Genomic DNA, 135047 nt, shown 5'->3' with positions numbered 1-135047 from the left:
AAGCAGAGGAATGAGAAAAGAGGAGATGGCATTGAGGCATGTTTCAAAAAGGACCGGTAATGTTTCCCTAGGAGAGTGTGGGCTATGGAAAGGCACAAAGCCTGGCCAGTGACCCCTTTTGTAGTTGACATTGGGTTGAAGAAGCAACCACATCGGTTTCTATTTTTTGTGCAGTGTGTATCTGCTGTCCAGCATCTTCCTTTTCCCATGGTCCCTGCTTACCATTTCTTTTACTTTAATGTGTGCCTTTTTCTCTTCCCAGCCTCAGTCATGTTTCTTCCCAGCACCTGTGGCAGAATGTGATCTTTGGCTACTACAATTACTTTGGAATAAAATCAGTATGTGAACTAGCTCCCTGCTTGGTCTTTGGGACTGTGATCACTGCGACTCGTGCTTTCGCAGAAATCATGGTGCTTCTGCAACTCAGGATTTTCAGAAAGTGAAGTGTGTACGTGAAGAATTTAGTCATTAAAATCACATGGCTTCTGCCAAAGGAGTAGGATGAGCTATGAGAAATCCAGAAATAAGTATTTCCAGTAACAAAAGACTAACATTTTATGATAACATGTATGTCATTACAACTGTTCTCTGAGGTACTGATTTCATTTAATGTACTAGTGTAGAGACCTTCAGACAGAACATTTCTGTTGGTCTGAATGACTTGTGGGTGAGAACTTGCAAGTAAAAATCATTGTATGAGAAATGCTGTAAAACTGTACCGAAGTATATATAGTGTTTCTGTCAATATCTTCCTCACATGAAAAATGTGAAAGATAAATACTCCAGCGGTTGTCAATGGTACTACCAAATGTTCTAGTTATTAAAAGCTACCAAATGTTAAAACGTGCATAAAATCAATTTAAAAGCTTTCTAGAAAGAGAATTAAAAACAGAATGAAAGATTTCTGTTTCTCGCACAAACAGCGTATATTTCAAAGTAGTAGACAGAAATTGATACCTGCTGTTAGTACAGTTATGGAAAGCTCCCTCTTTTCCAGTCATGAACAACCTAATACAACCATGGACAGTTTTCTGTAATATTGCTTGACAAATTTGCTGATTGTTGTAAAAACTCGATCCTGGTGAAACATGGTTGATGAATGACATAAAGTCAAAAGGGAAGTTGTCTCACTAATTTCTGGAATATCCCAGAAACTTTCTGAAACCAGCTGTAAGAAAGATTATATTTCTTCATAGGGATTAATTTTCTGTTTTCTATGATATGTTTCTATACTATGATTAATTCAGAATAACTGCAGAGAAAAATAGCACTGGCACACTTTGTATGTTCTGGCTAAAGCTTCTGCTTTATGAATCACTGAATCCACAGTCAACTTCTCATCCAGCACGGCTGCACAGCATTCTGGACAGCTATGCCATAAGATAATGACATATGGGGTATGACATACTAATGTGCTGCTTATGCTCAGAGATTTTCTTCCTGTGAGACATCTTGGATTGTTTACTGAGGTTTGAGGTTAAATTGAAGAAAATAGTTATTTCCTCCTGGTCTCTGATAATCCATCTGTTTTTTAACTACTCTGTGTCATTTGTAAACTGCTGTCAACTTCTACATATCACTTTGAATACAAATTAGGTGTTCCATATGTACTGGTGTTTATGTAGCCACATGGGCTTGGCTGGACTGAGTAACAACTGCAGTGATGCCCTAATGGCTAAGTGGAGGGAAGAAAGCAAAGAATTGCTTAATTTCTTTGTTTAGATAGTAATTCTGAGTGATTTCACATATAACTACTTACAGTTTTGCCCAGTTCAGTCTAGATGGCACAAAGACCTGGAACGACCACCAGTGGCAGTGAAAGTTCCAAGCAACTGGTCTTCCTAGTCATTGTGAAGCCTGTATAAAGCTCACCCAGAGCTGCAGGGGTCTCTTACCTAACCAAAGGCTTGCTTCAAAGTGAAAAGTCACACACTGTCACTGGCAACACCTCCCTGTCTTATATTGCTAGTTGTCAGTAGCTAAGCAGCTTATCAAATAGTTGTTCATGTGGTCTCCAGAGGTAGTGGTTGTAGGTAGGTACAGAATACAGCTGATGTAAGGCTGGCTAATGCACACTAATGATATGATTTTTGTTGCTCTTTAGTATGTGAAGGGGACTTCAAATTGTAAGAGAACACTGTAATCCCAGTTACCGAAAGGTGGTTTTGTTTTGGAGCAGGAGTGAAGGAAGACTCCTGCTACGACATAGAAAATTAAGTCCCTATATTCTTTTCTACTTTAATCTCTTCCCAAACAACAAAATATTTTAAAACCTTGTCTTGTTTATCAGAGCAAACCCGGAACCTGAGAGGATATAAACCACTCTTTCTAGCTGTATTGCTAGGAGTGATAGTAGTGATGAACAGAGAAAGAAAGAAAAAGAGGTATCTATGGCATAAGACAATGTTGGCACCAAATAATTAGAATGATATATAAATTTGCTAGCAGTAGATTCCACCTGGAAGTCGGAAGACGGATTCTCACCAGTAAGCTTCTGGAACAGGTACTGAATGGAAATTGCAAGGGATAAACAAAAACACTTTTAAGAAAGAGCTTAGTCAACCTATGAATCAGCCTGAATTAGTTACCCATGATAATAGGGAACTGCCTCAATGACTCAATTGGATCTGTGTTCTTTGCCTCAATGGATAACAATTAAATGAAAGACAAAAAAGGCATTTTCGTTGCAGAAAGGTAATGCAAGATCTGTTTGATTGAGATAGTGCTCAAGGATATTTAACAGAGATTAACACCAGAAGTCCTTATGGCCAGGAACTTGAGAAACTTACCTGAGTTTATTGCAATTTAAATGCCAGGATCTGTATGAGCATTGCTTGTGCTGCCATTTCAGCAGTCCTCACTCCCTTTCTGCTTTCACTGCTTCTGAATCATCTTCCTGAACACTTGGATAGGAAAATTGTTCCCTACTTGCTTTGCTTCCAGCTGTGTTTGTGAGGTTGGGAAGTATGTGTGTGAATAACTGAAGGAAAAGGCGGTGAGGGTGGTGGAAGGGTCCTTTATTCCAAGGGTGGAGTTGTAGTGCAACTCATGAATACCTCCTTCCTCCTTCCTGTATTGACTTTATTGACTGTTTTGCACAGCATCTGCAAGAATGTGTGAGAGACCCTCTCTGAAATATAGCAACAGGAGACGTCATGCTGAGCCAGAAAAGTCTGTACAGAGTGCCTTTGACTAGGGAAAAAAGGGCATGGATAGAGTTGGTCAGAAAAAGCTTAATAAAACTTCGCTGGGTTTTGGGGTGGTTTTTTGTATGATTTAGTCAGCTCATTGAAATGAAATAATTTTGCAGAGTCTGAATTTGCTTTCAGTGGTGCCCCAACACAACTTTGTCAGCCAAACCATTTTCAGAACAAGGTTAGGTGCCAACACATCATCTCCACGACTTTTTTTTTTTTCAGGCTTCTCCTGAGCCGACAAACAACCTGAACTCATTGAGTCCTGGCCAACAGCTATATTTCTCCATGGCTGGCTGAACTGACAAAATCCCTGCTTGGAGCAGTTCACAGGCACAAGCTTGATGCTGCATTTTGTACAAATTGAGTGAGTGTTTTAACAACCAACATGCTACTTGTTTTGTTGCCTTTCTGTCTGACTGCTCTCCTCACCCAAGAGGTAGCTCTGACCTGGTGCAGAATGTGAGAGTTTCTGAAGTCCTAAAAATTACGTGAAGGCAGGAAATTTTTTCCAGCACAGCATTTCTGCCATGACTGTCTTCTTCAGCATATCCAAAACTCATGCTGCTGTCCTCGCTTTCTTTGCCAAAATCCTATTCCAACTTCTCATAAAAAAAAGATACGTGAATTTTAGTTGGAATATATACAGAGACTGGGTCAAGGCAGCCTGCCTAAAAAGAGCCCAGGCACATAACAGAAGATGTGGTAGTTACTGGATCTACTCAGAAGTTTTCATTGCAGAGAAGCTGTCTTGCAGGTCATTCCCATTTATGTCCACTGATAGCAGTCAGTCAGAAGGTGGAGGAGAAATGCAGGAGGACAAATGCAATTAAATGTATTAACTTATGGAGATATGAGAGCTGATTGACTGAGTGACTATCATAATAACTGGGTCCCTGCCTCTTTATTGTTTTGGATAGAGGATGCAGCTGTTGATCACTATTCATCAGTATCATTATTTCATTAATGACAGATGACAACTCAGTTGTTGTCCTAGGATGCTGGACAGAGGAAAGCCCTGCCTGTTTTATTGTTTGCAGACTCCCACAGTAGTTGGAAAAAGAAAAATAAATTCTATTTTTCTGTCCAACTTTCAATTATCTAGGAGACACACAATGTGTAAGATAAACACCAATGGCTGAGAAACAACCTCAGAAAAAAGATCAAAGAGAAATTGGCTTATATGCTTGAGCTGATGCAAGAGCTAAAACTGATATGTTGGAGCTTTGGATTTTTATACCATAAAGGGGAAAAATGAGCAGATTTACTGCCCTGTAGCCTTTATAAAAAGGTTATTCCAAATACTTTTCATGTAAGCCTTGCAAGGATTCTGTATTTACGTAGTTCATAGGGTAAAATTAATGCTTACTTATCTCTGCTCTTCTCATAAAACTTCTGAAAAGATAGATGCCATGTCTGGCATGTACTTTGAAACTTTAAGCTCACACACAGAAAGGAGTATAGTAATATTCTCCTTGCATCCTTAAACCCTATTCCACTAATATCTATCTTCTGATAATTAGTAGGGAAGCTAAACAATAATATTTGCTAATATAGGCTATGTAGGCTTTTTTTAGTAAACAAAGTACAGACTGAATGATTGAGTACAGGGGCAGCAGCACTGTTGGGACTGGCCCTCAGTGTTTGGGATTCATCCCACTTTATTACATGGTACCAACTAGTTCATTTTTGGGACTGGTTGTTGTGGTGAGGGACCAGGTCCTGGTGGGTGCCTCAGGTGTTGATCCTGTGTAAGTAGGCCTCCTCATCAGGTCAGTCTTCCTGATCAATCTCAGAGCTATTGAGTTGGATTTCCTCATGTTAGAGAGAAGTGAGTCATGGAAAGAGACAGGCTTGGGGCTATATAAATTGTTCTAGTAAAGAGGGCTATGACAAAAGCCAGAGGAAATGTCTCTGTGAGGCACCAGGTGAAGAAAACATGGCTTGTGTACATGGGGAGACAATTTGTGGGGTTTTTTTGTGGAAAAGCTAATCTGCATTTACAGAATCCTCTTAGACGCACCCGTTCCTCTCTAAGAGTGCTAAAAATAACATGGAGCTATGTCCAAAATTTTACTTATTTCATAATTGTTTGTAAATGCTCTGAAAGCCCATGGGGCATGGTGAATTGCTAAGCCAGAAGAATATGGGCAATGACTTCTGACTGTCGATTAAAGCACTTCATTACTTCATCTCCAGGAATTGCTTGCCCTGCCCCTCTCCTCCGTGGAAAGCAATTAGAAGTAGTAAATGCTAAACCTTTTTCCAAATAGGCTAGATTAAAAACATGGTTTGAAATTCAAGTTACAAGAAGATCTTGTCTAGCTGTTCGATTAGCAGTTCTAACCATGTGCCACAGGGCATCACTGAGTCAACTTGCTGTTAATGAACACTATCATGATTATCAAGATTAAACAAGTCTAAAGGGGTAACTAATGAAGAAGTGTCTTAGCACTTAGTTGCCTACTTCAAAATGTCAGCTACCACTACTGTTCAGATGCTTTCTCTGTGAATTATGCTGCAATTCAGAAGAGGAGAGTAAGTACCAGGGTGACTAAGTACAACAACCCTGTGCTGAGTTAACACCTTGAACATGTTATAGGAAGATATTTTGCACAGACAAGCAGTTCTTCAGAAGCTTAAATGGCTAGTCTGAGACAAGCTGATTTTCCAATAACTTGTAAACTATTTGGCCAAGATATCTGGTACATGGAGCTCTTGGAACTTTCCATGAAAAAGGAACCCCAGACAAAAATAAACATTCACTAAAAATACATGATGTTTCTTTCTGGAGTGAGGGTAAAATGGCTTTTAGACACCACTAACATCCTGGTTGAGTCAATTAAACCTCCCTTAAAATACATGGTTGGGTTTGGTTGAACATATTAGTTTTTAAACGGTGGCAGTCTAAAGAAACATGCCTAGAAGAGCTGACAACTGGGTATTTTTCTTCACATCTTCTCACAAAAATACAAATTAATAGAAAAATTAATAGGGGGAAAAAAAAAAAGGAGCTTTTAAGCTTTTATTTGGAGGAGCTCCTTGTCAGATAAATTTCATACACTTGCCTTTTGAGATATTTTCCTTTTTTTTCAGCTTCTTGGTCCTAGCAGGAAGGGCTCATATGAGAAGGCAACACTTGCATAGAGTCTGCATTACGTACCTTGTAGTGAGTGATGCTTAGCCAAGATTTGCTGAGTAATACAGACCTTCTCGTAAGTGGTGGACTACTGAGAAACTGAGGACAAACAAGTTTAGGCAAGGGAAGCAAATATGAAATGAGCCAATCTGCCTTTGACAGCTGAAGGTCATCTGATTGTGGCATGTCCGAATAAGGGAATTGCTGATTTAGTTTTATGCTGACATCTTCAAAGAAAAGTTTGTTAACAAACTTGACATAAGTGGCTTGGGAGTTTACAAAGAATCCTTAACTCTACTCCTCAGAAGATTAATTTGCAAATTAAGCTGGAACAAAGAGTGGATCTAGTTGTGGGAGTGCTGAGAGTCTGCTGCCTGAAATACCCAGTGCAGGCTTGGTCAGCAGAGGAGTGGCTGCTCTGTTTGTGAAAGACCTGCTTTCTGTTATTCTACTTCCTGAACAGATTCAGGAGTATTGCCTTCCACTTCTGTTACGAGCACAAGGTATGAAAGCAGAATAGTAGAAACTGGAAGACTTATGTTTTTACTATTCCTTTATACCGATTGTGAAGCCACTATTGACTAACTTGCCATGTGTCCATTTAAACGTGCTGGTTTAGCACGTGTTCCCTAGATGAGGTCATCCTCATCTGAAGACTTCAGTTCTCTTTGTGCACCATAACTTTATCATAGAATCATAGAATCATAGAACGATTAGGGTTGGAAAGGACCTTAAGATCATCTAGTTCCAACCCCCCTGCCATGGGCAGGGACACCTCGCACTAAACCATGTCACCCAAGACTCCATCCAACCTGGCCTTGAACACCGCCAGGGATGGAGCATTCACAACTTACTTTGGCAACCTGTTCCAGTGCCTCACCACCCTCACTGTAAAGAACTTCTTCCTTATATCATATCTAAACTTCCCCTGTTTAAGTTTGAACCCATTACCCCTTGTCCTATCACTACAGTCCCTAAGGAAGAGTCCCTCCCCAGCATCCTTGTAGACCCCCTTCAGATACTGGAAGGCTGCTATGAGGTCTCCACGCAGCCTTCTCTTCTCCAGGCTGAACAGCCCCAACTCTCTCAGCCTGTCTTCACATGGGAGGTGCTCCAGCCCCCTGATCATCCTCATGGCCCTCCTCTGGACTCGCTCCAACAGCTCCATGTCCTTTTTATGTTGAGGACACCAGAACTGTACACAATACTCCAAATGAGGTCTCGCAAGAGCAGAGTAGAGGGGCAGGATCACCTCCTTCGACCTCCTGGTCACGCTTCTTGCGATGCAGCCCATATTATGACTCATAACAACATACTCAAATTCTGCTCTTAAACTAGGGCAGTGGGTTGAGTTTGGATGACAAAATATCCCTTAGGATCTTCTGGGTTCCTGAAGATCATGGCTAGGGCACCTGTATAGACCTTGAATCAAACCCGGAATAATGTGCTTCCTGGCATTCCCCGCAGTTTGAATTAGCTGTTCTTCCTGACACCTAGCTCTGGTGAATCTGTGGACAGCCTTTTGATAATTCCCGGGTCAGGCCTAAAATGCACAGGCCATAAAGTAGCAGGATTCAGCAGCAGGCACCTAGCTAGAGACTTCATACTGCTTCTCAAAAAAAGGGGTATGTGCAGTGTCCTGCCCCAGAAGAGCTACTGCTTTCTTAAAACATCATCCTGAAGGATTTTTGGTTTTGGTTTTTGGTTTTGGTGGGGTTTTTTTTTACCTATTATTTAAACATGTGTTGTTTCCCTTTCCCAGTGGGCTTCTCGCCCGGGCCATGTCCTGGAAAATGGTTTAATTTTATCACACTGAAGCAGCTTTACCAGAAACAATGTTGTGCATCCTCTTGTAGTTTATAAATATTTCTAAAGATCTGTTTTAATAAATGCAGAGATGGCAAACTATGGAGCTCAAAAGAACGATACTAAAATGTTCTCTGGAATTTCCCTGGGTAGTTTTTTGTTGTGGGAGCCTAAGAGGAAGCAGCAAGGTTAGCTGGGTGACAAGGCAGAGTTGAAGATTCTAGAGTTGAAGGAGGATTGGGATGAGCTCGGATGCTGGTCACATCTGCTCATGCTGTTTGAATATCTCCTACCAGGAGACAGGGTTTACCTACTTGATGAATTTTTCTGTAGGTGCATGCTTGCATCAAGCCAGAACACACCGAAGCAGAATAGGTGAGCAGATGTGTGCCACCAAGGAACTCAGGCATAGGCTGATGTGGCATGCAAGGACACATTAATTCTTAACAGTAACAACACGTAAGCCTCTAATGTTAGATAGCTTTTTCCATTGGAAAAGACTTATGGTCGTCTTGAGAAAATATGATTCTAGTCACCTTATTTAGAGGCCACTAGAGAGCTCTAAAATTCATGGTTGATTAAAATTTATATATAGAAGTCGTTCTTAAGCAGTGTTTAAGCTTTCCAAAGTGTTTGTAAACAGACCTGTTAGGATTGCAAAACCAGATGTCCAGTGAAGGCTGTGATGGTCAAGACTCCAGAAACATGGAGCATTTGTTGTTGTCGTTACTCTGAAGCACAGAAATACCACAGCTATTCAAATTACTTGGAGGATTTATGGATGTCCTTTTACAGAGGGGAAATCTGATACAAACAACAAAATGTTTTCATAAGGTGCTTTGTTCTATTGAATCTAATTATCTTCTAACCTTTACAATGCTTGCATATACAACAATGAAATTCAGATGAGTGAGAAACAGCGTCTGCAGGATTAAAACCCAAAGATACAATTTACCCTCTCTTTCCTCCCAGATGCTCCTCTCCTCTCCCTCCCTTCTGGAGATCTTTATCTCTCAAGTTTTCTAGTTGGCCTTAACATTCTACTTGTCTGGTATAATGTTAATGTTAATAACGTCAATATTAATGTTAATAATATTAATACTCTTGCCTTATGCCTTCATTCATTTTTCTCTGAAAGCAATAAAAAATGGTACTTTTCTCATTATCCCTGCACATGGTATTTTAATTTTGTGTGGATTTTATTGAGTAATAGCCTGTTTTACAATACCAGTTGTTTTCTTAAGTGTGCAAGAAGTTCCTGGATCATTTGTGGTCTGTTAAAACACTGGAAGAAATAAATTGCATTGTGGAAATCACAACCTTTTTTTTTTTTTTTTTTTTTAATGATAATTCAGTGCAGTAAGTCTTAAAGCATTATTCTGGGTACTTTTCAAAAGGAAATACATTTTTCCAGAATAATTTTTTTTTATGATGTTTTAATATGTTCCTATGAAATAGATGTTGTTCCAGCAGTGAAATACAAACTTGGCATTCCATGCGCTTGCTTCCAGTAAAAAGGTAGTGAAAGCCAGTGCTTGTAGCTGTTGAAAAGGAGATATGCAGCATCTGAATGGTAATGCTACTCTGCAGGGCATAGGACTTTCTCAAATTACATTGATCTACATATTTTACATTATGACAATAAATACTAACATTTAAAGAGGTATTTCTTCAGGCACCAAGAATTAAACTGTAGAATTAGGTAGCAAGAATTAAACCCTGCTGCAGAATGGGGTAGATGCTAAAAGTGTGCATGTGCTCAAAACGTGGTTAGGCATGATGAAAAATTATCACAAACAGCATTTAGCAGGAAACGTTCCCTCTGGCTCGAATCTTCTCAGCTGCAGGTCTTTGGCCACTGTTTAACTGGATTTAATACAGCAGTTGTACTCTCAGGCACGAAATAAAGGTGGATTTCAAAACTGTTTATATGATTCAGGAATAGAAATCTCTCTGGAGATGCAGGATGTGCATTCCTAAATTCCTTACACTTTTTTTTTTTTTTCAGATCTCTGTCCCCAGCTGACCATCTATTTTGAAAGCCTTTTTTTTTTTCTCTCTTTGTATTAAACCTTGTTCACTTTGAGTTGTCAAAAATCAATGGGATATAAGGGGATTTCTCAATGTGATTTAGGTTGGTGAGGCTTGGCCTTAGGCATCTAAGAGATTCAGAGGGGAGGTAGTCAATATAATTTTACAGTGGCCTTTCTATATGTTACCTTCTGGATCACCAAGTTGTTATAGATGTCTTCGAAGAAATGGGTTTTAAGGCAGGAACTGAAAGAGGAGATGGTTGTAGCATGTCCATATCACGCAGAGGACAACATGGATGAGAACACAAATATGCCTTCTGTTTATTTACCTAGTTTATATTGTAACACAACCTTTAACTTGTGAAAGAATGTTTTATCAATTTAAACACCATTTAGCTGCAGTGATGTTACAGTACTTACTTACACTATTGCTTTGTCCTGGACTCCTCTCAGTTTGATACGCACTGGTTTTAATCTCTCTAGAAACAGAACTGAATTAACCGTTCAGGTCTTCAAGAAACCACTGGACTAGTTACTCTAATATAGTATTTTTCCTTCTTTTTTTTTTCCTTCTCGTTGTTGAACATCCTACTATTTTTCCACCACAGCTACAAAAGTATTGTTCCTGGTAATAGGCTTGCTTGTATGGACCACTTAGATATGGTTGACAGATAAAGTATTAAAACCGTGCTCGCTAAAGAGGTTACACTGATAACAGCATAATGAACATCTGCTTGATAGGCATGAAAGTGTTCAAACATCTTATAATGTGCTTCTCACCAAATACTGCCAATACCTTGCCATCATGTCAGGATTTTATAGTTTAAAGGTGTTTTTTCTAAAATCAAATAAAGGTATATTTATACAGCTTAGAGAGATAGGTAATCACTGTGAAGCAAGTGCTTCCTATTGCTAAAATAAAGGCTTTTCATAGTTTCTTTGTATTGTTGCCAAGAATCTAACAACTGTTAGATTATGTTATAAAATTTGCAGTAATATATGCCAAACTAAGACTGACAGCCGGCAGCATGATGCCATTTTTTAATGATACAGGAAATATCAGGTAATTTTTTTTCTTGAAGACCAGTAAAACAGCCCAAAAATGGGCAATTCTTTGCAAAGACAATTTTCTTTGTGTACTTACCAAAAAGGGGGCATGTTGGAGAGTAAAACTAACAGATGCCAAAACATGTAGTTATTTTTTCCTGACAAAGAGACATGATGGGAAGTTCAGAACCTGGGTCTTTCAAGGTGTGTCTTGAAACTTTACCTTGTGTCTTGGATCTTTGCTCAGCTATATACCATCTCCTGATGCTGCTTTTACAGATACAAATCTTAAAAAGACAGTTCAGTCCACACGGTTTGATGTGCCCATAAATACCATGGGATTTCTGACTTCAGCTTAGGCATTACAACCAGACACAATAAAATGGTTTCTGATACACCTCCAGTTTCAGTTGTCCATTTTATTAAGGATTTGTTAAATTTTTGTGAAGTTTTCAACATACTTTCAGTGCTAAACAGAACTCCCCATAAGTATATCTCAGAAACTAGGATAACTGTTCATTTTTCATTGATTTTTAGAATAGTTTACAGCATAGCTCTCATGCAACAATGCCAGAGAAATCCTCACAGCAGGAGCTGAGAAACAGAGCTCCATTAGCTCCCCTAAAGTGGAAAGTCCAGTGTTACACTAAGAAGCAATGCTCTTTAACAAGCAGCTTCAGTCTTTTAGTCTGGAGCTCCTGGCCTTTTCCATGGCCACAAAAACTTTGCAGATGATTAGAGACAATCATAGTTGCAAGAAACAGTTGCCACAACCACTGGGAGGTTTATGATGCAATTTAAGGGTCAAGACCCTGCAGCCTGGAGCTGACTGTCACAGGCAGGACACCTCACAGAATGGTACCCCTCTGCCTGCAAGCTCAGTATGTCCCCCTGCTGTGAGAGCAGCAAGGGCCTCCATGCTCTCGCTGGGATGAACAGATAGTCCACTCCTGCAATGAGGTGCAATTGACACCTTCTGTCACTAGCCCACAGTTCTTATTTGTGCCATAGCCACCTCACAAACTAGGGTCAGATGAGGGTAGTTGGTGTTTGCTCCAGTCTTTCTAAGAAACAGAAATTTGGTGGAGATTTTAAAAACCTCCAAATCTAAAGTAATTAAATTTAAAATAAAAGAAATGCAAGTGACAAGTGTCACAAGCTCTGAGACGCAGCAGCATGGAAAACTCCATATGTTCACCTTTCTCTCCCACCACATCATTTATGTTCGTTTGTCTTCCCTGCAGCTGCTAATGGCAGAACAACAAATTAAAACTGAAAGTCTTTGGTGACTCCCTTTACAGGAAGGCCTGGAAACACGAAGCTAGTGCTGCTGCTGTTCTCCCTTGACACTTGGTGAGGCAGTTTGATTCAGTCACAGCTGGAGCTGGCAGCTGCTCTGGCTAACTTAAAAGCTTCCTCGGTCTCTTTTGAAATGGCACAGCCAGTTCTTTGGAATTTTGATTTGGAACCTCAGTAATCCCTGCAATTAATTCATTGCACAGTGATGTCTTTTGTCACACATTTGTTAATATGGTGTTGACTGCTATTTAACAATGTCCTCACAAAGAGATCAAGCAGCTGTAGATTTCTGCAGATTTAACACTGGAAATGTTTTGGCTCTTCCCCCGGTATTCAACAGAAATGACTTTTCACCTGATTTATTCAGTGTCAAAACTTAGTCCTTTTTGGCCTTCCGTTCTCCTCTTGAGTACCTCAACACCCTGACAGTCAGCTGAAATGAGAGTACTTCTCACTGGTAGGTTAATTATTTCCTACGTTTCCATGCTGGTTAATTATTTTCCATCTTTCCATGCTGGCTAATTATTTTCCATGTTTTCATGCTAGTTCATTATTTTCCATGTTTAGCCTGAAGCACCTTAACTGTTTGTATTGACACAGAAAGAAATGATAAAATTGAGGGTGTTTTGTAAGTATTTGTACACAGAAAAGTAACCATAATGAATAGCTAATGAATGACCAACTTACTTAGAAGTTAGCTACAGCTGCACTTTAGTTCTATGGAAAAAAAGATACATTTTATAACTGTGATGCAGTTATACATAATTTCCATTGAATCATCAGTACAAAGCATGTGCTATTCAAACTTTTGAGTGGATGACTTAGGACAAGAGATTTATGTCCTTATTTATATTCTTAAAATTAATCAGAAAACATCTTTCTACGTTCAAAAACATGAAAATGAAAGATGAAGTTTTCATTATTTGTAAAACAAAACAAAACAAACCCAAAACAACAACCTGAAAGCTTTTATTTTTCTCTAATTTTTGGTGGGTTTTTTTTTGGGGGGGAAGACATTTTCTTTTCTGCCGGTGTGACTAGAAACAGAAAGAAAAAGAAGATTTGAACTGAAAAGCATGTGGTTGCAGTATCTTTTCATTTATAGAAAAAAAAAAAAAGTGAGGTTGTTGCTGCCTGTTGTGCTAGTTATTAAAACCACCTTCACTGGCAAGAAAAACCCAAACCCTCCGAAAACCTCCCAACAAACCCAAACAAAACAATTTGGCTATGTCAGTTTTCAGGAGTGTTTTAAAATTATCAGACCATCGGTATTCAGATTACTTTTTTTAACAGCTCAAATGTCAAAATCCTTGAGTGTAGAGTAAGCCAGCTGATCCGTCGGACAGTTGTTTGAAAGGTGCAGTAATGGAATGAAGGAGACTCTTAATGTAGACTCAGGAGCTTAGTTCTCACAGTTTCTGTTGCCCTTTTTTTTGTAATCAAGTGAAATATTTACGCAGAAGTCCTCAGGACTGCACCTATGGAACCTCATGAGATGACAACAGATGTGCAGGCAGCTCTGCACTAACTTCAGTATGCTGTGAGCTGCAGCAGCACTACAGACCAGCAATTATTTTTAAAGGAAATTTGTAGTGGCAGCTTGACTATGCAACTCAGCTCAAATAGAAAACAGAGCAACAACATTTTGACAGGGATCAAAATCACTTCCGAAGGAAATTTTCATTTCAGAAAATACGGATGTTGTCAGAAACTATGCCAATGCCACTCTTTTCCCAGTGCATTGACAGTAAAAATATATCTACCATGGACACCTCAAGCCCCAAGAGGTCAAAGCCATCATCACATTAGAACTGAGAGACAAAGTCTAATATTAACGTATATAACTCTACATATTATGATAACTTAAGAAGTAATGGAAAACGAATTACTTCAGCAATTTTAAGCTTAAGCATACTTTGTGAGTCTTAGTTGCTTAGAGTTGTGGATGCCCCATCCCTGGCAGCGTTCAACGACAGGTTGGACAGGGCTTTGAGCAACGTGGTCTAGTGGAAAGTGTCCCTGCCCGTGGCAGGAGGGTTTGAACTAAAGGATATTTAAGGTCCCTTCCCCTCGGTGGACGGGAGGGAAGGAAGACCAGCGGGCAGGACGAGGCGCTTCTTCAGCCAGCGCCGGCGAACAGAGCTCGGGCTGCTGACACGCACCGGGAGCTGGCTGCGTGCCTCTGGCGGCACCAGGACCGGGATCCCCGCCTCCGAGCACACCTGCGGGGCCGCCGGGCGGCTTCGGGGAAGGCCGCGCCACCACCTCTGGGGTCGGGCAGCGGAAACTTTCCCCACACTCCCTCGTAAACACGACCCGGCGCCCTCCCCCGGCAGCTATTTTGGACCGCCGTGATGTCACGGCGAGCAGCACCTCCGCAGCCCCGGGCCCCGCCACCACCGCCCTGCCCGCAGGGAGGAGCGGCCGCAGCCCGCCCTCACCTGCAGGGACGGGGCAGAAAGCAGGGGTGGCCGAGCGGGGCGGAAACGAGCTGTTCCCCTCCTCCCGGCGGCCGGCGAGGGATGCCGGCGAGGGAGCGGGGGCCGCCGGCCTGGCTCCCGGGCGGGGCGGGGCCGGGTAGGGCAGGGCCGCCCCGCCACGTTATTAATAGCCGTGGCCGCGGCGGGCGGAGGGGAGAGGCGTGGGGACCATGCAGGGTAACGGGCAGCAAGCGGCGGCGGCGCGGAAGGGTCACGAAGACCACCTCGCTGGGATAGGGGCGGCTGATGGCGGGCTGCAGGCTGCGGCCGTGCCCATGCTGCCGGCCATGGAGGTGGCCGAGGAGCCGGAGAAAGCTCCGGGTGGCAAGAGCAAGGACCCCAACACCTATAAAGTGCTCTCTCTGGTAAGGGCCGGAGCGCCGTGGGGGCCGGCGGCTTTCCCCGGGGCTCGCCTCGCCGGCGGTGCGTGTGAAGCGGCGCGGCTGCGGGCAGGTGTTTCTCCCCGCGGTGCTGGGAACGGACAAGTCTCTGCCCGGACCGTCGGGGATGGGAGGGGTGCCCGTGGCGGGGCCGTCAGGGTCTCCCGGGGGACTGTCCCACCGGTGTGGAGCGGCCTCGGCAGCAGCGGCTCCCCAGGGCTGCCGGGGCGCGGTGCTGCGGGACGGACCCTCCTTCCATCCGCCGGAGTGCGCTCCGGGTAGAAGCGCGGTGCTTGTGCGTGTTACCGCTGACAGGCGGCAACTTGCCGGGAAGCGGGATTCGTGCTCTTTCAGATGGTTTATTTTGCGGTTTTGACAGCGCTCAGGGCTGAGTCGTCTCGATTCTTTTGTATTGTTAGTGGTTGTCCCATCTGCCACCATATGGTTTTAAATGGTTGGTGTAGAGGTTGCCCCAGGGAAGGCAAAACCAGGATAAAGCAGGAAAATACGGTTGGAAATGCTAAGAAGAGTTCAAGAGCCAGAAGGCCAGAGAAAATATCACAACTTTATTTTCACTGATGTACTGTGGGTTGAAAGTTGGTCTCTAAGTGCTGCTTGGAGACTCTTTCAGCCCTGGCTCAGAGGCCCTGATGGCCAAAGCCATTGTTAGCAGGTAGGTCACTTTCCAATTTTAGCCCTGCTGCTGTATCATAATTATCCTCCCTGTAGAGATGTGAAAATAAGACCGCCTGGAGTTATCATTATGGTGCTAAAGTCATTATCAAGGTGAAAGAACTGCAGCATTCTTGGAAGGAAGCTTCAATGGAGCTGCAGCAGACTTTTATTACATATGTATATATGTATCCATAGGTAGATTTCAGTGCATTAAAGCTTAAGGGTTAAGATGCCTTTCCAAATTTACCTATAGCTTTATAATCTGGTTATTCTTTCAAATGAATTGTCCACCTCATAACCACCATGTTGGTTGTACTTTCTAACATAATGGGTGATGAGTTGCACTTCCAAGTTTGCCAGAACATAAGAAAAATACCAAAATTCATGTTAAGGTCTTTGGTAGTTTCCATGTAGTTTTTTGGCAACTATTCTGATGAAAAGTCCTCTTAAATAAAGGCTTGTAGCTTGTTTTATTACTTTGTTCTGGGGAGGTTAGGTTGTGCCATAAAAGCCACTGCGGTTGGATGGGGAAAACAGCTCTGCTTTTTTCAGGCTTAGAAATAGGTGGTAATAGTGGAAAATAATCATATACTATTAAAAAACTAATGTTGTTGCTCTGAGCTTTTTAGGCACTAGTACAACAAAGTGATTAGAGATACATAGGCTCTTAAAGACTGGAATCGAACACAAGTTAAAATGCTTGCAGGTACTTGCTCTTCTGAAATAAGTCCTTATTTTCCAAACCATATCTGTTCCCTGTGAATTGGCAAAATGTTCATCCTGTGCTGACTGAAATGCCAGGGTGAAATGTACGTCATCTATGCAGATGTAATTTAAAACTTCTACATATAGATGACTATGCTGTATTGGTTTTGGCCATTGCAGGTGGTGAGATAATTTAGAATATTCAGAGAGAACTTGAAAAGCTTTCTAAATACTACAGGTGTTACTGGATTGATTAAAACAAGAATGTATTTAATCTCGGGTTGCCCAAGGAAGTTGTGAATGCTCCATCCCTGCCGGTGTTCAAGGCCAGGTTGGACAGAGCCTTGGGTGACATGGTTTAGTGTGAGGTGTCCCTGCCTACGGCCACACCACCCTGAAAACGCCCGATCTCGTCTGATCTCGGAAGCTAAGCAGGGTCGGGCTCGGTTAGTAGTTGGGTGGGAGACCGCCTGGGAATCCCAGGTGCTGTAGGCTTTCGAGGGGAGCGGCCGCGCCGGGACCGGCGGGCGTGAGGCCGGGAGGCTCCCGGTTACGGCGCCGGCAGCACCAGGCGGCCTGTTCCGTGGTGTCCTCCGGAGAGCTGCACCGGCGTCCCCAGCGGTCCTGCTCAGGTGGAGCTGACGAGGTGGCCGTCAGCCTATGGCAGGGACATGCCCATCTAGTTGGAGCTAGATGATCTTAAGGTCCTTTACAGCCCTAACTAACCTATGATTCTATGATTCTAAGCATCATGTTAGGAAGTGGAAAACTGGAGTTGGAAATGCAAGTTTGTTCTTTCTCACAGGCCAATGCATTGATAATGTCATCCCCATGCAAGAAAGAAGTGAGTAGACTTGCCTGCTTGGTGTTTTGGGTTGGGCAATGTGGAACTATAAAAGTGACTAGACATAGGTAAACTCCCTTTGCCTGCATGTACCCTGGCTATACGCACTGTTACTTCCTTTATTTAGGAAGATTTAAAAAAAAAAAATAAAAAATCTGGCTTCAAGTAAGCTTATGTTGATTTTTTTTTTTTAGAAAAGCTGATGAGTGCATTTCTGGTCATTAACGAATACTTGAATTACTACTTTTTCATTTTTTTGGGAAGCGCAGACTTGTTTGCTTTCTCCTCTTCCTGTTTGTGTATCTACTACCCTGTAGATGCCTGTGCAATTTGTGAACAGAACCTTGACGCTCTCAGCTTACCCAATTACAGAGGAACTGCAGAGTTCCCAGGTACAAAAGGTTGTACCATGTGGACTTTACCCATGGGTTTTATTGGTTGCACTAGAAGCCTGTGTTACCTGGAGGTACTCAGTTAACTGGATGTATGTTGGTTAAAGGAAGATGTAAGTAGATAAGGAAGTGGTATGGAGTCACTTTCACTTCTAGCAGTGCTTGTTGTGGCAGGCATAATTTTAAGTTCAGCTGTAGGTTTTCATACCATGCAGGTTGATCTTCTGTTGTTGCTGCACAGGGAGAATTCCACAAATGGTGGGACAGGCCCACAGTATTTACCAACCCATGGTGCTTCCCTGAGGCAAAGAAATGAAAACATCCAGCTTTAAGCAATCATGAGAGGCAGTGATCCTTTCATGTATTTATGCAGTTTCTGTGCACGCCTTTTCATTTAGTGTCTTACCAATTTTCTGAGCTCGTACCTTTGTCCCTCAAAGCCCAGCAAGCTGTCTGCAGGCTTGTAGTCTTTCCAGGCTCACCAGCTGCTATTGTGTGATGGAGCAGCGTGCTGCGGTCCAAGAGTAGTGTAACTCTTGCTTAGGTTTGAGGCTTTCTGTTCCAGCTTGCCAGTGACTCTCAGGCATTGCATTTTGGTCTGATTCACTCATTCCATTAAAATAAACTTTTCCATGCATTTATAACAGCCGAAGGGAAAAAAGTGACAAAATAGACAAGGTTTCTTTTAAACAGTTTTAGGCTTCCTTTGTCAGAACTGGAAAACTCATTTAAACTAACGCTTTGTTTAGAAATTTTTTTTTAGCACTTTTGCAACTTCGTAATTCCTCATTAAGAAAAAGAAAAATAAAAAAATTCTAGGTAAAGTCTAGAGTGAGAAATGGAAGCATGTTAGCCTCCTCTGAAGAGTAACACAAGCATTTTGGTGTGCATAAAGGTAACAAATTGTGAAGTTTTAAAAAATGTTGTGGGAATACACTGAAAAATATTTTTAAGTCTGAAATTATTTTTTCCTTTTACTTTTTTCATTAAGGCAGTCCAGTTTCTTTTTTTTTAAGACTAGTGTTCAATGCATGTGCCAAGCGCTAAACAGTCTAATGGAATTTTCTTTTATTCAGTTGTCTCTGCAGCTCACTGAGAGGGTAGCTAGAACTTGTATAATAACTGTGAATTAAAACAGTTTTACATAACAAATTAAGACAGTGTAACTCTTTGGCATGTGCTCGTAGAAAACTGCTCTGTTTTAGAACTGGCTGCAAGTGCAGTGAGAAGCAATCCAGGATATGTGGTTGCACTCCTGTAGGTTTGGTTACTTTTTCTTTTGAACGGTTAGTGAGCTCTTCATCAGCCTGAACATCAGACTAAGGTAGTGCATGGGACAGGGCCTCTTAATGACCTGCGATCTGAAAACAGTGAAGGATGCCATGATAAAGATAACATCTTTGGGAGCCACTGTGCTGCTCTTGGTTGCCCTTTTAAAGGTAAGTGTGCTGGGCTGTATCCAAGGGCTGGTAAGGCAAGAAAAGCTTTTGTTTTCCCTATACTCATCACTTGTTTGATTCCACCTGAAATACTGTGTCCAGGCTGAGGCCCTCCAGATCAATTCAACTGTAGCAAGTTCAGCAGGGTGCCACCAAGGTGGTCTGGGGCTGGTGCTCTTCTGGTATGGGTGAGGCACAGGGACCTGGGCTGCTTCGGCCTTTGGGAAGAGGTGGCTTCAGTGAGGAACACCTAACAGCAGCCTTCCCGCACCTCTGAGTTTGTCCTCAGGAAGATGGAACCAGGCTTTAATGTAACCCGTGTAAGGAGAGGAAAGACAATGAGAAGAAAGTGTTTGTGGCCAAACCTTGTGATTTGGATCATGGTTATTCACTTCAGCCAACTTTGACATAGCTATTTTTATGGGTATTGGTCAGTTCTTAAGCACTGGAATCAAGGATGCAGTATTTTGTGCTTGAGTTCGGGAAATCTGGGCACCATATGCAGTCTTTCCTCTAATGTTTTTTGGCCCATTTGAGCCTTTTTTTGTACTGTTTTTGCTGTATGTGCCTTGCCTTTTTTCCGTTTTCAGTAAGTCCTTGCTGAAATGACTTTCCCTGTGAGAGTGCTGGATTGAGCGTAGATAGAACTTGTGTTCCAAGAAACTCCACACAGACTAACAGTAATATTAAAGTGTCTGACTGTTAAGTGATTTGAATTTTTTAGCACTGAACATTCTTTGGTGAAATATGAAGTAGAAAATGACAGTGACAGGATGGCCATAGTTTAAGTAGACTTTGAAGTGCTTTTTGGCTCAGAAATATTAAAGCAGTTCTTGGCCAATCTCCAATATTTTAGTGTTTTGTAAGAAACTCTGTTCCAGTATTTGGAAACAAGGGTGTTTTAAAGCAAGTGTCTTGCCTGTCTTCCCTCAACATTACAGCTCTCCAGCTCCAATGGTGGCTTGTTTTGAATTCTGAAAACCTGGTAAAAACTGGTATTTGACAACAGATTCTTTCGTATTTGCTGTTGGTATTACTTAAATGCATCTAATTACAACACAGTTGTAACTATACATGCATACAATATATTGCTATCCAATTTAATCCATGAAAAGAAAATTTGGGGTTTGGTGAATTTTTTCTGTTTCTCTTCAGTCAACTCATTTTTCAAGGAAGATTTTGCAAATAATTCTTGTTACACAGAGAGAATCCACAATTTCTTTGCTCTTCTTCAGGTGGGTACCTTCATGCTGGGAATTGAAGATAAAAATCATGATCTTGCTCTCGTACAGTAAAAAGCTAAGAAATACTTAGCCATTTTAACTCTGAATGGATGGCAGTGTTAATTTGTGTTCTTGCTTTACTTGCGCTTTACTTCACAGATCTAGTCAGCGTATCCCATCCTAGATGACAGAAGCTGATACGAAGTAAAAAAAATATTATCTGAATAAACACTTGCAGAAATTGAGGCTTTGTCTATTCTTAAAAAATAAAAGGCAAACACAACAAAAAAATTCACTTATATAAAAATCTTTACGGGGGAGAATAGGGACCACTTTCGTTTATAAATGTTCTCAGAACATGTTGACTTTGGGTGCAGCTGTGCTATAGTCAAAGGTGTTATTGATATTTTGCTAAGCACACTTCAGCTCACTTAAGATGGGTAGTTTAAGTATTGCTTTCAGCATAGACAAAACAGTGTGGTGTTTAGGGCAGGCTGCAAGATACTCTTACGTAGCTGAGCTGGAGCCATCTGGGAAGGTTATGGTCACCCCTGGGAGTGCAGTCTGCGAATGTTTCTGGCTTCCTGGAGTCCAGCTGGAGGGCAAAGCTTAGAACAGGCTGAAGTACACCCAGCTGTGTGACTTGTGTGCTTCTGTCAACACTGCTGTCTGGCTGTCTGAAAACATCCACATATGTGTCTAGGAATTTAAGTGTAGACTACCTGCTGGTGGGTTAGGCTGTAGTGTGCTGGGATCAGCCATTTGGTCCATTCAGGCAAAACAAATGAGCAATAGGGGCTGTGATAAGGATAAATGTGTGTCTGAGTCTCTGAGCTCAGAGCTTCCTGCTCAGAGCATTCAGAGCTCTGACTCTATCTATGTCTCAAGGTTTCTCTAATTTTGCTGTAATAGCCTATATCTACCTGTCAGGTACTAGATAAGGGAAGGTCCTACTGAAAGAGAAGGTAAAACCGTATAGGTATGATAACAAGGCAGATGCAGGCAGTGGCCTCATTGAAAAGGGGCATTCTCACCATACCTCACATGAGCAAGGTGAGCAAAGCAAGCCTGGGGACACTAACCAGATTCAGCCAATAGTCTAGATTGCCAGATGTCTACATAGTGATGAGGCAGGTCCAAGGTCAAGGAAGGAAGTAGTGTCTAAGTTGGGGTCAGGGTAGATAGAGTGCTTGACCAGGATGGACATGACTGAAGTGTGGCTTTAATTCAGGCAGGGGACAGAGGCAAGAGCTGGCTAAAACAAGGTGAGGAGTGACTGCTGAAGCTTATTCTAGCTTTTTGTTGAAGAGCTGTCTCAGGGCTGGTTGAGGTTTTGCAAACGGTGCTTTCAGGGGCTGAAACATTGGAGAACTGGCAGCCAAACTCCTGGGATGTGGGAGTGTGCTCTTGGTCTACGCACTACCTGCAAGGCACTCTGATACTAAAAATAATAAGGAAGACATTAATAGTTTAAATGGATAGACCTTCTGTAGAGGCAATAATTAACTTGAATTTGGAACAGCTTAGTTACTGTGCTAAAACTTCATTTCAGGCAAGGTCAAAGGTACAAAAATTATGCAAGGCTTCCTTCCAACTCCTGCTCTTTGAAGTTTTTTCTTTAGCATTCTAATATCAGTAGAAATACACAAGGAGTGAACTGTTCTGATTTGGTTTACTATGGAAGCTGTGTTTCTGTTACTTTTGGCTGAAAGGAGGAGTGGAGAAGATAAAAGGCTTTGAAAACACGAAAGGTATGAAAAGTTTCTCACCTTGGATATAGTATAAGAAATTAATATATTGGCAAACATCACTGACCATATGCTCTGGGCAGTGGATAAACACTTGTTTTAAAGAATGTTCTATCTGGCAGAATTTGTCAATCACAGTAGTGTCCTGTTTGGATGAAACAGTAGTATGTATGATTTTCAGAGAAGCTATTTTATAATTATCAGTATTGGAATGGTATTTTGACAATAGGACAGGAAATATATAAAAAAAAATGTAAAATGTACTGTCTGCACTGAAAAGCAAAAATACTTTTCTGCACAGCTGTTGTACAGGTCAGCTGTATAAAAAGTTTCCTTTAAGGGTATTTATAAGACAGCAGTGGATTTTATTGTAAGTGGGATGTGGTGGGGGGTGAAGGAAAGCAGTGTAAGTAAGGAATTCTGACAAATAGGCTGTTGTTTAACTGTTCAACACTGACTAAGCTAGCTAAGGAGAAAAGGGAAGTAATGAGAAGATAGAATATTTGCATTTCCAAAGAAACTCAGGTGCGTGTGAACCTTGTCTGCATTCGGCTGTGTAATGGCTTGTAGGTAAATCAAGCCATATAAATGCCTTCTAATATGTGGTAGTATTTGGGTACCAGTTTGTGTTGAAGGTTTTTTGTTTGTTATTCTACAAACAACAAACAAAGTATAGTGTTGTTATAGCTGCTTGCATTAAAGTCAATAATCAAACCCAGCCATTTATCTTCCATTGAGTTTTTTATCTCCAGCATCATCAGGTGAGCCAGTTCTTTAGTCCTCTTCTGGCTGCAATAAGTTTCCATGTTGTGAGGTATCAAAATTTGATAGTCTGCCTTTTGTTTCTTAAGGGGCTATATTCAAAGGGTGCAGTGGTAAATAATGGTCTCTCTGTTAGCCCTGGCGTTCATTTTTGGAAAATGGCCAAAGGATTCAGGGCTAAGGATGTGCCTGTGATTGATATCTGTGTGCTTAGTGAAGACCCATAGCGAATAGCTTTGAAACCTTATTTGCCCCATCTTTTTCTCTTACTGCTTTGTGGTTCTGCCATTTCTGACACTCCTTACATTCTTTTTACATTCATTTTACAGGATTTCTTCACTTGCTTTTTGAGGTTGCTGCGTCTTCCTGCTCAGCCTAATGTTGCTGTCATGGTGGCAGAAGCAATAGCATCTGCTAGGGAAAGATGGAGGTGAATATAGGTTTCCTTGGTATGTTTGGTGGCATTATCAGTACTCAGAAGCAGCAGCCCCCTTTTTACACTGTTCTTGTAACTGTCATGACAGTATTATAGATTAGAACAGCTTTAGCTTTATTCTTGAAAAGGGATTTTTGGAATAGGAAGTTCTGTTTATGGACTGTCGTGCTGAATAAAAGAATTGTATTTACAAGTATAGTATTTACACTTTTCCTCATAAATGAAGATCAGTTTTCAGTCCTGAAAAACACCCCTACTTGCTGATTAGTCTGCTCTGCTGAATAAAATAGTGCTTGCAAGTACAATATTTACACTTTCTTATAAATCAAGATCAGCTTTTAGTCCTGAAAAAAGAACAAACCCTACCTCTGATGAAATAATAGAGTCAGCTGCTATCTATTTTCTGGGAATTTATCCAGAAGTTATTTCCTTTTCTTTTTGTCGGGTGTATAGTTGCACTTTAGTTTGCCTCTAAATTCTCCCATGATATAAAATGCATTGAAAAACAGAACAGCTAGGTGTGCTTTGAGTAGAACTGATGTGTTAATACCTTCCAGGAGAATATGTACCTATGCAGCTGGACAAGTAACAAATAAGAAAAATATTTTGGATCCTAGCTGACAGGTGCTAACTCTTTCCTATCTTTCTGTCTCTTGTTAAAACCAGATGCTTGAATAGTTCTGGAAGGTATTTAGAGAGCTATAGTATGATAATTGCCTGCTGAATGAGCAGTTATCATTCTTTGGTAAGCTCTCCATGATGGTTTTTCATAATACTTTACAGTCGCTTAAGCTACCTTTAAACTGTTTTTGTCCTTTGAATGACCTTAGGCTGCAATAGTATGTTTAACAGTCTTGAGAACATTCAATAAAAACAATGAGAGTAGACCTGCTGTGTGCTGCTTTGTGAAGAAAAAGCAATAATCCCTATGCATTTTTATAGCTAATGTTTTTAGCTCTGTGAAGGTTTTGGGTGTAAGCTCCAGCTTTTCCATTCACTGACTTCAGGATCATTCAGTCACCTTCAGTGTTTCAGGACAGCCGGGACCTGAGAGCCTCAGCAGCTCTCCTCCTGCTGCTGGACTCTAGGTGTGGAATGTGGGTCAACATAAGTAAGTCTTTGAAGAGCATAAAAATATTTACAAATGTGGAAAGAAGAGATGGGTGGTGCAAGAAGGAGGTGGAATGCTTGTTACAGTTGCCGATAACTTGTTATTTTAGGTGATCTATTTAGGTATGTAGCTGTGCTGGTGAGTGAAAGTATCCATCTCCTTTCAGTTTAGTAAATGTTATTAAGAATCCCCTGCTTTTGAATAAAACTGAGCTTTTAGGTGCTTATACCTGTTTAAAAATAACTTTTACAAGCATAAGTGAGTGTTCCACTGCCCCTGGCAAGTGTAGGTATTTATTTTTTTTCCTCTGTACAGTATGCTTTCTGCGTTATTAGCAATGCCCTTTTAAAGACTGAAGGTGACTCGCTTGTCACTTGAAATTCATTATTTATTACTGTGTTCTTTACACTTTTGCAGATGAAATTCTTTCTCAAAGATATTTCAGTGTAAAGGTCCAGGTCATTAGTCATCTATTCTAGGCGCACAGAGCAGTGAAAACATAGCATGCTCTTCACAGATCCCAGTGGTTTTGGAAAATTCCATGGGTTTTTGTAATACTGGCATTAGAGATCCAGTCTAGACATTCTCCTTTCATGGATAGACATGACACAACTGTGGGAGTCAATCATGGAGTTTAGAATGGAAAACCACTACTTTGCATTTCTTGCCTTGCTAATTGTGTTTGTTAACTAAAGTGCCTTAATTCTTGGAGTGACAAGGTTTGTTGGCCATGGAACACCAGGGATGAAGAAAGGAAGACAAGAAGCAACAAAGTACATGGTAGGCAAAGAGTGAGTAAAATGGAAGAAACTTAGTGCAGAATTATTATTCCTTAAAAGAAATATCAATGCATTCTTCTCAAATTCTGCATAGAAAATGCAGAATAAAGGAGTAGAGGGGAAGCAGGACAGAGCTGGGGAGGATTAAAGAGACAGGGATGGTAGTATTGACTATGTAATGGAAGGAAGAGTAAAATACAGCTGCAAAGGATAGGTCACAGTAGCTAAGGCTGGTGAGAGCTTTCTTCATATGTCACCAAGACCTGCACAGTTGACCAGTCCCTGGGATCTGGTGTCTGCAGCCTGCATACTTACTGGCTTTGTGGTCCTTCCACTAGCTCCCCAAAATCGCTGCTGAGAAATTCTCTTTGCTGCAGTTCTAGAGATGAATGACGGAAATAATTCTGTTCTCTAACCATGTTATCATATTTCCATCTGCCCAGCTCAAAATTAAAGGCTTTTGAAATGTTTTCAGGATTGCAGTTCTCCAGACGCTCAACCACCTATTCCCAACCACTATAATGTTTACAAAGCAAAGCTTTTATTGCTTCCTCCCACGTAAAGGAAGCAGTGATGGGACAGAGATTCATCCCTAGATGTCAATGTGTTTTGATTACAAAACAAACTTTCTAAAAAATATTTTAAAACAAAAAAGGACACTTTCTTCTCTGCAGTTGTTACTATGTTGATTTAAAAGCTTTTCTCAGATACTATGTTAAAACCAAATCTGACATTTTGTCCTAGAAATGTCTCAAGTTACAGGACAAAAAGTTCATGTACTACTTTTGTGTATAACAAGGCCAGGTTCTTTTATTTGCCTTTCTACTAAGTGTTGGATTCACATATTCATTCTTAATTGTGCCTTTTCTCAATTCTTGCTTTCTCTTTTGAGGGGAAGAATTTTGGAGAGGGGAGAGAGAGAACTGATGAGATTTTCTCCTTTTGTTTAAAAAGACAGACTAAAGCTTGAAGGCAGGCATTAAATTGACAGTGTGGTACTAACTAGAGATCAGATTCTGGTGCTTGCTGCAGGATGCTTCAGGGTTCTAATGAGGTTCTTGATGGTAAACCTTAAACTACATGTGCAGCTACTTGTTTCTATATAGATTAAAAAAGCCCGTAGAATCTTTACATAGCAGGCTGCAGCATCCCAAACCTGAGCTACCTGTGTGTGAAATAGTTTAGGAGATATTGGTAACCTGCCTTCTGCAGCAGAGCCCCATCTACCAAGAAGCAAAGTAAATGAGTCCGCATTTGGGCTGCAGTAGTGAGATGAATTTCTGTACTTGGGCAATCTTTAAAGCTAGCACAAATATTCCTTGTCTTCTGCAGAACTGATAATCTCAGAGCCTTTCCACCAACAATAGGTCAGCTACTAGTGTAACACCTCTTGCTGTGCCCAGGCAGGATGACTGCTGCTGTTGGCCAGTATTAGTTGCTCCACATTGTTCCAGCTGAATGTTTGTGCCATTTGCATCAGTAATATCATCATGACTGAAGTAATTCAGGATCAAGATAAAGCTTTGATTCAAAACCTTATACTATGCAATTGCAGCTTAATGTTTAGTCCACTAGATTGGAGTTGGCTGTGCCAGAACACTATCAAAAGCTTTACCTCTAAGCTAGCCATTTTTGTGAAGCTTCTTTATTAAGCATTGAAGAAAGAAATTAAAGAGTCAATAGAAGTTCTGAGATCTTCATTATTATACATGGACATAATATACCAGGTAAGGACCTGAACCATGTTTTCTGTTGTGTATATACAAGAAATTTGAGAGCAGAACTGGTTTGTAGTAGAGATGTGGAGACCATTCTTGTAGTATGCTTGGAGTATGCTGTTGTCTGTGACTCTATGAGGATTCCAGAGTATGTATTGCAGGAAGCAAGTTGCACTAATGCATCAAGTAGCATGACTGTTTTGTAGTGTTTCCTAGCCAAAAGAAATATGGTTCAGTGAACATAATCCTTTCATGTTTTCGCTTGTTTAAATAAATTATGTTCATAGAAGTGTAAAACTGAAAATCTGGAATACAATACACAACCTTGATTTTATAACATTTGATGCCAAAATACCATGAATTATTTGTGAACTTCAGTGAGGGTACACTAATTTTAATTGGGAAGTATTATAACACTACCAGTTTGGGGTGGCCTTTATTTAGATTTTTATTTTTGCTTTTTTATATTTTTAGTAATTTAGTGTCACAATTAAATTCCTGTTTTAAATGTGAATTACCTACACTGAAACTCCATAAGGGAATACTAATAGTTTATTTAGCGGCACTGCAATGTGTTTTTATTACAAGGATGCCTTAAGTGGTGTAAGTGTCATAAGTCATGTAGCTGTTTGAACGTATGGGAATAAAGCTCTTGCAGGGAGAGTAGGTTTGGGTTTTGTTTAAAAGCACATTTGTGGTTACATGTCAGAGGATGTTCTACTCCTTGATCTTAGTAGCAGAGCCTGGTGGGAGTTGAGAAACAATATATTGTCACCCTGAAATAGAATGTTCTCAAGTTGGCTTTTTAAAAACAAATGAATCAATTTGTAATTTTCAAATAATTATGAATAAGCTAAAAGGACAATTTTACAAAAACAACAGGTTTTGCTCTCTCCACTGATTTTGCTGGGCTTTGATATCTTGCATTGGATGTGCCACCTACCTAGCTGTGCATGTGCCCTTATCTAGGTGATATTTCATATGGAAGGTTCCAGGGTCCAGAATGATTTATGTAGAAGATAATACTGTCGATACTGACTTAACAGTTAGTACGCTGCCTTTTTTCTTTTTCTTTTTTTCTTCTTTAATTTCTTTTTTTAAAAAAATACATAGATGTCCAGTTGTGTTCATTCTTGACAGCCGGGTTAATGGAGACTTGCACCTTTCTTTCTATTAGTTGTATTGTATCTGGGTGCATTGATAATGCCAGGGTTTTGGTTTTGGGTTTGGTTTCTTTTTCCTTATTTTTTTAATTATTTTCTTTCTTTCCCTATCAATTCAAAGATAGATTTGAATTCAAAAAGTACTTATTTCTCTTCTAGACATTGTGTTGAATAATCTAAAATTCTGGACTTGCCTGGTTCAGAATTCTAAGCCATGGTTTCATCAGATTGAGTCTATAGTTCACTTTCCTTGTGAATGTTATATATGTAATATTTTTGTTATTGATTAATATTTCTGATAATGTTTCATACTTCAATAGTCACACCAGCCATCCTCAGGGTACTCAGTTCCCTGAGTTGGATGGCAGAGATGGGGAGCTGATTGAAGTCCCAATAATTCAGGAAGAAATAGTTAGTGTCCTCCTGTTCCACTTAGACATATGCAAGACTGTGGGACTGGATGGGTTACATCCAAGAGTACTGAAGGAGCTGGCAGAGGAGCTTGCTAAGCCACTCTCCATCATTTATCAGTGGTCCTGGTCTAGTGGGCAGGTCCCAGAAGATTGGAGGTTGGCCAACGTGATGCCTCTCTACAAAAAGGGCAGGAAGGATGACCCTGGGAACTACAGGCCTGTCAGCCCGACCTCAGTGCCAGGGAAGGTCATGGAGCAGATGATCCTAACTGGGATCATAAAGCATGTGTGGGAAAATGGAGGGATCAGGCCCAGTCAACATGGGTTCATGAAGGGCAGGTCTTGCTTGACCAACCTGATCTCCTTCTATGATAAGGTGACCCACCTGGTTGATGAGTGAAAGGCTGTGGACACTGTTTATTTGGAATTAAGTAAGATATTAGACACTGTCTCCCACAGCATTCTCCTGGACAAATTGGCTGCTTGTGATCTGGATAGGTGTATTCTTCACTGGTTTGGAAACAGGCTGGCTGGCAGAGCCTGAAGAGTGGTGGTAAATGGTACCACATCTAGTTGGTGGCTGGTCACTAGTGGTGTCCCTTAGGGCTCTGTGTTAGGGCCAGTGTTGTTTAACATCTTCATTGATGATCTCGATGAGGGGATTGAGTGCACCCTCAGTAAGTTTGTGAATGATACCAAGTTGTCTGGGAGTGTTGATCTGCTGGAAGGTAGGAAGGCTCTGCAAAGGGATCTGGGCAGGCTGGATCTATGGGCTGTCGTTAGTGGTATGAGGTTCAACAACGCAAACTGCCAGGTCCTGCATTTGGGCCACAACAACCCCATGCAACAATACAGGCTTGGGGAAGAGTGACTGGAAAGCAGTTTGGTAGAAAAGGACCTGGGGGTGCTGATTGATGGCTGCTGAACATGAGCCACCTTGTGCCTAGGCAGCCAAGAAGGCCAACAGCATCCTGGCCTGTATCAGAAATAGTGTGGCCAGCAGGGCCAGGGCAGTGATCATTCACCTGTACCTGGCACTGGTGACACTGCACCTCAAGTCCTGTGTTCAGTTCTGAGCACCTCACTACAAGAGAGACATTGAGGTGCTGGAGTGGATCCAGAAGAGGTGAAGGTCTGGAGAATAAGTCTTATGAGGAATGGCTGAGAGACTTGTGGCTGTTTAGTCTGAAGAAGAGAAGGCTCAGGGGGGACCTTGTCACTCTCTACAACTACCTGAAAGGAGATTATAGTGAGGTGGGGGTCGGTTTCTTCTCCCATGTAACAAATGACAGGACAAGAGGAAATGGCCTCAAGCTGCACCAGGGAAGGTTTAGATTGGATGTGAAGAAAAATGTCTTCACTGAACGGGTTGTCAAGCATTGGAACAGGCTGCCCAGTGAAGTGGTGGGATCACCATCCCTGAAATGTTCAAAAACCATGTAAACGAGGCCCTCAGTAACATGATTTAATGGTGGTCTTGGCAGTCCTGGGGTAATGGTTCGACTTCATGATATTAAAGGTCTTTTCCATCCCATTTGATTGTATAATTCTATAACTGGCACTTCACAAATCCAGAATATCTAAATTTCAATGCTACACATTCCAGAAATGGCTTTCTTGCTGTCTTTATTAGCTGCTTAGTGAACAAAACTGTACAGCGAACTGTTTGTTGAAACCAAGACAAATAGTTTTTATTTACTGAAGTGCTCACAGTCTTTAAGCTTGAGAAATAATTGGGCGTATTTTAAATGGGATGGTTTTTTTGCCAGATCACAACATGATTCAGGCATCATATTCACAACTCAGCAGCTTTTTCTGATGGGGAGGAGGAATAAATGGAGAGACCTTGTGTAGGCATGTACATAAAGTCATTGAAGTATTGCTTGAAAGCAAGTTTTCCTCAGAAAACAATGACTGGAAAGGCAGTATGTACATTCTCTTGTACCCATATCTTCCCAAATACTTCTGAATAAGAAAGTCTGCATTATTACAGTGCCTTCTCTTTCAGATCTTTTGGCAAAGTACAGTATTATGTTCTAATAGAATATCAACTGCATTGTTGGCTTTCCTGGACTCTTTAATTACTCTATATGCGTTGGTAGTATGTGCACTTTTCCTAAAGAGTTTATGGGCCAATTCCAGTATGTAAGAGGTTAAAAGGAATCTTTCCCTGTGTTTGAGTAGGCATTAGATCTTGCCATAAAATGATGGGCAAGGACAGTATGGTGCTTGTTTGGTAACACTAATGCATTCAGAATCCAAAATAAACATGACCATAGTTTCTGGTCAGTGTCAGACTAATGTGACATCCCACAGTTGCTTACCATAGTATGGACCGAACATCTAGTATGAACTGGATACTAGGAAGTGGGAAAAAGTTTTCTTGACTAAGAAAATTGTAGGTATCACTTAAGGGCTATGTCTTCTGTAGCTTGTGGTCAACGGCAAAGCTTCACCTTCTTGGAACAACCTGGGAGGAAGGAAGAAGTGGAGCAAGGAAAATTTTCTATAAAATGATGTATGTGTAGGAATAAGCACCTTAATTTTTACTCATGGGAAACAAAACATCATCATGTCTACATTAAGTAACTTTGTAAAAAATTAAACACACAGGCCCAGTCCTGGGAGTATCAATGTTTGTGCACCAGTAATTAATTGCAAACAATGTAATTACTTGTGTGAGTGAAATGCTTGTAAAAGCAGTGAAATTGGCCACCTAATCTGCATGTTTATCAATTTGGGTACATTTATGTAGCATCCTAGAGAAAGTGAGGGCTTTCAAAAGCATTCAATGGTCACTTAGGATTATTTTGTTTTCTTTTCTCTTCCACAGGTACTCTGTGTCTGCATGTTAACGACAATCCTAGGATGTATATTTGGCCTGAAACCTAGCTGCTCAAAAGATGGTAACTAATATGCCTTTTATGTAGTAATATTTCTAAGCAATTCCTTTTTGGTTTCTTTTTTGTTCGGTGGGTTTTGGTTGTTTTGTGGTGTTTTGGTTTTTTTTTGGGGGGGGGTTGTTTTTTTCAGGTTGGTGGTTTTTTTTTTTGGTGGGTTGTGGGTTTTGGGTTTTTTTTGGTGGTTTTTTTTTTTTTTGTTTGTTTGTTTTTGTCTTTTTGTAAATCTTGATATCATCAGAATGCCACCCTTTCTTGCTTCGGGAAGAGGATGGCATGCATTGCTGGAAGCAGTTTCAGTTAGAGGGAAAAGAAAATACCAGGAAATAAACCTCAGGTGTACTCAGTACTTGTGTGTACTCACTTGAGAAGTAAACTGGCACTCTGTGTCTGGTCTGGCAGCTTCCATGTATCCCAACTGTCACTGTGATGATGTCACATGGCTGTTTTTTCTCAGTTCACCCTAAAAAAAAAAAAAAAAAAAAGACCCAAAAAAAAAACCCCCGAAAACCCCAACCAACAACTTCTATTTCGTGTTGTCCTGGAACATTTGTTTTTCATCTTTTCCAGTCAATTATGGGGAAAATAAGTTAGGTTTTTTTCTTTTTTTACTGGTTAAAATTGTAGTCTGAAAATGTTCCTTGTGGAATTCCTCTGGCTGTTTTCTGTCCTGAAAAATATGTGCTTTTTTTCATTGATGAAGTTTCTTCAGGTGGAAGGCTACAAAAGATTTTAAGGGATCAAGCTTCTCTTTGGGAACAGCTGTCTAGAATAATTTCAAAGTTGTTTAACAAATAGTCCTACATTGATTTTTAACTAAAATTCAAGTTATTAATTTCCCACTACAACTTGTTTTAGGTGTTTTTTCTCATTTTATTATAGCTTTGAAATACTGGCTCATTATTATCTCATTTTTCTAATATCACACACTTCAAGTTTATCTCCTATGTCTGGTTTGGAATGGCTCTTCCTGTGCCTTGAGATAGTACCTTAATTATTGTATAGTGGGATGCAGAACTGGGGCTCTTTCAGTTCCTCGGATTTGTATGAGGATAGTCATTCACACAGGGCATGAGCATGCGGGAGTTGCAAGCATAGCTAATGCCGTCTAGATTCTAATTAATCTTTATTTATAGAAAGTGGAACATTTGTCAGACATGAAAATGAAGATCAGTGTTCTCTGCAAAGCCATTTTACTATTTAGGGCAACCTTATTGAAAACCTAGGTTTAAATTTCCTCTGACAGATCTTCCATATTCTGAATGACAGTACTTGTATTTTTCTGGTGATACAGAAAGGCAGGGACAGTTGCAAATCGAATTGTAGTCTTTTGTTTCACTTGTTCTTCCAATAATGAAATGCCATGTTCCTGCTAAAACAGAACAGAACCCTTTGTTCAACATGATGAAAAAATATTTTTGTTGAGTAAGAAGAGAAACTGAAGGCTAAACTTTTCCTTTGGCTGTTACTGTGTTTTGCAGCCATCCTGTAAGTTGTGTGGAATGACTATGTGTGTCACTCCACATGCTGACTGTATTAATTTCTTTTTGCATGTTGACTGATGTGGGCTCAGCCACTGACATCTAACACTATCCAATATTACAGTGAAAACCTGCAAAGGTCGTTGCTTTGAAAGGACCTTTGGAAGCTGCCGTTGTGATAGAGATTGTGTCAAGCTTGGAAACTGCTGCTTAGATTACCAGGAGGCATGTATACAACCAGGTAAGGATGGAGAAAAGTTGTGGGGGCGAACTCTCCTGTTCTGTGATGTGGCACAGCTCTGTGTATGTGAGTATTGTTGTGGTCCAGTGGCTGTAATCCCTGGCTACTTTCAGGTGGGCTGTGAATGCAAAGGGTAGCTGCTGAACAGTGGGGTGTTTCTGGCACCAGTGGTCTTCCCCTCCTTGTGATCCCTCCACTGCAACCACAGATGGAGTTGCAGTGGTGATGGTGGTGCTGGGGACTCCTATGGAAACATCAGGGCTCTGGTGCAGCTGTTGTACACAAACAAAGCTTGTATTTCACCCAGCTGGACTACACAGGAGCTGACATAGCCAGTCGGCTGGCTTTCCTATAGCTCCTGTCGGGGGAGAGTCTGTGAGGGACTCTGCTGCTGCTCTCCCCCTTGGAAAGAGGAGGAACAACTGTAACTTGAGGTCTCAGCCGGCTTTTTGTTCTCTGTCCGGGGGTGAGAGAACAGTGACCTGCGTTGTCCCTGGCATTGGGGACAACTCCTACATTCTCGAGCAAGCCAGGAATAGAAGTGCATTCTGCATATTGTATCTTTCTGTCATTGCCTGTGTGAAAAAGGGAAAGGGCAGAGCAGCTCTGTGAAAGCTGCCACCTTTTTTTACCCAGCTAGTCAGTCCTTCTGCACTGTTACTCTCCAGCTTGAGTGTGAAGCAAAGGTCATGTGCTGGCCTCTGGGACAGGGCGGGATGACAAAACAGGTTCCACTAGTGGAGAGTGGCTGTGAAGTGAGAAGCAGTTCTCATGCTTTGCCAGAAAGCAAAGGTCAGATAGGCAAAGGTGTGAAAAGTACCGTGGAGATATTTTGACAGGGAAAAGTGTTAGTGCGGGTCGTAACGCTAAGGACAGAACCTGACTGTTTTTTTCTATTTTAGTTTTGCCTTAGTGCTTCATATGCAGCATTCTTTTCAGCATTCTTCTCGCTCCTCTTTATGTGTATTTGTAAAATTTATCAGTGTATTCTCACCCTGAATTTAAAAATTCCACTGTTAACTTTTAAAACCAAATAATGAAACTAGGCTTAGATCCCCTATACAACTGACTGTTATTGAAAGATCTTCTAATTTCTGTAAAGCTTTTTGTTTATAGAATAGTTGCATAGGATTTACTCTCCACTTTATTTTATTACACCACTCTCAACTTAAAGAATTCTTTAAAAACAAACTGGAGAGTCTGTCTTAGCACTAAGAATGGGAATTTATTGTGTGGTCGTTGGTTGTGTGGGGGTTTTTTTTGTTTGTTTGGTTGGTTTTTTTAATTAGTCTTAACATCAGTGGAGAATCAAATTCTAATTTCCAGATAGTGTCATATAACTAGAACCATAATAGATTCTTCTCTCTCTCTCAGAAGTAAAAATTTACTGACACTGATGGAGTTACTGAAGTTCAGTATTGCTGAAAGTGACATTAACCTCCTGGGAATACTTTCCAGGATTTCTAATTGCTAATAGATTATGAAAATCACTGACCCTCCTCTATTCAAACATTTATATTTGGATTCCATGTCTCCAAGACCTTCACTTAAGCTTTCACTCAGCTGGTAAATCCATTCATGTTTATCCTCATTGACTGCAAAGTCTCTACATGTCTTTACAACTGATAACAAAACTATTATCTTCAAAATATACTATGTATTGGAATATTCTGTTCAGAAAAATCAACATGTATCAGGAAAAAAGTCTCAACTAAAAGCAGCAACGAAGCTGAAGTCAGTAGGTGTTCCTGTGAGCTTATGTATATAGTCTCAAATAATGGCAGAGTGATGCTTATGCGTAAGGTGCTGAAAAAAGTTGGAGTGCCAGATGGTGACTGGTAAAAAAAATATTGCAAGTGCAATGTCAGTGCAAGTCAGAATACTGCTGCTCAGTATTTTCTGGGCATTCCAAATCCAGTCTCAAGTTTGGCTTTTATCTGGAGGAGTTTTTATGGGAGTGTCTTTGTAGTGTGCATTTGCCAAATTAAACCCATATAAATGACCATATTTAAAAGGATTCTTTCTGATCTGTGGTATTGATAACCATGTGCTGCATAATTGTATTCAGATGGCTATGCACTTGGGTTATTTAGCCAGGGTGTTGGACTAGACCTTTGAAGGTCCTTTCCAACCCAAATTATTCTAGGATTCTTTTTTCCAAAGTGCCAAAACTTGCAATATTATCCATGCATGAGATACCTCAGGATTGTTTTTCAGTAAGTACACATTTGAGATGGACCTTAACATTTAGTTAATGATTTCTGCACTTACACTGGTATTAATCATTGTGCTGTCCTTCTCTCTCATCTGTTTTTTTTTAGCCCATATATGGACCTGCAATAAATTCAGGTGCGGAGAGAAGAGGCGGCCGGAATATCGTTGTTCCTGTTCAGATGATTGTGTGGAAAATAAAGATTGCTGTGTCAATTATCATGCTGTTTGTAAAGGTAAATATCCTCAACAAGTTCCTACAGTCTCTCATATACATACCCGTATTTGTATGAAAGGAGCAAGGACATAATACAACTTCAAAAGCATCCAGTAAAATGAAAAAAACCTTGCATTTATTAATGAGAATGTACTGTCTTAAATAAATCACACTCCTTTGTTTTAAGGAGAGGCAAGCTGGGTTGAAGAAGAGTGTGAGGACATTACCGAACCTCAGTGTCCAAAAGGGTGAGGATATTGCATATTTGCATAGCTCTGCTCTTTGCTTACGTTTCACTTTTGAGATTGTTTTTCCCTAATGTGCCTTCCCAGGACCTGCTTGCCTTTCTTATCACAGTAAGAGCAGCTGCCAGACAAACGACACTTGTTGAGCCAGCATTTGGTAGCACTCACTAACAGATCAGGTTGCTCCATCTCAGCAGCACTCCTGTATCCCAGCCCTCGCTTGACTTGCAAGACATGCCTGTTCCTGAACCCTGCTGTGTCTCACAGTTGCGTGTGCTCTGCGCAGCTCTGTCTTGTGCCAGCCTCATTATTGTCCTACATGTGCTCCAATACCTCCTCTCCCAAATATTATGGGACTCAACCAGCAATCTCAGGCTTCTAAGACTGCTTCCCTCCCAGTTGCTTCTGAAGACCTTTCCTTGCCTGTTCCTGCCCCAGAGCTGCAAACAGTGGGCAGATCACTGTCTCAGTTTCACTGGCAGTATTTGTAAGCTGCTTGAACTACTTTCTTTTAAAAGGTGTAAAATGCCATGGGATCCTTGTATTCTCTGGCTCAGCTCCAAATTGGGCCTACTTCTGCAAGTTATGTATACACTGCGTGAGGAATGACTCACATAGATAATGGCATCAGCTCTCAGGCTCAAATAGAACAGCAAAGCTCCCAGCCAGGAAAAAAGCCTGCATTTCTTGTACTGTTTTTGCTATGAGATCTTTAACTTTAAAGCTGAAGTTGACTGCAAGCTATGATTTTTATGTGTAAGTTCTATTAATAGAAGTGACTCTTGATTGCAAATGTTCCACTGGAAAATAGCTTGTAGATACATTGTGGGCACGAGTTGAATTCAGTTATGTTCATGTCTGAGAAGTGTCGAAAAAAATCAAAACTATTTTCATTTTGATGATTTTGAAATTATGGTGTGCTGTGGATATTTCCAGTAAAGAAAAACATTTTAGTCTGTTCTTATAACATTACTTTTTTTTTTTACTGAATATATTTAAATCATTCTATATTTATTCATTGGAGTTATAATACTGTCAAACAAAATACATTTCCTTTTTGGAATATTTTTATACCAAATGAGTACTCCTCATTCTGATTCAGAGCAATAATGCTGACACTCTGGAACTTTCATCAAGACAGAAACTGGAGCTTCTGTGCAGCTTGGAGTCCAAGTACCCAATAAGTCCCCATGTAGGAGGGAGGTAGCCAGGTGGTTCTGGAAGCTTTTGTCATTAGCTCCTGTTCTGGGGTCAGGGACCATTCAGGACTGTGTGCTGGGAGCTGGCTCTAGGATGCTGATATCACTAGAGCAGAAGTGTTACTCCCAAGGGGTGGGTAAACAAGCAAGAGCCTTGTGCAGATCCACAAAGTTAATAGTGTGAATGCCATAGAGCAACTCCTGTTGGTTAACTTGTTTTTTAGGGTTTATTGTTTGTTATTTCTGTTCAGCCCATGAAATGGATACATAGTTACTCTACTAAAATTGTTTTAATCCTGGCAAAACCGGAAGTGTTGCAATAAAACCCAATCCAGGGAAGGGCGATGTGTGGTTAAAGTTGGTCAGTGTTGGCCAAAGGCTCATCTCGGACTCCTAGCACACAAGCTTCTCCCAAAACTAACAACTCTGTAAACAATCTACTTCTTCCTACGGTGGGGTGGGCAGGAGTGCAGGTGACTAACACAGTGCTCATTTTCAGGCCTCAGGATAGCAATTCTGACTCTGTATGTACTAATACAGCATGTTTTGTGGGTTCAAATTGCCGGTTTGTTCCATTTTGGTTTTAGTTGCATTTGCTGTTGTGGTGCAGAAGAGACAAAAGACAATGCAGTGTTCATTGAGGTGCTTAATCTGGGGAAGCCCAATGATTCCAATGAGACTGATCAAATGCTTAAAATGAAGTACACACCTAAGTCTTTCCAAGACTAGGTTCTATGTTGTTAAATAGGATTATACAGTTAATGGGCTAGAAGACTTCAGGAGTGATCTAGTTCCTCCACTGTTCTAGGAGTGAAATAATACTATGAGAATTCAAACCTACTTTGGCAGTTTATCCTAATGCTTAACTAGATGGTTTTCCTCAGGTCTGATTATGGTTTTTTGTACTTTAAGCCTATTACTATTTATTCTGTGTTCACTAAGCTGAAAGAGCAGCTGATTCCTTTTCTCTTTGCAGATCTCTCCTGTATATTTGAAGATTGCTATTATGCCTTCTGTTGATGCATTACGTACATTTGCCAGAAAAGAAAGCTTTACGGTTTTATATAGGCAGTAGTGCTTGGAACAGGAAGTTTTGTGTAGTATGTTTAGCTTTTCAAGGGGACTTTCTTTTGTTTCTTTCTTCTATTTCTTTTTTTTTCCCTTTAATTGTGGTTTAACTTTGTGGTGATGCAGGTCAGCTTGGCAGTGTGGTCTGCAGTTCTGGGCTCTTGATCATCCAGGCTGGTGAACCTGCTAGACCACAGCAAGCCTGTGTTGCCTGCATTTTGTTTCCATAGAAGCCAATTTATAGGAGTGGGTAATTACCACTGCATTTCCTTCGGTTTGGAGTCAGGATGTGACTGTGGCATACATATTTATCCAAGAGCTGTGAAACACCCTTGTCATACTGTTTGGACACAGCCGGCATGAATCACTGGTACAAACAAAACTTGAGCCTCCCAGGCTTGCTTGTTCATGGTGGCACATTTTTGAAGCAGCAAGTGTAACCTTGGCTGCTGACAGGAAAATGTAATGGAAATTGCTGATATGTCTCAGAACTGAGCTCAGATCAGTTTGCCAGGGGATTTTACTGAAGCTGTTCCAAAGAGTGCATTTTCACATTGTCTGTCATGTTTTGCTTCTCTGAGCACAGATCATTTAACTATACGAGTTTCAGCACGTGTAGAGTATAGAAGTGAAATGGCCAGTCTCCCTAGTTGTGGCAATGGTCTGTTTTGCCAAGTTTAATTTTACATGTGTGAGGGGGTCAGTAGCTGGATTTGCAGACAACCAAAACATGTACTTAACAGTTGGTTTACTTGTAAATGCCAAACCAGAAACAGTTGCTTAAAGTGCCTTTCTAAGCAGTTGTTTTAAACTTGGTTTTGGTTTTTGTTTTGTTTTTAAGTTAGACTTGTCAGAATGTAATATTGAAAAGTTCGTATTTTATTGCAGGAAGCTTTTTAATGAAGATTTTGAGACTTATGTAGTGGAGGGAATCAATTTGTTGGGCGGGAGGAACAGCAGAGAAGGTATTTGCAGGAGTTGCAGAGATCAGAATCTGTGGTGCAAACAATACTTGTAATATGGGTGAAGGCAGTATGTGAAGTTTTCCCTACTGTTTTCTGCCAGAGGACTTTGATCTGAATGATCTTGGTCTGAAGATCATCCATTTCTTCTTCCCAACGGCCATTACTAAGATTTTTCAAAACATGGTGTTACATATACCATATAAATAAAAAGCAGGCTGCAAACACATCTTATTGTTTCATTCTGTCTGGGCTGTAGGGTAGGCTGTGTGATGGTTCTGACTAATTAAAGTCTTTTGGCTGAACTGTTGTCCAAATTGTTGATTGAAGTTTTCTTAGGATAAACATGTTTTGGTTGCCTGACTAATCTTCAGTTCAATATAGTCATGTTTGACTGAAATAAGACTTCTAAATGTTTCACTTGTAAATGACTGTTTGGATTTTATTTTTTCTTTGTGGGGTAACTCACTAAAAAAATTGTCAGCGCTTTATAAATATTTGTTTTCTCACTGTTTTATTTTGGGAAACTGAAGTGCAACAAAGCTTTAAACATTTTCATTTTACAATTTGTAAACAGAAAAAGGAAAACTGAGCTTGCAATTGGCGTGTAAAATACATTCAATCCTTTGGTGTGAATCTGTATTTTCAGTGGTCGTTGCTGCACTGCAGTGATTTTTTCAGTATTTCTTTTTTCAGTCTCGCATGTCTTCATATCTATGGGTCAAACATAGGGTAGTTTTTCTTCAAGGAAGAAATTACTGGTGATTATTCCTGTTTGTGATGCAATGTTTTAAGTACTTACAGTTGGCGAGAAATTGTTGAATAGGGCTGAAGCTGGAAGCAAATCAAAGCTGGAAAACATAGGTCCTGTAGAGCCTGGAAGAGGAGAATTTATTTTTGCTAGTCCTAGTGAAATCACTTCTGAATTTCTGTCAAGTTACAGGCAGAAATACTGCTGTTACAATGTCCCAGTCATAGGGCCACATTTTTCAGTGTGGAGATTGGTAGTACTTCTGGTACAGTAATCAAGTTCTTCCTGGTTAAATAATCTTCATAAGATAAAGGGAAAAATCTGTGTTATAGTTGCTGATTTAACGAATCCTGTACATGAGACTTATACTTTTTTGCATGTACAGTATATGTAAAAAGGTAATTCTTCCCCCTCTGCCAGCTAGATCATGAACTTTTCAGGAGCAAAGAGAATAAAGGAAAGCCATGGCTTCACATTTTTCTCTTTCCCTGCTTTTACTTTGGGGTGGGAGGCGGGGTTGGAGTGGTTGAGTGTTGCTCCAGTGGGACTGATTTCAAGATCAGGAGTTCCAAACCCACCAGGCAGATTGCATGAGCATCTTGGCTCATTCTTTATGCCAAGTGCTTGTGAAATCAGGCCCTATGCATGCAATCCTCAGCCTTTTTGGGTAGGGTTGCTACACCAGCCTACGAGCTGAGGGACTGGGTGGCTGGTCTGCTCACAGCCTGCAAACCTCCCTGCTTAGGAAGACTTACTTCCTTGGTCTGATTTATAGTCCCATAATGAACATCCCCACTATATGGGGGAAACTTTCTTGAAATGAGTGGTAAGAAATTACTTCTTGGAGTCAGTCTTCTAATACTTCAATTTCTGTTTGTTCAGATTTACCAAATCTCCAGTGTTACTATTTTCATTGGATGGCTTCAGAGCAGAATACCTGCGGACTTGGGGTGGGCTTCTACCCGTTATTAGCAAATTACGTGAGTAGCTTATTTGTCTAAGCAATATCATGATGTCTTATCTGAAAAATTCGTAGCAGCTCTGCTTGCTCTTTAAAATCGTCACTCTTCCTCCATGAAAATGGAAGTTGGTGCTCTAAATAACAGCCATGCACAGAGAACTTGAGGTGTGGAAGGGCAAAAGGTAGGAGAGGGCATGAGGAAAGGGCCCTTTGGATTTTCATTGAAACCTTAATTACTAAGCAGTCCTTCTATACTTATGAGGTGGATGGTTTTTGCTGTGAGCTTACTTTATTTCTTCAAAATAGGAATAGACCCACTTTTTACTCTGTATATTGTCTCATATTCAAGTGGAATAGCTTTGGAAAATGGAAAGCAAGGTAGAAAGCATTTGATTATCTTTGTAAAAGAGAAGGAAGAGATTAGGAATAGGTGATATAGAAGGGCTGGTAGAAATGTGCTGAATCTGAGAAAACCTTTATTTAACAACCATTTTCAGAAGAAATGAGAGCCTCATAAGTACATATTTTTTTCCTTTCTTTTATAGTGTCTTACTTAACTTTCCTAGAGTATAAGTAACTTTACATTTTGTGACTCTATTTTGGCTGTGGTCTGTAAAAAACTGATGGTATTTCTTGTCTGAAAAATATGCCAATCTTCTTGACATTCATAAATTACTACCTGGGGTGACTGGCTTCAGTTCGGCTTAAAAATAAATTGGTAAAAATACTTGCTTTTTGTACAGTGGTTGTTACAACTTAACCTGTTCCAGAGGATAACGACTCACAGATGTATTTGAGGTTTTAGCTTTTTTCATTTTGTTCCATGTTAGAATAAAACAAGGCATTTGAAACAATTTCATTAAATACAGTTATAGAAGAGTTCTGCTGAAGAAGACTTCTTGAACGTTGCAAGAAGAAGCTGGCCTTTGCAAATGGTTATAGCTCTGGCTGCAATACAAGATAAGAGTGCTGCAAAGCATCTGTAGGACTTCCAGGCTGTAATATCCATTTCCACATGTGAAGTTTCTCCATTCTTTGGTCTGGATGAGCCACAGTGCAACTTTTCTCTGTGACTTCTATAATAAACTTGTATTTCTCTTTCCACTGAAACCATGATAAATCCTGACCACTAAGAAATACAAATATCTTGGCATCCTCTTCAGTGTTGCTTCACTTCTCCAGAACCATGGAGTGTTTAATGGTCAAAACTTACATTTTTAAAGGATTCTAAAATCAGAATGGCCAATAAGTTTTGGATACAATAAGAGCTAGTCTGGGGGAAAATATTTCTGCATTATGTTCTACAGTTCTACATTACTCTGGAGCATTTTATATAATTTGATAGAAGACATTTACAGTAGGATATACTACATGATCTTCAGGCTTCTTTTGCCCTCATAGTAAAATGCTGGATGAAAAGCCCGTATAAGGCAAGCTTTCTTCAGCAAGAGAAAAAGTCTCATGAATGAAAACTGGTGTCAGTGGTGTGTATATCACATGACATTTGGGCATGTGGCTTCAAATCTTGAGGCCCTTCATGCCCTATGTGTCTAAGCACGGCAAATGGTGGAAGGAGTCATATTGTAAAGATAAACATTGCTAAGGTATTTTACTGTGCAGGAAAGGGTAATGAATCTCTATGGTACACAAGTAACCATAATGGATAAATTGCTTGACTAATGCTGAAAATTTTTATTGGATCCTTTTGATGTTCATAGTTGTCCATTTTATAGGACATGTAGATTTTCAAAAAAAGAAACAGTCTAGGAATGACGGTGTTTACAAAACAGTGAACAGTTACTTGCATTAAGTAACTTAGGATGCCCAGTTCTTTATTGAGTTAGAGCCATGCTAATTCCTGAGGTTTTTTTTAAAAGACTTGATGACAAGCCCAGCATTTTATTAGATAAAAATATTCCCATTATCTAGTACTGTTAATTCAGCCATGTCTACAATGAAATTCTGATGTCTCCTTGGGTAAATCTGTTAGAGTAGATGCCTGTACGACAATATCATAACTTCACTTTTTAGCAAGTTTTTATTATACACTTGCTCTTTCTGCTACCTGCTGAAAGGTGGCAATTCAGCATGGAGCTGAGGGTTTCAGTGAACCCAGACATAGCAATAACGTGTGTGTATGGGGTTCAGACAAGATATTTTTATGTACTTCTCTGCTGTGATATGTTTAAAATAAATCCTCCTTTTGTCTTAAATTGTCTTTAAGTAAGGCAACAAGAAGAAGGATAATTCTTATGGAAATTCCCAGCAAAACCCCCTAGGATGTTGGCCAAACCAAAAGTTTTTAAGTGTATTTTTCTCTTACTTTCAAAACAGTAAAAAAAAAAAAAAAAAAAAAAAAATACAGCCTCCTTACTCACTCTCAACAAAAAACTGATTTCAAAAACCAGCCTCAACAACAGGTTTGGAAATGGTTGAAATGTGTCAAGTGTATTGCAGTGGCAAAAAGGGTACAAAGGATGATTTGTTACTGCAGAATGCAAATGTGGAAGGGGATGTCCGTGTAACTTGAGAGGATTTACTTTTCCAGCTTGGCTTCTTTAAATCTCAGTCAGGTCAAATTGATTGTTTCAAGAGATCTAATCCAAAACCCCTAATCCCATGAGGTCAAATTGCCCTAATAAAACACTTGTAGTTATCAAACCTTTTATTTTTATTTTATTTGTATTTTATATAGTGGCCCAGAGAGCCAGGGAAGGTGTTCCAGTGGTGGTCTTTCTGTTGGGTCATTACTTTTTGGCTCTTTAGCATCAGTTGAAGTGGTTTTGGTTATCACATAGTATTTTTGAAGTTGTTAATGAAGGGTGCTTTTTTTTTTTTTCCCCTTCTTTTTCTTTTCTTCATGAAAATGGGGCCCAGAGATTTGCCTGTGGAAACTTAGGCACCTAACTTAAGGTTTGCTAAAGTGCTTTGGCTTAGTTAATGATTCTTCATACTAGCAAATCCAGTACTGTGCACTAACCTCCTTAAAACCCTGTGATTTGTATATCAAGATAAAGAAAAGTTGCAGACTGCTAAGTAAGTAGTGATTTGATAGGTGACTGAGAAAGCCAGGGAACCGCTGTGCTAGTGGCCACTTCATCTCTGAGAGCATCCAGGGTGAAGTAGCTACTTGGTCTCAAGCTGCAGACTTGACTTGGCGCATACTAGGGCAGTTTTGGAAGGTGTGATTTCTTTGATTATTTGTTCTTATCTATGCATGCTTTTCATAAGGACTGTAGGTTTTGCTCATGTGACCATTGAAGTCAGTCATTAGAAATATGTAAAATTTGTATCAATAGCCATTTAGTCAGCTTGTAAATGAACATAAGAAGAAAAATACAGTATTAACTCCAGAATTTGGAAGAATGAAAACTTTCTGGAAATATATTTTGTTGTTTTCTCTCTTTTTTTTTTTTTTTTTTTTTTTTTTAAATGGATGTATATCTTCGTGAGAGAAAATGGCAAGGATTCTTAAGGGGTTTTATTTCTGTAATTTTGCTGATTTTCTTTCTTCCTCTCTCTAGAGAAATGTGGAACATATACTTCCAGTATGAGGCCAGTGTATCCTTCAAAAACCTTTCCCAACCATTACTCCATTGTCACAGTAAGAATTCCTGTATATTATGTTTCCACTGTTGAAGAGACTGTTTGTTATCGAGTTGTCTCCAAGCAAATAGTGTAATAAAAATAATTTTTTAGTATTAAAATAAGAATATTTTAATTATTGTAATTTATTATTTTAATTAATAATAACTTATTATTAAAATAAAAATATTTTTTTATTATAAAAATAATAGGTTTTCCCTTCAGAATTTGAAACTGATTATAACTGATAAAGACAGTCATTATATAACACTACAACTCAGTGGTCAGATCTAATCTGATGAAGTAATGCAATCCTTCCAAGACTAGCTGCAAGAATTCCTATATAGGTGGAAGATCACATCACTTTGCAACTTCTTATTTGTGTAAATATTTCCACTAAATTGCATCTTGCTCTCTCTCTGAGAGAGCAGCCCGACTCCTTTGCACAGCCACTTTTGTTCCACTTCTTTACGGTAGCTTGGCATGACCCAAGGAAGAGTATGAAGTGAAAGGCAAGATCTGAACATCACATTCATACTGACTCTGTGATGGACTGTATCCAAACCTGGATAGGAATGTCACAAAGCTGGTCTTGTAAATTTATCACCTCCTACATGTAGGAGGAAAAAGAAACAATGAGGTTTTCAACACTGAATGCAGGGTTGGAATCCAGCAGATTCTTCTTAGTTTCATATGTCAGACTAAATTCAGTCAAATACTTGAGGATCTACGCCTTCTTTCGTACATTCTGAGTTTGTCAGGACTTCTGATAAGCACAGGTTCAGGAATGCGATGTTTAAATGTGTCATAATCACAAATATCCGTGGTTGAATATGCAACTAAGAGGCATTAATCATACCCTGCAGCCATGTGAAAGTGTCCCTAAATACAGTATAGACCTTTGTCTCAGCTCCCCATTGTGAAAAGTAGCAGGAGTGTTTATCAGAGTCCTACTGGAGGTGGTGTTATATCCTTTGAGGTAAAAAGGAGTCAATCATCTCCTGGAAGGCAGAGCACAAAGTCTGTTTAAAACTACCTAATATCTGGTGCCTCTGAGCACTTTTTACTGCTTATGTAATGGCTTTCATCTGCTGATATGCAATTCTCCTTTGAAATCCTGTTTTTGGCCATGTGACGGAGGTTCAGCAGAAGTAGTTGCTTTGTCATTGGTACTAAAGATAAAACAGATATGTGAACTGAGACAGTGTCTTTCAGTTTGATCCCAGAGCAAGTTTCTTGCCTATTTTTTTGTTTTTGTTTGTTTGTTTGTTTTTAAATCTCGCTGAGAAGCAATTAAGAATTGGAAGGTAGGACTCGGTAGCAGTGGTGGGTGATGCTGCTAAATTTGTTAATTTGAGGTACTGGTAGAGTGGAAGTTACATAGATTATTCACTGGACATATTTGTCTAACGGACATATGTTTGTATAGCTGGAAGGTTCTTTTTCTTTATAACATTGCAACAAGGTATACTCTTAATTACAGGGGCTGTATCCGGAATCTCATGGTATAATAGATAACAAGATGTATGACCCCAAAAGAAATGCATCCTTCACCCTTAAAAGTGAAGAGAAGTTTAATCCACAGTGGTACCAAGGACAGCCTGTAAGTATTAATACACTGCTGAGACTGTACATAGGCCTGTTATGTTAATTAATATCACTTGGATGCATAGTGATGTTGAAAGAGTACAGAGGGTACTTTAAGTCAGCCAAGAAGCATTACTCAGCATGATTAGGAATTGCTATACTAGGTCAGCAAAATGACAAATGAAACAAAGTGCAACAGATTTTATTGAACTTAAATGGAATTTTCTTTAAGGAGAAAACTTGCTTTAAGTAACTAATATACCAGATATTCTTCTGGTTTTAATATGAAGTGGGCTTGCAGGTAACTTCCCTGAGGAAATCGACAAATGAGTTGATTTTAGTAATCAGCAGTAGTAAAGGTTTATACTCTGCTCAAATTACTACTGAGTCTAAAGATGCGGTTTTAAAAGAAAACGTCTCAGTTCAATCATACAGATATGGCAAATCTGCTGAGATGCCATTAAAATGAAGTGGCATGGGACAGTTTGGGTGAGTGCTATCCTGAAGAAGAGCGAGAAGCAACTATTGCAACTGTTTAGTAATATGAGAGGGCCAATTTTTTTTTTGAGGGAAGAACACATAGGTGTAGACTTTGCAAGCCACTGAGAAGTGGTGCACAAGTGAGGCAGGAAAACATGCAGAAGGCAGACAGAAATCTGCGAATCATGAGATCAGCAGTAAAATCAGAAAAGCTGACCAAAGTCCTACTTTTATGTTTCAGAGTATGTGGGGCATAGGTCCTTAGAACATTCCTACCCCTTCTTGCTTCACTGTTCTTGAGACTTTTCCCCTACCTAGGTTTCAGCTGTAGTTCTACCATTGCATTACTGCTCAATTCGTGACAGCTAATGTTTCCTACTTCTGTCCTGGTTCCTCCTGCCCTAGTTTAGCAGCAGAAGCGATGTGAGTGTTTCCCATAATGAATTAGGCTGCAAGGTATATCTGGACTGCAGATAGCGATGACATGCAAGATTGACTGTATGGTATGCTCCACTTACATTCTTAGGTTTTAGTCTTGCTGAAAGGTACAGAGCTGGTAATGGATCTTGCAGTTACTTGGTTAACTTGGTGACCTGCACTAATGATGGTGATTGTTGTCCTGCAGATCTGGCTAACAGCTATGTATCAAGGTCTAAAAGCTGCTACGTTCTTTTGGCCTGGGTCAGACGTAGCAGTTAATGGAACCTTTCCAAACCTGTATGAAAAATACAACAGGTATGTAAACTCCTGTGTCTTCGATTAATATCTTACTTAAACTGCTGCAATGGGATGAACACCAGAGAAATCATAATTTCCTTCTCCCCCACCCTGCTTTTCTAAATAGCTATATGCAACATGAAAAAAGATAGGATCCAGTTAACTTTGTTTCAGTATTACGTAGATTCTTTGTCTTAGCATTTTGCCATTCCTCAGCAAATGTTTTACAGGAAAGATCAGTTTTAAGAGCAGCCAGCTTTGAAGCTTTAGTGCTTTTCTGTTTCTACTTATAAAAATCTTTTGTGGGTGTGTTTAGAGTCATTCAGCCCAAACCCCTCATACAATGAATAGATCATGGATTGACGTGATATTGTCTATGAAAACTGAAGTAATCTGTGGTAAATTGTTCCAGTGTAAAATTACTTTCGTTGCAAATTTTGAAAGTATTTCATATTAAGGCAGTCATTTTAGTCAGTGATTGCTCTTCACTGCAACTAAACATTTTCTGACTAGTGAAAATTCTACATAAATCTGTTTATCACCATTTATTTAACAATCTCAAAGCTCGCCCAAGAAATCAGGCTTTTCACTTTGATCTTCCTCGGATCATTTTCCTATACCCTTCATATAGCATGGAAATTCTGATTGTTGACTTACTACCTACATTATTTTTCCATTAGGAACTTGTACATCATTACTTGAACTTGTGTTAAGTAGCTGAATTACTAACTTTGTGGGTGCCTCGTGTTGTTCCAAGTCAACATGCTTATTGTTGGTCTCCTTCAGTAATTGATATAGAGCATCTACTTCGTGACATGGTTGAGAACTTGTATTCAAACTGTTTAAACATTTAAAAAAACAACAAAAACCACACCAAAAAACAACCAACCAATCAAACCCGACAACAAACCATCCCCAACCCAAAACTTTTTCAAAATATAATGCAGGAGTGAAAACTTGCATATAATTTTGCACCTTGAAGCCAATTATTCTCTTTGTATAAGAAACACAATACCAGGAGCTTTATTCTAATTGCCTTACAATCAATGGGGATGGTATTCAAGGGAGCTTTAGATCAGCCCATTAACTCCTGTAGACTCACAGGCAGTTAGCATAAACTTGCATACTGCTAAATAACCATTAATGGTATCCAGCTGAATTCAAATTTCTCTTCTAAAATACATTGACTTTGTAATGTGTGACAAAAATTTTCTAGCATTTGGAAATACAAGGTTGATAGATCTTCTATTGTTCTGATACAGCTCAATCCCCTTTGAAGAAAGGGTGGTAACTGTTCTTCGCTGGCTGCAGTTACCTGAAGATGAAAGGTAGGTATGCAATTGCAAAGTCATGTTCAAGTGGTGTTGCAATGAATCACTTTGTAAATATGATTTCTGTTTTAAGCAGTATCTTATACAGTATTCTAACAGAGTTAAAGTATTTAATGCAAGCCTGTTTCTATGACTGAAACCTTTTATAATTAAGTTGCATTTCTCTATTTCCCTTTAATGTGTCCTTCCTCTGACAGTGTTGTTTCCAATATTTGATATCCATTGCTGAAATATAATCTCTTCAAACTGTCTCAACGTGTATGTAAAATATTACATTTTTGGTACTGTTTGATATAGACCACACTTTTACACTCTGTATTTAGAAGAACCAGATTCCTCAGGCCATAAGTTTGGACCAGTAAGCAGCGGAGTAAGTAGTTGTGTAGTTTCTTAATTTTATTATTTTTTTAAATGTGAAGCTTTGCTCTGACTCCGGCTCTGTAATAAACTTCCATGATTCATGCTATATTAACCAAAACCATATTCAGTATGCTTTTTAGGAAAAAGAATTGTGAATAGACAGTCCATCCATAATTAACATTGATAACAAAGCATGTAATGAACAGCCTATATAGTAAGTCTAACTCTTATTTTATTTATTTCAATAACTTTTAAATCGCAAAAGCATTTTTGGGTAGATCTTATATGTAGTTTTATCTGCTCCTACTAATTCTTTATGTTGATTTTGGGTGGGGGAACCACAGAGTGTTTCTATGTTTTCAATTTAGCAAGAACAGAGATTTGTTTTATTGCAATGTTCCAAGTTCTGGTGACTAAGTATTAATGTTACGATTGTCACTCATTTTCCCACAGTCTCTGTGCAAAGGTTAGGTGAACATTGATCTAATCTCCCTGCAGTTAGATTTTATAAGTTCTTGGAAAGAGAGTGATAGACGGAACATTCACCCCATCACAGTCTGTGGTGTACCTATTTTATAAATAAGAACATTTTTTGGGACCGCTACTGTTTTCAGAACTACTAAATAGCGCTACATTTTAATAAACCAAAGTGAAAAAATGCAAAGGAAAAGCTCCTGGAAATTAAAGAACTTTGTAAAATTCTCTTGTCTTGATTGATCAGGAAGTTTGGGCATCTTAATTAGGTATTTAACTTCAGTGGTGACAACAGTAAAAACCTCTTACCAATTTCTCTAGAGGTATGAACAGTTACTGTTCCTTTAAGGAACTGCAAGATGAATGTAAGTGCCCAGCGAAATATCAGACAACTAATTGGAGCTGCAGTATAGGGAATGTGTTTAAATTGATTATCCTTTTCTTTGGTTAATAAGTGGATCTGAAGTTCTGTATGTCAGGAGAAAAAGATCCTGAGGCTTTGTATATAGTCTCCCCAGGAGCATCTCATCTTTGTTCACATAAAACCAGACAGCTTATACAAGTAACATAATGAGGTAACAGAATAATAACTTCATTTAAAAATACTTTTTTTGGCATTGTTTACTTGGCAAGTATTCAAAAGTAGCCCCAGTGGCTGTACCTGTGCAAACAAGCTTTAATGCCAGACTCCTGACCACGAGCAGGGCTAGGCTGGTAGCTTGTTCTAGGGCTTTTTCAGTCCTTTTAAACTAATTTGAGACTGATATCCAGTCACAGTTTCAAGGACAGTTTACTCCAGGGTCTCTCTCAACAGGGATTCTGAGGAAGAGTACTGCAGGGTTGGCTTCCTCTATTCTCTTCAGCCCTCTGGTGTTCTCCCATCAGCTTCTGCACTCTTAGGCAAGACATTCCATGTTGTCCTTGGTTGCACCCCTCATAATGCAATAAACATCCTCTATTTTATAGTTTTAAAAGCACCCAAACTACCCTCACTGGCTATAATGTGGGAATTTGGGGCTTTTTTGTTTTGTATTGGTAGTGGTTTTTTTGAAATAACACATAAAAATATGTAGCTGTGTCTTAGTATGGTGTGACAACCAGAAAAAATTGGGGCTAAGAGCTGTATAGTTTAGATATAGCTAGTCTTTTGTAGATGGAGGTAGCCCAAGCAGTGCAGGTGCTAGGCAGTCTGCAGGCTCCCATTTTTATTTAGCAATATAGGTGTACCTGTTGGGTCCATTCTCAGTAGATGTAACGATTACACATCTGAAGGGTGTACAACTGGCAAAAAAAGCAGGTTTAGCAGGGTATTGAGAATGCTGTAAGTCTCGTGTCCTCACAGTTCCTCATGTCAGCATGCGCTGTATGTGCTCCCTGTCATGAGTTTGGGAGTTGCTGAACAGTTTAGGTCCCCTGTCGTCTTCATACGTATCTGGACTGCATCGGGCTTTGAATGGTATGTAAGAAGAGCTCCTTATTCTTTATTAGCATATACTGTTACAGTTAAAATTTATTCACTCTCTCTAGAAATAAATCCTATTTTTAATTGAAGTGTTAACACTTATTTTACCTTCCAATTTTTGCCCTCACAGGTCATTATGGCATTACAGAGAGTGGACAACATAGTAGGGATGCTGATGGATGGTCTCAAGCAAATGAACTTGCATAAATGCCTGAACATTATTTTCATATCAGACCATGGTAAATTCAATTTTATAAAATATATCAGAATTTTGAAGAGCTGTTTTTATAATAATATTCTGAGTTTATACTTGCATGTTCCTCGCAAGGCTAATGGTGCAGCTAATACTTATAGAAATTACGTTTTGTACTATCAAGATTGTGCAAGAGATAATCAGTGTAGGTGCAAATCAGACTATTTTGGCCTCAGCAAGGCTATTCTACACTGATATTCCCATTTTAAAATAAAATCTATTTCCCTTCGCAGGGATGGAAGCAGGGAGCTGCAGAAAAACAGCATATCTGAGCAGCTATCTGGACAATGTTCAAGATTTCATAGTGGTACCTGGTCCTGCAGCTCGCCTAAGACCTAATAATGTTCCAGATGAGTATTTCTCTTGTATGTAATTGCTAAACTAATTTTTGTTACTTGGTTACACACTTTTGTACTTTGTGACTACAATCTTAGGATCCACATATTCCATTGGTAAACCTGAGTGAAGGTCAACTAGGGACAACCTGGATAAATAAGGAGTAGTGCACTTGTGTTTTTAAAGGTTGGGCTTAAAGTTCATTTGAATCCTACAGATTGCTTTTGCTGGCTGCCTCAGAGTGACCAGCTGCAAATGCTTTTGCATTGTGAATGGAATTCCTTTGAATCAGATCTTTGGTGCTCAAGACAGCCCAAAAATGCCCCCCTCATATTTCACCTAATTTCCTGATTTATCAGTTTTATGTATGAATTTGCTGTATTTCTTTCTTAAAGGAATGTTAGACTGTTACTATCTTTTACATGAGTATTATTTCCTAGTATAAAAAAGTGGCCTACTTGGCCTGACAGCAGTTGAGTAAACTACAAATAAACATAAATAAGAAAATAAACCTGAATAAAAATCAATGAATACTTTAACAATTTTAAACCTTGATTCATAGAATCCTAGAATCACAGAATGGTTTGGGTTGGAAGGACCTCAAAGATCATCTAGTTCCAACCCCCCTGCCACGGGCAGTGACACCTTCCACTAGACTAGGTTGCTCAAAGCCCCATCCCACCTATGCAGTCTCATTTTAGATGAATGAGAATGAACGCTTAATGCCTGCAGATTTTGGTACTTTTTAATGTTGAATGCAGGTGTCCCCTTCGCACTTCATAATGTTTTTTTGTCTATCTAGATTATTGTTCTCCATGCCCTTTAAAACTTGTAGGCCTCAACCCCAACGGCTTTAAGTCCTGTTTACTTTATTGCTTGATGCTATTCTAGATTGTTTTAAATGTTTCCTTGGAGAACGTGGGAGTTCTCCAATGCAGTTCCCGGTTCTCCCTGGAGAAACAAGTTCAGAAAGAAGAAAAGCAGAGCATCTCCTGCTTTTGACAAGTGCACTGTTTTCATGAAGGAGCATAAGTTTTCTTTGTAGCACTGCATATATCTATGGAGGAATTATTAATAGTTCCCTTGCCAGTGCTATCCTTTATGTACTTTGGGTATCGGACTCGGGACAGAGTAACTGTGTGAAATGTAATGGGCCTGTGTTATACAAAATGTCAAACTAAATGATGTAATGGTCCCTTTTTTCCTTCAGTCTAAGCATCTGGATCTTAGCCATCTTGCACTTGGCTATCTTTCTAAGGATGCTTGCCAGATAAAATTGCTGCCCTGGTTGTCATATTTGTTTCTTTTTCCTTAGAAGTTTACTAGCAAGCAGGAAAAATCCAGCTTGATTAGCACAGCATTTAGTTGCCTCTTTTGTGAAAATGTACTTCTTGGATTATTTTTCTAACTGTAGCTAACATATGGTTTAAAATTTGAAATCTTTCAGCAAGTTAGAAAGGGGAGGAGAGACTCTGAACTAAAATTTCATAAAAGCAGTAGCTTGACAGTTTAGTGATTGTTTTGCTCCATGTGGTTTTCATTCTAGAAAAATAATTTCTCATGTCCAGAATTTTTTTGAAACTCAGCTAATTGTATGATGTGATGGGAATGCTTTCATTTTACATCTGATTTTTTTTTAACTTAGGTGACTAATTCTTACATATGATTCTTCCAGTTAATTATGAAGGCATTGTCAGAAACCTCACAGTAAGTGTCATTGTGTCTGTTGTTCTAGCTTGATTTCTACTGACGTTTATAGTATTTTATAGCATCAGCTGTTTGCTGAGCTACTTGCATAGCATCTGGACTTTGAATCGGTGACCTTCCATACGCAATGCAGTTAACTACAACAAAAGTAGTTCCATGCAGGGGAAGGTCAAAGTTGAGTAAGGTGTCATCTGGTTGTGCATTAACTAAGGTTTTGTGTTCAATTCTTTTCACTAACTGTATCATGTTGCTCTTCAAACTGAGAACTTGTGTATCTGGACCATACTGGCTAAAGGCCAAGCCAGTGTAAAGCTCAGCTCCATTTCCTGGACAAGCATGAGATTTTCTTACCCACACCTTTTAGATAAACAGCTTTGAGAGAGGTTATTGGTTTTTTTTTTTCCAGTTCCATCTTAAGAAACTTGCTTTTCTGCTCTGTACCTGTTCTTATCCCTGCACCACAATCTGTTTGCCACTCGGTTGTGCAAACACTGCTGTTGGTGAGAGCGGTACTGTTTGTATAGATGACATCATTCTTCAAAAATTCCAATATTACAGTAGAGGGGTTTGTTTGGTTGTTTTTTGTGTGTTTGTGGGTATTTTTTTTTGTTTGTTTGGGGGGGGTTTGTTTTTTAAATCATTAGTGGATCTTAGTTGTGGAAAAATCTATTTGTCCCTGAGGGTTTTCAGATTGAAAATGCTTTGAATGTCTGTTACTTTCTGTATTGCAGAGATGTAGAATTATTGTAGTGGATAGTCTACAACTTGTGAATGTATCGTGATGTTCATATCTCAGTGTAAATCTTCATTAATTGTAAGCAGTACTGTTTGGTTCTGTATAATTTTCTCTAAGAAAACCAAAAAAAGGTTATGTCAATAATCCAATGTAAATATTATTCCAATAACTATTGAATGCAAAACCAGACAGTATTTGTTATTTAAATGGTTATTAATATTTGTGTCCCCAGACCATATGACTCTAAACCTGATGGAGTCCTGTTGTCCTTAGTGGAAGTTATTGCAGACACTTTGCAATTGAAGTGCATTATAAGAACTGTGCATGACATAAGCAAAAGTTTGGTGACGTGTACATTTTATATTTTAAACTTTTCAGTGCATAGAACCAAATCAGCCTTTCAAAGCTTACATGAAACAGATGCTACCCAAGCGTTTCCATTATTCCTATAATGACCGGATTGAACCATTGCACTTCTATTTAGACTCCCAATGGCAGCTTGCTAGGTAAGTTACAGTTTTCAGTACTTGATTATGCAGCAAATAATTTAATAATTTCTTGTTTTCTCATAGCATTTCTCTTCCAGATGCTTAGACTTCAGTGATAGCTATAAGAGTATGATATTCTTGCTTGTCATAGCAAAGGGGCATTGCAAAGAAACGATGCATGCTAGAAATGTTAGAAACTTTGTCAGATACTTGAGTGTGTCTTGCCATGCTTTAGGAATTTCTGAAGTGAGTGTTGAAAGCTAAGCATGTGCATAACTACTCAGTTGAATCAGTCTTTTGAGTGATCCGCTGGCATATATTGAACTTGCTGAGCCTGCTATTGTTAGTTACATGTTCTGACCAATGAATTTGCAGCTCCCAGAACAATAGCATCTGCTATAATAATATAATTTTAAACATCTCTGTTCAAAAACCAAAAAGGTTTCCGTCTATGTATTCAGTAAGTCCTGTTGTCTAACACTGTGAACAGGTTTTTATTATAAAACAAATATTAAGAATCTACTTGTATGAAGTAGTGTGAAGTTCTGTTACCCTAAGAACAAACATTTTGTTCATATGTGATCTGATATTTGGCTTTAAATGACTCTGATGGACACTTGAGAATTCCAAAGGGATAACATTTGCTGAGAAAACTATCTGCAGATAATATTTGCAGAAAAAAAGTTATTTTCAAGTCATTCTCTTCCAGAGCTTTCTATTCTTTCTAAAGCCTTTCTATTCCCTATGGACAAGCCTCTAGGATTCTTTAAATAGACATGTAAACAATGCATCACTGAATGTGTTTTATATTAATATGATTTATAAAGTGTGAGTTATAGAGGCTGTGAATTTTTAATAGGAAACCGCTTGAGATTAAGAGATGTACAGGTGGATTCCATGGTTCAGACAATCGCTTCCCCAGTATGCAGGTGAGACTTACACTTATGCTAGCTCTTCATTTTTAACTCCTTTTATTTCTGAATGTTGTGTTTGCTGAGTGTTGAGATTTAAGTTTTAAAGATCTGTGGTACTATTCCATCTGCAGTTAAAGAAATTGAGCATTTGTAGGCTTGCTGTTGTGATGTGCTGGGTAACCCACACAGGGTGGGATTCCACTGTCATAAGATTCGGGCAAAAACCCACCAGGACTTACCCCAGAGATTTCACTGTACTGTTAAGAGTACAATGTTTTGCCAGGTTGTTTTGTTGCAACATTAAAAGCAGGAAAAGAGACAACTTATCAAGTCCTCAAACACAGTAATTGTAGGTCTTAAGAGAATTCAGATTGCAAGACCTCAGGAGGTCTCTAGTCCCACCTCCAGCTCAAAACACAGTCAGCTGTGAGATCACACCAGGTTACTCAGGACTTTATACAGTTGTCTTTGAAACTGCTGAGGACAGAGGCTCCACAGCTTCTAACCAACCCATTCTACTGCCTGACTGTTCTCCTGGAGTAAATGTGTTTAGTTATAGCCAGCCAGAACCTTCCTTGTTTCAGTTTATGCCTGTTGTGTCTCTGTCTCCCACTGTGTAGCACTGAAGAGATGGCAGTCTCTTTGATGACCTCATTGTAGGTATTAGGGGACTGCTGTGATGTCCACCTGAAACAATCTCCTCTCCATGCTGAACAAGCCCTGTTCATCTTTCCAGGGCAGGAGTTTCAGCCCCCAACCACCTTGGGGGTCCTCTACTTAATTTGTGGTGATTGTTTATTGATGTCATTCCTTTATGTTGGAGGTGCAGAATCCTCACGTGGCCTAAAGAAAGGCTGAGTAGAGTGGGATAATCCCTTCCCCCAACCTGCTGGCTCAGCTTGTGTTTATACAGCATGGGATACTGCTGGCCTTTGCTGCCAGGGTGTGCTGCTGGCTCATGTTCAGCTTGCTGTCCACTATGTCACCCAGGCCCTTGCAAGCAAAGTTGTTCCCTGGCCAACCAGTCCCCCTGGTCTGTAAGGCTAGTCCATTTCTCTGTTTTCTGGGTTGCCTAAGAACAGAAGTAACAAGCTTAAACTGCAACAAATTAAACAATGTTAAACTGCAATAAAACCTTGATTTGGTTTTTAGAAAACTTCTTTTTTTAAACCATTAGCAAGTACAACAGTTTGCCCTGGAAGTCTGCAGAGCTTCCACCAAAGGAATTTCTGAACAACTGGTCAGACAAGCATCTTTCAGAAAATACATAATTGCTTTTGATCCTGTCTTTTTCAAAAGTTCACTAAATTATCTCCCAACTCCATAATTCTGCTGTCATGATAGATTATGTATCACTGTTCTGAGGTATAGGAGAGAGCATGTCAGTTGTTTAAAATAAGGAGAGTCCTGAAATTCTTCTCTTTAATAAGAACTGGGGAGAGATCATAGGGAAACATGAAATTAGGTTCTTAGGCAGCTCCATCTAATTTGGGGAAGTCACTTAACCTATCCTCTGCTTTAGTTTCTGCTATCAATAAAATGAAAAGCAATACTTTTCTGTTGAAAAAGCTTTTTTTCAGGATGAAGTCCGCTAATAGTTATGAGGTACTCGGTACTATTACAGTGAATATGTGTAAACACATCTATAGATAAAGAACCCTGAATTCAAAAAATTACTGCAAACAACTTTTATGAAGAAACCTTACATAATCTATGTAAAGCATAGATTTCTCTTTAAAGTCTTATTTTTCATGTCTTGTGGAATTATGTAGTGTTGGCATCAAACTGCTAGCCAAAAGCAGTGTTAATTTTGTATTGGTTTACCCTTCCAGGCCTACTACTCTTCCCTGATTTGACAATGAAAAACCTGTTGATAGGGTACCTGGTAATGGGTTACAACCAGCAAGGCCATGTGATACCAAATGCCAGCTTTAGCATATTCTCTCTGCTACAGTTTGACTTGTGTAACTTTTTCTCTGCTAGGTTGACTTTATTCAAACTTCTTGCCAGGCTTGGGATTGTCAGTTCATAAAAGCCCCAATTGGTCTTAAACCAAATATAATTTATCCTTTTGTGGCTAACATTATAGCAGCATGAATTTCATGCTCTGTAATTACCTAGTTCAACAGAAAGGAGGTAGCATGTTCCTGCCTCATCTGGTTCAAATTAGGCTTGTCAAGTAAATTATTAGCCTACAGTATCAACAGTTGCAGAATGTCAGCCTGAATTATGCTTTAATCTCAAAAAGAGAAGTTAAGAGGCTTTAGCCTCTATTTTTGTCGTACAGCTATGAAGTCTGAGACAATTGCATTGCAAAGAGCTTTGAGATCTTATACAGGAAGATGCTATGGAGTGCAAAGCATCCATCACTCATTCAGTATGTTGATACCACAAATAAGATGAATATCTCAGGGTAAGTTTAAACACAGGGGTTTTTTGGCAGCAGTTGAGTTAAGCATTTGCTTCCCTTGCCTCCTTGTTCTCACTCCTGCAGCAAACCCTGCTCTATGCTGGTGTAAGCTTTGCGTGGCTGCAGTGGTAAGTGGGTCAGGGAACTGAACCAGAAGGAAAAGAGGCAGCAGAAAAGAAGAGTTTTTTGAGCTGGCTGTGTTCCTGGATCAGGTTTGCTATATGGCTACACAATAGCATGTGCCAATAGAGCTCAGGAAGTGATGCAAGAAGAAGAAAGAACAGCTGCAAACCAGGCACAGAAGCCTAGGATCTTGCCGTTGCTTAAACCATTTAAACCATTGCTACCAACAGATGTTTTTATAGCCTTAAGTCAAAAGCTTCCACATTGTTTATAGGGCATGAAATGTGATGGCTATCTTGGCTCAACATTTTCTGTTTATGAAATTCCTTAAAGCATTTAAGAAAAAGAATTTAACTTCTTCAAAAGCAGACAAGAGCAAGGTACGTCATAAATGGCTGAAGGCAACTTTTTTAAAAGGAACAATGAGACAAAATCAGGTTTCCTGATACTCTTACTACTATAAAAAATATTCTTACGCGTTTACTTTTTTAAGAAAATTTATTTTTGACTTGATCCATACTGTGTTGTCAAAGATTAAGTTCTTAGCAGAAAATGCCCTCTGAGTATGAAGATATTTTCCACTTCAACTTGTGCTAAACAGAGTTCCACTTTATTTCCCCCTGTAAATCCTAGGCTATCTTTATTGGGTTTGGACCAGGATTCAAGTTTCATACTAAAGTTGATCCATTTGAAAACATCGAAGTATATAATTTAATGTGCGGTAAGTACAATTGATGGGGGTCATCTTTGTTCAGTAAAACATAATGTCTTTTGGGCATTGTAAATCTTCTAATAACAGGTTTTTAAGTGTCCTTAGAAGTTTGTCCTTAAAATTCACTGCTCACTTTCACAAATAAAAAGCTGCTTGTTTTTCTGAGAAAGGTCCAGCTTCCTAAATGATGGCTGTTTAGGATCTACTGGTCAGGCCACCTTACTTCTCTCGTTTCCACTGGTCACCCTGTGTACTCCTCTGGCTGCCCCAGAGCTGGTGCTTTGACTCACCACTGCTAAAACTCACTACTTCACAATCTCTCTACCATCAAGAAGAAGGGATATTTCTCTCTCACATCTAGCTAGAGCCTTTATCAAATGAATCACTCAGGTGACCTTATTCAGGCAGAACAATAAGTATCAAGCCTAGTAATGGATATGGGTGCAGCTGCCAGGCAGCTCATTTCCAGAAAACCTAAGTCAGCCAAGTGCTTTTCATGCACTTGAACTTGAACAATTCCTTATATTTTGTCATGTGTTTTCTTATTTGTTGTTTTCCTTAACAAGATTTTTAATTTTAGTTACTTTAGTTATAAGTTTTTAGTTCAGATACATTTTTTTTTTTTTTTAGATTTTTTGTTAATAAACCTCCTCCCAAATTTGTCATTGTATGTGTCACATATTCAGTTTATGCACTGTATCTTTTAATACTAGATTTGTTTGTTTCCCTGTCCATTCTTGTTGTCTAATATAACAGGAGTTTCAAATATGCTTTTTTGATCTTTTGATGGACTGCAACTGTCTTGTTAGTCTTTATTTCCATTGCTTCAGGGTCTTGCTCTAGAGCTAGCTGTTTCTGCAACAGTCAGATTTCCCATTTCTTGACCCTCTGTGGTGTTGCTCTAGAATTCATGATTGATTTCTGTTCCATGAATTCTGCTTTTGTATCTGAGGATTGCAGACAGCCCACTCCATACACAGATTTCTTTGCTCTATTTGCTGACACTGTACAGTATGCTGCACCAGAGAAGTGGTGTTTCTTTCTGAAAATTAGATGTCTTGTAGCCCTTTTTACCCCTCTCAAAGACAATGTTACTGTGACTCCTTGTTTCTTTGACCCTTCTTCGTTCTGTATTTCATAATTTCTCTAAAAGTCCATCTCTAGGTCTGCCACTTCCTGTTCATTTATTCGCCTTGGGGTCTTCACCTGTTTTGCATTATTTCCTGCCTACTTCTCTCTCTTGCCAGGACCTATACTTGCTCTAACATCTGCATCTGTGAGAGACAAAGTATTACCAAAGGGTTTGATCCAGAAAGCACTTAACGGGAGCACTGCACATGCTTGAGATCAGTGGCGATATTCAGGTATACCACACTTAAACCATGTGTTAAAATTCTTTGCTGGAATAGGGAACAGGCCATTGTCAGGAAGCCTGCCTCTTGCGGTCTTGCATACTTTACTGTCTTCTCATGTCACAGTTGATCTTGAACCTTCTTGTGGCCCCGATCTGCATATTCTGCATGGGAGAGGTAAAGTCCTTACTGGCATCCCAGTGAAGCAGGTTCAGTGACAGATCAGATGTTTTAAGTGCAGTCATTAAGGTCCAGATTTCCTCTATCCTGTATGGAAAGAATAATAGGATGTGCAAAAGCCAGCACACTAACTTCCAGATAAAGAATGAAGTGAGGTGACTTACTCAACCATTTCCTTGCTCAGGGCTTAAATGCCTTCTGGACTGCAGAAAGGCATCTTCTTTCACATGTCATTTGGGGCTCTAGTGTTTCTCTTGGAGGTGCCTGACTGCACCTTCTTGTAAAATGCAGCCAGAGATAGTGTTTCCCATTTGTCCAACATCTCAGCACTTAAAGTGCAAGCACCGGATATGTTTAGACAAGTGTCTTGTCTAAATCGGGGAATTTCAACTCAGGTTTTCCATATTGCGAGACTTGGGGATTTCTGGGGTGTTGTGAATTCCTGGATACTCCACTTAAAATAATAGTAATGTAACCATGTAATTTAGCTGTTGAAGTGGTGACCTGAGTTCCGGGACTGGTTCTGGTTTGTTTTTTCACTGCTTTGTGTGATATATTCATTGGAGCAGGGACTGCTAGGATAAGAAAGGCTGTTTTATTCTTCCAAAGCAAAGCAGCTTCATCTGGAGGAATGTCATTCCCTCCAGACAAAGCTGTTTTGTTTGTTGCAGGAGTGCCGCTGAACTTCCCTTCCTGCATGTATTCACTTCCCCATGCAGGAAGGAAAGTTCAGCTCTAACTCTTGTGCTGTAGGTGAGTGATATAGACACCAAGCTTTTGGATACAAGTGTGCCTGCTGTGTTTTGAAAACATCTTATTTTATAGATTATGTATAAGTTAAGTGGAGAAACAACAAATCTATGAATGCTAATAAGGATTAAGCATAAAACAGAGCTTGATCTCTTCAGTATTTTGAAGGTGTCTGAAATATCTCCGAGCATTGGTGGTAGGCAGCTTCTAGTTGTTTGAGTTACTTTAATGACAGATTTAGGTATTTAGGGTAGAAATGTTTTTCTGGTTAGGCTACTTTGGTGACAATTTTGAATTTGAAAATTTTGAATATAAATGATGTTTTAGATGTGAGCAGAAACTTATGTTCTGCCTAAACTTATGTTCTAAAAAATAAAAAAAAAATCCAAAACCAATAAACCAAAAGTCCCCCAGACTTACTCCCCAGAGATCCAATGTTATGTAGCCACTAGTTTCATGTGTTTGAGGCTGCCGTTCTGTCCCCCACTGCAAGTTTGCAAGTTTGGATGCTGGAAGTTCACTTCCCCTCAGATGTCAACCTCGGTCACTTTTTGCACTTTTTCTGTCTGCCTTTACAAGCAGACTAATACTATCATGAGCCCTAGCTAAGAATATGTGTGCTTTCCCTTTTGGGCATTATAAGTAGCAAACAGTGCAGCTTTATTAGCTCCCCCATTCTTGTAATCACAATAGAATCAGCAGCGTACCACAGTCTTTCTAATCCTGTTAATATCACTTGAATTCTTTCATAGATTTGCTTGATTTGAAACCGGCCCCGAACAATGGAACTCATGGACGCCTAAATCATCTCTTAAGGAATCCTGTTTACACCCCCCAACATCCCAAAGAAAGAAGCCATCCTTCTGAATGCTCTGTGGTGGGACAAAGAGCCTTCTCAGTGAGCCTTGGCTGCTCCTGCAGGACAGGGGTAAGTACTGAAATTGTTAAAGTGGAGGCAGACAACTGTGTTGTATTCAAAGAGTGAAACTCTCTGGATTCTCCTGTGTACATCTTTATCCACTAGTTGGGCAGTTCCCTACTGTTGGTTTCAAAATCAAATCTTGCCTGGGGTTCATTAGCCTATATTTGTATATTCATTTTTGCAGTCTGCTTATGTGAAGTCATATTCAGTTCTGAAGGGCCTGGAAGATGCCACAGAAGCAAGCTTTGATGAGGAAAACATTCAGTTCTTGCTTGTTTTACTTAATTATGCTAAAATTTCCCTTCTGTGAACGTTGTGTGTTTGGGCTGTGGTTTTCAAGGCTGTAGATTTGCTTGTGGCAAAACCAGTTTGTTTCTGCAAATTCTCCATAGCCCCTCTCCAGTAGATGTCAGAGTTCTGTACAGGGATAACTTGCGAGGCAGATGTTACATTCAGTACTTTAAGTGTAGTAGTGGCTCATAATATGTTTGTAGTACACTTAGTAGAATCTCACTGTTTTTGCTTTATAATTATAGGGCTTGCCAGTAAGGGATTTTCATCAGCGTTTAAATCTCACTGAAACAGAAGGTAAGAACTTTAGATAGTAATATGAAGTTATAACAAAAAATGTAAGACTGACTTACTTATTAAAAGTGTTTGTTAAACTTCTCAGCAAGTCTCAAGTACATGAGATAAAGATACTGCGAAATACTTGCTAGGATTATAGTTCTGAGGTTTTCACATACAGTCCTACTGAACCCTTTGTATCCTTATGCGTGTGTCTTTATGGCATATGTATTATCTGATACTTCTGACTTTTCTAGCACTGAAGTACTGAGCATTTCAGGACGGGAAGCAAAAGTGGTGCATGGGGAGTGTATATGTATGCACCTGAGAAGAAATCCCTGCACATACTGACGTCAGAATGGCAGAATACTTTTAATGAAGCACAAGGGCTATTTTATATGGCTGCTACATGGTCTCAAGCTGTTGCTTGTTTTATGTATGCTTTATTTCCATTTATTGGACATACCATGTTTGAGCTGCAGTTTGCAAGCCTGTAGATGTGCTCATGACTTGTAAAACAAAATAAACTGTTTTGAGCATGGAGCAGGTAAGACAATAAATAAATCATGAAAACTATGAGTCAAAATAGAATGTAGCCCTTAGTGCTAATGCCTTAAAAGAAAATCAAGATGATTAGGCTGTCAGAAAGAGAAATAGGCTGAGACCTTTCCTCGTGTGTGTTCATAAAACCTTGGTTTTTATGCAGATAAACTCTGTATTTGGCAACACCCCACCGTAGCTCACTGGACTTAAGTGCCAGTAACAGACAAGATCCAGTGCTTGCTGCTTATTCAGAGCTGATTTAAGGCTTCTGTTAGTTTGTGTAGTTTGTCCTGGCACAAAGAGCAGATAGAGCTTTCTTGAATCTTTTCCACTAACAACAGCACATCTTTTTTAAAACGCGTCCCAGAACCCTTTAAAAATAACACTTTTAGAATTAACACTCATGAGAGCAGCAAAAGGAAATCCAGTTAGTACAATACAGTGTGCTTTCCCCGAAGCATGTAAGATGGTTTCACAGGAACAGACTGCTGATGTGTAGGTGGATGTTTGAGTGCCTGCTGAACCTGGCTTTGAAGAAATATGCCAAGGCCAGGCACATAACCTACTTCGGTTCTGTTTTGTACAAATAGGAACCTAAGTCTCTAAACCTATGGTTGTGGAACAGTAGGATTTTGGCTTAAGTTGTCAGTGAGAAGTGGCTTAGCACTAGCCTTAATAGCAATAATTTCTTTAAGTTGATGAATTTAAGCACTTCTAATAGATATAAAAAACATTATCACAGATAAAAGATTTATAGTAACCTGCCTAGATGGTTCTTAGCCTATTTAGAGCTTATTAGTTACCTCAGTTTGCGTATTCTTTCATTGAATGTCATAACCTGATGGCCTGTAAGAACAACCTAATATCAACTGCATTTTTACTCTTACGAAAAAATGTTTAGTTTTTCCCTCATAGGTGAGAAATAAATGTAATAATCTAGAATTTTCTTGTGTTGTGGAATTACTGTGGAAAAAAACCCTCCAGCATTCATTGCTCAATTTATTTCCCGATTTAAAACAGTTCTCTTGAAATTGTAGTTCTGCATAACTTGTGGATGGTAGTGACCTATTTAATGGAACACATATTTTTACACCTTTTTTTATAATTCCGGTTTTGTAATGATTGGAAATACTTGCATTTTCAAAGGCAAAGTAATACTTTTAACATATTTCCATGATATGCTGGTTTTCCTCAAGTTTGTATTTTACATCAGAGAATTCAAAACTTGAAAACCTTCTTTTTCTTTGTTTCCAGTTGGCAAAAATGTAAATATTCTATGTTTTGATGAAATTGAAATGTACCTTAGGGGTTAAAACCCAAAACATTCTACTGACATTTGACTGCAGCAAATAATTGCAAGAGCATGTGTTTCTTATGACTGTTTTGTTACGTCTTTGTTTTTTCTTTAAGATAAGTGGTATTGACTCTAAAGTAGTTATGTCACTAACTCTGCCTTACTTTTCAGCTTCTGTCTAATGACATACCCTCTGCTGATTCCACATAGCTTCTTTCCTAAACAGTTTTAAAAGAAAGACTTCACTCTTCATTGGATGCAGTAGCTTGCCAATGAAGAGGCAATGCCTTAGGCAAGGGTCTGCGAAAACCCCGGTGCAGTATTGCGCATAAAATATTTGGAGATATCTTTCTCTGTATATAAGCTTTATAAAGAGAGGTGGTCCCTGAGAAAGAGGAAGAAGGAAGGTTTTGACTATCACATTCATTATAAAGCAAGTCCTTGCACATCGGAAAATTCAACCAGTCCTTCACTGTATTGTTTATTTAGATCTCTATTTCTTAGTCCTTTAAATGTCACTTTTACATATGACTTTGTGGTTTCTACTAAAATAGTCCCCTCAGCAAATTTCAAAACACCACAGTTGGTTTCTGTTCTATCTAGATGTTACTTAAAAGCAGATCCCATGTTATATTTAAATTGAAACACAAAGTCAACAAAGATTTTAACTTTGCCACTTAGATCCATCTCCTGTTTTAAGTGGCAAACTTTTGTTTTAAATATAAGCTTAATTTGTACAGTGTTAAGTTTAAACGATTGCTTTATACTGGCTTTGTAATTTATTTTCTTAGCATAGAAACTATTCTTTTGATATGAGAATGACAATTTTTTTTTGTCGGTTACTGTGACTTCTCTGTTTGGAAATTGGAAATTGAGGCAACCATAGGTGTATAAAAGAGGAAGATGCTTAATAACCAAGATTGACTGAAATGTAACAAGCACTATTTCTGCCACAGTTAAGAAGATAGAGGAACTTACTTTGCCCTATGGACGGCCCAGGGTTCTGCAGAAGAGCCATAATTACTGCCTTCTTTACCATTCCCGCTATGTGAGTGGATACAGCAAGGACTACAGGATGTCTCTGTGGAGTGCGTACTTTGTTAACAAAGATGTAAGTTATTCCTGAATGCTTCTTAGATCTGCTCACAATACTATCTCCCAGGGAACTAAATAGAACCATATGTGATAAAAAGAGGAATTGTGTGTGAACTTTTCTTCACTGTCCTATATTAATAAGGACTGGCCTTGACTCTTTAGTGCTGCTTGGACTGAGATGCAGTTTTGCCTTCAGAACAAGCAGATCCACCAGTAAGTGCGAAGCCCATTGTCATTGATACGGAAGCGCTACGAGTCTGCACTGCCTTACTGATCAGCAGTGTAGGTCTGCCATAGCAGTCTGCCAGTGCTGTCCTTAAAGCCTGGTCTCAACACCAGTTTCATGGTCTTAAAGAAGTATTTGTAATGTGACAGGATCCTTTGCTTGATCCTAAATATTTTGAGGTTAGTGGCATGAAGCAACCAGTTAATCTGAACAAGTGGCCTAGTGGAGAGAGATGGCTAACACATCTTGCTGCCTTTGCTAGCCTGAATGGACAAGTACATTTACAGTATATCAGGTTATCTTTAGTGGGCACTTCTAGGTTCTCTTTCGGAGGATATTATTCTCAACTCAAGTAACATGCTGCAGTTCACTTTATTTCCAAAATATATGAAATAGATGGGAGGGCTCGTTTTCCAGTGACAAAAGAGGAACATTTCTTGCATCTTAGTTAAGCCCCTTCACATCATTAAAGGCAGTTGCAGCTAAATATTGAGAGTTCTGCAATCCCCTACACTGAAGAGAATTATTGTATGTTAACTATCTGTTTTACTGATGATACTTTCTTCTTGTCAATAGGACAAATGGGTTTCTGATACAGAAAATACCTCCAGCTGTTTACACAAGGATGTTCGTATTTCTTTTAATCATAACCAGACATGTTTGTTTTACAACAATCATCCTCGCCTAACTTATGGATTCCTTTCTCCTCCAAGTATGTTGCCTTCATTGTACTGCATATCTGGTTTAAATGATTTGTAACGTAGTAGGTATAGTCCTTTATAGATGTTCTTGGTAACTAAACAGAGTATGAAGCAGTAGTTGCTGAATTGTTGCAGTTCACTTCAGCATATGAGAAAGAAAAACATTTTAGGCACTTCAGCAGTTGGTGGGTTGTCCAAGGTCACTTAGTACTTTCCAAAAGCTTTGGAACTTACCAAGTTTCTAAAGTGGCATCTCATAGAAGAAACTGGAAGGAATATCTAAACCATGAGTAAAGTCTGGCAAGCTAGTAAATTGCAAATTCACTTTGTGTGAGGGGTGTTACTTGGAAACATCCAATGTAAAATTTAGGGATGTTTCACTTCTTAGTAGAAAAACTGCCTTGATATGTTTATTTTCTATTTGAAATATACTGTTGTGTGCCATATGTGGTCTTTAGTAAAGCAATTCAGCATTGATCTGAAGAACATAGCTCTGATTCTCAAACGTTACAAATTACTTAGCTGTTTAAAGTGATTATATTGTTTGTGAACTGTTGCTGACCTGATTTAGAAGCATTTAACATTGACTTTACTGCATAAAGTACTGAGTAGTAGGTTATTTAAACATCCACATCAAGTGTAATTTGCAAAGTTCCAACAGAGCTCCTATTTTTATGCCTAGACTTAGCGGTCAGAGCAAATTGGTCTGACACTCATGAAGTGGATTTTACTCCCTTCCCCACAATTGAAAAGTCTGTTCTGATATTTTTAAATCTCACATAAACTTGTCCACTGTACATCTGACAAGAGCAGTTGCTGCTGCTGCTGCTAAGATTATTTATTTTGGATGGGATCCAGCATGTACTGAAGTTAGCACTTAGACCCACATCAGCTTTGGAAAGTGAAGTTAGGTCAGCTCCACTTAAACGTTATTACACCAGTCTTTTGAAGCATGAAAATGCAAGTTTGAAGTAACAAATCCAAGTAAGTAATTGCTTTTTTTGTTTTAGATTTCATGATAGATGGAAACAAACATCAGTATGATGCCTTGCTTACTAGCAATATTGTGCCAATGTATCCCGCATTTAAAGGTATTTATTTGTATGCATATTTCATATGCACAGTTGAATATAAGAAAGACTACTGGGTTTTTTTGCTTGCTTCCAAACCACGCAAATGATTCCTGTTTCAGCTATCTCTGTAAAATAAGATCTCCTTCAACTGTGGGCTTCTTACCTCAATGAAAAGTTCCCTGGAGTATGATTATCAGTCTTGTGAAAAAGGCCCACAATTGTGAGCTTATGCCTCCTAATCAGCAGGCTCGTTACGTGGGAGCATAGTGCAAGACATTTAATGTCTGGCATCTTACTCTGCATTTTCCTACCTACCTAAATGGGATTTTATACTGAATATCTTCTAGAGAACCCGGATACCATATATAATTATGTGACTTGAATTAATTTCCAGTTCAGGGATGTCTTCTAAACTCAGATGAGCTTCCAGGCAAGAATCTAGGGCCTCAGTTACTAAAGAAACAGGAAAATAATCATGTCTCAGAAAAAATATGAAGACCTGGCTTTCTTGGGTGAGGGCGATTAAGCATATTCCTAGTGAAAAAGAAGGGTGACTGTAGCATTTCCTCTGGACAAAGAGATGTCCTGTTTTGTAATGGAATGGAGGTCAACTCTTAACTGTAATTAAAAGCATCATATTGGTAAGATGCTTCCCAGCTCACAGGTGTGGGTGACAAAGCTATCCAGGCCAATTTGATAGTGTGGCAAGACACAAGTTGCCTTCCCTCCTCTAGCTTCTCTGCAATTTGCTTTCCAAGGACAGAAACCCAAGGACACAAGGGAGCAGTATCACTATGTCTCAATCAGGTTTGTGGTTAGGGTGGCTGTGAAACCATGATGCCAGGAGATACTGCAGTGCATGCTGCTGCTCAGTTAGATGCAACCTTTAAAAACTATAAACACCCATATAACTAATTATTTTCCTAGCTTAGCATGTCTGTTTATATTCCTGAAAAATCTGCACAGTTGTATTAACAGATTCTACCTTGGATATGTGTTTCCCACTTCCATTACTGCGTTTCAGTGTTATGGAATTACTTTCATCAGTACCTGCTACCTGAATATGCCGCGGCCAGGAATGGTATTAATGTAGTCAGTGGTCCTGTGTTTGATTATGACTCTGATGGGCTCTATGATACTCCAGAAAAGGTGAAAAGGTGGGAACCTTTCCACATTCTAATCCTTTGTTTCTTTCTCCCAGTAGTGGTCAAAAAGTAATTATGATATTTGTTATCGAGGAAAGCATCTTGTGGAGATGGGCCTTTGGCAGGTTATATCAGTTCAGATAGACAGTCAAATGGCCTAGGCAGGTACAGAAGTGTAAAGCTAAGAAATAAGCTGCAAGCACATAGAGAAAATGCACTCTCAAAATGTGTCATCCTAAACTCTGAAGGTGAAGTGTAAGAGAAGGTGTTGCATGTGGAAGAATGTCTACTAGCCTGAAATCTTATGGTATTGACTCTAGCAGCAGACAAGGCATGGGCTTATCCCTGGTGGCACAGTTGGCACTTCCTGACCTGGCAGTGTTCCACTACAAAGCTGTGAATACAAATAAACTAGTTAGCAAAATTGGTTCAAGCCAGCAGGCAGGTGGTTTTCTGGACTCTGGCTGAACTCTTCCATATACTGTGGATTCTTAAGGCATTTTATTGATAAATCAGTTTGTTATACCTCATCAAACCTGTTATTCAGATCAGCCTACAAGCCAAACTGAATTTGCGAAATAGTAATCTGGAGTTTTCCTAAGCTTTCTTTGGGCTAAAAAAGTGGATTGCTAAAATCGAAATGGCAGAATATAGCTGATTTGCTGTCATTGTTCTTGGTGCAAGTATGATTTGGTGGATTTACAGAACAATCTTTTGTGTTTCAGACACCCTAGTAATTCAGAAGTTCCAGTTCCAACTCACTTCTTCATTGTGCTGACTAGTTGTAAAAATACTTCTGAAACTCCTCTGGAGTGTGAAGGGTCTCTAGATGCCTTGTCTTTCATTATACCTCACAGAGAAGACAACAGTGAAAGCTGTGCAGTAAGTAGTCTATTCAGTCCCCATATACGTCTGAAGTCAGGCTTGAGCTTGTTTCACTTGGAAATTAACTAGTAAGACTGTAAAAGTGGGACAGTCTATCATGATCATCTTGAGAGAGAAGACAATATTTTTATAAACAGAAGTATGTTAAAGCCTGTATATATACTGAAATGTGAAAATAGATGTTCCCTGTTCAAAGTTCAAAGTTCCTGTTCTCTGTTCAAAGAGTAAAACTTAGGGCTAGCAGGGTGGAGTCAGAGTATTTCAAGGCCATTAGTGTGATACACACAAAGACTTCTGTAGCAGATATATCCAGTCAACAGCTGAGAAGGATGAAGATCTTCTGGGAGAAGATGAGTCATCCACAAAGGAAGGTCAGCACTAGGCCAAATGTGTGCTCAAAAGGAGAAGACACATGTTCCTGAAGAGCATTGGTTGCTTCTAGTTCAGGGACTTTGAAATTGTGACTGGAGTGCACATAGCTATGCTCCATATAAACCAGAACAAAGTGTGGGAAGTGTTTAGACCTATCCTACAGTGAAGAATTACACAACTCTCTACCCAAGTCAGGCTCAGAAATAGTTTTATCACAGATGCTGGACATCACCTGCTATTCCACATTATCTCCAACTTCCACTGGTGCAGCTATGCGTTCTGTATGCTTGAGGAAGTAACAGCAAGTATTAAACTCAGGCAAGCTTATAACTATTTATAAGCCACTGCTCTCTGTTTGTTAAACGTTTACCAACAGTTACTGCTTTCTGCCTCTATAAAATGTCTTTTGCGAATTTATTAAATATATGTCACAGAAAAGATGTTTTACAAACCCTTTTATTCCTCCTCTGTCCCCATAGGATGGTAAGTCTGAGTCCGTGTGGGTTGAAGAGAGAATGAAGTTTCATACAGCTCGGGTCAGAGATATAGAATTACTTACTGGACTCAGCTTCTATCAAGACAGAAAACAGCCAGTAGCTGAGATTTTACAGTTAAAAACATATTTACCAGCTTTTGAAAGGATCTGATTTTTTTCCTATGGAATGTCATCTGTTTCACAACTGATTTGTAAATAGACTGTTTTTAATTAATGAAAACTTTTTTTTTCTTTTTATTTTAAATAAGCTGTAACATTTATTGAACTTTTGACCAAAATGCCAGTAGGGAGGAGAGTGGGTGCCGTATTTCTATCTCAGGGATTCCTGATGAACTATGTGTGAAACACAGGATGGCAGCTCCTGTCATTCCCACTTGAATGTGGTAGAACCATGTCCATTATCAAATGCTAACAGCCTTTGATCATCACAGTACGAGACACGAACAAAAATGTTATCTTTTATATGCACTGGAGAGGGGAAAGTTTAAGAAAGCATGGGTTATGATCAATATTCTACTTCCAAATATAAATACTTAACAAATAGAGCTCTGGGAAATAACTACATTCTTGGTGACCATGGAAATATAAGAAGTGAGCACCTCTCACTCCAATTTTCTTTGAAGCATGAATTATATCCTGAGCTTTGGTTCTTATAAAATAATGGTCTGAGAAACTATACTGAAGCTAGCAAGACCGGTAACTGGAGCTTCCCCAACACAGAAAAGGAGCCTGGTTGAAGTGGTGTTAGCTGGGAAGCCTTGATATGTTGCTGCCCTCTGGTGTCTCCAACACGTAAGGAGAATTTGATGCACAATTTGCATGTTGTAAGTGCATCCTCAGAATAATCGGGAATTGGATGCATCAAGTCACCTGCAAATCAGAAGAAATTAATTCAGGAATATCTCTGAGCTTCCAGAAATAATTATAATGATTCTGTGGTATCACTTCAAATTAAACTTCAATTTGATGCAAAGATTTTGCTTTCTTGAAACAAAAATATCTTTCTCAATTTAGTGCATAATATTGTCAGCTGTGGTTTTGAAAACCCATTTTTGTCAAGAAAAGGTAATTTTTGCCCTAAGATTGTTTCCTTATTTAGACTGCTAAGATTATCTTCTCTAATGGCACATCTCGTCACTGCAGTAAATGTCCACAGGCCATTCACTTGTCAGTTGGTGGCAAATGACCGGATCAGAGCTGTGTTTGTAGCTGTTTCTTAGTGCACCATCATCCAAATTCCAACTCACATAAGTCACCCATCTTGAATGCAGACATGGCCAGATGTAAATTCTGAAGAAGCATGTAATAAGCTTTCTTGGAAGCTTTCAGGCTACACAATCAGCTGCTACAGGCACTCAGGAGTGTAGAAACTCCCTCCTTTTCCTGTACACATGCTGTCACCTTTGTAATTCTCCCACTCTCTCTAAAGGTGATGAGCCAGGATTGGCTCTGTTATGTGTAAAGTTTGGCATAGTCAATTACGCATTTATGCTCTTATTTAAAGAGAAGAAAATACATCACGCACAAGAATGTTAGAAGAATGAAGAGCCTGCAACTGAGCAGAGAGGCACTTTGCCTTACAGCTTGGTCAGGGAATGTGGAAGGTTGGATTCAAAGCCTGCTAAAAGTCCATAGAAGCTTTTCCATTAACTTCAGTTTGAGTGGGCTGAAATCCTGGGACCATTTTTTCTTTTAACCAAATGTATTTTCTTCATCTTCTGTTACAAGCATGATTTTTTTTTCCTTAAAGTAGTGTCACTGTGTGAAATTCAAATGTGTTTGTAGCAACCTCACATTATGATATGACTGTGACAGCATTATTCAGCGTAACTGCTTTGTAACATTGCCTGTGACCAATAAAACCGTGAGAATTAGTATGCTGTTCATGACCCTTTCTGTACCAAATGCTACTGGCTAGTTAAAACAGTGGCGCAGATATAGAGCACTGTTTTGCATTATTTTGGAAAGGTGGGGAGGGAGTTGCTTCAACGCCTGCTCTATGAGTTGAAAATAACTTCTCCTCCAACTGGAATATTGAGGTTATTATTGGAAGCCTTCATTATTGGAAGGGGAAGGTAGGAAGAAAGATGGTGAAGATGTTCTTAAATTCTTTTTAGAACTGGTACTGTCTCCTGAATGCAAATGACAGGTGTTAACATCTTCAGAAAGTAAAGCAATGCCAGTTTCAGTAAAGAGTCAGGCTGGCCTCATTCTTGGGTAAAGATGGAACAGGATAGGCTTCAAGCAGGTGATTGCTGGTTTGACTTAGGGAGGATTTTGGAAGGGAGAACAGCTGTGAAAGCTATTATGGTCATTGAGAGGGTACTGGCTGAGAGGGTTTTGGCAGATGTCTTTGCCAGAAATTGACAAGTCGACAAGGAAAAGAACTATCCTGATTTAATGTTCATGTAAATAGTTTTGCTTCTTTTATTTCTTTATCTCTGCTTTTTTAGAAACATCTGCAGTGCTGGTGGCAGAGGACTGTGAATAACTGCTGGTGCTAGTTATGGTATCCAGTAGCTGGCAACACCCCAGGATGGTAGATTTGAGTTCCGAGTTCTGTTTTCGAAGCCAAATGGGTCCTAAGGAGCATGCTGTGGCCACCGTCAAACTCATAATTGTGAAAAAAACCAAAAAACAACCCTACAGCTTTTACATCCATTGTATCTGGATGTAAAATATTTTGTTTCAGCTGATGTATGGTATCAGAGCTCCAGTGAGCATTCTCAGTAGGTGAAGCTGGAAGGTGTCACAGCAACATTGTCATGGCGTGACTGTTAGCATTATTTAGTGTAACTGCTGCTTAACGTCAGCTGCTTCATAGTCTGGCCTTCTTGCAGGTAAAGAATAAAGACAGTGGAGGAGTAGACTGAAGGTCATGAGTCTGGATGTGTCACCAGGCCTTTCCAGGGAAGGCACTAGGAGATGCTGTGGGCTGTAGTTGGTGTCCAATGATTACAGTGAAGGTGCTGACCAGTCTCTATCTCCTAAGGAATGATATTTGCTCAAGGCAAGGAAAGGACAACTGAGGAAGGGGGGTGGTAGGAGCCTTCACAGACATTGAAGTTTGTTTCAGGGTCGACAGGGTGAATCATAAACCACCAGGTTGGAATGGACTTCAGGGATCATCTGGTCCAACCTTCCTAGGCAAAGTGTGACCTAGACTAGATGCCGCAGCAGCCTGTCCAGCATTGGGGAATCCACCACTTCCCTGGGGAGATTATTCCAATGGCTGTTTGTTCTCTTTGTGAAAAATCTTCCTCTTGTGTCCAGGCAGAATCTCCCCTGGAGTAACTTGCGCGCATCACCCCTCATCTTGTCCATGTGACTCCTTATAGAAAGGGAGTTGCAGTCCTCTCTATAGCCACCCTTTAATTACTAGCTTTGCTGCTAAAAAAAAAAAAAAGCATGTGGAGTTGTGCCTTCAGAGGTATTCAGGTGGTACAGATTTATATTGCCGGCTGCTCCCATCAGTAATAGCAAGGTAGTTAATTCATTTGACTAATGTGTTGCAGGTTTCTTGTTCTTATTTACCTCAGGATCCACTGCCTTTTAAGAAAATGAAGCAGTATCTAACTGCTTGTATTTCAGATGGTCCTGTTCTGGCAAATCTCAATGCATCCACTACACCACTGTGTCCAGCCCAGTGCACAATAGCTGTCTGCTAACGGCACCTCCCAGAAGCTGCCCTGTCTCATCCGGCGAGTGGGTGGCCTTGGCTTCTTCCTTTCCTTAGTCTGAGGAGACCCGAAGTACAAAATTATCCCTTTAAACACAAGGCTATAAACTGGGCTTGGCAAGCTGGGAGGAGCTACCCCTCTGCTGACTGGGAGAGCAACTGCTTTTCCAGGAAAATGAGATTCATAGGGATCAGAAGACAAAAATGAATATAAGAGAAAGCCCAGATCTGTGACCCTGTGGTTAGGGCAGTCGGCTGTGAGGAAAGATCTCATTTCTGACCTCCCTTCTTCCAAGATCTGCTGCAAAGCTCAGGCTTGGTGCTGAGGTGGCACCTGTATCACTTTGGAGTGGATGCTCAGGGGTGACAGCACTGTAAGGGACCTCTCCTGCTGCAGGGTCACAGTGCAGCTGCTGTAACAGTCTGTGCCCACAGCAGCACCACTATTGAAGTCAGGAAACTACCCCAGGGCTCAGGGTGAAGGCTATGCTCAGCTCTTTTACTGCGTGCAAACTGTTTCTACCCTTCTGAGGAATTCAGGGACAGAATTAGTGTGAGCCCAGCAACTTGCTAAAGCAGAAGTTTCCAAATATTTTTGTTTGGGTACCACCATTGCCAGTGGCAGCAGCAATGTCTTCTGCTTACCCTCATACACCTGGCAGCAATGTCTGGGAGGTGTTGGAGCACCAAACTGAGGTGGCTTGTGTACCATGAGCAGTGTGTCTACTGTACTTTGGGAACCTCTGTATTACAGGAAACCAGTCCAGGTTTGGCATCCTGTTACTCAGACTCCCTTGGAAAGGAGTCGAGTGCCTCACTGAACCTCTGTGAGTCACCACACAGGCCTTGAGACTCAGGAAAGGCTGCTATGGAGACCACAGACAAACTTGCAATAATTATGGAAGCCTGGCAATACATTTTAGAAGATGCCATTGCAAATTATCAAATTCCTCCTCAGCCACAACACGTGTTAAATGAGTGTTGCTCTTTATTGCAGGTTTGGTCCTTTCTATTTTTAGTTTCTCTGCCAAAATAAAACAAATACAGCGGGATGAAAAAATATGGAGTCGCCCCAAAGCTCACGACCAATCTCCCCCGATGAGAAGACAGCAGAAGCACCCTTTGGTCATGTCCATACGGCACGTATGCATGGCTGAAAGTCAGTCTAGATGGCTGACTCTGTGTTCATGCCACTGGCAAAGCTGTTCTTCAGCACCAGTCTCTGTTTGTGGCTTCAAAAGAATTTGCTTTTGTCTCTTTGTATCTCTCTCTGCTGGATGCCTTGCCTTTGCCATCCTGCATCTGTACCAGAGCTTTGGATTTCTGGGTGGTAGAAAGTGAGCTGCTTGAGAACGATGAATTCGCTTTTAAACCTTGTGCCTGCTGGCTGCATAAGATGGCACAGCCCTCTAGAAAGTTTCAATTATACTCTTTGCTATAGTGTTGTAACTAAGTTTAAAACTTTACCCAGCCTCTTTACACTGGAGAATGTGTACACTGGGTTCTACAGTTCAAAATAAATTATTTAGGGAGGTGAAAATTTTGATAATCACATATGAATGCATTTTACTTTGAACAAATTGTGAATGTAGCTGCATTTGCTGGTGATATTTGGCCCTCTTCTGGTCTGATGTGAGATAACTGGGAAAGATCTGTTTTGCTCAATGTACATTTTCTAAGGAAATATGGGCCTGGGGCAGTAGAAATCCAGGCAAGCCACCTGGAGATGAATCAGCTTTCCTAGGCTTTTTATGAAGTATTTCACATTTTTGTAATTAGCTAACACTCCTGGTACAATTTTTAGGGACAAGAGTACTGGGAAGATTGAAATGCTGAGTTACAGAAAAAAATCTGCAGGAGAAGGTTATGCTATGACTTCCTATGACTAAGAAAGGTTTTTTTCATATAAATTATTGTATATCCTGTGTATCAAACATGCTAGTGGAACTAATTACCCTGCAGATGTTAACGGTTTTCTTTCCTTGTACAAATGAGCTAAAATCACTCACGTGATTTTACACACATGTGAAATGTGCGTTGCTAACTCCCACTGCTGGCTTTAACAAAGCAGAAATGCAGTGTGACTCTGTATCAACCACTTCATCACTGGGGAGAACAATTGTCCTTAGGATACCTCACAGAAATGGATGTTATCTTGGAGCTTATGTAATACAAACTAAGTTGTCCATAGCTTTCTGCAAAAAAAAAAAAGGGAAAAACAAGAGCAGCAAAAGCATCACCCCAGACCCCTTGTCCCCATATACTACAAGATCAGAACACATTGTAGCCAAAATAGCCTGATTCATATGGGAGAGGTGGGGTGGTGTTATGACAATGAACACTCATGATGACTTCAGAGGAAAGTCAGCTAATGGATTGGATGGTAAAGACTGTATTTTGATTAAGACAAGAAGTTTGGCTGCAGCTCTCAAGTTCCAGAGGACAGAACTTGGACTGACATGCTGTTCACATGGAGAAGAGTTTTCATTTGATAGAACACCTCTCAGTCTGTGTAAAGGGCAAACCAAACAAACTTGGGAAGATCAGAGAACACCTTGAGGAAGAAAATTTTTAGACATACCCGGTAGCTGGCTTTAAGCCCTTATAGGAGTTAGAATGACTTGCACACTCCATTTGTCATCTGCAGGCATAGATAGCTGTAGCTCTGCAAAAGCAGCTGGTGACAGCAGTTCAGATTTGGCACTTGGTGGAATTTGCATTCATACAGCTTGACAGGTAGCTCCTTGAATGCAGAAAGTGTAGAGATTCCCACGACATCCGTAATGAATCCTTTGCAATGACAATTTGCCAAAGCATCATCCATACCAAACTAAAACTTACGAAAGATAGATAGACATTTTTGCATCAAAGACATAATGGTGAACCCAAAGTATTAAAAGAAAAAAAACCTACATGCAAGAAAAAGCCATGTGGAACTTAATATCAGAGTCCACAAAAATCACAGAGCTGTAGATATTTCAGCAAGAGTGCAACTGTTCCATTACTGAAAGGGCATCAAAAGAGAGGCAGTGCGTTGGAAATTGGAGGGAACAGATCTATTAGTTGAGAACAATCACATGACTTTTTAAAACAGAAAAAGCAGTTAACCTGTCTTGGCCCAAAAGACTTGGATAAATACATAAAAAGGAAATATTTCCCCCTGTTAATAAGAAGGTAAATTTTGAGGACTTGGTAGATAGCAAACATCTTCCTAAAGCTACATATTTAAAAACAGAACATACATTGATTTTAGCCCTCTCTTTAGGAGACAGTTTTCTTAGACAAGTAATATGTAGCATATTTTGATGGTATAAGAGGTGACACTTTATATTTATAGTTTTATTGGAGTGTGTGGATGATAAGAATTTCAAAGCCATTCTGAAAATAGCCAGAACAGCGGTGTTAAGGCTGAATCACAACACAAAATACTTATATGGGAGACAAGTTTACCCAAGTATGTCTTAGACCTAGATCATTGCTACTACTGAATAAAGCGTTATTCAAAAAAGTTGTAAAAACTTTGTTTATTTATTTATGAAGTATACATGCCTAACAAACCTCTGGCATTTCTTACAGCTTTTTTGAGCCTAAGTAATGTAGCTGTCCATGCACCAGACCCTGCTCCACAATTCAGTTGGGGGGCCAGCTGCAGTAGAGAGGACCTGGAGGACAAGGCACAGCAGCCCTCTTGACCATTTGTATGTCCAAGCCAAATACATAGAAATGGGTCTCAAGTAAGGAGCTGGTTTTCTACAGTAGATTTGGGTTAGATCCAGCGCATCAGACTTAAAGTCCTATTTATCAGACCAAACCTACACAAAATGGATGCGACTCACTGTCTATGCATGTTGAAGAAGTCAGGAGGGAAATGAGTTTCTCTTTCAACACTTTAACTCAAAGGCTTACTGTACCATTATTAGTCAACTGGAAAAAGAGATGTAATTACATAAGATAACTTCATGGATTTCTGACAGATCCCCGATGCCTACGTGTGAATCTGTACCTGCCTAAAGAGGAGAAGAAAGCTCTGCTCATCCTAAAACTTGAACCTTGGAGAGGTGATTAGTTTTCAAGAAGCATGCAAGATGAAAATCAAGACATTTAAAATATACTCTTCTTTACTATTGCCTTTCATAAACAAACATCTATTTTGGATGATTTTTCCAAGTACTTCTTAGTGGCAAATGTTGTGATATATTGTGACTTATTATTGTGATCTGTTCCTTCAGGATGGGTGCCATTGGGAAGTCAGAGGCTGCTGAAGGAGGGTCTGCAAGGGGCTCCTATTCTGCTGACTGCTGCCGATTCAAAGCATGGCAACAGCCCAAAGCAGAAGAGAAAGGGGATCAGCGAGACCCCATCCTGTGACTTGCAGCTGGTTCCAGAGCTGCATGCATGGGTGTTTTGTTTTCTGCATCTTTAATATAGGTAACAATGATGCGCAAAATGTCTAAGTAATGCGTGGTACTCAGACAGACCTGTGTTGCTATTATTTTAATACTTTACATTCTGAGAAAATAAGAAATATTCCCTATATCCCAAGCAACATGCTTAGCTCACGCCATCCTTCTTAACAAAATATCATAAATTCTTTCAAGTGAGAAACTAAACACCTACCGTCAAAAAGAGCATAATGAGCTTCTTTGTCTTCATTTATATAGACGCGAAGTTTTTGTACCTGGAGCACAAGGCGGCTGCTGCTGCAGAGGAGCCACACGGTGTCAGTGTGATGCCGAGAAAGAGCAGCAGCATCATCCTTGGGACCCGGCACTAGGTCTGGCAGCCCACAGCAGCAGAGCCCGCTGCCAACTGGGACCCGACAGGGCCTGTGTAGTACCCAGCACAGGATGCATTTGCTGTTTCAGGAGTTGCTAGCCTATACTCGTTCAGGTGGTGTATTAAGCGCTATCTAGGTTTATTACTAGACTACATTGCCATACTTCCTACACCATCTATTAACAGCATAATGTAACTGAAATTATATGCTGCAAAATTGCCTTGTCAAAAAAGCAATTTTTATCTAAATGCACTCATGAAATAAAATGACAGACTGACTTTTTCTTCCTTCTTGTTTTGGAGAAGGAGACAAACAAAATACAGGTGCCAGTAGACAATTCTTTACTTTCTGACTAAAGGACAGGTTGTTTTCTGCCATCCTACAAATTGTCTTGGTGTAAATATGCAGAGCACACACACAAAAGAAAGACTGCTTTAATGAAGTCTAATAAATAATCTTTGAGACATCTTAGTGAAAACTGTTAACTATTTGGAACAAGAACAAGCTGCCTCTCACAATCGGCAGTCACTCTACAGCACAATGAGATTTTATCAGCCAGCATTATGTTTGCTTGTTTGGCTCTGATTTTAGTTGAGAGGGACATTGTATATGTCTCTGTGGTTGCTAGCAAATATACACAGTTTCTAAATTGTTTTGTGATAAGGGCTGTGGAGAATGCCTTGCAGGAGCCAAAGAAAACATTACATAAATAGCCTCTAATCTGTTGCATGAAATTAAAGTACTCTTAAGGATAGAAGTCTTACTTGATTTCTGCATGTAAAAAGTCTATTAGTTCTTCATTCAGAAAGCAAGCTTTTATCCAGAGAGTCCTTGCACTCTAAAGGCTGGCTGTACTTCCAAGCTAAGTTCCCCTAATGTCGTACAGCCTCAGGACTTGGGGCCAGAGGTGGTCTAAACCAGTGTGACTGCAGTTATGTCAATTAGCTAGGCTGACCTAAGTTCTGAAATCTGGCTGAAAAGCTGGTTCTTAGCATTTAGGGCAGAAGCAGGAAAACATATTTCATAGCTGCTGAAAGCTACTAAATACCTGCTTTTAATAGGACTAATTTAAAACAACAAACATTTCTTTGGATTGTGCATTTCTTTCAGTGGCCCAATTAATGGGGCTGAGTAATGAATGGAGGCACCACTGGATTGCGTTTACACTGTGGTGCTGTGTTAGCAACCTTTTGGTCCTGCTCAGGAGGCTGTAAAATGCTTTGTTCCTCACAGCATAAACACTATTATACTACTATTAGAGCTGGATTTACTTACCATTAAGCAAATGTAAATACTCCTGCATTTGGCACTGCCCCAATAACAGACAGGAGCTGAGGAATGCTGCTACCACACGCAGCCAGAGGTTTCTGGGGAGACTTTTCTGAATCATTCCAAATTCACTATTTTGGGGGCGTGGGCTCAGACCAGCACAGAGAAGAATTGCAATTTCCTGAGCTAAGGTTAATGACTGCAAGCAGTCATTCTCTGCAGGAGCAATGCTGGATGGTGCAGTGGAGATGGGACCTTAGTCATGCTTCTGAACTGTGTTCAAACTCTAAATGTGTTGAAGGCTTTAGTACAGTTTGGGAACAGGTTCCTTGAAGAAATTCCTGGTATTTCCTGGTTCCAGGCAGGCTGAAAAACACTGTGAGAATGTGGTAGCTTTTGGTATGTCCATTTATGGGCATGAACCAAAGGAACTGCAGGGAGGAAAAAAAGTGGAAAATGAGAGGAAAAATAAGTTAACTGAGCTACTTCCTCTCTCGGATTCTTCTTGGGTTTTCGGCAAAGCCTTGCACTGGTATTTCATCCCAATTTCTTGCTAACTACTTCCATATGTAGGCATAGTATAACATCAGTTAAAGCCACATTTAAGCCCTGTTTTTAAAGAACTTAGGTTTTTGGTGGTGGGATGCAAAGTCAGAATGGTTGAATTATTTTATGTTTAGGTAAGAATATTACCGTTCCTTCTTGCACTTAATGTCCTCCTCAGTGCAATGGTACGAGTACTTTCTGCAAGTGTGATGTCTGAAAAAGCCATGCTACATGAAAAAAAAATTCAAATGATCTAGTTAAGAGTATGCTATTTCTAGCGATGTCCAAAAGTCAGTTTTCTCAGCTGAGTCCCCGTCTTCGTGAGACAAACAACTGGATACTGTTCAAAGACTTATTTGTTCCTCTGTGGTTACGGATCATTAAAAGTGGCTCATTCTTGAAGAGTTTCTTAACTAGTGTCTTTTGGATGTTTCTTAGCTCTGAGGAATCTGACAAATTTCCATCTGGAGAGCAGAGCCTATTTCATATGAAAGGGCTATAATCCGTGTCTGTTGTTCACATCTGTATTGTGTTAGAAAGCTAAGCTGCAAATCCATGCAAAAGTGTTATGGTACAAAAATCTGAAACATGATGGCTTAGAGTTATTTCACAAATTATTTGATACTCTGATCTCCAGCCACCTTGAATTCCTGTTTAATGATTAATTGAGTATCGTGTATTAAATGATTACTGACTTTACAGTGGTCCTTTACCAACTGTATCATTAGTATTGCTGGAGATCCACTTTAAAGAGCTAATAATTTGAATTAATATGCTTTCATATATTAATAAAATGCTTTAAAAGTACAGTAGCAAACTGCACAATAGGATTTTCTGAGGATGCAAATATACAAAAGCAAACTTCTGAAAGAAGGTATTTTGGAAGCAATGTGAAGCAATGCTCTCTCCCATGTAAGCGACTTTGGACTGTCGAACCCAAGTTTTTATTCTTGCATCTATGCATCTTAGGCACAAAGAATGAAATCAAGAAATATCTTTACAGATGAAAGGCTCACATTTCAACCACCATTTAAGATGCCAAAAATTCCACCCAAGGGCTCCTTCTTCCTAGGATACCTTTGAAAGAAAGTCTTACAAACAGTATGATGCCTACTTACACCTCTAGGAGAACTTAACAACAAAGTGTTTAAATTTCTTTACCTTCAGAGGTCTAACACCTGAGAAGTGGTGTAAAATGCATGCTTCTGTCAGAAGAATACATGTGTTCCTGGTGGAAAAAACAATGAGTGCAAATCATTATAATGCAGTGATAGCTGAGATTTATGATCCTTGAAATGATCAGAGGAGAGCAACAACTTGCTAAACTGATTTGCATAGGCAGCATACTTCCTTATTTTAATCCACAGTGGTAACAGCAAACCACCATTGAAGCATTCTGACAGGAGGCCTCTTCTGTCCCTCTCTGCTAGCCTGTGAAGCAGTGTGATAATTTGGCAGATGGCAGGCAAAGCAGTTGCATCTCTGCACTAAGGGGCAGAGGGTAGGTTGTGGTCCCGAGCTGTAGTGGGGGACCCCCTTTGTGGGTGTCTAGTTACAGATGGCCCTTCCTAAACCAGACTACTGCTGCTGCTCTCTGGCCCTGCAGCCTTATATGACAGGAATAGCTGCTGGACAGTGCCAAGGGAGGCCACAGCCCTGTGCAGCTTAGGTATCTGAGATACAGTCCATGCTGCAGGGGACTGGGAGCAGAACCTGAGTGAATCTCATGAGCCAGTCATGAAGCTCAAGATGTTGATGTTGTAAGGATAAGGAATGGTCATTCATTATAATGTCTGATATAAATTTGTAAAAGAATGTGGGGCAGATCTGTTAATAAACGGGCTTGAGCAGCATCATAAACACCCTGTCTCTTAAGGGCATTAATTCCAACCTGCTAGGTATATTGTGCTTCTTTCTGTTCTTCTGATCCTGAGAGCTTCTACAGTGATGGCTATGAATGGAGTCCATGTACATCCTGTCCTTGCTGGAACTAGAAATGACAGTTTTCTTGTTATTTGGGGGTGGAGCCACAGTAGCATCTGGACAACCAGTCCTTGGGGTTGTAGGAGTGTTTGAAGTGTTTCCAGAATGAACTGAATGGCCGCATCGTATTCACAACCTGAAAAAAAAAAAACCCAAACAAAAAACAAAATAGAGAAAAATGTTGGAGAGTCTCAGGGAGTGTAAGAGCCAAAGGCTACCCAAAACTATTATTTCGTATGGAACACAGAAAGCCACTTCCTCATGCCAGGAGAATTCCTCGTGTGATTTAGAGGAAGGGGAAATGCTTCTATGGCCTTGTGCAAAGCCTGGTGAGGCCACTGGCAAGGGTCCCATTGACTTCCCATTAGTTTACGGGCCTGTTGTCCATCATTAGTCAAAGCTGGTGTTATGCTGATTTGCTGCTAATTCTAGCTGAAATCAATGGGATTGGAAGGTACTCAGGAAGGATGGACATATTTGTAAGCTAACACTCTTTCACCACCAGGAAATTCCAGATTGAACTTGTTTGGCTGAAAAGGATTCTTGTTGGAGAGTTCTTGTTTTTTTTGAAAACAAGAACTAATGCTTCTAGTGCAAAGGTTAATTTTAAATTCAAAGAATTCCCTTGTCTTGATAAAGGGACAAAAAAAAAAGTTTGTTATTAACGTAGGACCTAGCACAGGACTGAAGCTTTCCTTTTAGCTTTAGGGGGACGAGGTGACTCACAACTGTCCTTATACTGTTTTTTCCTTATCTGAGAAGAATGTTTGGACCATTATCAAAATGTGTAGCTGTCACAATACTTCTCATCTGTGGGCCTGGAAGAGTTTGAATCAATGGATGCTTTACACAGAACTGTCATGTACAATGGTTTGTTCCTAGTGACCAAGTAGGAAGGTAACTCAGGTATTTGCCACCTGAGTTCAGTGCTCTGTCTACCATACTATACTAAGGTTTTAATTCAAGTAAAACCACATATAAGTTAGCCCTGCTTTGCATGAAGATCTTAAGAGGCCCTTTCCAACATGTGTCATTTTGTGATTTTTATGATACAAGTCATTAACTCTTCACTGAGAATTTTACCAGATTTTGGGCTTCTGGATTTGACTCTAGAGTCAGGAGCCACTTTGCTGCAGATGCTTTAAAAATGTTTTTCTTACCTTAGTTGAAAACAGATTTTAACCAGTGCAACACATCAATGAAATTAAGCATGTTGCATGGCGTGTTACAGCAGCAGCTGAATGCTATGCTGACCAGCTGGCTCATTTTAAAGCCACCACATGCAATGCATTTGGAACCTGCTGCACTTTCTAATGCAACACTGGGCTTGGCAAAGCAAGCCTGGGCCTGCCCTCCATTCAGAAGGGTAGCAAACTACAGTTGGTTCAGTAGTAACACAACCAGCAACCATAAATCATCAGCTTAGAGGTAAGTGTATGTGCTTCTTGACAAAAACCCCCACCATGCACTACTTGATTTTCATATAGTGCAAAGCCAAACCCTTTTAGGAATATGTAAAATAGTAGTGAAGACTAAAGGTAAATGAAATACCAAGCCATTTATATAAAAAATATAAATACTTTATTTTCAACTAAAAAGGTGCAAACATGTAACTTTTGGTCACACTTTTCAACAAATAAACTGTCCAAAAAGAGCCATCGTCAAAGAAAGAAACAAATGCTCAAGTGGAAAGATTGATGAGCTACAGAAGAGCCTTTTTTCTTAAAGCCACTTCTCCAATAAAGTGGAAGTAAATATATTTTGCCAGATGACTGCTTTGTAAGGATACAGGCAACTCAACTGTAACAATCTCCATCTTGTTCTCAACTCACCATTTGGCCCTATCTGAACAATTTCCACTAGAGTATGTATTTCAATCTTTGAATGCATTGTCAAACAAGCTTTAAATCCTACCTATCTTGTTCCAAAAAAGAAGGCTATCATTGAAATTTCAAAGCATTAAACAAAGGCACAAAACTTTAAATTAATTTAGATAACTGTACAAATATATATACACACAGTATTTACAATATTAATAAAAAGTAGCTTGTTACAGGTAAATTAACTGCCACAAGCTGTCCAGTCTAATAGACATGATTCTGATTCTTGTTGACCAAGCCATATGAATCAGAGCGTCAGAGCTGAAACATTACTGTCCTGACTAACAGAACACCTTCTACTTAGCACTTTGCTGGGTGAGAGTTTGCATTCCAGCTGTTGCTGTTACTAAGCCAGCACCAGCAAACATGCTAACGGTCTCCTTCTCAATTGCACTGCTAGATGAAGCACGCTATACCACATTAAGGGAACATTTGCTTGAATCTGCTTTTCCTGCCTATTTCCCTTAACCCCTTCACACCACCTCACGAACAATGTGTTCTGAAGCTGTGTCTTGCTGTGGTCCCACTGTCCATCCGTTTTACCTTCTTCAAACCACCATTTGGGGTCAGTAGAAAAATTGTCTTAAGTCACATGGAGCAGTTTGTTGAAATTAAAAAAAAAAAAAGAAACTGATTTAAATACCTTGTGCTATTGAATCATGTTTACAAAATGAGATGCAGACCAGTTCAAGTCGAGAATCTAGTTAGCTTCTCCTTCTGGCTTTATGCCATGTCTCCATACATCTTCCTGTAGTACAGAGACTCAAAGATGTCATTGTCTCCGGGGCAGTTGTAGTGGCACGCGCAGGTCTTGATGAACATCATTTTCCTTTTCATGATCTCCCCATCAGGGCACTTGAACTCCACGGGGAGGGTGGCGGTTCTGTGGGGCGTGCAGCAGCGCCCGTCAGTGCAGACACCACAGAACTTAGCTCTGTAGGTCTTCACACTGGTGCAGCCGGACAGCTCAAACTTGATGGGCTTGGAGATTTTGGGGGTGCGAATGCACTTTTTGCCTTTCTGTTAGGATATAAGTGAATACAAAATGTTTACAAGGCAGGCTTTCACACAGCACTAAGCTTGCAAGCTAAGGGCAGCAGGCACACTCATCCTTTTACCTTCACTAAGCAAGAGTGTCTTAGTACCATAATACAGCATGAAAGGAAAATTCAGGACATTTAATTGCAAACTATTCACCACTGGGATAAAACTCACATTTCAAGGTAAACTACTTGAAACTAACTACCCGTCAGAACTACACATTTTTTGGTCAGACACTGTTTTCTAGTCAGTGGATGGAAGCATCCCTATAGATCATACATAATGATGAGACTATTTACCTTGATGTTCTCCTCCAGGTCTGCTTCGCAAGGTCTGACCATGCAGAGTCTACTCTGCTTCTCCAGTCTGCAGAAGGCATTATCATTGGTGACCCTGGTTGAGATGCCCATACCGCAGGTCTTGGAGCAAGCACTCCACTCCGTGGTCTGCACCAGACAGTTGGCACGCATCATTGTTGGGTCTGGACCATAAGTGTCTTCCAGTCTGTAAGCTGCAGGAGACAGGTAACTAAGATGAGACCACCACCTAACCTCATGCCCTGCTAAAGGCTCTTTTCCCCTTCCTAGGAAATTTGGGCAGCCACACTTACTGCAGCACTCTAGCTGCCAGAGTGCCCTGTGTCAACCCATCCCACTGTCTTCCAACCTCCATGCAAGGTACCCCTTCCCCCCAGGCTGCCATGTGCTGAGGGACCCCCACTCACCAGCAAGCGCAGGTCCCACTGCAGTCTGCTCTTTGGTCTCGTCACAGACCCACTCCTCGCAGCACTTTCCAGGGAGCTTCACCCGGCGCGGGTAGGGGCAGTCGGGGCTGGGCAGGCGGACGTCCATGCTGCAGAGGGGCACGCAGCCCACCGCCCCGTCCAGGCAGGTGCATTGGTACTTGCAGCTGCTCTGGAAGGACTCTCCGCTTCGGTACACCATACCGCCGAAGACGCATGGAGCGCCGTCCCGAGCTGCGAGGGGCAGGAGGCGGAAGGTGAGGCGAAAAAGTCTCCCCGGCTTCCTCCTTCGCTAGACCCCGGCCCGGCGGGACCCTGTGCCCGTCCCCTCGGCTGGCCCCGTCCCCGCTCACTCACCGGTGCAGACGCCGATCCTGCGGTTGGCGGGGGAGCCGAAATCGCAGAAGAGCCCCTTGTGGTGGTCGCAGGGGTCGCGTTCGGTGCAGAGCTCGCCCAGCTGCTTGGCGCAGACGCGGCAGCAGCCGCAGCCGTCGAGCACCAGGGAGACGCCGGCAGGGCAGGAGGGGCCGGGCCCCGCGCCGCACTGGCACTGCCCGCTGCACTCCTGGCTCTGCGCCTCCTGACAGCGGCGGGGAGAGAGAGAAAGAGAAAGCGTCAGGGCCGCTGCCGGGACCGCGCCGGCCGGGACCGGGGTCCGGCGCCGCGTGCTGCGGCACTTACCGGGCTGAGGAGGGCGAGGAGAAGGGCTACGGCGAAGCTGGCGGGGGCCATCCCGCGGCGGTCAGCGGCTTGTGAGCGGCGGCGACGAGCAGGCAGCAGCGTCTGGCTGCCCGGCGGAGGGGCGGTGAGGTGAGATGAGCCGAGTCGAGGTGAGGCGAAGCGAAGCGAGGAGCGCTTCCCGTCGGGCGGCTCTTCTCAGCAGCGCTGCGCGGACGGCCCTGTGTGCAGTGGGCAGTGTGCAAGCGGCTACTCGCTGCTGCGCTGCTCCGCTCCTTCTGAGTCCGGTGGGAGAGCGGCTGTGTGACTGCTACGGAGTGCCGGTGCGGACGCCCCTTTATACGCGTCGTCGGCGCGGCCTCGCCAATGGGCTGAATGGGGCCGCGGACAAACAGCGACATTCCGCGCATTCCTGCGCGCCGCGCCGCGCCGCCCGCCCCGCCCCGCGCCGCCGCCACCGCCCCGGAGCGGCCCTGACCCCTGACTCCCGCATTCCTCCGTCTGTGCCCCCCCCCCCCAACGCACACCCCCTTCACGTCTTTTTATTTTTCATCCTGATGTTTTTTAAGTGTGAGTCCTCTCCGGAACCAGCGGCTCTGGGTCCCCCAGTCCCGTCCTCCCCCTCGGCAGCGCGTTATTCTGAGGCGGGCAGCGGGAAGGGGCGAGGGGGACGGCGGGGCGGTTGCCAGGGGCGGCCGGGGGAATCCGTTATTTCCCTTCCTCGGTTCTCCCTGCTCGGCGCTCGTCCCTCCCCGGGCAGAGGGGACAGGAGGCCGGTGGTTTTGGGGGTTTTGGGGTGGCCCCGGCGGGGCCCTCGCCTTGAGGTGCCTGGTGCCCAGTGGCAAATGGTCTCGGCGCTTTGGTACCACCAATAAAAGGTATAATTACACTACCGGGTATAAATTGACTCTGTGTACCACTGAATCATACTGGATATTTGTAATGTGTTCCTTCCCTAATAGATGCTCTCTATGAATAGAGAGAGTGCCTATTTACTCTGAAATATTTGGCACAGCGGATGGAGTCTGAAGCGTGGAAGAAGTGGCTATTATTTTCCCACTGCCTGTGTGCAGCTGTCATTTCTGAGCAACACGTTCCTCGCACATCCCCACTTCCCAACCTTGCTGATGGTCCTCCCCAGGATTACAACAAGAGGAGACTGGCGTGTTACCACACTCAGCCAAAACCTTAACATTGTGGTTTGTATTTGACTGAACACAGGACCTAAGCACTGTGGCTTGTATTAAATCACAGCAGAGAACTGTTCTGGTTTTCTTTTCTTTTTGTTTATTTATTTATTTTTTTTACCAGGAGGATGGTTCTTCCCCCACCTCCCAATGTATCATTTGAATATTCAGTGATGTCATGTTGTTTGACCTCAGCTTTAATGCAAGGAATGCCAGAGTTTTGGCTTTTGACCTGTAGAAGTACATTAGTGTTTAATGAGAGAGATCAGCTTAATGCATCTGATTAGGCAGACTGAAATTTGATGGATATCTTAAAAGATGTATCTTTTCATGCAGGCTTTCTCCCACTGCTATACCCACTTCTTTCCATCCCTCCATATGCAGGCATACTGCCATACTATGATGTAGCAATATGTATGAGGGAAAAAGAAACAATTTCATGTAAAGCCCCGGTAGGTTATATTGTACTGTAGAACTGCTATTTATTTTCTGCCAAGCACTGTACTTTGTCTGGTAAAGTCATTTGAATGTCATTTCTTCTTCTTGAAATTCTCCATTAAAAGAAACGAGATTGGCTCTGAAAGAAAAAAATAAACCTCAGAGGAACAGTTATGGTAAATAATATATATTCCCAAACCCTTGAGGCCTCCCAAAATCTGTACTTGAAAGACTCCAATGGCTTCAGTACTGGGTAAATAATATGTGTACCAAATTATGTATGACATGCATACCAAAATGCAAATGTAACCAGGTAAACAGAATGCCTTTTTTAAATGCCTAAATATGGTAGGAGAACATCACAGAGGGAGAAGCTCTAGACAAGTTTTATAACTTTCCATGTAAGAGTTTTTTTCAGAGAAACGATTTTATTAAACAAAACCTAAGAATCTTACTGACAGAAAAAGTATGTTTAAAAGTAGCAAACCACCAGAAAGCCAGGAAATCCAAAATTAAAGGATAAATCTCTCCTAAGTCCTCCCACTGTGGGCCAAGCACAGCAAGCCCCATCCACTTGCTGCCCTGAGAAAAAAGACTTAAATAGGTATTTGGACTTCAGAACTGATTTTGGTCTTGCACCACGGTGAATCAGGCATTAGCCCACTGAATTACAAGCTGTACCAGCCCGTGACAGTGGGTAAGAATCAGAGTGGGTCAGGTTTACCTTTTTGACATTCTGGTTTCTGTGCTGTTAGATGTGACTCATCATTGACTACCTCATATGTTCGTGTGTGTGTATGCGCGGGGGCAAAGGGAACTTGGAAGCAAAGGTGGTTCTTTCAGAGCCCCATTGGTCTTCAGCTTATCCTTTCTGAGGACAGTATGTCTTGGGTTGGAGAGGTAGGTCTTGGCATTGACACATGAAATGGTTAAAAAGCACTAATTTTGACTTCCACGCAGGTATTTATACAGCGCATGCTTTTAAGGTAGTATATTTTTTCTGCTGAAACTAGGAATTCACTACACCGGCCTTGCAGACTTATTTACACAGCTATATACGGTATGTGTGTGTCTACATCAGCTTCAGTTGGTATAGCTCCTTTGGTGAAGTCTTGTAAAACGTACAGGTGTGGATAGGCTACATTCCTCTCTTATGTTTTTCCTTCTTATTTTTTTTTTTCTCCTTCCCCCCAAAAAGCCACTTGATCAGGTATCAGACATACTGAAAACTTGGCAAGACTACAGGAAAGTGGCTAGACTTGGAGTGTTTGTGTACTTAAAGAAAGAATCTTGCACATTTTCAACTTTCAGTCAGGTATTTTTTTATAAGAGCAATTGGAGGTCTGAGCCAGCCCTCAAAGCGGAAATCAAAAGCTCCCAGAGAAACATTCCCGAGGAATGTGAATCTGATCCAACAACCATACGCAATGCACATACAGTACTGTCAGTCTTATAGGAAGTCTTGCCATATACGGATGCCTGGACCCTGAGCTGTTTATCGTCACGATAGGCTTGTAGCTGGCTTCAGACATTTCTGGCTTGCCTCAGGTTTAGCATGCTGATTAGTTCCTTTCCCAAAATGCTCACCAGGATATTTCTTAAAAATTGTAATAAATATATCTCAAAATCCTGAGAGGTCTAGTTAAAGTTATGTTAGCAGGCTTCTGCTTAAAATGCAGATTCCAAGCAAGACTTACTCTGCTAGCTCAGAAATAGACACAGAATAAAAATAAAGATACTTATTCCATCGTGAATGTGGTTGCCTGGTATTTTTCTTTCTTAGAAGTCATTTGGTAACTTATGCTATGTATCTGTAGGCATAGTAAGTGCTGTGAAGTAGACTACTCAATAGACTTTTACTCATCCCTTTCTGGAGAGATGCATGAGCTCACGAATCAACAAAGGCAAAGTGAAAACTGCTTTTCCCAGGAGCTGTCAAGCAAGTTATCCAAGTTGTGCCATTTGTATTGCTTTGTTAGGGTGAGGCACGTGGTGCAAGCCTTCCGCTTTGGAGCCGTGACAGTTCATGTCAGCTAACTTACCAATGAAAGGCATTAGCTCTTCTCCAAAGGGAACCAGGATACGAAGGCTGGGCAGTGCAGGGGATGGCATAGGGCCTATGGAAATGTTCGCTGCTGAACTGGTGGACCTAGTCCAAGTTCCTCTTGATACTGGCTCAGATTCTCTGCTAGTGTCAGTTGGGCAGATTCACTGAATGCACTGTTGGCCATCAAAATACTTGGACTTGAGAAGTTCAAGTCCATTGAGCTAAAGCTACTCAGTGCATGCTTTGGCAAAGCCATAAGATGTGATTCCCATTAGCAGATCTGAGTTTTGTTGTTTTCCAAGATAGTCATTATTTAAGAATGTATGTTCTTTATATTCTGACATGTAACATTTTGTTGCATTTAGAGTCATTGAGAATGCTGCTTGAAGCTCTTGGCTTCATGCTTAAAAAGTAACTGGAGTTTTTATGAATGTGTGTGGTCTTAAAGCAGCAAAGTGATTACTGGAAGTAGAATAATCTAAATGAGTATTCAAAGCACATATATAACTATTGGTACGAGAGAGAGATTATAAGTAGCATGAAGCCAGAGGTCTTTTACCTACTGAGCCTCAGGTTCTTTTATTCTGAAGAATTTGCCACGGGTCTTTTTAGCACTGTAGAGGGAGCAGCATTAACTACATCTGTGCACAGGTTGGCTGTCCCCTAGGGTTTTGTGGGAAAGCACAGAGCCCCTCCACAGCTTGCAGAGGTGACTAAGGAGGGAAGAGACTTTCAGTTGTTATTTCCTCAGATTTGACTGAGGTTCGTAACCACTTGCAATAGTAAATCAACTACTGTAGGACTGCAGTGAGTCACTAACCGCTCCTTTGACAATTGTCCTGTAAATGGTTAACAATTCAGAAGAAAAGTAAGTGTCACTGGCTGGAGAGGAAACGCGACCAGGGACTTGATTCAGAACATCCACCAGAAATCCTTTGAGGTCTGTCTCTTGAGGAACCACGTGGAAAACAGCTGGAGGTACACTTCCTCCCACTCTGTCAGGGCTTATATGGGCAGGAATGAATTAGATATGCTTATTCTAAAATGCATGTGATTTTGTTTTCAGTTTTTCAACCCCTCAGAGCTGTCAGTGTAAATTTTGAGGGTTTGTGTTTTTTTTTTTTACCCCAAGCTGAGACACATTACTGTTTAATTAAGCCTTCACTTAACAAATGCAGTTTGCTCTGCCTTAAACTATGGGATCTCTTAATTTACGTTGTAGCTCCTGTGGGAGAAGTAGAGGCCTATGGAGAATCCTGTGGGATACATATGTCCATGCTGTCCAAATACGGTAGGATGGATATTTGTACATTTGGGGGTGATGAATAGAGTGTTTTCTTTGGGGAGAAAGAGAGACATCACTGTCTGTAAAATTTGCCCCCTTTCTGGTGCAACCTGAGTTCACTGACCTTGGAATAGTGTGGCATGGGTTTTTCTGTTTACACAGGCCTTCCTGAGAAAGTGGAGGAGTTGGGTTATTGTACAGCTCTATAATACCTCTGGAGGACTTGATAAGTACGCTTCATGAGCTGACCTACAAAGGAATATGATGTCCTTAACATATAAACATTGGATTTTAGAGGTTGCTTGATTTTCAGGAAAATGGTTCCCCATGGTTCAGCTGCCAGCTTGGTTGGCTCTTTTTTTTCAGCAAGCGATGCATGGTATGTGACCTGTGTAAATACATCTGTACAAGTGACGCAGACAGGGAAACTAGGATGTAACCTACAACAGCCGAGGTGGCTTCCTTATTGACCTGTGGATGTGTGTGAAATTTAGCAACTACCAGACCAGGTCTGAAAACCATCTTACAATGCTTATCTCTCTGGTGTCTGTGGGAAATTCTCTGTCAGACTATTTTTCACATGGAGCCGAGAAAAGCAGATATTCCAAGAAATGTGCACTGTTAGAGAAGTGAGGATATTTCTAAGATGTTTTGATTTCCTGCAGGAACTAATAGAGGAAATGTAGTGTTTTTAAAGGGCAATGGTCCCAGGTCTAGAGTGTACAACCATGTTGGTACAAATGTGTTGGTGATGCGTGGCTTTAAGGTAATAAGCATGAAGTTGTAAAAGTGGTAGGACTCATACTAACAGCAGGCGTTTCTGAGCGTATTACTCCATTTATAACCCTTTTATTAAAGGGGTTTAAATAGAAATCAAGGTTAGGTTTTCACTGTGCTTGTTTTGACCATTTTGGACAATGGGGTCTTTATGAAGATTGAGTCTGTGGTGCATTTCTTGTGAGGAAGTTACCCGTGATGGATCTTGTGGAAAAGTCTAACCTTAATAGCATGGTAGATCTGTATGATTATTTAAGATTCAATTATGACATGGGATGAAAAGACAGTCCATCAATTGCCTTTTTTCATTACCTGAGATTTGTAAGGTATTTGAAAATCCTAAAACTGTCCTAACCAGTGTTCACCCTGTGAGTTAGGAAGTTTGTAATATTCAGGTGAGTTTTAAAAACATATATAAACTAGGAACACCTTTTTCTTTCTCCTAATGTCACTCACAGAAGGTTGAATTTCAGATTCCCTGGGAACAGCTTTCTTATTTTACCATCTTAAATTGAATGAGACCTCGCTTAGGCCTTCACATATGTTTTTTTTCCTTCATAAGTGGCTTGCAACGAGTGACAGTAGAGAACAGGACTTGGGAAGCGTACTTTGGATTTCTTTTTTGCCATCAAGCTGCCACAGGGGGGAGTAGAAGTTTGGAAAGGAGTGTGCTGCCCAAGAAGCCACCGAGGCAAGTGTTGTATTCCATGTGTGTACCCTGGCCAGTCCCTTTTGGGGAGAAGAGTGGGTGCAAAAGAAGAGTGGATGTGCTAGGAATGAAAGTGTTGGTTGGGGGAAGGAGCTGGAGGGTTTCTGCAGCTGGGACAAGCTGAATGGTTCTCTGCATCACAAAACCACGCTGTTTTTCTTGTTCATTCCAACCAGTGTTACTGTCCAGATGTAAGGGGAATGTGACTGAATTGTTTTCCTGCCTCAGGAGGAAAGATGACATGTGGGAGTTGTACAGTACTTGCAAAATCCCTGTTGCTCTGACGAAAGGCTTTTCCCACGTTAGGTCTATTTGCTAATGAAGAAAAAATGCTAGGCAGAGGCAAGACAGCTTTGCAAGGCAGAGGACACAGCGAGGGAAGTTTTACCAACTTGATAGGAAAGGGTTGTTCTTGTGGGACTGTTAGTGATGGAGAAATCTGCTTTATATGCTTGATGCATGAATATCTGGACTCTTTGTGGGTCCTGTGCAGCGAGGATGGGGAAGGGGATGTGTTCCTCATGCCTTGGCCCCAGCTGTGGGGTTACTCTCTCCTCTGGTGTCTGCCCACAGCTGCTTTTGCAGCACATGGTCTGCGGTAGCAGTGCGGCTGTCAGCAACCGTCCTGGCCTGCCAATGGGCCTGGTGCGGTCTTGAGGAGGAGGGATGTGGGCAGAGATGGGGATGTGGGTGTGAGAGCGGAAGGAGTGGGATGGGATTTTGGGGTAGTGCAGCACAAGAGCGTGGAAGGGGGCTTATCCCTCCTGTCAGCTTCCCACCCACGTGCTGGATTTGAGCCTGTGCCCAGCATCCACCAGCCGTGGTGCTTAGTGCGAAAGGGTAAATAGGGCTGAAGAGAGAGGCACACGTATATGTTTGTGTGGGAAGGGCTGGGGAGAGAATACAGAAGGAAGTGGAGGAAATGGTGTGTGAGAAGAGCGGTGTAAATGAACCAGCCAAGGATGAGGTGGGCTTGGCAGCATCCTTCCCACCACCTTTGCAGCATTTTACCACCAACAAACAGTGTTCATCTGTTTGCCCAACCATGGGCAAACTCATTTGCCAGAAGAGAGGAGATGTGTCTGCAGCAAAGTCTGGGTGCTCCTGTTGAGAACACCTTCAGATGCCAGTCTCCATTTTTCCTTGCCCCGCTCTACTCAGGAACAGGCTGCTTTTGGGATCTGTGTTGAAGAGTTTTATCATTGGACAACCTAGTCAACAATTTTTGAGAAAGAATGAAGTAATTTTCAGGAACTACTTAATGATCAGAAAAGCAACCAAAAGGAGTGAATCATGCACATTTTCTTTTATAAAATCCTCCAGATCTGAGTGTACAGATCTGTAATGAGATAGCGAAGCAAGGAAAAAGGAAAAATTAAAGGAGAAATGCAAAAATCATATTTGTTTCTGTAACCTGTCATGAGAAATAACAATGCTGTGGATTGGTCGCTAAATGTGTTATTTTAGAATGCAGAAGAAAATATGGCAAGCAGGTCTTTGCTTTTGATTTTAATGGCAAACGCAGGATGGGAAGGAAAACAATTATTTGGGTGAAATTTTGCTGGGTTTTTTGTACATCTGTGATTCCTGGACTGTTGAACAGTCGTCAAAAGGAACCTGGGAGAAATCCACATTCTTTGCGTATAGTATGTTGATAAATTCAGTGGCTGTTCCATAACCTTGTACCTAACGTACACAGAAGAAGAGAATTAATGGTCCAGTTTCCAAAGAAGACATAAGGAATTTGTTTTTGCTTTTGTGAGGTAATGTGTTGAGGTTTGAATGGAACTATGTTAAGTATATTAAAAGTCTCAAGGAATGCAAGGCTGGTTTTTTCCAACAATAAACATCTAAGATAACAAGAATATTTATACATTTGGCAAACTTGTGCCTAAACCTCATGTTTCTTGTTTATTCTTAGGGCTGGTTGTTACAAATTGATGGAGTTAACCAGAGATAAAAATGTAAACTGAAAAATAGAAAATTAAATAAATTCAAAGCAACATCGAACTATCCCTTAGTTCAGTGATGCATGGGTTATAGAAGGTATTAAAGAAACATGCTGAAGCGTGTACCACAGTTCATTGCACTCACCTGGACTCTTGCAGGAATAAAAAACCGGAGAACACTGAACTGAGTCAGTGTCACAGTGTCACATAAATCACTTTTAAAGATACCTACACTTCTGTTCCACTCTTCCGAAAGCACTTTCAGCTTGGTTTGTCAGAGCTTTTTTCCTACAACGTTTGCTGAGGAAATTGGCAACAAAATATGATTATGTAAAAGAAGAGAATAAAAAGGCAAGCACCTAAAAATATAAAAACCCAGAGTGTGATTAGAGTGCTTTCACAAAGTATGATGTCAAGATATTCGTTCTGGACATGGTGTGAGTTTTGTAACATCTGAAGAATCAATACGTGTACAAAGACAAAACCAAGAGCCAAACCAGCATTAAGTGGTTTGTAATTCCAAAACCTTTTCTATGGCTTTTCTGTTTTCATCACTGTACTCTTTTCAGGGGGAAAAAAAAAAAAGGGGGGGAAGAAGAAAAGAAAAAAAAGTTATTGAAGTTTGAGGGAAATGGCGGCAATCCTTTTTGAGGGTTTAAGGCATCCAATACTTTGACTAGATGTGTTCTTCTATTCCTACTCTTCATCATGGTTTAGGATGAATGGGCAGCATGGTTACTGTACTGTAATTGAATCATTCTTTTAGTTGAAAAGGTATAGATGTGTGTTTCTGGTGCCAGAGGTCACAGATTTGTTCCTGTAGAGACTTCATTTTACATTGTGTCTAGAACTGATTCATAATGCACTTTTGACATTTGAAAAAGGATATTTTATTATGATATAATCCCAGCAAGAAAACCACATATGCTGTATTTCAAGCCAAATTTGTTGATGAATGGATGAGGTGTCTAATTTTTGTTTCTTGAAGGCCATCAGAGGAAATCCTGCCAAAGTTATGTTTTTACTCAAAATTCCTTCATTTCTCCTGCTTTTCCTGCAGACCAACACAGAGCAGTACATTATCATCACTTAATTATTAAAAAAAACCCTATTAATACAAACCAAAAAAAAAAGCCAAGGTAACAAGAAGTTGTGTCCCACAGATATTTACCAAGAAAGCCAAGCAGGAACATAGGTGCAGGACTTAAAGCACATTTGGTAGTCCTAGACTAAGTGAACCAATGCATTAGGGGTTTGAGGAGAACTAAGATGGGAATAACAGGGAAGGTGGAAAGAAAAAACCTCCAACGATTAAGATAGTAGAGTGCCCATAATTTATGTGACATGGGGCCACAGTATTGATCTGGAAGACTTCTGGTGAAGTAAGACCCAAGGTCTGTGATCCTCTTGCCTAATGACTGCTCTTGCTTGGAAGGAAGTTTTGAATTGGCGAGTAAGTGTAGGAGCTGAGATAATTGTTAGACATAATACCATACCCAGCTATAGATAGCTTCAGCAGATGGACCACAGAACAGTGATGGCACTCTGCCTGACCAGCTGTAGCATGTCATCACCAGAGCACAAGGGTAAAACTTTCTTCCCTGCCCACCTTTGCCCTTTGGAAAGCATTCACTTACTTCTGCATCACTTGTGTATCAAATCCCAGTTAATTTTGGAAGCTTTCTCCTTTTCCTGACCATTATTTTCCCATTCCTAAAGCAGTCTAAGTCTCAGTGCCTTTTCACCACCTTTCCTCTTTTCTGGGTCTGTCCTGGGTTCAGCTACAGCAGTCATTTTTTCTCGTTCTTAGTAGCTGGTGCAGTGCTGTGTTTTTGACTTTCAGTCTGGGAACAACGCTGATAACACCGATGTTTTTAGTTGTCACTAAGTGATGTTTACAGCGACCAAGGACTTTCTCAGCCTCATGCTCTGCCAGGGAGGAGGGGAAGGCGGGAGGAAGCAGAGACAGGACACCTGACCCAAACTGGCCAAAGGGGTATTCCATACCACAGCACGTCATGCCCAGTATAGAAACTGGGGTCAGTTACCCAGAAGGCCCAGATTGCTGCTTGGGTTGGGCTGGATATTGGTTGGCAGGTGGTGAGCAATTGTATCCTCTGCCCTTGTTATTTCCCTTATCGTTATTATCATTGGTGGTAGCAGGAGTGGTTTTGTGTTATACCTTAGTTACTGGGCTGCTCTTATCTCAACCCGTGGGAGTTACATTTTTTTGATTCTCCTCCCCATCCCACCGGGAACGGGGGGAGGAAGAAGGGGGCAGTGAGCAAGCGGCTGCGTGGTTCTGAGTTACCGGCTGGGCTTAAACCATGACAGGGTCTTAAGTGAATTGCCTCCTCAAGCACAGAGGTGAAGCTAGCTGTTGTTTCTCACTGCCTGCAGCTTGGGTTCCCATGAACATCCTTTTCTGTCTTCAGAGCAATGCTCCTTCTTCAGTAGGTGACTCCTTGATCTGCTTCTGAATATGAGCTGATAGTTAAGACTACCTTTGCTAACCTAGGTGAGAAATTTTTATGGGACAGGGTGTAGGTGAATATGGGAGGCTTTTTGGTAGGCCATCGATGGGTCTTACAGATTTGTTCAGCCTGTACTGCAGCTTGGATGATGTTGTTAAAACATCTCTGCTTTCCAAGCTGTAAAGGTCATTGTGTTTCTTTAAAATATTTCTGGAGATGTTTCTGTGGTTTGTCAGATCTAAAAATAAACTATGATCAACACACTTAAAAATTATGACAGGATTTAATTTTTTTTTTCCCCCAAGAGTATATAAGGCAGTCAGATATTTGTTTTCCTCTTAGGGAACCAGTCAGAACTACAGACGGGCTACGAAAATCCCCTTCAGATCTCCAGGACTTTTATTTTTGGTGTGTGTTTAAAACTGGGGCCTCTGCCTGCTCACCTACTCATCTGTGTAATGCAGTTTATACAGCCTATCATTTTCTCAACTGAGAGAAAAAGTCACCAGGAACATTTGTAGTCTTTTCTCCTTAAATTTCTATGTTAACTGTGAAGCTTTAATTGGAGTTTGTTTTCATTAGAAAGAGGCATCCTGATGAAATAGACCCTGTGCATCAGTTGCATTAATTTTCAGCAAAATAAAATAAAGCTCAGAAAAAACTTGGAATTATTTTGTTTTTAAACATTTCAATGTTCTGGTTTGATTTTGGAAGGGAGAAACACTGGGGAAGTTTATTTTGAGATTTGTTTTGTGTCAATGACCTACTGGTCTTGGTTGTCCTGAAAAACACTTGGAGTCACATTTTTTAATGTCTGTCACTGTAAGTGGGGTTGGAGAGACATTTAGAAACCCAGTGTTCTTCAAGGAGCAGAGAATCCATTTTCTGGCCCACATCAAGGAATGCTTAAAAAATATTCTATGATTTATTTAGAGTCATTAAAGCTTATTGTGTAAAAGCAAATTCAGTAATTCATTTTTACTGTTTTCTATTGCTGTAGTTGTTCCTAAAACAAATCTCGTGGTTGTGAATGTCTGCAGTACAGAGCCTTGGATTGAGTAGTTCAAAGGCTTAGTGTTGGGTAACAGGCCAGTGAGTCCAGCAGGTAAGGGATGTACCACTGATGACTTCTTCGGAGACTTTTAGCCATCATTCTGCATCTTCTGTGATTTTACTTGAGTCCTGTGCTTGAGTACACATTATAGTTGGGAGTGTTGGCTAAAGCTTTGCTACTTGTAGAGAAATAGCAGTTGTATGTCGTACTTTTTAATTTCTGGGTTTGCAAGGGGGTTCCTGAGGCACAGAGCAGGAGGGTTTGAGTCTAGTGAGAGCTTCTTTGGAGACCTGAGGGTACTAAACCATTCTCTGATGGCACTCACACACGAGGGCCTTACCTCTCCTCACAGCTGCTTAATGACCATTTTGTGTTTATCAAGTTTCATCTAAGTGTCCCTGCAGAAATGATCTAACACTGAATGTCTTTCCAAAGTAGTTGTAGTTGGGGTTCTGCCATAACCCCTCAAGCGTCTCCCAGAAGGGTGATGTGCCAGGGATGTTTTCAGAGCACTCAGGTGTGGGCTGCATTTGCTGGTGCCTGCAGCTCCGAGAGCTGGTGCAGGCTATTCTTTCAGAGGTTTTCCTGCCTTTCGTAGCAAAGGGCAGTAGCATTCAGGACTTGTCAGTGTTACCAGCAGTTGCTCTTTCAGACTTGCTGCTTTGCAGAATGGCACGGCGGGGAGCTGATGTGGGGCCTTATCTACCTGATCTACCACCTCCCAAGTGCACCGGTTAGAAAAGTCATCTTTGCATTTAAAAAACTGAAGAGGAAGCACCACGACCTCTCTTTCTGTGCACTGATTATATCTCGTCTTATTTTAAACCCCATCTTCGCCAGTGAGTCTTATCTAACATTGGCAGAAAACCAGAGTATGTTGCTTCTCATCAGGATTGAGCCTGCATTTAGCTTTCTTTCAAGTGGCTCAATAAAATATGGGAATAGGCTTCAGCTTCCCATGTTTTAATTCTTCTTTTTTAATCCCTGTTTTCGTTTTCAAAACTATTTGGATCCGAGAAGACATTTTTTTTCTCTTTCCACTTCTGATTTGTTTGTTGGAGCACTGCCTGCTCACCCTATTTGGATGTCGAGAGACTCTCTATTTTTCCATTTCTGGAATAGTCATTCACGACTCTGTTTCTTGTGCAAACCCTCAGAATTTACAGTGTGTTCATTGGTCTCTCACCAACTGCAGTTTCTCTCTTGTAATATTTTGTTTCAAAATTATTTCAGATACCATTATATAGATTTTGTTCACAAAATAGTTCCATTCCAAGTTTAAGTGACTGTGTCCCTAAAGGATAATTAAATAATAGATAATTAAATACTTAGATAATTAAAATGTAAGGGATTTATCTATCTTTTGAACTAGTAAATTTAAGACATAATTGATGGGGTAATACATTTTTAATAGTAAACTAGTGTGCAAAGGGTATCAATCAGTTGTGCAGAGTGTTGCAGGAATGCACAATAAAACAGTCACTGTTGAAGAGACCACTCTCATGTTCTTATTTTGCCAATTGTGCTGCACATATTAAGAGCATCTTTGTATAAAAGAGCTTGTAAAATCTGGTAAAATAGGAGAGAAACAGTAACCCAGGATGGGTATTTCCTGAGAGTGCAGGTTAGGTAGTTTGAGTTTAGGGCTGTTGCAGTTGAAAGGAGAGTGGAGGTTAAGTGCAAGACCACAGTAGCCAGAGCGTGGAGACTGGAAAAGGGCTGAGCATTATGAGGAAGGAAGAGTGAGGAAGAGGAGGTGTGTGGCATAAACTGAGCAGAAATGGCAAGAAAAGAAAACACTGAGGGGAAGATAAACAAACTGCAAAGCAGAGAAACATATGGACAGATGGCTGAAAGAGTAGCCTGTGGTAGAGTTTTACCAGGGCCCACTGCTGTTCTGCCTGATTCCTGGTTAGCATACAGGGAAATAGAATCATAGAATCATAGATATTAATGAACTTCACAATTGACTCTTTTCATTTTTACAACTATGGAAGTTGAAGTGTAGAAGGAAGCTGTAGAAGCAAATAGAAATCTGGGATGTGCTACCTGTATATGAGAGTTGCCTGGGCCACTGAATAGTGCAAAGGTGCAGGAGCAGTGGGTGGGAACCAGTATTGTCACTCCATAAAATGAAGTATCTGTCAAATCAGACTTGCCCTATGACTGCTGTTCTCATTTTACTTCCTCTCTGGCTTCCATTAAAGTGTACATATTTAGGGTAGGCACTTTTGGGGGGCTGGCTCAAAAAGGAAAACTGCATTTATCTTTTGGTTTGAGTGCTACCCCTTAAGCCTAATGAACTGGTTCATTAAGTTAGTATAATAATCATGCTTTAGACATAGCCTGGTTTTAAGCCCAAGCATGAAATAATTCTTCGCTGAAAATCAAGAATGTTTGGGAATCTTTCTTTTCCTGCTGTGGTCCTCACTGGTTTTTGTCCAGGATGTCCTTGGAAATGTGAGCTCCTGATATATCATAAGACAACCTCTGTTATGTGCCAGCTTCATGTTTCAGAAGAAAATGCTGGAGGAGATGGTTGAATGTGAATGCAGACTTCTGGATGCTCATCAGCACTAATTCCAAACTTCCTTTTTGGTTGCTGATCGCTGATCAGCTCTGTAAAGCAGCACAAACAAGATAGATAGCTTTAACCACTAAAAATGCTCCCTCTTCTGCTCTCACGGTCTCTCTAGACTAGAATTTTGTAAACAGCCAAATGCAGTTTTGCTTCCAGAGATATCACAATCCAGATTTTGGTCCCAACTAGCTATTTCAGGCCAACTCAGACTCTACTGAAAGATGGATTTGTAAGGAAAATGTTGACAGATCCTGGTCTTTTGTAACACTGGTGGGAGCCACGATAATAATAATGATTTCCTTTAATAGTCTTCCATCAAATGTTCAAAGCGGTAGTTCTTCCTTTGGTGCAAACATCAAAAATGTGGACAATTTTGTTTTCCTAAACTTGGACAACATCTGTGTTTCCACCATTTCTATGGGAATGCAGTACACCCTTTCCCAATTTTATTAAAAACCACCTTTTTGGCTAAAGTGTGTGCCATTGGAAGCACTTTCATTCTGCCTCATGTATCTTGTTCTAGGAAGTTGGAGCCTGCCTATTTAATTTCTCCGGACTTTCTTACTGTGAGGAGTGTAGATAAGAACGGTGTTTTTCCTCTCAGAATTCCTTCAAGTTGTTTGCCTTCCTAACCTAGACATCTTAAGTGTATCCAAGTAGTTAAATGATTCTCACTGGTAGCAATGTTTTACTGATACTTCTGTTGCTTGTTGGCCCAAACCAGAATCAGTTTTAGAGAAGACTGTACTGAGGTCTGACATCTGGAAAAAGTTAAACTGTAGCCTGGCTGCAGTTTAGTTCTTTACCTTTTGGGACAAGCTGCTTGCTTTGATCTGGGTTGGAAATCTTGAAATCAGTTCTGGATGTGCATGTGGAAAGAAGGATATAAGAGAAAATGGCAGGAGGATCTCACTGTTTCCATTGCATTTATCTGAATTCTGCCCAGTTGGAAGAAAAGCACCCATCTAATGTCAGTGTAAAGACTGAGAAGGCTTGTCAGTGCAAGGTAGAAGTTACATCTTGAAATGTGTATCCATGTCTTATAGGCAGGTAATTTGTTCATAAAATGGCTGACAGGAAAACTGAGGAGAGATTTGTGCTGGCTTATGGTATCCCACGCACAGCAAAAAGTGCTTTCCAAAGAAGGAACTAGCTTTTCTCTGAGCAAGAGAAGGGTAACCGTTACTTACATTCCTCTCTGTTTTGCTTAAGAGTTTGTAAAAGGGATTGGCCTTGCTTGCATGCCTCTCATCAGGAATGGAAATAGGCAGGCCATCTGAGGGAGTGATCTTATTTACATGGAAACCGTTTTACGTAGGAAGAGGAGGCTGGTCCAGCAAAGGTGTGGTTTTATTTACATCCATGCTCTTCCCTTATGATTGGAGGGTGTTTGGAAGGTGTGGTCTCATTTACACCCTGCCTAGACTGCCTTTGGCTCATCTGGATTCAACCCTGCCTGTGGCTGGAAAAGGAAGGAACTGCTGCAAGCAGAATAAAAACGACTGTGTGAAAAAACATGACTGGTTTTTGCCTCTGTTTCTTCAGTGTATGCATTCCTGCTGGTATGTACCTGAAAAGGGAAGGCCACATTCCTGGGAAGATGGTTTTGGGTCTATGTAGGTATGTGTATGTATGTTTCTATGTGTGTATGTATTTGTAATGCCAAGGTGAACATACCAGGTTTTGTGCTACCTTGGGTGTTGGAGGATCAGAAAAGCAAATTCTTACTCATTGCAAATGGTTCCTCCTTTTTATTATTATTTATTTTTATTTATTTATATTTTAAGGTGCATACAGTGTTTCAAAGGTGCTGTTGACAGCTCTGGAAGAAGGCCCATCTTTTGTATGTGTGTGATATTTCAGGTAGTCTCTTGCGTCAAAGTGAAGCCAGCATAAACATGGTGGCAGCATTTTACACAATATCTCTGAACTGGAATAGGAGGCTACATCACAGAATATGCAGGGCAGTCAGGAATTTGCCATGCTACATGCAGTTGCCATGCAATGGTCTGTCCCTTCCTTAACATGTATATAACATATATTCAGCTGTAGGAGCTACCGTACCTTATGGTTGGAAGGCAATTCAGCTCTTACTGTTCTCTATCTGCATTAACTTTGGGATGCAGATAGATACATTTTTAGCAGAAAGTGGACTGGGGGAACTCCTTGCATGTGGATTGTGAAATATCCAGAAAGCCTTCATGTTGCTGTTGACTTGGTTGGATTGAATTTACTGTAATTACTCTAGTCCTTCCTTATTTTCTTCTTCCAGCCATGGTTGATCAGGCACCATCTTGGTGAATTCCAGGTAATAAGAAAGGCAGAAGGTGAAAGAGATAGTTTGCTGACCTTTTTTCCCCCTTTTTTTCTAAATAGGAAATTAAAGTATCTTGAACCTACAACAGGTTGACTATTGATCCAGATGCATATACACGAGCATCAGTATTATTTTCACTGAGAACAGAGCTATCGTGTTGCTTTGGTTGAGGGTGGAAAGTGGAAGAGTCCCTTCGAAGAGAAGCTCTGATTTGTACCTGTGTCCACAAGCTCTGAACACTAAAGGAGCTGCCACCAGCACACTGGGACTGGCTGGGACTGGCTGCTCCTGCCATGGCTAGGAGGACAACTTGGCTGCAACATGCTTTGCTCAGCACAAGAACAAGGTGCTTCCAAGAAGATAGCCTTGTGTGGGGATGTGCAGGTCGCAATCACTTTCTCTAATTCTCACTGCTGCCTCTGATTATACTCCTGTAACTCATGGTAAATATCTAGGTATGATAACCTAAAGATGCTAGCATTTTAAAGTTAGAGTCAGAACTCTTTTTTTTCAACTTTAGATACCACTGAATGCCTTCACAGACACCTGGCAATGAGCCATTTCTCCTTTGCCTGCAAAAACTTGGTGAACCTGGAAGTGCAGCTATCTACTGCACTCTAGTTTAAGACATGAAAGTTAATAAAATATTTCCCCTCTTTTCTGTAGCCAAGGCAAGCTGAGGTGCACAAAAATAATTGCATGCCGGTCCACCACAGTAGGAAAAGTGTCTGGCATTGTGACCTGGATTGCAGACAGGCAGGAGAGCCAGAAAGTTTGCTGTCAGGATCCCTTGCACGTACTCTGCGACTGCAGCTGAAATTTTTAAGTTACACATACATATTGCACAACTTCTGAAGACAGGTCCTTCACGTGATGTAGACCAAGTGAGTGATATACGCTAAGGACCCTAATGTAAATTTACCTTTCTACACCTGAGGAGCTGACTGGTCTAAACTGCCGTCGCAGGAGCTGTGTAAGTTAGCCCGGACTGTGTGTTATGCTATTCTGCTTCTCTAGAGCTAAACTAGGCTGTTTAAATGAGGCTTGTGAATTTCTACACTGCGCTGCATTCATGGCTGAGACTGCACTAAGAGACGTATGCCTCGTTTTTAAAATTCCCAAAACACAAGGGTGCTTTATAAAATTTTCTGGCTTCGTGATCTTCCTTTCCTCCTTGAACTTTCTTCCTCAGGCTGAGCTTCCCGCCCTCATCCCCAGCATCGCTCCTGAGCAAACACTCTGGTTACATCTATGTGGGCAAGTGAAAGTGTCTGCCTCCAATGGCAGCTCTCTGGTGACAACTTTGAGCAGCTGTTCCCCATGTCCTGAAGGATGCGACAGCCCTTTGCTGGTGGGGCTACACTAAAATAGGTTGTTTCTCCTGTCAGAGGAGAAGATGGCAAGCTTATAACTTAAGGAAAAGGAATTTAAGAGAGATAAGAGTGTAAGAAACATTGCTGCAGTTCTATATTTGGAGTCGGCTACGTATGTGTGTGGTAACCCAAATGATGGGTGGACTGCACTTTCCCATTACCGTAATTACATTTCCTTTCATAGCTAGGGTTGGGGACACATCCAGGCATTGCAGAACACATCAGTAGATTTAGTGTGGCTTACTCAGTCTCCATTTATCAGACTATGTCTCAATTATGTTACATTTAGGAAACAGAATAATTTTCTGGTTATAGCACACGGAATTTGTGGCATTCTAATCCTAGTCATCCTGCTGTATGACCTTGGAGAAGTTGTTTTACTTACCTTTGATGGTAAAAAATTAACTCACCCCATGGATGGATTTTAATACCATGCCAAGTTTTAAAAAAATCTGAAGCTAAAGTTAGCTTTCTGAATCCCTATTTAGGGGCTAAATGGGGTGACTTGTTTTCCACAACCCTGGGCACCCAGTAACTGTCTCCCACCGAGGCCAGCTAGAGATTTTGGGTGTCCAGCAGTCTGAAACATGAAGCAAAAGGAGAGTGAAAGCACCCACTTGTGTGCGCATGAAGAGGAACTCACTGATGTGGTGTGGTGAGACAGGGACAGCAGTCTGTCTTTCCTGGGTGGTTGTCACAGTGGTGTGGAGATGTGGCTGGGATTAATCTCACTAATTTTACTCTCTAAAGGTGGAATGTCTGCCTTAGACTGGTTGTTCGAAATCTCATTAGTGGACCTTTTGGTTCAGTCGATCCGGAGCAGCTTTCAGTGGGAACAGATGAGCAGCCCCAGATGTGTCATCCTGCCTATTGGGATGTGGGATAAGTCATCCTCTGGCAATGCTCAGCTTTGTCCACAGAGTAAAGTGCTTCATAAATGCTTAGATGGCTTCCTTGGGCTTTGCTGACTGTAAAGTCATCAGGTGACTTACAGTGCAATAGGTAAGTCCAAGAGTGTGGCTGAGCTGCTCATAGCTGCAGAGAATGGTGAAACCGCATTGCAGGCCTGAGGAGTTTGGTTGTGAAAGCTATGAACAAGTGAAAGCAGGGAGAAGTAGTTGAGTCTTGTAAAGAAAAGGAAATATAAATTTGACTGTAGTAATTGAAAACCTATTCCATATTGATGGCATGGTTTGTTTCCACTGGAGAGCTTTGTTCTTCTGAGCACTGTTTGAGGAGGAAGATTAATTTTCCCACGGGAGAAATAAGCTTTGAATAAGTCAGCTAAAATGGATTGTTCTTATGTGCACCGTGCATCTATAGGAGAAACAGACGACGTTTACATGCTCCCTGAGGAGGAACCATGACAAGCAGACAATTAACCAATTCCCCTGGATCCCCAGATTTAAAGAACCACGTAATAGCTTAATTGAGTTGAGTTGCTGAGAGTGCGGCACTGCGCTGAGATTCGTGCTGTGAAGTGCGCGATTCCCAGAGGCATCCATCAGGTTTTAAAGAATTGACTTTCCATGCTAATTGACCCAGATGTGCTTGATTTTACCTCACAATCTCCACTTCATTCAATTACTGTTAAAGAGAAGGGAATGAGAAAAAAGGGGTCCATTTGTCTCATGTACTATATTAAAAGGAGGCTCTCCTAAAGCAACATTCTGTAGTGCTGAACAAATTGTTCAGCTTGAACTGGAGCGGCATTTATTCCACTTTTTTCACTTATTTCCCGAATGACCGAGCATGTATTTTGTAAAGACTACAGAATATTTGTTAAGCCACTCTGCTTGGCGAAGGAAGCATAGGCATCATCACCAGGAGAATGAGGGCAGTACAGATGGCTGGACGGTGTCTGAGCTGTCTGACGAGGCAGGGCTGAGCAGCACAGCATGAGGACTGTGCACTCTCATGGCTTGGTGGAGTGCTGGCCCACCCAAACGATCAATAAATGAAGCAAAAATCACGGTTTAACTATTTTTATCTTCAAGAAGGCAAGGAGCCAAGTTTGAGGAATAGGCTTTCCAATGTGAATTAGCAGCTGAACTCTTCCATGAGCCAGGCCAGTAGGCACCTCATTTTGGCAAGCTATGGTCACGTTTTATGTGTGTGTAAACATCCCTGGAGCACACAGAGCAATTAGTGTAGGATTGAGGTTCCCAGTGCATTCTATGCTTGTGCAGGACCAGGGGTTTTGTTCCTTGTCAGTTCACAAGCCTTAATTCATTTACAAATCAAGTATCTTTGTGTGGTGGGGACTGAGTCCACCTCTCTAACTGCATTCCTGGAATACCACAAGAGGCTTTCTTTGGTAAGGAAGCTGCTGTCTACCTGGTTAATGATTTCAAGCTTACTTCAAATAGCGCCAACAAGAGGCATGTCGAGGAGCTTCTGTATATATTTAAACAAGATGTGTACCATTGAAATTAGTGGAGTTCATCTGAGTTTGCATAGTTCTGCATGGGGAGCAGAATTTAGCCCCTGATGCATGTGATAAGCCATATGTTGAACCAACCAGTCAAGTTATGGTGCTCTGTTGTAAGGTGAAGGTGCTCAAGGAGTTTACTTCTTTGTTAAAGAGTTCTATGCCATATATGGCCAGTGTGGGATTTTTTTTGCTGCTGTTTTCTTTTTTTCATTAAGAAGGCTCTCCTCCAAACTGCTGAATCATACTGCAACCATAGACCTGGTGATTTTTCAGAATTTGAATCATAGTTGAGCTCTCTGGATATCAAGCTGTGAAGCCACACGTGGGCTCAGCAGTTTGGCAACCACCAAGTACGGCTTTGGCAGTGAATATTCACAGTCCAGATGTTGGCTGGTTCAGCCACAGCATACAGCATGTTAGCGTAGAGCAACAACATTACTGAAAATTGTTGTTTACTCTTCTTAATTTAAATACCATGGTTTGCACTGTTCTTGATGATTTAGCCTGGATATTAAGAACCAGACTGCTTTAAATTTGTATTCCATCCTAGAAGAAAGTCTCAAGTAACAATCCCACATCCAGTTAGAAACCTTTTTCTGGAGGTTTTGCTCATGCATTTTTCCTACCAAGGTCCCCTGTGTGTTGTCCCAGTTAGGCCCACTTCTGAAGTCACTTATAGATATATTCAGGATTAACAGAAACATTGTGACCCTGTGGAACGAGAAATAAGAAAGTCAGGGTGGTATCTGAGATATGTGATATGATCATATCACAAAAGGAAGGACTTTAGGATTTAAGGACAGGGAGAAGGGGTGTTGGAAGAAAAAGGGCGTCTTGGGGTCCATGCCATGGAAAAGAGAACAGTTCTGTTGTCTTGGCATGGAAGAAGACTCTTGAAAATGAGAGGAGCAGCAGAAAAATAGGAAGGAACCAAGACAACTTTTGTTTTTGCATCGTTTTGTATTTCAGCAGCTGGGGTAAAGCTGAGTTCCTCACGGGAGAGCATTAACTGAGCAAAGCAGCACAGGCCCTTGAAACAGAACAAAATGGCTGGAAGGAGAAAAAGACCCAGGCAAAGAATATACTTAGAGAGTTCAATGACAGCAAATTAAACTGGCCAAAGAACCTGGAAATATTACAGTGTATTTTTTTCCAAGGAATAGGTATCTACAGTATTTAACTAAATAGAAAGTGTTATGTTTTTGCACTGATACTTGAATGCTCACTTACTGAGAAGAGTAGAAAAGGTTTGAAATAGAGCTTTCGATGAACTCTTTCTTTTATTATAAGATGTGAAAGCTGAAAGAGGGAACTATGAGAATTTGTACCAAAGAAGGCCTTGTCTCACAGATTCATAAAGGTTCTGTAGTCTTCAGATGGGAGAAAACTAGGTGTAAGTCAGAAAGAGGTGTAAGTCAGAAAACTCCATCCTGAGTGGGTTTAACTGTCAAAACTATCAAAGCAGCTTTTGTGATGTGTATTAATTATTATTTCTGTCCTATCCAGGAATCCAGCAAAGAACAAATTAAATCCCCGATGATCAGCTCAGTAGTTCTGTTGTATATTATTGTGGTCTTCTTTTTGACAGAAGAAGGTCAGATCAGAGATTGACTGGTATCCTAAGTAAGATCATAAAGCACACGCGAGAAAATGGAGGGATCAGGCCCAGTCAACACGGGCTCTTGAGGAGCAGGTCCTGCTAGATGAACCTGATCTCCATCTATGATAAGGGGACCTGCCTTGTTAATGAGGAAAAAGCTGTGGACATCGTCTATTTGGACTTAAGTAAGTAAAGCACTGCAACACTACAGTCTTGGGGAAGAGTGGCTGGAAAGCTGCTCAGCAGAAAAAGACCTGGAAGTGCTGATTGACGGCTGCTGAGCATGAGCCACCTTGTGCCCAGGCAGCAAAGAAGGCCAACAGCATCCTGCTCTGTATCAGCAATAGTGTAGCCGGCAGGGCCAGGGCAGTGATCATCCCCCTGTACTCAGCACTGGTGAGGCTGCACCTTGAATCCTGTGTTCAGTTCTGAGCCCCTCACTACAAGAGAGACATTGGGGTGCTGGAGTGGATCCGGAAGAGGGCAACAAAGCTGGTGAAGGGTCTGGAGAACAAGTCTTATGAGGAATGGCTGAGGAAACTGGGATTATTTAGTCTGGAGAAGAGCAGGCTCAGGGGGGACCTTATCACTCTTTACAACTACCTGAAAGGAGGTTGTAGTGAGATGGGTGTCAGTCTCTTCTCCCAAGTAACAAGCGATAGGACAAGAGGAAATGGCCTCAAAGTGCACCAGGGGAGGTTTAGATCAAATATTAGGAAAAATTTCTTCATCGAGAGCGTGATCAGGTATTGGAATAGGCTGCCCAGGAAAGTGGTGGAGTCACTGTCCCTGAAATGTTCAAAAACTCTGTAGATGAGGCCCTCAGTGACATTGTTTAGTGGTGGTCTTGGCAGTCCTGGGGTAATGGTTCGACTTGATGATCTTAATGGTCTTTTCCAACCTAGTCGATTCTATGATTCTATGGTTCTGTGTTGACAGTTTATATTAATACTGTGAAATACAAGTATTTTGCACTTGCACAATCAAAAATAATGCTCGTAGGAGGAAGTCGCAGAATGTATGTGGCAATTCTGTGAAAATGAAATATATCCCACAAGTTTTTGTAAAAGAATTGAAAGGAAACTATAAGAAGCTTTTAAAAGCAGAGGATTTTGTTTCTTGGGAACCAGAACAACTGTAATGGAAGCAGATGCTCACATGGCATACAGGATTTACCACTTAAAACATCCAAAAAGCAAAGCAGCAAAAGGCTTGCTGTGTTCCTGGAATTATGAGATACAGAATAAATGCTTTTAAAATGCTTAAATTAGTCAAAGATTTAGTCATACTGGGTCCAAAGAAATCTGCATGCTAGTTCGTCCCTGCCTAGCTTCTGAGCTATTAAGTGTCTTAGATACTCTTAATCCTATTCGGCATTTTAGTTCCACAGCATAATATTATCATACTAGAGAAATTATACATCTTACCTCAAATGTTTCATAGTACACAATTCCAGCAGATTTATGTGTGTGCTTACAGACAGATGCCATCACCTTTTATCGTGTGAGAAGGGGAAATGCTAACTGTCATGATACCCTGTGACATTTTATAGCAGGCAGGAAAAACAATGGTAATGTTGAAATGTGGAGTTCAGAAACAATAGGAAGTGGTTACATTGTGTGTGTTGAAATTTTAAGTCTTCACACATCTCTAGTGGAATCCTCAGAAATACCCTCACTTTCCTTCAGCACAGTGCCTGAAGGTATTACACCAGGTGCAACACAGGATTTAGCAAGAAGCTAAATAATTGTAATATTTAGCTAAGTAATAATTGTCAAGTACTAGCCAGATACCTCAATTTAAATACCTTTTGAAAGAAAAAGCAAACCCCAGAATAATTTCTCATCTTTACCACAAATTCCAAACCCCATGGTATATTTGAAAGAAAACCAGACATAGCTAAGGGATGGAGAATTACACAGAAGCTGTGAAACGACACCCCTCTCTCCCTCAATTAACAACCGAATTAACAAATTGGCTTCATTACCTCAAGGCAAGAAACATACGGTGTCTACTGAAAATGCTTAGCTGCAGAGTGGAATTGAAATGCCACAGTGTTTTTCACCCTGGTGAGGAGCAGACCTAGTACAAAGCTGAGAGGGGATAATGAAAACTCTTCAGTCCATTGTGTAATATGTGAAGAAGAGAACATTTCTTAGCGGCTATATCGTATTAGTGGTTGCTACATTTACCTACATACATATATCTTGAAATGACATAGTGGTTTTATCACTGTTAGGATATAGTACGGAACAATTATTCACCTATTTAGCTTGGGGTAATTGGGTCTTTGTTTTGTTTTTGCTTTATAAGAACAAAATATAAAGTAATTGGTTTGGGTGCTTTCTGAAACCCCCAATTTAACCGATTTATCCCTTCCATTACCAGGATGGTAAGAGGTATCATTTTTTTTAGCACTTAAACCTGAGAAAACCTTAGATGTCCTAGCCCCTCACAATCACCCAGTGAGATCTTACCAAGCCTCTGGTTTTGTTTTCCTTGGTGCTTGGACTTACTAGAAGGAGTCTTTGAATAACAGCATTTCTTCAAGAATGGGATATAGATAAAGAAATCCAGGATTGACAAGTTTGCATTCAGTGAGATCAGAGCCAGTGCAGGACTGAGTGGAAAATGGCTAGGAAAATAAGGAGAGGATCAAGGAATGTTAAAAGAGCTGCGTGAGACAGACATTCACTTTTCTAATCCACTGAGAATGATGAGTGTATTTCCTGGATCTGTGTTCCCCCACCCAAGTAGCCAGAAAATAAACCTCACATATTAATTTCTAGGAGCATGGAATGGTTTCCAAAGAACATTTTTAGCTGGGAAATAGATTCTCTTTTTCAAAGTACACATTCTGGCTGTACTAGACCTAAAGAACTTGTCTGGCAAACAGATGATTTTCTTTTACATTGGTATTGCAAGAATTAGTTCAAAGACTTTTTTTCTGTACTAGTTCTGTTTCTGTAGGCCCTATAGGAAGATAGTTGTCAGCTGTTTTCCAGGATACAAGGTTAAAATAGCCTTTTCAAGAAAGTGAAATCAAGAGCTTTCTCCTCCTTGACTGCTAGAATTCTTGTCCTAAAGAAGAGGCTGTAACTTTAAAGGAAAATTAAATGCCTGATTGATTGTAAATAAATAATGAATTCACAGATAAAACTGTAGATGCTCTAGCTCTTTGCTTAGAATCTTCATCTCCCTGCAAAAACAGTGCTTTTGTCTACATTGCTTGTGACTTTTCTGTGGAAAAGAGTAGGAATTGGTTTCTCTATTCTGTTTTAATGTCAGCTGGCAATCACCTTCAGGACAGGATTCATTAATTACTTCATGTACTTGAAAGCAACGAATCTTTTTTCCATGCAGAAGACCTATACTGCACGTTGTGCTGCTGGATCTCCTGGATTTGTAGGGAAGCTGGTTTTCTGGATGGTATTTGTGAAAACTTCTGAGCCATAAGTACAAGTGAATCAAGCAACACTGCCAACAAGGCATAAAATCTAACATTTCTATTCAGAGAACTTATTTATCTGGTGCTGACTGTATCATTGTTGTGCATGAATTGTGTGGCAGGTATCGCTATTGTGCACGGATAATATCACCATGATGCTTTCTAGGCATGGATTTACGCTAAGGCCAGGAGCCTGTCACCTATTTCCCCTCCCTTCTCCCTGTACTGCTGCCACAGGAGCACTTGCTGCTGAGATCATACGAGGCTTGCACTGTTCTCCATTCTAATACTGCTTGCAGCTGCATGCAGCCTTTCATGTTTACTTCAGCTTGGAGTTGTGGGTCTGCTGGGAAGGAAATCCAGCCACGAGACACTCTAAGTACCAGTTTGATCTTTGTCAGTGAGATCGACTCAATTTAGACATGTACTGTTGAGAGGTCAAATCTGGACTGGAATATGTTAAAGGCTGTCAGAACATTGTAGGTGGGAAAGACAACCACCAAGGGTTTGATTCCAGCAGAGAGTCTTGTAAAAGGGGATGTTTAATAGACCGTGGAGAAGTTAAAAGGAAGGATTAGACAACTGGTGGGGTCAAGTGCACTTAAGTAATCATAAATGCATAGGGTGGTGCAGTAATTAAAAATGTTCCTGCACTCACTCGGTTGGCCTCAGTGTCGGAGCTGTGCCTAGTACAGGCACAGCTTCAGTTCCAAGGGGCTTCTGCAATTGGTCCAAATCATACGAAAACTTTAAAATTTATACATAAGGTTAAACTTAAAAAGACGGGTGGCAGAAAATACCCTATTTGTTCATACTCTTGAATAAATAAATTTAACCACTCTGTTCTCTGAAGTGAAAGTATTTGTGATAGCTGTGTGGAAAGTAAAACTGAAAAAAAAGTTTCAATTCTTATTTTATCATGTTCATAAGAGACTATTTTTTAATGAGTATTTTTATTAAACATGTTACCTGAAGAGCCTTAATAATGTTTATCAGAAGCACTTTGATACTAAATATCTGTAAAAAGCATAAGCAACTTTTGTTTCTTAAAATAAAAGGGCATTAATTAATTGAAAAAAAAAGTTTCTCTTGACTATTTTTACTACCACTAATAAACACATGAGAGTTATGCAACTCCATTAAATGCTTAGAACAATATTTCCAATGCACACTTTGCTTGTTAAGTTAATGGAGTGTTTTCTTACACACCAGGCCAGAATCACATGATGAAACTTGAACTGATTGCTTTAGGCTTTCATTCTCTTTGATTGCTTACTTAGGTCAGGCATTTAGGAAGAAGATAAATCTAATATAAAAAATATTTACCTTCTCCTTGAAAACACGTTTTAAAAAACTATGAGAGTTGCTGTTCTGTGCTTTGTGATGTGCGTCTTGCTAAGTTCAAGTCCTGATTTACTTATATTTTTTAGGAGACGTTGACACCCTCCTCACAGCAGCGATGGAACTGTATGAACCTGAGGTCTGTAAATGCTGGAAAGAAGAGGCAGGAAAGGACTGCCTGCTAATAAAAGGGTTATTCAGAACATGATACTTATGTGACCCAAAATAGCACTGCTGTTTCTCTCATATTATTTTTCTTGTATTTGGCATACAAAAATTCAGCTGGGATCCTGGCTTCTTAAAAATCCTTTTTACATGAAAAGTGACCTTTCCTCCTTAAATGTCCTGGCCTCTCTTCCTCCTTATACGAATTTCAGTCATGTGGAGTGGAAGAAAGTAGCTTATGCTGCTGCCCTAACAGAGGTTTTCAGGAAAGTGAAGTTAGGACTGAGTCTGGAGTTTATGTGGAAACTGGTGGAGCCTGGTTAGCAGCAATAAAACTGATGAAGTTATCTAACATTGTACTACTAAGGATTTTTTTTTTTATACACTTTTTTTAATACGTTTTTATACCAAAGGCAAAAGTCAAAATCACTAATACAGACACTGCCTTGGTCCACAAGTGAAATGCCTTGTAGGCATTTCCAGGGTCTGGGAGGGATTTCAGAAGGTGATGATGGAGTTGCCTTCCTGAAGACTTTGAAGGCAGTATCTTCAGGTGTTTTGGACAAACTTCTGCTAGGCCATCAGTATAGAGAGAAAAAGGAGGTGCAGTTTGGATAACACTTGAGAACTCCTTCGCCAGATGTCAGTAGTGACACTTCAGGTATTTTAGCATGAAGCTGTAAGGTGATTTGTGAAAATCCAGAATCCTGCCTTCCTGCATGGATAATGAAGACCCATATTTCTTTCCAGTATTATGTGCAGAAAGCACTTGTTCCTATATTCTGTTCCTGAAGTAAATATGTTCTCTTATTACCATACATTTTGAGACTGGGCAAAGCATGAAAGCAGAATCATGAGAAGCTGTATTTCTGCCTGTGTCTAAGTAAGATAATAGGGAGTCTCACAGGGGATAAACATAAGCTGCTTTGTTACTTTTTTTCTTAACATTATTTTTTGTGTTTTGCCCATTCTGAACAGTGCAGGCAGGGAAACAGAAAACCACCTTTCTTCTTGAATTATTTCACAGGCCACAGACAGCACATCCCCTTCTAAGTTTGTACAGCATTAGGCACAGGAAGGCCTTGCTCCATTACTATAATTTCAGGCAAATAATTCACATTAGTGATTTGTTGTGCAAAAGCAGATCCATTCCCCACCAGTGATGCCCTGTTCCCTGCTGGGAGAAAGCTGGCAGGTTGTTCTGTGCCCAGTGGGCATAGCAGGGGTGAGCCTGTACAAGCAGCCTCCAGCTGGAGCCTTTCGCCTTCCTTCTTGCAGATGGATGCTACCAAAGATGCCCAGCCCAGGCAGCGGGGAAGGCTGGAGCTGCTGCCTTGCCAGCAGGGCCAAACCCTCTCCTAGCAAGCACTAAAGCTGCTGCTTCACCCTGCAAGCTGCTGGAGGGTGAGTGCCAGAGGCTGGTCCCATCACAGCGCCGTGCCGGACTGCAAGTGCTGGCAGCTGAAGGCACTCTGCCAGGGAAAGACTGCATCATGAGGCCTCAAGGCAAGGGTGCAAGCAAGGGTTAAAATGTCTGGACAGCTTGCCCACTAGAAAACAAGGTTTTTTTCCATAATCATTTCCCCATCTTGGATATACAGTCTCTGGTTACCGAAGGGATTCAGAGCTGGCACAGGTAGCCTCTTAGGTATTAGGCTGCCCTGTGTTCTTGGCACCAAATTCAGACAATTTTGAGAACAGTTCAGATCTTCTGGAGGTTGTTTTATTTCCTTTTTTTTATTTTTTCATTTTTTGTTTTGGATCGTTGGGGTTTTTTTTGGTATTTCTTTCCATAAGAAAGCAGTTCTATTTTTAGGACTTGGCCCAAATTGTTGAACTGAGCAGTTTGAATTTTAATGTTGTTTTTCCTCTTCTCAATCAAAACGAAATGGTTCTGGCTGATCCAAGCTGAGCAATGCTGCTGCATCTCTTAAAGTTACATTCCAGGAGATTTTGTGAGTGCATGGGTGCATATGTGTGCGTGGAAAGTTTCTCTCCATTTCCTGGTATAAAAGGGGTCTTTGCTTCCTCCAGCGCTATACTCTGTGCTTGTAAACGTCTCTATTAAGACTAGTTTTGTGGAACATTGTGAAGGGAGGCTGGCCTAAAATATGATATGCCATTAAAGTGAATTATATTAGAAGCTTGTCTCCCCAGTCTCTTCTGTTTTCTTTCTTGCTGCAACTGTATACCATTGTGTTTCAATATATAATGTTTGTCTTCAGCCTGTACAGATGCCAGACCACCCCATTTTTATCACCTGTGGAAAATCAGACAGCATAACAAACAGATGACCAGAGCATTGATTGAAGCCAGGTATCCCTATCCCCTCTCTCCTTTGTCTCTGGCATATATGTAGACCATGCACACATAAATTAGCTTCTGCGTGAAAGGTTAATATTGCTTCATGGTGCTGTGCTTCAGCTAATAAGCTTTTTTTAGCTCTGCTGCTTCCAGGGCCCAAGCGATTAAGGTTAACATGGAGAGCTACCCCTCTTCATCCTCTGCACATCATCTATAGATTACCACTTGTCCCTTTATCCAAGAGCATCTGTCCTGTTGCATGGGGTGCCTGAGTAGGCAGGAGGGCACATGCATGTTACTGGCTGGTTTGGGAGCTTTGCAAAGAACTAGGAAAGGGCAGAGCCCTTTTTGAATTTTGAGCCCAATTTCGAAGGACCAAGGTGAGTAGCAGTCAGACATTCCCAATCTAACAGCAAAAGTCAGACAGACAGACAGACTGTAGACTGTCCTGAGGTCAATTTTGCAAAGCAAACCTCTGCCCTGTGTTCTAATTTAGACTGTTTTACTACAGGCTGGGAATTTGAAGAGGGGAAGGTGCCTTGCAATAACTCGGGGTACAACATGTGGGCCACAGAGGACAGAGTTAAATCTGCACCTCTCCTTCACGGTTTCCCTGCTTGCTAGCTGGAGGAACTCTCTACTCAGTGTTAGTCTAGCAGCACACAGGGTCAATACGATTCCCTGTAGCCACCCCCTGCACAGTGCCTGGTAGTAGGAGTCCAGCATTGCAGGGCTGGGAGCTGGCTTTCTAAACACCAGGCATCCCCGCAGTGCTGCCTCTGAATCACTTTCTGGATGGAGACTTCTGCTCTTACTAATGAGTATAGACTTAAGGTCTTCTCTCCAGGACTTAAGGGCATCCAAAAGATCCCAGATTATTTTTTTAAACATTTGAACGCCCTCATCAAAACCATAACAAATGGCCAAACCATTTTCAACAGTTTCCCAGTGTAAGTCTAGCCCCAGGTCTTAAATCATAAAATCATAGAACTGTTAGGGTTGGAAAGGACCTTAAGATCATCTAGTTCCAACCCCCCTGTCATGGGCAGGGACACCTCGCACTAAACCATGTGGCCCAAGGCTCTGTCCAACCTGGCCTTGAACACCGCCAGGGATGGAGCATTCACAACCTCCCTGGGCAACCCATTCCAGTGCTTCACCACCCCCACTGTAAAGAACTTCTTCCTTATACCGAATCTAAACTTCCCCTGTTTAAGTTTGAACCCATTACCCCTTGTCCTAGCACTACAGTCCCTAATGAAGAGTCCCTCCCCAGCATCCTTATAGGCCCCCTTCAGATGCTGGAAGGCTGCTATGAGGTCTCCACGCAGCCTTCTCTTCTCCAGGCTGAACAGCCCCAACTCTCTCAGCCTGTCTTCATATGGGAGGTGCTCTAGCACCTATGGAAAAAAAGGCATTTGTACGGAGTTTAGCATTTCCTGGGTCAGACATATCCCAGGTTCTTTCTGCTTCTGCCGTGGCTTCCAGAAGTTCAGAAGCGTGTGAAGCTCAAAACAGATCTCATTTTCCCTTTCCCTTGATTTCCATTTTGCTTTCCTTAGGCAGCTGTGGCTTTTTTTTTTCTTATATTAGCTTGAAATTAATAGATATTCAAGAAACATTCGTTCTGTTGTATGTTGGTTTTTTCCTAACTTTCCTGCCAGCACTCTAACAATGCAATGTTCACCTAGCAAAGAAACTGAGATGATTATATGCTAAAAAGTACATTTTTCAATGGAACAGAGGTGTTTGTTAGCATCAATTTTCTAGGCAAATTCTCATGCAAGTAATTACATTCTTCCTATTGCATTCCTCTGCCACTTCAATTGGATATGGTGTTCTTCCTCAGTTTGTGCCCTGCACTTTTGCATAGCACTATTGAGTACTGTTAAATACTTGTTGTCCACCATTCCAGCAGCGACTTCACTATAGAGGCAGTGATTAAAGTAAGCCACTTTACAAGTAAAAATTAATAACATATTCCTGTGGTATTAACCATCAAAAATACTTGTTAGCCCAAAACGTTCAGAATAAGACATGTTTTTAACCATGAGTAGGTAGTACAATAACTTGTGACATAAATCAGTAACACAATTAGCTATGGTTGCTTTCAAATGAGGAATGTTTGATGGTGACTTTGGTACAGCAATGTAAGAGGATCACTGTAGGCCACCTATATTGATACCTTGAAACTGTGATCACTGTTTTACAGCAGAAGCTGACAAGTTATGTTGGTGAGTGAATTAGAGTGTGTTTGCTGTAAGCAGAGAAAGAAAATGGTCAGGACCATCTGGCCCACAGCAAAAATCTCGAGTGAGGGAGATGACGGCTGCTCCCTTGGTGTGTTCACAGTAGGTATGAGAAGTTCAGGTGTTAGACGAAAAAGTCCTGTACATGACCGCCAGCTAATTACAGGGAACTTTTCCACTGCTCCCTGATAATCACAGCATTTCACAGCTGTCTGTCAGAAGCAAGTCTTTTTTTCCTCCCACATTTCAACACATTCATTCAGTAGTGGCAGAACTGGGACCTGTGAAGCTCCTGTTAGAATGCTAATTGTAGCTTTTCTTTAATTTCACCATGTTAGAGAAAAAATATCCCTTAATTTGCTTGGTCCTTATTCCTGGTAACTCTCAGCCTTTAACACATTCAGTATAGTGAACCAAAACCACTGCTACTCGCTTCCCCTGAAATTTTACTAGTTTATTTGATTTCACCTACCCAGACAATTACACCCTGGAAGTTAGCTCTGTAGGTCACAGGGAAAGATGTCAGACCCAGTGATCATGTAGGTGCTTCTGTGTCAAGGCTAGGGCTATGATGCCTTCCAGGACCACCTGCTGGCTGGCTGCAGGGGGTCTGAGGTCAGCATGGACCTGGGGAAAGCCACCCTCCAAAACCTGAGGTGTCATAACTTGGTGACTGAACCACACCAAATTCCTGTCTTGGAGAAGGTGGGGAGTTTTTGTGGGAAGTTTTTGTGGGAAAGAAGGCAAGGCAAGGCAAGAACATTTTATTCTGGGGGCTGTAGTTACGGAGGAACTGCTGAATATGTCAAGAATTTACAGCCCAGATGCAGGAAATTCAGCTAAACAAATCTAAATGTTACCTCACACAGATGGTGTAAAGCTGAAATAATGAAGTATGTGACCTTACTCTGTGTGTTTCTTGTAGTGGAAATTTCTTTGGTAGCTTCGAAAGACAGTGGGCAGTTGTTACTTGGTTGAGCAGTAATGGTACAACTGGGAAGCCATGGAAAAGCTCACACTGGAGTGAGAACTGTAGCCTTCGATCTTGTCTTTATTCCCCCACCAGTCTTCAAGTTTGTTTAATGGCCAGGGTTTTTTGTTTGATATCTGATGCCATTGTGTGCCCAGGTTTATGTTGAACTGAGGTAAACAGTTACTGTTGCTCCATGCCAGGAAATAAACAGCGGCAGCCATTGGCCTGTACTTCCATAATGGAGTTGGGCAGGGGAGGAAGGTGAGGGTGCCTTTGGTTTAGAGGAAGGAAAGGACCCTAAGTCTGAACCATCCATGCTTTTAAAAGGAAATAGAATTTTGATGGTTTTGACTAAAAAAATTAATTGCCTCTAAATGTTAAAGTCTGCTTGCTACCAGCTCAGCTGCCAGATGGTGGATGTTTACAGATACTCCAGCCCTCCTGGTTGTTTTCCTCTCTTCTTTTCCTTTTTTCCTGAAGAAGATGCCAGAGCTCATATTGGTCTTAGTACACTAAGGGCTTCAGAAACCAATCTCAGCAACAGGTTTTGAACACAGAACAGAGACAGAATATTTTTCTGAAGTTCATAGCCAATTCAGAAATGTTTATCACTTTTTTGCTGAATTTATTCAATTTACACATGCTACCTATTCTGCTACTTTGAGCAGAACAAAGCTCTGCTACTTGGAATAATTTTGTGTGCTTAGATAATACAGGAAAAAAAAGGTAAAATATCATAAAGAATTTTTTGTTTGTTGGCTTTCTTCAGTTGCACCATAACTTCAACACAGCAAATATTCTAAGTTTGTAAAAATGCTAAGCTTCATCTACGTGTCCCCAGTTTTTTAGTATTCCTTGAAAAATGCTTGTACTAATGGATTTCATAACTGCATTGCTTCACAATTACTTCATATCTCATAAATCAAACGCCTCTTCAATTTTCCTCAGTTGTGGATTATAGAAATGTCCTGTAACTACCATTGTCTCTCGACAAACAACTGGAAAGTGATACAATTTGTTTTGTGAAGGAAGGTTATTTAAATCAAGGAGCCAAGGAACAGCTCTCCTGTTTTGTTGTTGGTTTTCTATTTAATGCTGCTGAGAAGTACATTCACTTTTTGGGGACCAAAATTGTAAGTACTGCTCTGTCCTTTGTAATGTTATTTTTTTCCCGGTGGGCTCAGCCTTTATTGGTTTGGTGGTATGTTTATATGCATACAGGTGGATGATAGTGGTGGTGGGATCATCGGTATGATTAGCAGAAAAAAGCACAAAGCTGTTCCCCAGTGGCATCAGTAGAAGCCCAGAGTTAGAGCAGTAGCTGGTCAGCAGGCATGAAGCCCATGCCACTGCAGTGAGACGATACTGGGTTGTTGGCTGGTGCTGGGGTGCTGGGAATATCCCCGGCTCTGTTGTGGCTGTCAGTGTTTGACACCAGGCATGGTGAGGGGAAGTGAGGAGGTCAGAGAGTGAGGGGAGATGCTGAGGCAAGGCCTCTGGGGGCAGCTGTCCAGCCACACCAGGAGAAGAGCCTATACCGCTTTTGCTTTACCAGCAAAGAATTGAGAACCACTTGATTGGAGCTTGAGAGAGTGGAGAGACAAAAAGAGAGACAACTATCTTAAGAAGTGACAACTGTGAATATTTTTCTTGTCAGTATAACGTTACCTCTTTTGAGAGAAAAAATGACAAACCCACAGTTTCAGGAGCAAAGAAAAAGGCCACTCTTGGTTTCCTGGTCAAGCACAGGTCTCCTGTTCTGTACATCCTTTCTGCTGGGTCTCAGATCACTCTGCTGAGAGTCAGCAAGGGGCACGCAATGGCCAACAGGCCAGGTTTCCTTCCATGACAGATTACCTTCTTTGTGCTTGTCTGGTGTGTGGCTGTTGCTTATACCAGCTGAAGTGCTCTGCATGTTTGTATAGAATCATAGAATAGTTTGGGCTGGAGGGACCTTCATAGGCCATCCAGTCCAAGCCCCCAGCAATGAGCAGGGACATCTTCAACCAGATTGGGTTGCTCAGAGCCCCATCCAACCTGACCTTGAATATTTCCAGGGATGGGGCATCCACCACCTCTCTGGACAACCTGTTCCACTGTTTCGCCGTCCCTCATTGTAAAAGGTTTCTTCCTCGTATCTAGTCTGAATCTACCTTCTTTTAGTTTAAAACCATTAACCCTTCTTGTGTCACAACGAGCACTACAAAAAAGTCTGCCCCATCTTTCTTATAAGCCTTTAGTTATTGAAAGGCTGCAGTAATGTCTCCATGAAGCTGCCTTTTTCTCCAGGCTGGACAATCCCAGCTGTCTCTGCCTTTCCTCAGAGGTGAGATGTTCCATCTTTCTGATCATTCTGTGGCCCTCCTCTGGACCCTCTCCAACAGTTCCATGTCTTTCCTATGCTGAGGGCCCCAGAGCTGGATGCAATACTCCAGGTGGGGTCTCACCTGAGCAGAGTAGAGGGGGAGGATCACCTCCCTCAACCTGCTGGCCCTGCTGCCATTTGTTTGGCAGCAATGGGCATTTCCCCTTTGTACAAAGAAGGAAAAGATTCACTTGAAATTTTGGAAAAAAAATAACAATTTTATCTAATAAGGGGTCTTCAGCTGACTGAGAGATTCCCTTTCCCTGTTAGTCTCCCTCCCTGCCACTCATACACTGCTGAGCCCACCATTTAATCACCTGCAGGGGAGAGAAAAGGAAGGGGATGCATGGGGTGAGCTTGGCTAATACCAGAAAAGGAAAAATTCTCTGTGCTTCACCAAAAAGGGATAAGAAAGAAAAGCCCATACAGTAAGGCATGATTTTTCTGCTACTACATCGTAAAGGAGGATCTCGGCATACTTTACATCAAAACCAAATAGTAGATCTGATTCTTAATGTAATTAAACTCTTTGAACAGATTAGAGATACCCAGCGCATCAGGGCACTGCATGCAAAACCGATAGCTAGGCCATTCTTCTGGCATCAGTGGGGCTCTGCTGGGATTTGGCCTGGACATAGAATCATAGAATCATTTAGGTTGGTATCCTAACAGCTGCTGTTCCACTGACATCTCCTGCATGCTCATGAATCTTTCAGAAGCAGGGTCTGTCTGCATACGTATGTGGCTGAGTGCACATTGGTCATTGGTCATTGGCTCAGTGGCGATCCTGAAGGTCTGCAATGCTGCCCTTGCATTAGGCTCACTTTTCAAGAGCTCATTTGTCTGTCAGGTGCCATGGCACATGCGGAATGCAAGGCCAGCCCACCCTGCTTACATGGAAGATGTCAAGCTCCATTGCTACATGGATTTTCTCAAGGCAAGAAGAACCTTCTCCTGGCCCCACAAACCTTCTGTAGGACAATACCCCAATATCATTGAACAAAGTTGCTCTTGTACAGGTAGATCAAGACCATAGCCTTCCTGTGCTCTGCTGAGGTCTGAGCCATATGATGCTTTTTGGCTCTCCTTTGACAGACATTTAGAGACATGTCTTGTAGTGGAGCCATTTGTCCAAGAGATTATTCTTTTTCTGAAATATGCCTCACTATAATCTAAAAACCCAGATGAGCCAAGATTTTATTAGAAGTGCTGACTACCAGATGAGACCCAAAAAAGTGAATTGACTTGATAGTAGCATGAAAATCTTAGGGTTTTTTAAAGAATCCGTTTACAAAATGGAGACTGGGGGGTGGGGAGGGAAGAATTAAGTTTAGAACTTAATTCCTCCATGCTCAACAGCATCATTTACAGGAAGAATACAACAAATCTCTTGTTTTTGCAGCACAAGGGTTTATACAGATAAATACTTTGAGAATGTTGCCCGTAGTGTTTGCCCAGCTAGACCATAAAGAATTCCTATGAGCTGGGGGAGCTAGTGACATTGCACAGCCCCAGCAAGTTCTGCTTTCCTCCTGCCTCCATCTGCCTCAGTGCCAGGGAGGGAGACTGCTGGAGTCTTACTATTCCTGTGAAGCTGTCCAGCACGTTTATTCTGAGTACAGGCACAGTGGTCTTCCATTTTGCAATTACAGAAACAAGAATATCCTGTCAAGCTTTCTCGCTTTCCTCCCTTCCCTACTGCCACCGCTTGGTATGGCTGTAGGGGATATAAATGGAACAGGAAATTTGACCACGTCCAGGATCAATGTCATTAAAGACACATCTTATTTTAAAATATAATTTTATATAACTGCTCTGTTATATAATATGCTTTTGTTTGTCGTCTTGATTTTTATCGAGGTAGTGTACATTCCCCTGGACCTTTTCATGAAGGAATGTTTATACCTGTGGGCAAGCACTAATGGCAGTGAAAGGCTTGCATTCATGGGAACAGCATTTAGTAATTCATGGTTGCCAAGGTAAGCAGCAAAGGCATGCCCTCTGCCACTCCACTGCCTCTAAAAGAAACAGTCTCTAAGGTAACAGGCTAGCACCCCTTGAGGCCAAAAATCTTTAGCTTTTTAGACAGAAAAACACATTAAATAATACCAAGAAAAGCATTTTTTTTGTCCAGGCATTTTTTCTTCACAACAGAAAAGGGGCTCAAAGTGTTCTATTTTTGGTTCTGTGCAGGAATTTAATTCAGATGCTGCCCAGTGCTTTGTGCACTCAACACCCCTTTGACAGTTTAGTTTCAGGGGCACATAGGACTAATGAGCCAAGGCATGACTGCAGTTGGAGGCTGGCGTCTCCCAGGCCTGTGACTGTTGTTCAAGTGAATAGGCAATTTCCCTGATTAGCTTGGAATTTGCAGCATTATCTGGATGGTTATTTGGCATGAGCCCTTTTTCCAGGATTACAGTCAATGTGGGAGATTGAGTCACCTGAAGAAAAGGTCTGCAGAAGCAGTGCTTGCCAGGTGCCAGATGCTGCTTGTGATGGGACAGAATGGGCTTCTCTTCTTGACTTCATCTTGCTCTCCAGCCACTTGCCAACCTCTCTTGTCTTACTGTAGCAAAAGGAGAAGTAGGTGAGTCATCACATTTTCCCAGTGCAAGATTTTAATTAGGAGAAGAAACAAACAGTAGAGGGCTGTTTTTAAAACTGAGTTCTAACAAGAAGTAAATTGCAACAGCCAGATCACCTTTCTGCTAATGTTGGCACATCAGAGAACCATTGCATACAGAAGACAACCTGTATATATCATTTGCAGGACATTTGTATGACTCTAACACCCATACAATTTGCTGGATGTAGGGAAATGCAAAAGCATTTTTCTGGGGTTTTTTTTTTTATAAATGACTCAAGCTATTGCAATTGCTTGACAGTATAAAGTGACAATTCATGGGCTGTAACTGAGTAATACAGGACCTGCTGGTTGTCTTTTAACATCTGGTGCAGTTCCTGGAATTGTAGCAAAGGTCTTAGAGCTCCTCATGTGAGGGCAGATGCCTCCTGGAACCCTTTTACAACTTAGTCAACAGACTTAATACTGACATTAGTACGTTTTCACTCTGAACAGGGGCAGACTGCTAATCAGACCTAACCATATCTTCAGGTGTGCAAAACAGGCCTCATATTTCAGCAAGACTTTGGGAATAAACCTCACGTTATTGAGCTGACAGTGCAGGGGGGGATAACGATTTGCCTACTTTCAGTCTGACAGGAAGGATACTGCCCTGATTGCATTCAAACAAAGGTCATACATCACTAATAATTCACTTCTCTGTTTACTTTCACTTTATGTTCTACAGACTAAAGTAATTATGGGATAACTTTGGACTTTCTAATGGTTCAAAGCATAACAACACAAAGAAGATTAAATGAGGAAATGAATTAGTTATGTCATCCAGTCCAGAAACTCCCAAAATGTGACAATTTGTTATTATGCAAAAGATGCGAAGTCAAGGGCAAGCTAGGAAGTATCCAGACACTATTTTAATTTCAACACCTTGTCACGTCCACATTTTGATGCAGCACACATTGATATGCTGTTATGCAAGAGAAGTCCTGCTCCATTTGAGACACAAATTGGCTGGAGCTTACTAAATAAGAAGCAATTTGGTATTTGTTCATTACATGTCTTGCTCTTTATTCACATCCCAGATGCACAAATGGAGTTACATTTCACTTCAGTAGGATGGAGACATGTAGCTGTCAGAACAATTTGTGAGAAATTGCCTGCCTTTTGGGGCAGAGTCTGCAGGAACCTGAGCAGCCAACACAACGCATCCCTATACTGCCTCAGCTCTGGGCTTGTCTGAAGATCCTCTTTCTGCTCTTTTGTAAGCTAAGCTGCCCTGTGCCTAAGTTCGATGGGAATGGATGTTGTAAGCAATAACTTAATGTGCCTAGCACATGCCCACATCACTGAGTTTAGCAGACCAAGCCACTTCCAGCTGAAACATGACCAAGTTGTGAAATGAGTCTGGTCAGGAAAACAAAAGCACTGAGTCTCTTAAGTTCTTGCATATTCTCAGGAACATCCCTATAGATTTGGCTGAAACATTTCAGAAACGTTCATCTTCAGAAAGAGATACAATACACAAAAGTTCAATTTCACACACTCTTAACTAACTGAATATAAGTTCTTGAAATGTGATGTTTCAGACAACAATAGTAGTAGGGAGCAGTATTAGATTCATCTACGAAATAGCAGATTATAAGAAGTAGGAAATGAGTTATAAAAACCGGCTTTTCAAAATGATGGCTTTAGTTGACTTCCTTGAACTTAGTGTTGATATTTTTGTTGACTCCACAAAGTAGATTATCATGGGAACTCTACTCAATATCTACGCTTATGAAGTATTATTTGAAGTCTAAGCTATCATTATTAGCTGCACAGTCTAAACTCTTTTATTTTCTTTCTCCTTCCCACCCCCCACCCCGAGCACCATTATAGTGTTACTATGGAAAGGCAGAACCTTGGGAAAATTAAAGTAAAAACTGATTGCTCATACTTTGACAATGTGGTTTATAAAGCCTGTCTTTCAACAGCTATGAAATACTTACATTCCCATGTTACAAAGATGAAAATATGAAACTGCCATTTGCTTAACAGATCTTAACTGCAGCTGGAAAATGTATTAGTTTCATCTGACTGTACCATCACATTTGTCTTTCTCTCCAATCTGTATTTTTTCATCCGTACTTTTGCAGGTCCAAAGGCAAAGTGTACTCATGCATTTATATAGCATTTATATTCCAATCTACAGATAAACTGACATCTTAGGGGCTGATTCAAGATTCAACAAGGCCTCTAGAAAGACTCCTAGCTAAGCATCAGTCCATTGCCCAGGAGATTTGAGCAGGATTTTTCATCATAAAGTATTCCCTAGATTACATTCACTGCTCGCAGAGTAGGTACAGGGACTGAATTAATGAGATTTTTTCTCACATTCAGGTTTTAATCAATCATTGAGCAAAAATATGAATGATGACGGAATTTCAAACGATAAGAGTTTTATACAGCAGACGGATATTGGAGCTTTTAGAATATGCTTCCTATAACATTTAAACTTACCCAGTGCCCAAATATTTTTGTCCCCAAATGTTGGCAACTTCACTTTAGTTTGTTTTCAGTTTGGACACACGTTGGAGAGCCCAGACTCTTCTCCAAACATTATCTGAATAAGTCACATGTCTTGATCCTGCAAAATTGGAGTGGAAGTGATTTGAATATAACAGATTTTCAATATCTCGGGTCCTTCTTGGCACTACCACAGTTTCAGCTTTTCTTTTGTGGACATATATGTCCATATCTATCCCAGATCTGGAAGCACAAAAGTAAAAACATTTGTAAAAAAGACCAAACTAATGTTTCAGGAAGCAAGGCAAGCCTTGGGCAGTAATAACTCTAAGAATAGGCAAAAATCTTCTATTTCACTTGAACTGCTTTGCCCATCTTCACTGGAGCATTTCCCAGGAAACCTCAAGATACTAAAATGCAGACCTCTTACATGAACACAGACAAATGTAGCGATGCCTAATGATATATGTATTAGCAAAAGGAAAATAATGGTGAACTCCATCAAGAATAGATTAATTGTATTTGCTAGATAGTAGTAGATATGAAGAGGGAGAAAAATTCTTCTCTCACAACAATAAATTTATGGCTTGACTGACTAGAAGTCTAACTTCTGAAGTATTTCTCTAAAAATGCTGGTATAGGTCATGGGGTTTTGTCTCCTTCTGGCTTAAAAAATTTAAATGCATTTACAGGTAAAATATTATATTTCTTTCAATTCCATGGGTCAGGTTTATGCTTGATAAATAGAAGCTAACAATCTTATCCTTGTGCACTGCCACTTACCCCACCACAAATAACATGCCTCGTTGTCGTAAATGATTTGCACCCTGAGGTATCCTGGCATTTGGGCTTCTCAAGGTTGCTTTTTTGACATTAATGTCTTACTGCAACTGGGACTGGTATAGAGATGATGGTACATTCATTCTGGAATTACCATCCTTGGAAGTGTTCAAAAACTGTAGATGAGGCCCTCAGTGATATAGTTTAGTGGTGGTCTTGGCAGTTGTAGAGTAATGGTTGGACTTGATGATCTTACAGGTCTTTTCCAACCTAGTTGATTCTATGATTCTATACATGATATGGGAAGATGCCACCTTATTTTCAAACCAAGAAACAGCTCATTAGCCTCACAGCTAAAACCACTAGCATCCTTTTGCTTTTAAACTAAGGAAAAGTGATGGGAAGTCACTGAAAGACAGTAAACGTGAACCGCTCTTAAATGCCAACCTGGCTTTAAGTAATGTTTTGACCACACACAGAAAACTATTTATTTTGAGACTTACGGGACTTCTGCAGGAGTTGGTGCAAATACAATGAAAATTGTAATGTTTACATAATCTATAAATAAAACAGTAAAGAAACCTGAGTCCCACCAGGATCGCAAGTCAAAAAGGAGTAGGTATAAACAAGGCCATTAATATACAGATTGATTTTTTTGCATTGATAAACAATGAATTCATTGACACACACATATCTGCAGATATGTATAAACATGCAAAACTTTTCAGAGAAAATGAAAATGTTTATCAAGGCCCATTTCCCAAAATACTACTTATGGGAAGGAGTCAAAGGTTTAACAGAAAGGAACTGGTTTCTTGGATTTGTAACTAGTGTTTTTTAAGAGAGTGAGTTAGATCCTAGAAAGATACTAAGGACATTCAGATAACATTTTCTAGAGGTGAAATTAATCATAAAATACAGCCTAATGCAGACAGAAACACAGCCTGACACTATGTGCCTGAAATTGTCCACAGCTACATGTGCATGCTTGCTTGTTCACCCCAAATGTAAAATCTCTAAAAAAACCCCTGTGGCCTCATTATCATACATAGTAGAAAGATAACTCTTGATAAATTGGAGTGGAAAAATATCAGCCTCAAGAGTTTGAGGGGGTAGAGGGAATTATATACTATGATTCTTAAACTCCTTCAGGATTATTTTTTGACAGTTCATCTGAAATTAATGGAAATGCTTCTTCTTCCTTTGGGTTCAAAGCAAAGTCACTTTCTCTTCCTCAGAATCTACCACCTATAAAAAGTCAACATTTCCATTTCTAATCTTCAAAGTAAATTACAAATGATGGACAGGCAATGCAATAAGCTTCATTAGCCTCATTTCCATTGGCACAGTATTACCTAAAGTCTATTTTTCTTGTAGACATACTAATATCTTTATACTAATGGTATAAAAATAATCTTATTTTTGGTGAAATACACTGGTGAGGGAATAACCAGCCATACAGATAGAGCAAGGTTTGAAAAATGAAGATAATTTTAGTAGAATTTAAAAAGTCTGCTCTGGGATTTGAGGAAGCTGAAGTTAATGACCTGGGATTCTGAGAAGTTACTTACACTTCCCACAACATTGGCAGAGAAGAAAAAAAGTACATTTTAAAAGTTACACACACAATACTGTTCCCCTAGTTTTACACTACAGGGAATCACTGAGCTAACATGGAGTTGCATTGAGTAATTTCCCCGTTTTAAACAGGGTACAACCACTGGTATTGGGGTAACTATGGTTTTGTTCACCTAGACATTAGATAAAGACTGTGGCTGCTGACCTTCTGCCATTGTCTTCTTGCAACCACTTGTAACAGATTGCTATATGGATGAGTTAGAAATAATGAAGCTCTTCAAAGAACTTTTTAACCAGGTATCCCAGCTCATCCTCCTGCAGTGTTCCTGAGTGCTCTTCCCTTCCAGAGCACTCCTGGCTCCTCATGCTGTGCCAAACTCCAGGACATGTTCCCTCAGCACTCTTGGCACATGTCTGCCTCCATGCAAGGACCTCCACCCCAGGCTGGCAGAGCATAGAGTTTTCCAGATGCAGAGACAAATGTAGTTTTGACATAGCAATTGTGGGGATAGAAATATGCTTGAGGGGTCATGTAATGGAAAAAGGTGGGTGGAAACCCTTAGTTTGGGGTCTGATGAGCATATCGAACTGTTAACAACAACTTTGTTGCACTGATATGCAATGTATGCTGGAAAGATATTTAGTCTTAGGGAAGGTGTCAGAGGACTAGTGTTACATGAAACTAACTTCATTTTCAGACTTTCATAAGAATTGGAATAAAACCACCTTTTCTTAGGCTAATACCAACAGAGAAGAACAGATAATGACAAACTCTCTAATTAGCTTGAACCATTTGGCTTACGAAGCTTACAAAGTGCTTGCCAGGTGTTTTAAATCCATGTCAGTAAATTTTCTAATATCAGCAAGGAAAACTCTTAACCATTAAATGGGGATTTTAGTTTTCTAGGCTTTATCAGCAAACACCTACTCTTGAGTAAGTGTTTAGGCTTTACGCCTTAGTTGGTGATAAGTGAGTTCCAAAAGCCCCATGTGACATCCTGCTCCCACTTGCATTGCTGTCAGTGGAGACTTACCTTCAGTTCCAATGGGCCTTATACAAGGCTGAGTTAAGGATCCTCCAGAAACCTCTGGTCATTGTTCTCCAAATAATTTTTTTGGTCAACCCCCAGTGACTTTCTTATGAACTGTGTGTTTTGACCTAGACTGAGCAAATGTGGAAATGAACAGGACTGTTACCACTAACTTTGCTGAGCATAGTGTCAGGCTGCTAAGGTTTTTGTGTCAGGCCAAAACTAATGTGGCTGAGGCAGCAGAAGGCCTGTGAGAGCATCTCTCCCAGGCTCTCAATCCCCTCTCACCAGAGCAGATAGCTACACTTGCTTGCACAGTAGTGAACAAGATTCAAATGACCCTACTGGGACAAAATAAAAACTAATGGGAGGCAGGCTTTATCACACCAAGTTCTAATCAACTCTTTTATTTAGGTTATGGGAAAAAGTAGTAATAAAGCCCACTACTTTTCATTTTTTACATTGATAAGAAAGAGTGAGGCACTCTTTCTTCTGAACCATCTAACCTCTGGAAACTTCCAGAAATCACGCAGAGCTTCTCAGCAGATAGGGATGTGCTCAGCTGTCATTTGCACAACCACTTACGGCTAATTAGGAAGAAGAGAGAGCTAGGGGTTAGTTAGAAATGCCAGAGGCTGTGCATAAATCTAGTCTTCCCAGAGACAAAATCCACAAATAATTCTGGGGATAATTTACACCCAGAAAATACTAGTTTGGCTTGCTCAGCTCTATGCAGTTTTTCTATGTTATTCTAGCAAACTCACGCTCTTGAGTACCCTCACACAGGCTCATACCATGCTTCATGGTGCGCATTAATTTGACATTATGCTATAAAAACATTGCTGCAGCAGACTGAAATATTCTGGAAGGTCGCAACGCAAAATAGTTATGTCTTAGGGCCACAGGGGTTTCCGATGGGCTCCAGAGGAGACAGCAGGTGAGATGCAGCAGGTGAGATGCAGCAGGTGAGATGCTCACAGTATAGCCCTGAGCAGTACGGATGCGAGTCAACCTGTGCTATCTGGTGTAGGAACACTCCCTGGGGGGAAATGTGATTGTAGCTGGTGCTGCAGAGATAAAATGGAGAGTTTCTAAAACAGGGAAGAAATACAGGTATCTTTAAGGATACTCAGAAGAATGAGGAAAACCTAAGGAGAAAAATATTTACAATCTATTCAGACAATAAAAGGGATGATGGATGAAAAGCACATTAGCTGGATAAAAGAAGCTCATTCTACTTCTGCCAATAGTTCATTGTAATATGCCTCAACCAGGCCCTAAATAGTGATTTGCTCTACCATAATTCCTTCATTCAGTTACAAGTGAAATATATTTATTGCTGATGGTTAGCATCCAGCCTTTGAAATAGTGCAGTAAGTGCCTTGTTTTTATATTATTTAGTCAGAAAAAGTCATAATTTAACTGTTTTGAAAGTATTCCGACAGACAGAGGAAGACTTTTTATTTTGCTGCCTAGAGGTCGGGTGAGTCCCTTGCATAATTTTTGGCATACAAAAACCAAGAGTTAAATGCAGCATCTTTTCTCCTTGAGCACAGTGATATACACTGAAGGCTGAGCCCTCCTTCCTTCCCCATATCCCAGATCTCTGGAGACAGAATAGGGAGAACAGTTCCTCAAACCAGCATGAGGTTCACTCCAGGCACACTCTAGAATTGTGCCATTCTAGCAGGAAACAAGGAACAATTTTTCTTGCTGTTCTTGAACCTTCTTTTCAGAAAAAGGCAAGGACCCGGAATATGAAAGATCTTGAACTCTAGACACACTGTGGCCAGCACACAGCAGAGCCTCCTCAGCCAACCACCATCTGGGATATGCCACCAACTATAAGAAGGAACTGCTCACAGCCTATGGGAAAATGGAAAATGTGCTACAAACAAAACAGTCTTTTCCAAGAATTTCTGCTTCTTGGAGAGATTTGGCAGTCCTGCCTCAGCACCAGCTGTTGTATGCCTGGCACTCTGGTGGCAGAAACGCGGGCAAAAGCTCTTCAGTCCCGTGCTTGGCCTTCTAGCAACATGTGCGGAAGTGATGCTATGTGGTGGTCCATGAGAGCTCACAGCAACAGTGATTCCCTCTGGAGGTATGAGTGCTCGGCAGCCTGTGCATTCCAGCCACATAGGCTTGAAGTAATGGTGATTGCTTTGGACAGATTTTGTGGGTGCACTGACTATTTTATTGACATCTTGGGTGTTCTTAGCAATAGAGGTGCAAAGAAGTGAAGGATCTGTTGTGCATACAGAAGAAATCATATGCATTCCAACCCTAACTATTCTATGATTCTAAGATTTATACTAGATTTTAAATCTAAGGCTATGAAGATAAACACTTGGACCTCTAAAGGAGGAGCAATTCAAAACAGAGCAGTGGTATTTTACATCACTTGACCCACAGGACAGCACATGAGAAAAGCCACAGCCTCAAGCTTCTTCTTGGCATATTCCCTTCCATTTAATATCTTGGATTTTTTTTATATTGGGCAATATCAAAATGCTGGGACAGCAAAAGAAGAAAAGCCTCAAACTATTCCAAAGGCTGTTGTAGTCTTAAAAATTTGAGTACTGAACCGAATAGCGTGCCTAGTAGTTCCCTTTAGCTGTGATAGACAGGAATAGTTATGCACACAATGGATTTCATTAGCTATTGCTTTACCTCCAAAGCAATAAATATCATACATTTACTCAAAATCTGTTCAAAACAATGGCTCTAAAATACTGATAATAAAAAACCCCAGTTCTACAGGCACTCTCTGATTTGGTTTTAATTGTAAAAATCTTAATTTATTTGCATGGTTTTATTTTAAAATGCTACAGTCCTTGTTCAAGAAGTCTTTTCTTCCTCTGGGGGGCTAACTCCCTTGCAGACTGCATACATAAACACATGTGTGTATTAGACATACCAAAGATCTGCGACTGGCCTTATTTTCTTTTTTTTTCTTTTGTTTTGCTTTATTTTACTTAAAAGGCCAAGAGAAAGGGGCTGGAAAAAGCTAGTCAAATCTGCCAAATCAACAAATTGCTATGGGACTTGTGCAACAGCCAGCAGTTCAGCTGCTTGTACCATGGGACTCATTTTGAGAAACCTGGTCTGTGGGGGGCTGATGGGATCCATCTGTCAGAGAAGGGGAAGCCTTCCATCATAGGCTTGCCAAACTGGTGAAGAAGGCTTTAAACTAAAGTTGTCAGAGGAGGGGAACCTCAATCCATACCACTTCTACTAGCTTGATGCCAGAGAGGGACTTTTTAGAGTGGCATGTATTGATAGGAAAAGGGGGAATGGCTTTCTGCTGACAGAGGGGAGATTTAGATTAGATGTTAGGAAGAAATTCTTTACTGTAAGAGTGGTGAGGCACTGGAACAGGTTGCCCAGAGTAGCTGAGGCTGCCCTGTCAATGTTCAAGGCCAGGTCAGATGGGGCTTTGAGCAACCTGGTCTAGTGGAAGGTGCCCCTGCCCATGGCAGGGGAGTTGGAACTGGATGATCTTTAAGGTCCCTTCTAGCCCAAACCAGTCTGGGATTCTGTTATTCTGTGATTCTATGATTCTGTGACTTACTTACTTTATTTTAATTTTATTTTTAGCTGTTCATGCTTCTACATGCAAGTATTTCCAAACTAAGCAAAATTGCTGAGATGGGTATCTCATTTGGAGAAAGTAAAACATGCAGAAGTTCATTCTATGATTAGGGGATTCTCTGCACTGCCACTGCTTTCCTTGTGCCCTCTTCCTTACCTTTCTTCAACATACAGCGCGGCACATCCTGAAAGAGAAGTCTCCATCCATCACTCCTTTGATATTGATATAAAGGCAGCTTCACCTCCACCCAGATTCTTCCCTTTCCTCAGTAACCATGAAAACACAACATCCATCTTTCCCTCTCTCTCACTGTGTCTTTGGACTTTAAGCCAGGTAAGAGTATGAGCTATAAATTGAAGTGAAATATACAGCTGGGTAAATAAAGTGAGACGAAAGGGAGAAAAAGGGAAATGTGTTTCCTATCACTGAGTTTAAAAAACAGACTTGGCATACAAGGGGAAAAAACAAAACAGGAAACGAGGTTCTACATATAAATTAAACTTTTTCACCCTGTGCCTTTTTAGATAGCCCAGGAGTAATAAGAACGTGTGTTTCTTGGATCGGCAAAGCAAGCATTCCAACACTAAATGGCTTCCTGTTCAACATGTTCAAAGCCAGAGACTGTTTTTGGGGGTTGGTTAGAAATATGTGTGAAGTATGTGCTTTTACTTCAGGCCAAATCAAATGTTTTTAACCTCTGCCTCCCCCCCCCCCCCATCTCTCCCCCCCCCAAAAAAATAGGAAAAAAAAAAGGGAAAAAGAAGAAAAATGTGACCAATGTGACCAAAGTTTTCTCCTTCACTGAGGAAGTTCAATGATTAGCCTTCAGTTAATCTGCAAACAAACATTCACACTTCCTGTAAAGTAAAGTAAAGATACTTAAAAAGGAACTGGTCAATATCATTCTGCACTGGCATTTGAGGCTGTTGAGCTGTAATGACTAGATGCATACAAGAGCTCAAGAATTTGGCCCCATGCAAAACCAGGGAAACGGTGAATATTTGAGGGTGCAAA

General features: G+C 40.8%; 2 protein-coding genes and 1 non-coding gene across 3 annotated transcripts; 2 read left to right on the top strand and 1 right to left on the bottom strand.

Moving 5' to 3' along the window:
- The first annotated feature begins 14936 nt into the window (after positions 1–14936).
- On the top strand, positions 14937–72173 carry ENPP1 (ectonucleotide pyrophosphatase/phosphodiesterase 1). The gene is made up of 25 exons (XM_030489539.1): positions 14937–15363; positions 31620–31692; positions 33292–33408; positions 35730–35855; positions 36024–36084; positions 40944–41041; positions 44547–44626; positions 46091–46210; positions 47300–47409; positions 48654–48719; positions 49020–49092; positions 51149–51257; positions 51505–51636; positions 53283–53314; positions 54429–54556; positions 55398–55467; positions 58619–58706; positions 61732–61907; positions 62438–62489; positions 65262–65416; positions 66203–66338; positions 67338–67418; positions 68425–68557; positions 69271–69427; positions 70282–72173. The coding sequence occupies exons 1-25, from the start codon at positions 15169–15171 to the stop codon at positions 70447–70449; spliced, it is 2736 nt and encodes a 911-aa protein (XP_030345399.1). The 5' UTR covers positions 14937–15168; the 3' UTR covers positions 70450–72173.
- Positions 17135–17253, top strand: LOC115610149. Its single transcript, XR_003992125.1, has one exon. It is a non-coding gene; the product is annotated as a 5S ribosomal RNA (ribosomal RNA).
- Positions 72174–84110: 11937 nt separating the features above from the next.
- CCN2 (cellular communication network factor 2) lies at positions 84111–87554 on the bottom strand. Its single transcript, XM_030490176.1, has 5 exons — positions 86897–87554; positions 86573–86795; positions 86198–86449; positions 85773–85984; positions 84111–85452 (listed from the first exon to the last, which is right to left on the bottom strand). Exons 1-5 carry the CDS (start codon positions 86945–86947, stop codon positions 85156–85158), a joined length of 1035 nt encoding a protein of 344 aa, XP_030346036.1. The 5' UTR covers positions 86948–87554; the 3' UTR covers positions 84111–85155.
- Positions 87555–135047: the final 47493 nt, after the last annotated feature.

This window comes from Strigops habroptila, chromosome 6 (genome assembly GCF_004027225.2).
Source record: "Strigops habroptila isolate Jane chromosome 6, bStrHab1.2.pri, whole genome shotgun sequence".
In the NCBI taxonomy this organism is placed as follows: domain Eukaryota; kingdom Metazoa; phylum Chordata; class Aves; order Psittaciformes; family Psittacidae; genus Strigops; species Strigops habroptila.
The sequence above is the reverse complement of the archived record's forward strand: the minus strand, read 5'-3'. Positions and strand labels throughout refer to the sequence as shown.

What these genes read in the sequence shown, in the direction of transcription:
- CCN2 (XM_030490176.1), bottom strand. Translation starts at nt 86,947, where the DNA reads ATGGCCCCCGCCAGCTTCGCCGTAGCCCTTCTCCTCGCCCTCCTCAGC. An exon ending in TCCTCGCCCTCCTCAGCCCG is followed by an intron (nt 86,796 to 86,896) that starts GTAAGTGCCGCA and finishes CGCCGCTGTCAG; the next exon opens with GAGGCGCAGAGCCAGGAGTG. An exon ending in AGTGGGACCTGCGCTTGCTG is followed by an intron (nt 85,985 to 86,197) that starts GTGAGTGGGGGT and finishes TGTCTCCTGCAG; the next exon opens with CTTACAGACTGGAAGACACT.
- ENPP1 (XM_030489539.1), top strand. Translation starts at nt 15,169, where the DNA reads ATGCAGGGTAACGGGCAGCAAGCGGCGGCGGCGCGGAAGGGTCACGAA. An exon ending in AAATCTCACTGAAACAGAAG is followed by an intron (nt 62,490 to 65,261) that starts GTAAGAACTTTA and finishes TTTCTGCCACAG; the next exon opens with TTAAGAAGATAGAGGAACTT. An exon ending in ACTCCAGAAAAGGTGAAAAG is followed by an intron (nt 68,558 to 69,270) that starts GTGGGAACCTTT and finishes TTTGTGTTTCAG; the next exon opens with ACACCCTAGTAATTCAGAAG.